Raw genomic sequence first — 117,491 nt, 5'->3', positions numbered from 1 at the left:
AGAGAAGAACTGATTTACAGGCTGGTATTTTCCAGAAATATGTGTGTGCCCAAAGCAGAGAGATACTTATGTGGAAGATGTTAGAATAGGGGCTGACACTTGGCACTGCTGCAAAGCATTGCCGGAGGAGCTGGTTTGCATGCAGGAGGATTTGACCTTGAACTTTCTTCTGCAGTTCAAGCCAACATCCTCTACCCCCTAGGCCTGAAAAATATTCCTCCCCCTTGTTTTAAAAATACATTTGTTATGTCTAATGTTTCTGGCCAGGGCAATGCTACAGACTTTTGCCTGCAGAGCTATGCGGGTCAGGGGTGGGAGGTGCTTTGTGAGTGGCTATAGCTGGGCTCACTGAAGTACCCAGTGTAGTTACACCACAGAGCTGTTCCTTTCTAAGGACAGAGGACAGTGGCTTTATTGCCCCACTGTGAAGAGTTTGAAAGCAGATACTTAGAGCTCTGACCCACCCATGTTCAAAGGACCTGCCAAAGGGCTCAGGCTATGAGTGTCTGTCCAGGACCAGAACAGTGTCTCTGATCATTCAGAGCACGTGAACCAAGTTTTGGATCTTGGCTACAGGGTTTCAAGCCTCACATGGGGCATATGTTCATGTGTGAGTATGTGGCTAGCAGATGAGTCCCATTCTGGGTCCAAGCTCAAGTAGAGTAGTCATGTTCCCTATCATCTCACAAATTAGATACAGAGCAGGACATTGACAGAAGCAGTGATGGTGTGGGTTGTCTGCCTGAACTCTCAAAGCTGGGTGTAGAGGTTGCAGCCAGTCTACCTGTTCCTCAGCTGCAGCATCTTAGCACCCTGGCTTAGCTGCAGACTGGACTGGTTCTCCTCAGAATAATGGACACAACCCTCTTCCACCCCAGCTGCTGGGTTTTGCAGGGGAGAGCAAAGGCCACTGCCATACTACCAGGTGCCTAGAGTGAGTCATGGACTGCAACAACCTTCCCTCCCCAAGTCAGTCTAGACACAGGGGAAGTCCAGCTGCCTGCAGATGCCCCATCCCATTAGCTTCCTGGCCAAGCTGTGCTGTCCAGGCTGTCTTGGGTAATCTGGAAGGACTCCAGTGGAGGATTTGGCAGGCTGACCTCTCACAGCTCTTCCCAGTTCAGACCAATGTGGTGAAATGGTTTACCAAGTACCTCATACTGTTCACTATGCTTTTGCTCTTTTTTGAGTAATGACTGTGTTCACTGGCAAAATGGCAATGTGCTTGCTGTGACACCTTTTGTCTTCATGTCAGAGGTTGCTGTTGTGCTGGAGTGGAAGCATCCACTTGCTTTTGTGGGAGCAAAGTGGGTGTAGAGGCCAACCATGGTGTTTTTTGCAAACAGCAGTGTTGGGTATAGGAAGTCACATGGTTGGATCCCATCTCTGCCATACTAGGGTAGGTTTTCCAGTGAATTTCCAGCAGTGGGGGATCTGAAAATTGTCTTAAAAAAGACTCTACCTATCTGGAAGGATGCAGGTGAAGGAATGGATATCATAGTGCCATGTGGATCATGCTGAGCTTGCTATCAAAACTCTCCAGATGCTTATCACTACTGTGGTTGTTGGAATTTTTTTGTTTGGTTGGGTTTTTTGTTTGGTTGGTTGTTTTAGTCTTTGTTTGCTGTTTTGTTTTGTTTTGTTTTAATGTGAAGAGTTTGTCTAGGGAAGCTGACTTTTTCCCATGATTGTGATTTAAACCTTGTGGGAGCTCATGAGCAGGTGGAGCACACACACAGGAGCCCTGCCTGAGTCCCATGCTTCTCCCTGTCCTGACCTGTCCCATGAAATTAAGAGATGCAGAAGATGTTTCCTAGGAGATCTTTGGTATTTGTGCTTTGCTGGGTTGGGCTGGCCCACAAAATTTTCTGGGATGGGGGTTGTTTCTGCAGTGGCTAAGTGGCTGGAGGCATTTGAAAGCTGGATGTCTTTTCACAGTGCCAGCCACGCACCTAGCTCCTCTCCGTGGGGCAGGGCAGTTCTGTTTGGACAGAAGGATGGCAATACCCTCCTGACATCCACCTCTTGCTTTCATAGGCACATTAATGCAGCACTAGAAAGCAATGTGAATCTCTTTCAGGCAGACAGACACCCAAATCTTGAGAACCTGAAGTAGAAAAAGCTTGATTCATTGAGATGTTGGGCAATTCAGAGAGGTACAAGTGGCACAAGGAATATGTTTGATCCTTTCTGTATCCATTGCAGTTTCTAGCTCTGCCATACTTTGTGTTCATCTTTTTTCCCTAACCCCTCCCCTTGCAGTTCCCAGAGGATGCAGCCCTGCAGAAATGCAGCACTGGACTGTAAAAGAGCCAGCTTTAACTTCTGGGGATGAATCTGGGCTCACCAAACTCCTGCATCTGGCAGAGGACAAGTGAGCTGAGAGCCATCCTGTCCTAGCACGTATCAGGCCTGTGCTGCTCATATCAGGCCCAGAGCAGCAGCCCCAGCAATTGCTGAGGACAGACCTTTGGGATTCTTTTGTGCTCTCAGCAAACAAGATCACATTATCCAGCCCCTTTCCCCCCTCTATACCTGGCTACATCTTGCCATAATCTTTTGGCCAGCAACATGTTTTGTTCTTTGTTATGATGTACCTGATTGGTACTGGGATGATCTTGTGTTAAAAATGTTTAGCTACCAGCCTTAGTAATGTGGCTAGATACAAGAATTATTTTTTTGTGTGGGTTTTATTTCTTGTGTCTCTTGCCTGCTGCTTTTGGAAGACATCTTGCTCTTTGTTTTTTAGTTCTCTTTGGAGCACAAGTCCTGGGGTCTCAAAAGCTGATTCCTTGGAAGAGCTGCTGTTACCTCAGTCTGCCTGCTATAGGCAAGGAGCAGTTCTGCCCCAGGTGTGCACGAGCATTGCTCAGATTATGGATGCTGCTCCTTTACAACTATCATGCATCCATGTATTCATGCTGTTCCAGCTGGCATGTTCCAGATAGAACAGTCCCACATGCTGCAGGACAGAATTTTCGTAATCATATCCCCATTTTTTTTCTGGAGATGTGCACTGATTACCCTTAGACCTGGCTGAGATTTAAGATTTAACCAGCAAATTATTGTTTCTTGGGCTTTTTTTGTGATTTTGTTTGTTTGTTTGTGGTTTTTTGTTTGTTTAAGTTTGAAGTGAAGCAGATGGGGTTTTTTTCTTTCTTTTTCTTTCTTTCTTTCTTTCTTTCTTTCTTTCTTTCTTTCTTTCTTTCTTTCTTTCTTTCTTTCTTTCTTTCTTTCTTTCTTTCTCTCTTTCTCTCTCTCTTTCTCTCTCTCTTTCTCTCTTTCTTTCTCTCTTTCTTTCTCTCTTTCTTTCTCTCTCTCTTTCTCTCTCTCTTTCTTTCTCTCTTTCTTTCTTTCTCTCTTTCTCTCTTTCTCTCTCTCTTTCTCTCTCTCTTTCTCTCTTTCTCTCTTTCTTTCTTTCTTTCTTTCTTTCTCTTCTTTCTTTCTTTCTTTCTTTCTTTCTTTCTTTCTTTCTTTCTTTCTTTCTTTCTTTCTTTCTTTCTTTCTTTCTTTCTTTCTTTCTTTCTTTCTTTCTTTCTTTCTTTCTTCTCTTTCTTTCTCTCTTTCTTTCTCTCTTTCTTTCTTTCGTGGAGGTGGGAGGATGATGCTCCCTCTGTGTTCTCAGGACAAACCAGTGTGTGTTCATCATTAAAGTGATTTAAAGGATAGTTCAGCTCTCAAAAGACACCGTGGAAAACCAGCACCAGTTGTGCATTTGCTTCCTTCAGAGGGTCAGAACTGGGTTGTGCTTGCTGCTCTAAGAAATAATGTATTCATCTGCTTTTGAATGCCTGTAGTGCACAGGCTCCTGATTCTCTTAGGCTCTTCTGAAAATCCCTAGCAATGAATGTAAGTAGGCTTTACTCCAGCTGTTCTGGTAGGTAAAAAAAAGTGAGTAACTGCTTTATTGCCTAAGAACTGTGCTTGCTCTTGACTGCTTCCCACACCCCTTTGCAGCCACACCAGCAGTGCCCACTGGGACAGAGTGGATGCTGGAAGAGAAGGATCCAGCACAGAGCACGAAAGCAAATTAGCAGGTTCTGGCTGTTGTGGCTATCCCAAAAGCCAGACTGTTGCATGATTTGGGGAGCTAGATTTGGACCCTTTGTTTTAGAGCTGATGGGTGAGGGAGGAGAACCTGAGTTTGCAGAAGGCACATTAGAAAACAGCTCCCTTTGTTTGGTGGGATGGGTTTCATCTGGAGTCTGTGAAAGACAATAAACAGGAAGTCTCACGATGACATTTTTATAGAGCTGCTTTGCAGAGTGGGGCTGCACTTACAATCCAAATTTAGTTTATTTGAGTGGGAGTGTCCTCAGACTTAATGTCCACTTGCTTTCAAAACAACATGATGGAGTTTGGCTCCTGCAGCTCTGATACCCTGGCAATCCCGTGATCTGAATTCCTCCTGTTATCTTCCTAAAAGCCCTCTGCCCTGTCTTTGGGCTACACTGGTGCTCCTGCTTTGAGATCTTAGCTGCAGGGCTTTTGTGAAGGGTTAATCAGCAAGCTGTATTCTGCAGCAGAGATGGCTTCATTTTAAGGTTTTAGCAACTTTGTACATCAGGCCAGTAAAATATTCTTGGAAATAGACACAGGGCTATAAACTGAAAATCATGCTCTACTGCTGAGTGAGACACCAGAATCTCTGAGAGGTCTGATTAATAACTAGCATGTGATAGCAAGCAATGAGGAGAGGCTGTGTGCTGGGTTTGTTCAACCTGGAGAAGAGAGGAAAAGAGTTAATTGCTGTATTTGGCTATCCAAAGGGAGACTTCAGAAAGGATGGGGCAGATCTCTTCTCAGCGGGGCACCACAAAAGAGACAAGAAGGAACAGGAACCAGTTGCTGTGAGGGAAGATCTGACTCATTAAAAAGAATAAGCTCACGGAGAGAATGGTTTCTCCTAGAGAAGCTATGAGATCTCCATCCTTGGAGATATTTAAAACTGGACTGGAACAGACCCTGAGTAACCTTTTCCAGCTCTGAAGAAAACCTCTGGAGGTCTCCAGTCAAACCATCTGCTTTGCACAGCATGTTTGCAGAGGTTGGGGGATGACTCCAGGAGTTACTGGTTTATGGAGTCACGTGGGGACCTTTTCTTGGCATGGAAGGAATATACAGCCCTGGGCAGTTGTGGACCATCCCTGTTACTTTTGTCATGCAGTTTCAGTAGCAGTGTGTCCCAGGGAGCAAGGAAGGGGAGAGCTTGTTAGTCCTGCTCCAGCTCCTTTTGTATAACAGGAATCAGTGAGGATCCAGAGGGGGAAGCCAGAAACAAGCAGTGACGTTTGGGCAGAAGGTCAGGGAAGAGGTCTTGCTTGTGGGCTGTATGTCAGTGTTTATGTTCAGAGGCTGGTACATGCAAACATACTGAAGAAATGAAAAAACTTGTTGCCATGGATGTGTTCTGCAAGGGGAAACTCACCTGCCAGGCTGCCTGGCTGTCTCTGTGGGACTGCCCCTGTGCAGGAGGGCTCATTGTGTTATCACGGAGTGGGATCACCCAGACGACCCCATTCCACACCTGCCTTGGCAGGTAGTGTGCTTTAAAGCACATGCTAAATATTCTGAGTTGAGGCCCTGTGTTTTTCTGATGGCTTCTTGGTTAAGTACTGATAATGGTCAAGCAGATGTGATGCTCACAAGAGCTGCTCATCTGTTGCTGCTGGCAGAAAAAAATACACATTTATACATGGTCTTCTCATGTGCTGAGGAGGGCAAGAGGGTTTGTCTGAAGGCAGAAAAGCAGAGTTAGTGTTGCTCCAAGATGCTCTATGAGTGGTTTCTGCCTTTACCAATAGGCTGGGACAGTGTTTGTCTGAGGCCAGGAAAGCTGTGGGATAAGGATCTGTTTCTGCAAGATGCTCTGTCCTCTCACCTCTTGGCTCTGTCTCCCCATCTCAGCCACGTGCAGAAATGAGGCAGACTCAAGAGAGGCATAGACACAGAACCAGGGACTGGGGAAATTCTTGGTTTAGGAGTTGGTAGGGGGTCAAAGGCCTCACAGTCTTGCATGCTCCCTATTCCTGAAGTAGCTTCTGTTCCTCAACAGCCAGAAGATTGCAAGGGCCTGGGGTTTCCTTTGTATTAGAGGTAAGTATCAGTGTATCTTCAAATACTTACCTTACTGCAGGAGAGCTCTGTGCTCTGGGTTAAGATCTGAATGGTCTGTCTTGTCCCCAGCCAACACAAGACTGTTCCTTTTTTTTCCCAGTATTTAATTATCCCAGGAGATGAATTAAGTTTCTTCCCCAAGGAAGCTTTGACATAGGCAGCTAGAGACCAGCAGTTGGAGTCTTTTCTTGATATGTAGTTGCACCAAACTTTCCTTTTCTTCATCCTGTTCCATCCAAGCATTTCCCATGGGCTCATGTAAGCAATCTCTGCTCCTCCTGGGGCTGCAGCCCCCTTACACTCTGTTCCTGCAAGCAATGTTGTTACTCAAAGCAGCATCCCAGCGTGATGCCTAGAAAAGTGCTATTTTTCTCCTGAGTAGGTTCTCCAAAGCTGTTATTACTTTTCCAACAGCAAATACAAAGCAAATGGAAATGTTGGCTGGTGCTGCTAATAAAATTCTTAAGCATCTATGTGTGCTTTGAAATGCTTTCATCCTGCTGCCCTCCTCAAGGGGTACCAGACACCAAGGGGAAGTCTGTCAATGTAAATGTCAAAAGGATCTTTGGATTCTCATATTTGTCAGGGGTCCTATTCCCACTATGTCACAGGGCTGGGAGGCTGTTCCAGCCCTCTCCAAGTATCTGAACTTACTGAAGCAAAGGGATTTTGAATCTGATTTTTATCTGGAGATCTAAATCCCCATGGAAACCAAGGCACACATTGGAATACTCAGTAGGTATAAGCAATGTGGTGGTCCAGGATTGTGAGTTTGCAGGATCACTCCTACCACTGAAGGGAAATCAGGGTTGAGTGACCAGAAGGCCAATTGTATCCTGGGCTGCATCAAGAGAAGTGTGGCCAGCAGGTCAAGGGAGGTGATTCTCCCTCTCTACTCCACTCTGGTAAGACCCCACCTGGAGTACTGCATCCATTTCTGGAGCCCCTATTACAAGAAGGATATGGATGTACTGGAGTGTGTCCAGAGAAGGGCCACTAGGATGATCAGAGGGCTGGAGCACCTCTCCTATGGAGACAGACTGAGAGAGTTGGGGCTGTTCAGTCTGGAGAGGAGAAGGCTCTGAGGAGACCTTATTGTGGTCTTCCAGTATCTGAAGGGGGCCTACAAGAAAGCTGGGGAGGGACTTTTAGGATGTCAGGTAGTGACAGGACCAGGGGGAATGGAACAAAACCAGAAATCAGTAGATTCATACTGGATGTTAGGAAGAAGTTCTTCCCCATGAGTGTGGTGAGACACTGGAACAGCTTGTCCAGGGAGGTGATAGAAGCCCCATCCCTGGAGGTTTTTAAGGTCGGGCTGGATGTGGCTGTGAGCAACCTGATCTAGTGTGAGGTGTCCCTGCTCATGGCAGGGATGTTGGAACTAGATGATCCTTGAGGTCCCTTCCAACCCTGACAATTCTATGATTCTATGACCTGGAGAGGGAAGGTCTCTGAGGCCAAAGGAGCAGGTCCTCAGGTAAGAAACTAGGGTTGTTGGCCTCTAAACACAGAGAATATTAATCCCTATTCCCTATAGGGATTTTTGTAGCATCTCAAAAGGTGATGAAGTTTTAGAGTCTTTGCAGAGGTCACCTTCAGCTGATACCCTCAGGACTATAACTGGGAAATTGTAATAAAGAAGCCATGGGTAGCACCAGTCCTTTAGCCACTCTGCAAAGATGTGTTTCTAGCTTGGACTGAGATATAGGCTCTTCCTTCCCCTCCCTCAGCTACATCTTCTTCATCCTCAATAGGTCATCTTCCAACAGCAATTAATCCTGGTACCAGATGAAGTCGAGGACCACCTCCACACAAATTCTCTGTGCTTTTGTTTTATCATCCCTCTAAGCAGAATCACCGTGTCTGACCAACCTATGTCAATATTTAACTCTTTTTACATCTCCTCCTCCTGGTCAGCTACTTGGTTTGAAATTGCTTTGTACACCTGAGACTAATGTAGGCATCTTTGAGGGATACTTAAGGATGAGTTTGGCTACCTGGGTATGCAAAACCACAAGTCTCTGCTGTGCATGTCAGCTGCAGACCAGGTAAACTTGCAGCATCTTGCCTCCCTCCCCTGCATCTTTGCTGCATTGCTGCAGTTCCTGGCAGATGGGCAGGTATGAAGCACCTGGCCCCTGAGCCTGAAAACCACCACTGCTTTATGCCTTCCTGCTAATGTGTGGTTTTAGAGATTAGCAGAGCTCTTCTAATCTCTAATCAGTCCTGGAGAAACCTAAACAAACTAGGCTGGACCACTCCAAAAGCATTTGTAATTACTGGATCAGGCTCACAGATAATGCATTTAGAGCCTTTCTAAAAACATCTCAGATTCAGTCAATGTAAAGAAAATAGTCTATAATTAACCCTTCTGCTGAATCTGAACTCCGGCTAGCCTGATGCACCTGGGGAAAACAATCTGAGAATGGAGGGGGGGGGTCTAGGGCATTGAGTAAGTTCAGACCTACCTCTGAGTGTGACTTGTGGAGCAGCAGAGCTAATGGCATGGACTGCAGCTGCAGGAGCTCACATTGGAGCCGACCAAGCTCCAAAGAGCAAGTGCTGAGGGAAGGATAAAACGTGCTGGATGAGTTTTGGTGGGGAAGGACAAGAGGCTGAGTTGTAACTGCAGGGCAAACAAAAGTGAGTCACCACCAGGAGTGAAGGCTGGAGGGCAAGGACAGGCAGAGGATGTGCTGGGAAGACATGCAACAACCCAGGTGGTGCTGCTCTGACCCTGCCTTGTGCAGGGGAAGCGCTTGGAGTGTGCTCATTCCTCCAAGTGAGAAATCATGAGCTTCATTTCAGGTAAGAGCCCTTCCTGCTTCCACGTTCAACTGCTTCTGCTAACCAAGCCTAGCAGGAGAGCAAAATCTGGTTTTGCACTACCTAAAACTTCGCTCCCTTCTGCATGCTCTGGCAACACAGGTAAGGTTTGCAGCAAACCTCTAGGCACCTAACCCAGAGGAGGAAGAAGAGGTGACACTGGCAACTTATTCTGGGGCCATTCTTCTATTACCTTGAAAATCTGCGATTTTCAGCATGATTGTCTTGGGGAGCAGCTAGTGCTATGGGCAGGCTGGATCGAATGGGCCTTACAGTGCCTCACACCTTCTGCAGTGCCCTGCTAAAGTCACTCTCCCACCCCAGTTCAGTGGGTGAACTGGGGTGATTTGAAGTAGGTTAAATTTTACCCTACATGCTCCTGTGGTGGGGGAGCAAGGCAGCATAGGGCTGGAGCATCAGGAATCTATGGTCTGAGGGAGCATGTATTGTGGGGCAGGGAGCCATTTATCAACTGGCAGCATGAGGAAGGGGAGCTGAGCTTCTAGGTGAAGTGGGATTTCCCTCCAAGAGTGGGGATCTGGCCCCCAAAGCTTCAGCAACATGCTTGACCTACTGCTGAAGGGACAAATGTGCTGGCGAGCAAAGCAGGGCATCACCTGAGACTATGAACAGACACACACCTCGTGAAATAACTTGGCATCTCTGTAATTGGATTTTAAGGGTATTTTGTTCCTTTTGATGGAAAGGTGGGTTCCTCCTTGCAGAGGACAGAGATAAGAGCACAGCTCCTTCTGTTCCCACTATTGACTCACTCTAACCTCCCTGACACCCCTGGGAGGGACCAGGGCAAGGGAGGGCAGACTCTTCGCTGTCCTGTCCTGATGCATTTTGCTGTGAGGCAATTTCTAGGTGCCAGTCCCTCAGCAAACCTTTATTCGTGGCTGAAGTTTGCCATATCTCCAGGAAGAAAGCAAGATCCTGGCCCAGCTTGAACCCTCACAGCCTTCCTCCTCGAAGCCTTCTCTTCCTCACCACCTGCCCCTCACTGTGCCAGCTCTGGGACATGGGAGGCTTTCTCTAGCATTCACCATAAAGCACTTTGTGTCAGTCTGTTGAAAAGGAGGCCTTTAAAAGTAGTAAGCCTGGTTTATTCTTTTTTTTTCTTCTTTTTTTCCCCCCCCCATTACCCATCAAGCTAAAAATGAGGGAAACAAAAACACAGGAGGACACATTGTTTTCCACCCCCCACAACCAGAGCTGTAAAATACTTCTTAATCATTGGAAGCAAGAAGATTTCTGTGCTGGGCCTCCACTTTTTGTTTGTGAGTTTATTTTTCCTAATTCATCCTTGACAAAGGACAGAGCCATAAAAGAATCGACCAGCACGTCTGTGGGAAAAAACTGCCCTGAAAAGGGTCGGAGGAATACTGTAGCATTTCCAAACAATTCCAAGGGCTAAAGCCTCTGTGAGATGCAGCTTCAGCTATAACTTGCCTTTCTAGGAACAAGCCTACATCTGTTTGGCCATGCCATATTTTGTAGGGTAAAATAAACCCTTGAGAACAAACAGGCCAGCTTATCCAGAGGGGTAAATGCCTGGGAACAGAGCTCACTTGTTAATCCTAAAACTGTCAGCAAAGACCCACTGGAAAAATTATAGCTGGCCACGGGCACTCAAGCTGTTTTCCCTCTGCCTCCCCACCTCCCCCCATCCCCACAACAGCTGTAAAATCTTCTTTATTGTTCTGCTGGAGTTGGAGAGCAGCACAGAGAGGTCTCCCGGCTGAGAGCTGCAGCAGCAGGGGCAGGGAGAACATCTGATCCATTGTATCTGCACCAGCGTTATTGCTTTGGTGGCAGACAAAGAAAATGACGGCGATAAAAGAAGGAGAACAGCTCGAGCACCTACTAAAGAGGCATATGAACAGGAAATCCTGGCTCGTTCCCACATCTGAACTGCGTACGGTCCCTTTCCCTCCAGGATCATTATGTTTTATGTCCTCCTGCAATTCAGGCAGCTGAGCTGAAGGAGCCCCCTTCCTCCCCCTCCTCTCTCCCTTCCCTTCTCTCATCAGATTTTGAGCCCTCCCTGTGGAAAAATGATTTGTGCACAAGCAGCCTACATGATGGTGCTCATACAGAATTTGCCCTGCCAGGAGTTATTAATAGCACCCCAATAAATGCCCCCAGCAAAACAGGCCACTGCAAGCATCAAGTGCGTGCTGAAAAATTGGGTTTAAACTGTCCTTTGGGGAATGACCTATTGGCCACCTAAAAAAATGCAGGATTGGTTAGTTGTATAATTAAGTTCAGGCCATCTCTTGTGCTTACACATGCAGAAACCCAGATGTCAGCTTGGTACGAGTCAAAGCATTGGGCTGCTTTTAAAGCACTAAGAGAAGACAGACCGTAGGGGCATAACATTTGCCACAGGAAGAAAACCTGCTTTAAAAATTTGGACTATTTAACTAAACGCAACAGATAATTAGCCAGACCCTCTTATGCCTCCAAATATAGATTCATTAGTCATATGAAAATATCTCATTGGAACCAAATGTGAGTCATTAGTGAAGTCAACGTCAGATCATAAAAAAGGTACCGAGAGCCTCCTTTCCCCCATCCCCAAGAAGTTGTGAGTGTGTGGTGAAACTAACGTGCTCCATTTTCTATTGAACATCTGCTGGCAAGTCTGTTTTAACAGGAGGCTTTCGAGGGGCTGCTTGTGTGCAGGGCTGTGCATCCCATTTTCACACTTTGCAATTTGTGGGAATAACGAATGCAGAGTCTGTGCTGGGCTTTTTTCTTTATAGGTTGGTTTTCTTTTTTTGTCTTCCTTGAGTCAGTCAGGCTAAAATTTGGGTTCTGTAATGCAAAAAGGGATTTTGTAATGTGAAGCGGAATAAAAAGATCTTTGTTACTTGATTCTAATTTCAGGGGAACATTTTGTTTGGCTTGGAGTTTTGGAGTCCCCTACACTCAGAGCAATGAGTGCTGCAACCAGCAATGAATGCTGCTGCCACAGGGACCCCAAAAGGAACTGTATTAGCTCAGAAGTGAAACAGGGATGGTGAAATCACCACCCAGCTTAAGCAAGAAGCAAAGTTACTCCTCAAAAAAACCAAAAACACCCCAAACCCAACCACCAAACCAAGCAGGCAGCTCTTACATGAAGTATCATCTGGATAGCTGTTGAAAGGGACCCCAACTGATGAAACTTTTGTAAACCCCTAGTTATTGCTTGGGAAAATCCAGGGACCAGGACAAGATTGTGCTTGGTCCCAAGATGTGTCACAGGGATTTCATGGAGTGTGTTGAATGTTGCATCCCCTTGTCCTACCCTGCATTTGTTGATCCCACAAACAAAGATGTTGTATAACTCCAGGGTCATGAGTAATCCTATGCCGAAAATTGTGCCACATGAGTCCAGCAGCATTTTGCCTCTTTTTTTCTTTTTAATATGAAAAAACCCAGCCCAATCCAACAAAAAACTACAGCACCAAACGTTAACTTCAAGTGCCCCAAAGCCCACATTCCCACAACTGTGGGAACTCAGTCTGCCTCAGTACCTAATTTTAAGCATATAACCCCACAATGATATTAACCAAGTTTCCCAGCTTCATTAGTTTGTTTACATCCCCTTGGCTTTGTTGTTAATATTTTTTACTGGTAAAAAAAGGTAACTCCTATGTAATATCCTTTGTACTTAAAATCCTCTGTGTAGTCTGTGACACTTGGGCAGCCAGAGTGGGACAGGGTTTGAAATGAGTGTTTCACACCAAAACCCCTAAGCCTGAAGAGCTTTACCTCTGCACCCCTGGTTGTACTGTCCTCACAGGGCAGTGCCACAGGGATGGCATTGAGCCTGCTGCAGATGGCTTCAGTCTGGGAGTGTAAATGTTGTATGAGTAGCCAGGCTGGAGACGTGGGCAGCCCTATGGGCATGGAGCCTTGAGTGTTCAAGTGGTCTCACCTGAGAGTAGAGGTGAGGACTCACACTTCAGAGTCCTGCTCTTATGGAGGTATGGTGGCTCCCAGGCCCAGCATTTGGTGGGGGGGCTGGATAGTGAGACTGTCCCTGAGCCCAGGTTTTGCCCCTCCATCCCCATGATGGGACCTGATTTGAAACATAGATGCTTGTGCCTGGCCTTGCCCTTCTGGGGCAGTGTGGGGAGAGTAGGCTCAGCCCCTCTGTTGGCTCTCTCTGGGGATACGGGGATCACGAAGTCCCCTTTCCCAGCACAGTGTCCCTGCGGGACAGGACCCCAACCCTCTGGTGGGGTTGGATCTCCATCCCTTTCTGTACTATGGGAAGGGCAGGCTCCAATTCCCTACTTCCCCTGGGGGGCAGGCCTCTATCCCCTGTGGGTATGGCCCTGCTCTATGCCTTGGGGCAGGCCTCAGCCTCCTTTGGAGGCAGATCACTATCCCCTGTGGGACAAACCCTGACTTTCTGCTGCAGGAGGCCCTTGCCCCATGTTGGCCAGACCACCATTTTTGTCTTTGAGTCAATCCCATACCTCAGATGTGGCAGACCCAGACTCCCTCTGGGTCCGATCCCCTCTCTCCTTTGGGGTATGCCCCTCTCTCCTCCGAGGCAGCCCCCGAACTCCTTTGGATCTGATCCCCTTTCCCCTTTGGGATACACCTCTCTCCCTTCTGGGGCAGCCTCCGACCCCCTCTGAATCTGATACACTCTCCCCTCCGGTGCAGCCCCGACCCCCTCTGGGTGGGGCGGGCGCGGGGGCGGCTCTAGGACCCGGCGGCGCCGCGGCGCGCCCGGCCCCGCTCTGCTCCGCGCTGCGCCGCGCCGTGCCGTGCCGCTCGGCTCCGCTCCTCTCCGCGCCGCGCCGCCGGGGGGCCGAGCGGCGTGTCCACCTGCCGACCTCGCCGCCCGTCAGTCCCGCCATGGCGCTCGGCGGGGTCGGTCGCGGCGGCGCGGCGCGAGCCGCCTGGCCGCGGCTGCTGGTGGTGGCGGCGGCGGCGGCGCTGGCGCTGGCGGGGCCGGCGCTGCCCGAGGTGCTGTTCCGTTGCCCGCCTTGCACGGCGGAGCGCCTGGCCGCCTGCCCCCCGGCCGCCCGCCCGCCCTGCCCCGAGCTGGTCCGGGAGCCGGGCTGCGGCTGCTGCCCGGTGTGCGCCCGCCTGGAGGCCGAGGCGTGCGGCGTCTACACGCCGCGCTGCGCCGCCGGCTTGCGCTGCTACCCGGACCCCGGCGCCGAGCTGCCCCTTCAAGCCCTGGTGCAGGGGCAGGGCACCTGCGCCCGCCGCCGCGACACGGCCGAGTACGGCGCCAGCGCCGAGCGCCCCGCAGGTGAGCAGCGCCCGGCACCGCGCAGCCGACACCGGGGACCGCGGGTCGGGCAGGGAGCACCGAGAGCCGCGCACCGATGACGGGGCACCGGCGCCGGCGACCTGATGCTTTGCACCGGGCATTGGCGTTGTGCACCAGGCACCGGCCAACGCAAACCGGGCGCCGGTAACTTGGTGCTGAGCACTGGGCGCTGGCGTTATGCACTGCGCACCGGGCACCACACACCGGGAACCGGCGACCTGGTTCTGGGCACCAGGCAGTGTGCAGCGGCCGCTGACGCTGTGCACCGCGCACCAGGCATGGAGCACTGGGCACCACGCACCCCAGACAGAGCGCCAGGGGTAGCAGAGGGGCAGCGGGGCACTGGCGCGTCCAGGAGACAAAGGGATCCTAAAGAGTGGCCTAAAGGGGCTCCTCCTGGGACAGAGGGACCCCTTGGGGGAGGGCAGGGAAGGAGGATCCTTGCGAGATAGTCCAAGAAGCGACAAAGAACAGGAATAAGAGGAGTGATGGAGGGGGAGAAGGAGCGTGAATGCACCCCTTGGGGAATGAGGAAATGGGTATTCGTGGGGTGCAGGTATTCCAGGGGTGAGAGAGGCTTCCATGGCACGGGGCAGGAACAGTAGGGGTGAGGTGTAACGGGGAAGGGGCGTGCAGGGTCTGGCCTCAGGGGCAAGGTGGAGATTAAGATCTTCTACGGAAGAAAACTCATGGGGGCAGATAAAGGTGAAGTTTGGGGGAATGCAGCTGTGGGAGGCGGAGTTCTTTGGGGAGCGAAGGGAGGTGGAGGTTCAGATTTGGGTTTGGTAGGGGAGTAAAGTAACTCTGGAGTGTGATGGATGCCCCAAAGGTACGGGGAGAGGCAGTGTGGGAGGATCATGGGGCTGATGGGCTGCGGGGTCTCTGTTATGTAGGGACCCTGTTCCCTATGGCCTCCTTCCCAGCAGGGCTCGCTGCTGCCGTCTCCCGTGGGTGCCCCGGCTTCGGTGTGTATCCCTGATCCAGGAACTGGGTGCCGGGGAAACAGGAGTGTCCCTCGAGGGCACAGCCCCAAGGACGGCGACATCAACAGACTGCTGACCTGTTGCTGCAATTGCCGTGGGAGGCAGCATTTCTGGGCATGCCGATACAGCAGAGCTTGGTTTTATTAATGCCTCCTCTCCTTTGCTATCGGCAGCAAGCTTTTTCTCTTGGCGTGGGATGTTGAAAATTGCCGAATCAGGTCTGGGAGTAGAAACCAGCACTTTCTCCTTTGAAATCACCCATTCCTGACTTCTCTTTCCTTGCTGTTTTTTTGTTTCTCTGGCTACGACTGGGGGCTCTGACCCTGTTTGCATAACTAGTTCAGCAGCACGACTTCAGATTCCCTCTCTTCTCTCTTGTTGAGGCTTTATTTAAAAGCTCTCTGAAGCGGGCTGGACCTCTCGGCTTTGTTCGCCGAGAGGATGGGAGCACAGCTGAGTACCCACGAACGCTGCTCTGCTTGACGGAGAGAGATGGAAAGAGAGGAGGGAAGGAAAATCAGCAGCAGGGAAAACTGCACATTGCAAACTGCTGTTTCCAAGCATCTAGGCTACGACTGCTGTGGTCCCACTCCTTGGCCCCACTCCTGTTCTCCCTCCTTTGGCCAGCTGTGACAGACTGGGGAGAGCTAGGAGTCTGGAGAACATGTTGATGTGAAATCTTGCATGACTATAGAATGAGTGTCAAGGGACGAATTTTACACCCTCCAGAAGAAGCAGGAGCATTTAGATTGAAGGAACCTGGTGCTGACATCCAGGGTCATGCTTTTACAAGAAGTTAGAGGGATGGCAGAGAGCATTGCAGTGATGGGTTGAGTGGTGATTTTCTGAGTTAATGCTGCTCTTTTTGCTTTTATGGGTTTTATTTCAGAATTGTGTTGCTTCATTGGGTATTTTGCTTGATTTTTTTATCTTTACTGCAGTACAATTGATACGATATATCTAACTATATCTTTGTGTGTAGTGCACACAAACAGCACAGTTTAAGAACACTTTAATATGTGCTCTGTAGTGTCCATAGGTGGTGAATAATAAAAATACTGGTGCATCCTTAACCAGCATGACATGAAACGTGCAGCTGGAATATTCAAAGTCTAGCATGTCTTGGCAGAGGAGCTTGGACATGCAGAAAAGGGTTTGCTCTCTTCAGATTACTAAACTTTTAACAGGTTGTTGTAATGATTAGAAAAAAACACAGCAACTTACAAACTCACAACAGAACCAAACCCCAGATCTGCCAGCTTCACATGATACTCTTCTGTTCAGACTCATGTCCTCTCTTCCATCTGCAGTGTGCCTGCAAAATATATATGAGGTTTTGCTTTTGGTTTAAAGTGGTGACAAGGAGGGCAGTCTGGCATCCACCAAGAGCAGGGACTGGAATTCCCTTTCAAATCCTGATGTCAAGCGAGTTTCAAGAGTGCCCCAAGAGCAAGTTTTTGCCTGCAAAAGGCAGGTGTTGAAGCTTTTTTTTTTTTTTCTTTCCTTTTTACGGTGCTTAAAGGTATTTGCCCTTTTCCCCCTTTCCAGCTTGAAAAGACTCCTTTGGCTGATTCAGGACTGGAATGCAGAGCTCGTGCTATTCCTAAATTAAGAGGTTGGCAAGTTGTTTTTTTTTGTCCCTGATGAGAGGCAGGATTGCCCAAATGAAACATGGAATAAAAGTGCAGATTCTCTTGCTGTGGCTCCAGCATTGTTTAGTCTTCCACTTAGGTCTGTAAAGCCAACCCTGAAATTGTTGTAGGCGGAAAGTAACACAAACTGCCATGTAGCTAGGAAGCAGAGGATGTTGCTTGTTGCACAAGAGGCTTTGGGTATTTTGAAGATGTTGGGAATGTTGGAACAAAATATCAGCAGTCTGTGGAAATCAGGCTGAGAACTTCAACCCACCCTGGGGAGGCAAGTGCATGAACTCCCACCAGTGGTGGGAGTGATATGGAGGCTCAGCACCTCCAGGGATCAGGGCCTCTGAAATAGTTTAGATGCCAGTGTACCACACTCTTTTACAGTTTATTTCAGGTCATCGTCTAACAAACCTTACGTGCTGCTGACTGGAACTGCCTGAACTGGGGACAGAGGGTTGTTACTGTGTGTGTGTAGCTGGCAGAGGTCATGCCAGTCTCAAGTGTGTTTATTCTTTCAGCACCTCAGTGAGATTGGCATGCTGTTTTGCACATGAACTAAATGATGTGCCTGAGGACACAGAGAGCAGAATGAGTGCTGTCTGTACTTTATGTTAACAGTCTGTGTGCTGGCACATAATGTCCCAGTCCTTGATAGCCATCTTCTCTCCAAGCAGTTCTAGGGTGGTCCAGGATCAAATGTGTCTTGGAAACACAATGTGCTTTGAGAGGGGTTTTAGGAACCATTGGCATGTCTCAAGCTCTCCAGTCTCAGCTGGAGGGTGGGGATGCTGCTTTGTGCTTTGGCCATCATGAACAAGTCAGGCTTGTGTAGTCTTGTCCAGCTCTCAGCTGCAGTGTTCTCCCTTCCTTCTGCTGCATTTAGTTCTCACCTTGTGTCAGAGTGGGGTGGTTTACTGGAATTAATTCTGCAGAAAAGCAGCTCCAGGAAACAAACCAATGTTTTTTATTTTGTCAGATCAATGACCTGAACTGGCTCAAGAGGCATCAGGGGGCCAGTGCTGCTCTGCAGGGTGGGAACTTGTGCTAGAAGTGGAGCAGGGCTGATCTTAGCCATGTCAGCGAATATCCTAAATTGTCTTGCCCAGGTTATGAGAATAGCTGAAGAACATCTGTTTTCTCCTAATGGAGACAAGATCCTAGGAATAAAACTTGTTCCCCTTTGAAAAAAAGGTGCCTGAACCGCTGTTCAAAGCTGACTAGTTAAGGGTGTTTTTATGTCCCTTTGCCAGTGAGGATCAATTTGGTTTGTAGAATTGTTTTATTTTGTTGTTGGGATGTGTGTACTAATTCAGTGGGATCTGCCTCAGAATCTGCTGCTGGCTATTGAGTTCTGCTTTGGAATCTGACTTCTTTATTAAAACAAATGTGTTTTTTTCCCCAGTCCATGCCAGTGCAGAGTGTCCTTTCCAAGTGGGAAGAGGGCTGTGCAAAGAATGCAGCCCCAGGCAGACTTGAACTTGCACGGGTGAGGTTGCCTCGTTCACCTGGTCAAGGATTGCACTTTGAACTCCCATGATGCAAAACCAGTGCCAAAATAGTTAACTGTTAAAAATGCAGCTTGTTTTAGCATCCAGCTAAAATCCTTATTTGGGTAGCCCCAAATGCCACACATCCTTCCTTACAGGTCAAATGTCAAAACCTCCCATTTCCCCTTGGCAGTCAGCTGCTAATAGACAGCTTCATGTATTGCTCCAAAACACAGAAGACTCTGAGGTTGGAGATAGCATAATATAAGTGGAATTTTAACAGCAACTTGAAAACCATGCCAGTAATGCTATGAGTGCATTTTTCATGTCCACTGAATTGCCAAGGAAGACTTCTGCTTTTCTTCTGCTTTTATAAGGAAATGAAGCATCTGTCATGGTTTGCATGTGCATGTGTGTAATCAGTCCTTCTGTCAGTCCAGTTGGCTAGATTTAACACAGCAGTGGACACTGGAAGGCACTGTGTTGCTAAAAAGTGAGGGGTAGAGGAGAGCCAGGCTATGAGTATCCTCCTTGTGCTGTGTAAGTGCCTTTTGAGCACCAGAATAAGAGGGAGGGTAGTAACAAATTCAGGGCCAGGTTGGATGGGGCCTTGAATAAGCTGGTCTAGTTGAGAGGCATCCCTGCCCATGGCAGGGCGGTTGGATTAAGTGATCTCTAAGGTTTCTTCCAGCCTAAGCTGTTCTATTGATGATTCTATGAAGTGCTGCAACCAGGAGGTCAGCTTGGCTTGTGCAAGCTTGGACATTACTAGACACCAGGGAAGTCAACTGCAAGAATTAAATCCACAAAGTCTGTTAATATATCCACTGCCATGGCTCTGCCCAGGATAACCCAAACGTCTATAGAGCTCCTTGCCTTGGAAGTAAAATGCAGTTAATAGCTCCAAACATGATATGTGGTTGAAAAAGCACACAGATGCCTCTGGGGCTTTGCCAGTAGGTGAACTGGGTCTCTAAGTGCCTTTGTGGCACCTATGTCTTGTCAAGAGCTAACCTGGTGTGCCCCTGAGCTAGATGTCATCTTACCTATTAAGACCATAAGTAACAAATTGTGGAGCAGCTTCTTGAAAATAATGCTATTCCCTGCCCCAGTCCCACTAGAATTTACTATGTTTGTAGTGATGGCGGTATGAAAATGGTGGCTTAGAGGGAGGGGGAAGCCTGGGAAGATTTTAAGGCTCAGGCCCAAAGGAGAAGTGTTTTCATGCTGTCCCTTGGCAAACGATCTGTTTCCTTCTTGCCCTTTGCAGTTGTTTCCTTTCCTCTGGGTTTGAGGCTCACGCTTGCTGAGCATGGTATTTGTCAAGAGAACAGCAAGAAGCCCTGTCTGTGAGAAAGTCCATGTCGTTTGTTTTATCCACATCCAGGAATTGAGCCGAGATAAACAAATTGGGAGGCAAAACAGTGAAAACTGGAATGTGAGAGGTGTGTTTGTGTATGGCTCTGTGCTAGACCTGGCTGCAGTGATATCTGGAGCTAATTTATCTGCCCGATGGGCAGCTGTTGCTGTAACCCACAAACACAACCAGGCTTGTGAAGACAGGGTTTCATCCTGGTGCCCAGCAGCATTCCTATACCTGCTTTTTCTGGTCCTGCATTCAGCACTAAGGAGCTAGGAGGAACAGATGTTTCCCTGGTGGATTCTTTGTGTTTGTGCTTGGACTGGGCAATTCTAGCTTTCTGAGCATGGTCACGTCTGCCTTCTTTGTTGAGGCTGTGATTCCTTCAGGGAAGATCTTTTGTTCTAGGCAGTCAGAGTAAGAAGAAGGTCAAGGTAAAACTTAGATATGCTTGTAAAGCATTTCTGTTAGAGGAGGAGGGCTGAGCTTGGAGGTGTACAGAGTTTCCAGATGTAAGAAATCCTGGTTTCTTTCCTTGAAGCAGGGTGAAATACATAACTTTGATCCAGTGGCTGCTTAGCAGACCCCTTACATATCAGAGGGATGCAAAGCCGTTGTCTTTGCCTCTGCTTCCACCCATCTTCGCCCTTGTCCTTTCCTTGGGGAGGTGCTTCCTGAATCAGTGTGTGTGACTGCTTTCAAAGGTGTCCTTAGCAACACATACTGAACACATTGGGCTTGGCTTTGCTGACTGTTTGCATCTGCCAGAAGAAGCAGGTTTGTCCTCAGTGGAAGAGAAAGGCCTCACCTGATGGCATTACCCTTGTAGGGAAAGCTGTGTTAGTGCCTTGTGTCTGCTTCCAGGAGGGAGGAATGTTACTTGCCCCTTTGCTGTGTGCCATGCAACAACATGCTGCCTCATGGGAGCTTAGTGCTAGTATTTGAAGGCTAATGGTTTTGATACAGACTAGGGAAAGAAGAAAAAAACCTTATGTGGGGCCCAAACACACCATGCAGGTTATTCTGCACTGCTTTTCATCCCTGCTGAGCTGATCTCATGGTAGTTGTGGCCCACTCCCTCACTGTCCTGTTGCACATCCTTGTGTTCTGTAATATAGGTCTTGCTCTTAGGGCTATGGATGAGCCATGATAGGGAGTTAACCCAACCAAATCTTTTCTTTTCTGTAAGGATGAATTTTCTGCCAGTTTAGCAGATTGAAAATCTAGTCTTATTATTATTTCTGTGAAGATAAACTACCTTTATCAGACTCAGTGTGGCTGAAACATCTTTGCCTGCTTTCGGCAGTTGCTGCCAGCAAGCTGAGAGATGTTTCTCACTCATGAACTGGCCAAGCATGACCTCATTAAACGTGTGAGCTGCCATCTAATTACAAGTGGACGTGATGTGGTGGCTATCCTAAGAACAGGCTTAGCAGAAAGGGGTTAGTGCCAAGTTATCAGAGCTCTGCTGCAGCCCAGCATTTGACAGCTTGTTGTAACTGCATTATTGTCTTCTGTTCAGTGTTTTGCCTCACACATAATTTAGTTAGATACCAGTATGAAGATAAAATCTCTTGCTGCGTCAGTTTATGGTGGAAATAGGTTGCTCTAGAAAGGAAAGTGTCAGTTATCATGTGCCTTTCTTATGGACTGGAATACTGGGAAACATCAGGTCACTTTTATAAGCTTTAAACTATCCTTTGACATTGCAGCTTTTATTTTGAAGAAAGCTGCACTGTGCCTCTTGGCTGGTAAGGGAACAAGTTCGCTGCTTGGTGCTCTCTGTAGTCAAAGATCCCATTAATTCTGCCGGCTGTGAGGAACGATTTCTTGGTATTTCATTCTGGGCTGTAATTGAGAATGACACAAAGGACTGGTGGGAATTGGACAGTGTTGAAATTCCTGCTTTTCCTTAAAATTTTCTGCAGATAAACTAGCTCAGGTGGGATAAGGGGATTTCTAATGCTTTGCCTTTGAAATTAAGGATGTTTCCAATACCTTATTGGCTGGAGGCAATTTTAGAGATCAGGTTTTGTGCCTCCTTGCAGCTTGTCTGTGTAGCCAGGTGAGGCAGGATGCCTACAGTAAGTGATGTGCTGTTGCAGTCACTTGTGTGGTGTTGTCTGTGGGAGAGTCCTATAATGTCAGGAAAATTCATGAAGCTTTGCTCAGTGTTTTTGCTCAAGATTACAGCAAAAGATTTTGCTTTTCAGCCAGGGCAGTCTGTTTGCAGCTCTCTGGCTGGTTGTGGAAGACCTGGTTCATGCTAATGAGCTTCTCTTGGCTTGGTGAGGAAGTTGCCTGATAACCTTCCCATGTCTTTCTCTTGCTGTTTTAAAACTAGAAAAGGGTGTGCATCTGTTGTCCACTTCTCAGGACTGCTTGCTGTTCAGTCTGGAGATACTGCAGCCAGTTGTTGAAGGTATTTGTGTGGGTTTCAGTGTCCTCCAAGACCTTTTTCATGCTTCCAAAGATCAGGTATGTGTCCTCCAGTGTGACCTGGCTCCTTCCTGTAGGGTACGGAATGCCAAAATTTTTCTTTTGAGGGGAGCAGGACAAATTCTGAGTGGCCCCAGTGAAGGCAGAAAAACAAAAGCAGTAAAACTGGCCAGAATCTGACTGTTTTTTACATCTGGAAAGTTGCTTGGGGGTCATTTTATGTTTTGAATCCAGGGGGTTTCGTCCATGGTGCTCGACGCGCCATTCGGCTGTGCTGTGAGCTGGAGGGGCAGGTGCAAGACTGGCGCCCGGCGCAGTGGCCGCCGTCCCACACAGCCCATGTGGAAGTGCTCCTGCTGCTTGCAGCGGGCGACTCGCTCGCCTCCATCTGCTGCTCTTTCATCTGGCACTTCAAACGCAAGCAGAAATAGGGAGAGGAATTCAGGTTTAGTGAAGAGGAGTGGCATGAGGAGGAGGAACAGGAGGTATGGCTGGCATGGGGCTCCATCTTCCCATGCCATTGGAACCCAGAGCAGGTGCTGGGGTGCCGCTGTACAGGGATGTGTAGCTACTGAGGCTGTGGATAATCCAAGGTGGCTGGCTGGTTTGTGTCCTTTATGTCCTAGCTGCTGAGACAGTTTGGCATTGAGATTGTAGGTTCAGAGTGGTTTGCCAACATGGTGTTTCTGTTCTCAGTGAGGCTAACACAAGAGTCCTGGGGCTCTCTATGGCTATTTTTTGTTCCTCCTGGTCCTCCTTGTCTACGCTGCAGTGCCTGTGCTAAAACCAAATGCCAGTTATGTCGATGAATTGTGTTTTGCTTCTTGGGAACACTTGTCAGGAGTGCTGCAATCCATCCTGCACATGGTAGCTGTTTCACTCTTCTAGGTTTGCAGCTAAACCAGTATGAGGAAAATGCTGAGTAATAACAATATTACAAGTCTTAACCACTGCCTTCTGAAGGTTGGAAGAACTGCTCCGGGCTCCATCCCAGGTTCTTGACCCAGCTGGTCAAGGACAATGATCCAGCAGTCATTCTTTTTTCTGGCTTAGTACCCACCACCAACCAAGTCCAATGTGATCCCTGATATGCAGAGCACTTTCTTCTCAGCATCATATTAAATGCCTTGATATGATGGCAGCAAAATAACTGCTATGCTGTCTTGATCTGACTTTGGTGTGAACGGACAGGTTAGTCATCTGCCATGATGGAAACTGAGATGAAGAGGCCTAAAGCAATGGCTGGCCATGGTAGAGGACCTCTTCCTTTGGCCATGGTGAACAGTGCTGCCTCCATGGCTTCTGCAGAAGTGGTTTTGGGAGGATTTTGTTTAGATTGTTAGAAGTCTGCATTGTTACAGGTGGTCCATTACAGGACATTTTTGGGCGGAAGATCTAGTGTTAGGGGAATATTGCCATTTCTGGGACTGGATGGTGGGACAGCACAAGAGGTACCATTTAGAGGCTAACTTTCTATTCCATTGCTGAATTTAAGGAGCAGTCCAAAACTGGGAGAGAAAAACAAGACTATGGCACAAATGGTAGCATCTTGCACAACAGGTCAGCTCCCTGTCAGTATTCTGAGTCATTTCTTGTTGTTGCTTTTAGTGACTAAAATAAGTTTATTCCGTGCTTTTTTCTTCCTGCTAGGCCCCACAGACCCTGTCACCCTCAGTTTGCTGGGAGTGAGACAGATTCCATTAATTCTTCTGCATTGTTGAGGGATTTCAGTTGATGAGATCCTTGCCTGGAATTTCTCTGTGGGGGAGCCCAGTTTCCCACTGCTTGCGTCCCAAAAATCTCAGCCTGCTTGCATGCCCAGCCTGGTGGTGGGAATATGACTGCCGACATCTCCAGGATGATTTTGGTACCCTGGTCCCTTCAGGGCACCTGTCAACTGAAAGCATGGCCAAGCCTGGGAAGGTGGAAGTGGTTGGTCTGCAGAGTTTGAATAATGCCAAAATACCTGACTCAGGCTAATTTTGGAGGGTTAGGAAGGTCTGGATCCCTGTGCACATGACTAGGGCATGCTTGGTCTGGGGGCACTAGGAAGAATTTGCCATCGAGCCTTCTGAGGCAGCTCTTTTATTTAGTAAAACTTGGGCTCTGGGAGTTGGTGTGAGGAAACAACATCCACTTTGGTTTCTGCAGTCTCTGCCCCAGGGGCTGGTTGGGTGTTGCAGGAGGCCACAGGAATCCTGCTCGTGACCACAGCCAGATTAACGGCCATTTTGGCAGCTTTTCAGGGCTGAAGAATTTGGCCACTTTCACAATAATGGCTAGATATTCCACTTGAATTAATTAGTTTTATTACAGGACATGTCCTTCTTGCTCCTCCAGGGCTGCCTGAAACACTGAACTCATTACACGAAGAAATGAAAATAATACTAAAAATAAGAGCTGGTATCCCAAGCCTTTGTATGGAAACACACACAGTGTACTGACATCCCCCACTAGACATACTTCCCGAGCTGTGGCTTTTGGCCAGATGAGATCTAAACCCAAGTTTTAGGTCAATTGCAGCTGCTAAAATGCACCAGCCTGTGCCACAAGGGTGTCTTCTCCCAGCCTCTTGTCCTCTGCTTGGCCTAAGTAATTCCAGGCTTCTTAATGAGTCCCACAGTTTATTTTGTTGCAGTGTTCAGATCTGACCCTTGGATGTTGCACCATGGAAGCCACACACCTTCAGCCTTCTCTCCCCATTGGATAGATTTCCATCTTGCTATTCCTGCTTTGCAAGGACAGTATTTGCTTCTGTGGCAGTAAAGTGGGGAAAGGGTGTTCTGCATTTGAGCTTTGATCAAGCTTTGATCAGTCTGGAGAAGAGAAGGCTCCGAGGTAACCTTATTGTGGCCTTCCAGTATCTGAAGGGGGCCTACAAGAAAGCTGGTGAGGGACTTTTTAGGGTGTCAGGTAGTGATAGGACTAGGGGGAATGGAATAAAGCTGGAAGTGGGAAGATTCAGGCTGGACATGAGGAAGAAGTTCTTCACCATAAGGGTGGTGAGAGCCTGGAATGGGTTGTCCAGGGAGGTGGTTGAGGCCCCATCCCTGGAGGTGTTTAAGGCCAGGCTGGATGAGGCTCTGGCCAGCCTGATCTAGTGTGAGGTGTCCCTCCTTGTGGTCCCTTCCAACCCTGACTGATTCTATGGTTCTATGATTCTATGATTCTATATGCCATAAAAATGACAGCATGGGTCTTTGGAAAGGTCTGTCCCAGAGTAGTCAGAATAATGTGAGATTGAGTAAATATTTTGGGAGGCCAGAGCTGATAACTTTCCCTTGCTTATGTTTGTGGAGAGTCAGCCTGTAGAAACTTACCACCCCTGGTGTAGATTTTAAACAAAGGTTGTCCATGGACTCAGTGTGTTTTTATTTTAATCCCTTTTTAGAAGCACTGAAGCACTGATGTTGTCTTGAGATTTGCCAGCTGGTGAGGGGCAAAATGCATACTGATTGCTGGTTCCAGCATTTGCTTTATGAATATTGCTTCAGGTGCCTGGATTTAGGCAGAGAGTTCTCTTTTTGAGTCTAACTCCTCCTTTCTGCTCAACCCTACCTTTGTGAACCAGGGCTTGATTTGTTTGCTTTTTATTCCTTTTTTTTTTTTTTTGGCTGAAGTCCGTTAAACATAGTAAAGGGCTGATACAGAGTTTTTGATATTAGCAAAATGCACCTAGTAAAATAAGAGGGGAAAAATGAAAAGACATAGATTCTTCTAATATCAGACAGGTGAAAAGCTTCTGTCTTTCTAGTAATGTTTGTTTTGATGTCAGTCGTTGCTTTCCTCATTTTTTCTGTTTATTCTTTTTATCAGCCTGGAGTCAAGGATTTGTTACCTTAACCCCTGATGTTGACACTGACCTTTCCAAATTCAGACCATGCTGAAAATGCTTGGATAGTGCAGGTGTGTCCAGGCAGCAGACCAACATGACCAAAGGTCCATCAAGCCCATAATCCTGCCTTTATGAAAAGAGTATGGAGTCAGCCTTGTGAGGTGGGTACAGTGCTACGGAAACCCATCACACTGCCAACACCACTCAGCCTGTGGTTTTGGGGATTTCCAAAGCACGTCCTGGCTTGCTGGCTGCTCACAGAGGTACCTTCTTGGTTGGGTGAGCTGCCCTCTTGACTTCTAGGAGTGGAGCTTTCTGGGGGAGGAAAGCAAAACTTCAGCTCTGTAGAACCAAGAAGGTTGGAAGAGACCTCAAGGATCATCCAGTCCAACCTGTCACCCTACACCTCATGACTATCTAAACCATGGCACCAAGTGCCACGTCCAATCCCCCCTTGAACACCTCCAGGGATGGTGACTCCACCACCTCCCTGGGCAGCCCATTCCAATGGCCAACCACTCTCTCTGTGAAGAACTTTCTCCTCACCTCCAGCCTATACCTCCCCTGGCACAGCTTGAGACTGTGTCCTCTTGTTCTGCTGCTGGTTACCTGGGAGAAGAGACCAAACCCCTCCTGGCTACAACCTCCCTTCAGGTAGTTGTAGACAGCAATGAGGTCTCCCCTGAGCCTCCTCTTCTCCAGGCTAAACAGTCCCAGCTCCCTCAGCCTCTCCTCATAGGGCTTGTGCTCAAGGCCTCTCACCAGCCTTGTTGCCCTTCTCTGGACATGCTCCAGCAATTCAACATCTTTCCTAAACTGAGGGGCCCAGAACTGGACACAGTACTCAAGGTGTGGCCTAACCAGTGCTGTGTACAGGGGTACAATGACCTCCCTGCTCCTGCTGGCCACACTATGCCTGATGCAGGCCAGGATGCCATTGGCTCTCTTGGCCACCTGGGCACACTGCTGGCTCATGTTCAGGCGCCTGTCAACCAGTACCCCCAGGTCCCTTTCTGTCTGGCTGCTCTCCAGCCACTCTGACCCCAGCCTGTAGCTCTGCATGGGGTTGTTGTGGCCAAAGTGCAGCACCCGGCACTTGGACTTGTTGAATGCCATCCTGTTGGACTCTGCCCATCTGTCCAGCCTGTCAAGGTCCCTCTGCAGAGCCCTTCTACCTTCTAACAGATCAACACCTGCTCCCAGCTTGGTGTCATCTGCAAATTTACTGATGATGGACTCAATCCCCTCATCCAGATCATCAATAAAGATATTGAACAGGATGGGGCCCAGCACTGATCCCTGGGGGACACCACTAGTGACAGGCTGCCAGCTGGATGTGGCACCATTCACCACCACTCTCTGGGCTCTGCCCTCCAGCCAGTTCCTAACCCAACACAGAGTGCTGCTGTCCAAGCCACAGGCTGCCAGCTTGGCCAAGAGTTTGCTGTGGGGGACGGTGTCAAAGTCCAGGTAGACTACATCCACAGCCTTTCCCACGTCCACCAGGCTGGTCACCTGATCATAGAAGGAGATCAGGTTGGTGAGGCAGGACCTGCCCTTCCTAAATCCATGTTGGCTGGGCCTGATTCCTTGGCCATCCTTCAGGTGTGCAGTGATTGCCCCCAAGACAATCTGCTCCATGATTTTCCCTGGCACTGAGGTCAGGCTGACAGGCCTGTAGTTCCCAGGTTCTTCTGTGCCGTCCCTTCTTGTGGATGGGCGTCACATTGGCCAGTTTCCAGTCTTCTGGGACCTCTCCAGTGAGCCAGGACTGGTGGAAAATGATGGAGAGAGGCTTGGCCAGCTCATCTGCCAGCTCTTTCAGCACCCTAGGATGGATCCCACCAGGTCCCAAGTGAATATCCCAAGTGACTATGCATCACTGCATTGTCTTGAGGCTTTGGGATAGGAAGATTTCCATGTACAGACCACTTTGGGATTTCTCTTACAAACCACTTTGCTACCTGTTCCCTTCTCCTGATGCCTTGTGTCCAGGAGCAATGGCCATGGCAAAAAGAGAGGTCCCATCACTTGGGCTGTGCCCAGCAGAAGCACAGCCTTGCCCAGGTCTGTTTTTCTCTTGAGATATGTGCTAGGAGAGTTCAGCTTCTGGGTTGTCGTTCTCAGCAGAGTCCTGTTGCTTGACAAAAAACATGCTTGTAATTGAAATGCCCCCCTATAAATATTTAACTGAGCCTATGTTTGTTATAGTTTTTTTCCCCCAGTTCTTCTATTTTTCCTCCCTGTGCAGGGATATTCAACTGAAAGTGTATCTTCTCTATGGCATCCTGTAATGAAGCTGATCTTTAGCAGTTAAATTATGCATTTGTCTCCTGTCATCATTACGCATGGTCCAGACTGACATTGAACTCAGTGTCAAGTGTGTGAGCATTCTTCTGGGAGTGTTTACAACCTACTGGGGGCTGCCCACAGTCATATAAACTGCATCCTGAGAAACTCTGCAGAATCTGCCGTAAGCTTTTGTAGGTCTTCTCTTGAAGCAGTGAACTCACATGAGATTTGCAGAAATTTGTAATGGGGGAAGTTCCCAAAATGTTGTCCAAGAAGGAGCTGTGAATGGGTGGGACTTTGGGCTGTGTGTCAGAAAGTGTCTGCAATTCAAGGCTCCAATTACTGTGGTAACACAGTAAAAAGATACCTCCATGAGCAGCCAGCAGACCAGGCCGAGCTTTGGAAATCCCTGAAATCGCAGACTGAGTGGTGTGAGCAGCATGACCTGGTTTGGGCTGACTACCTGAGGCTGCTACCTGGGGCTTGCTGTGCAAGGTGTGCAGTCTGCACTGTACTGTGGTAACCCTGAACTGAATTGCTGTCATCTCTCTCCCACCGTGGAAGTGTGCACCGTGCCTGGAGGGCATGTAGCCACAGCTTGGCAGGGACTTGAGGTGTTGTGGTTCAGGTCCCATCACTGTGATGGAGCTAGGGAGTTCAGCTGGGGGTGCTGGCTTTGTTGTAGGAGCAATGCCATGATGTAGGGTCGCTCACTGTCACAGCTCAACGTGGAGCAGATGGCAGTCTCCCCGTTGTGACAGTGTGAGTGGCTGTTTTCAGAGCCAGAGACACTCTGAACCTGACCTTGCACAGGGCAGGGGCTGGTGCAGTGCAGTGCTGCTGTCGTGTCCTGGCTTGCATACCATTGGGAGATTGGGGATTTGCTGTTTTCAGCTGGTGAGTCAGACCCTGAGCCAAGGCTTGCAGGTTTGCTCTTTTTCCAGCTAGACACATGCATCTGTTTTAAGGCTGCCAAGGCACAGAGCAAGTGAGAGTGAACCTCCCAGAAAAACTCACAGCTCCCTGAGGAGCTAGCACTGGGACCTTGGAACAGGTTTAGACATCAAAGTTTGGGCAAACACATGTTGCAGTGCTGCTTGAAGAGACTTCTATCCAGGGGCTTTCCTGTGGAGACATAAACCCAGGAAGCAGAAATTGCAAGTGACTAAACATTCCTGCCATCTGAAAAGAACTCCCTATTTTCTTTTGGCTGTGAAAATTAACTTCCCTTTTCTCCTCCCTGAGCAAGTGAGCTGGCTCCCGGCAGCCGTGCCCTTGTGGCGGATGCACAGGACAGCCCAGGTCAGGCTGAAAGAAAACTCTCCTACTGGAGGCTTTCCACTGTTGTGCTCCTTTCTAAAGAAAATGTGCAGGGCTTTTCCTGGCCCCTGTGGAGGCCAAGATGCAGATCCATGGCTGGAATAGCCTCATTTGGGAGCTCATCTGGGTTTTGAGCTGCTCGCTTCCCTCCCACATCTCCTGTGCTGTGTGTGGGGGTGGTGGTTAGCATCCGGCTGTTTGTTATTCATGTAATTCATCTCATCCTTCCCAACTATGGTTCTAGGCCCCCAGGCACAGACTGGCTGTGAGCACCTCTGTTTGGCCTCTGCTACATTGTGAAAGCTCCACCTGGAACTTTAGGAAGTTTATGCAGGTACTGCTGTGTGTGTTCTTAGGAATACTTATTCTTTGGTCCTGGAAGACTCAGTGATGGCATTGTGCCTCCTGAGAGCAACTTTCTTAGACTAAACAGCTTGCTAGTTCCTCCAATGATCAACATTGCAGAAACCATGATGGTGCCATGTGTCACCTAGATGAAGATGCCAGGGTAACACTGAAGGGCTTGAATGCAAAATCCCCTGGGATTTGAGTTTATTTTGATACTCTTTCCAAAAGCAGAAGACTGGACTTTTGTGGGATGAGAGTCTGATGGGTAAGGAATGATCCAGCAGCTAGTGCACTGAGGATAAGTGAGAAACTTGGTCCTGAATTGCAAAAGGCTTTTGGGGGTCCTCTAGGATCAACTTGGTGCTGAGAAGAAAATATTCATCATTATACCCATGCTGACCATGTGCATTCAGATCAGCATGTTCATCCCAGCACCCTCTTGCCTTCTTCCTTTGCTGATGTTTTTTTTTCCCTAGAGCCCTGTACATTTTTCCCATTGTGGTTTTTTGGTCAGCAGGTTAATTTTTCCCCCTGTTATAAAGTGCTGTGCTCTCCTTCTTTTGCTGCATTTCTAACAGCCTCACCTTCTGTCCTCATGGCTGCTCTCAGATTTACTTGGCACATTTTCAGGAGGATGCAAGCAGGCTCATTTTAACCTGCCTGGCTCATTGAAGACCTGCAGAGACTTGCTATTGCTCCAGAGAAAGATGTCAGGAGCTATCCTGCCAGGGTGGGACAGTCAGGTGCAGAGCTCTGAGTGAACATGGCTGGGAGCTGTGGAGATGACATGCTCTGGGTTTGGTGTATAATGGAGTCTACATATTGGTTCTTGCCTGGGGCTGATAACTTAATGCCAAACCATTACAAAACCAAACAGATAAACCCCAACAAAATCTAAGGTTTTATTCAGGTAATATTGAAATACAGTGTTTTTCCTCGGGAGCACAAAGAAACTTCAAAACGAGCTTACAAAGATGTTGAGGGAGACCAGCAAGAAAAAAAAGTTTACCATTTAAGCAAATGTACATTCATTTTAAGAGAATGAGCAGCTAGACTCTCAGGAGTTACCCCAAAGAGCATGCCACCAGTTTAGCTGGTGGCCCAGGATGAACAAAAAGTGGTCCTAAACTCTTCTTTGCCTGAGACATCAACACAGGCTGGCTGGGCTCTTGCACTGTAACACTAGGGTCTTGCAAAAGGGTAGCATTTCAGTTGGTGTAATGGACTCACAGAATCATAGAATGGTTTGGGTTGGAAAGGAACTTAAAGATCATCTAGTTCCAACCCTGCTTGCCATGACTGGGGACATCTTCCATTAGACCAGGTTGCTCAAGGTCCCATCTGACCTGGCCTTGAACACTTCCAGGGAGGGGACATCCACAACTTCTCTGGGCAACCTATTCCAGTGTCTCACCACTCTCACTGTAAAATATTTCTTCCTAATATCCAGTCTAAATAAGCATGTGCTGTTTGGGCGAGAGCCTGGATGAGTGCATTGATCCTGCTTGACTTGTTGATCCTCCTAAGCAGTGGCAGTAGGAGTCCCAGGATCTCCAGCTTAGTGGATATGGAAGAGTTTAGTCCCAAATGGCCAGGCTCATGGTGGCTTGTGTTTCTTGCTGAAATCGTGCCATAAATGTACCTCCTCAGCAGAGCTGCTGGCATGCAGGCTCCCCTCCACCCAGCCAGCCACAGTAATGACCACAGTCCTCAATTTCTTTTCCTTCTAAAGTGACCAAAACAAAGCCTTGGGTTTGACCATGGGCAGACCTTTTTGACTTGGTTGCTGTTATTGCTCTGCTTAAATACAAACCAACCCAAAACATGGAACATTTTCTAAATGTCCAGTTTTATATCCCCCCCCTTTTTTTTTCCCCCCAGGTCACCATCCAGACAGACTCCAAGTGTTTGCATTGTCCTGTTTTTCACAGTTGCTTTATAAAGATGCGTGCAAGAATTTGAACTGCTTTGGGGTTTTGATACTTGCTCTCTTTCTCATGGGCACTTGAAGAAAGCTTCTCTTTTCTGTTGCAGCTCTACTAAGATGTTTTAGTCGTGTTCTCCCTCTAAGATGGGGTAAAGGAGAGGCTATCAAGAAGCTATGGGGAAAGCAGTGTGATTGGGAACCCAAACGAACTTTGGAGCAAAGCTCTACAATGATATTTTCCTGCAGATGTCATTGATATCCAGATGAGTTAAATGTCTGCCTCCATAGCCACCACTTTTCCCTTCTCCTGCAAACTGAACAGAGCTTTCCTGGAAGCCCATTACAAAGGTGGGGATGATTTCTTGCTGTCACATAGAGCACTACAAATCCAGCACCTGGACTGCACTTGGATCAGTGCCTGTTCAGTTTCTAGAGAGGGAGGGGGGTAACTCTGCAAAGAAAGTTTTCCCAGGTTTCAGTGACTCAAGTGGCCATCAGGGCACATGGGCTGAGACATTTGCAGACCTTCATCTCTTAGCTGTTTTTTTTTCTGGTTACCTGAGGCGCTGTCTTTGCAGCATGCAAATTCCTCTCTGCTTTGCCTCTTGTAATTTAAAACGGTGCAAATTGCTTTCCTCCACCGCTGATATCCGTTTTCTGACTTAGCATTTCTGCTGTCATTGAGTTTTGGCCTTCACCCTTTGGGGGCTGGCACCCACTGAACCCATCTGAGAATGTGGCCCTTTGTGCTGGAGCTGGGGAGCTTTGCCTTCCCCGCTGCGAGCCTTTTTTTGGCCGGCGGACGCATGCCCTTTTCTGGTGGGGAGGGATTTAGGGGTGAGGGGGAGGTGAGAGTGCTCCTTGTGCTGGAAGAAAAATGATGAATGACTCTCTTGTGCTTCTGAACAAAACCAGGAAATCAGGGGGGGGGAAAAAAAAGCAAAAAAGGAGGAAATGAGAAACAGTAAAGAGGCCTCCTCCGCCTTCATATAAGCAATCACTCCACAGCATCTGGAGCCCAGTAAAAGAGCTGTTCCCAGTAGACCTCACACTTGCCAGACGCACAGATCTCCTTTATTGCAACTCCTGGGGCTTGCACCCCCACCTCCTCTACGCTGGCTCTGAGAGCAGGCTTGCACCCAAAACTGGCTTAATGAGGGCAACCCAAAACTTGGTTTCTGTGGCTGTCGGAGCTGGAGATATGCATGTCCAGCTCAACTGGCAGGCTGTGGTCTAGATCCAGCCTGAAGATAGGGTTGTGTTGGTGTTAAACCATCTGGAGCACCTGGCACAATGCTTGTGCTGGCACGCTCCCTTGCAGTGGCAGGGTGGGCAGTAGCTTGTTGGCACCACGTTACAGCAGCACGGGCTATGCCATCCTCTATCTGCTGTGAAATCTGCTAGAACAAAGTTGCCTCTCCAGTCCTCTCCCCCAGAATATTTTGGATGTAGTGGAGTCTGATTTTAAGCACCCTCAGGATGGAGTCAGCATCTCAAGAAACCCTGACAAGCTATTTAGGTAAAATGATGTGGGAATACATTGCTCTCGTGGGGCTGGAGGTGATGGCTCTTGAGCACAAGCAGCGGCTGATGAGATAGCCATGCAGAAAGTGGCTCAGCAAAGCTCTGCTGTGGCTTGTTCTGCTGTAGCCATATCCACTGCCACCCCTGTAAGGTGTTTAAAACACACTGCGTTTTGGTGGCTCAGTGTGAAGAGGCTCCTTCACTGTGTGTTAAAAACCTGTATCTAGTATCGACCTTTACAGGCCAAACTCTTCCTTGGTGTAACCTTAGTGGTTACTGGTTTACTCAGTGTGGGCTTGTCAGCCTTGGGGAAACTGTTCCTGAGCTCAGCTTTAAAATCACAACACAGGTTTTAGAAAGAGAGACCCTGCAAGGGGAGTGTCTTTCACTTATTTCCGTCTGGAGATAAACTCAGTTGAAGCAGCTGAACATCTTCATCATCCTAGATAAAACACCAGCTACTAATTTGTGTGTAGCTCTTTATGATTATGTTGTCTCCATCAAGTCCCACATGAATATAAATGTAAGACAGGAGTTTCTCCTGTTCCGGCTGTTTCTCTTTCCCAGACTGAGAGGAGCTCTTCTTCCCTTGGATGTAAATCTGTTAGTGTGGTTTATCCAACTGTTGTCCTCCAGTCTGAGGATGGTGACTGTTTCTGACATGGGCTTTGGGTCTTGTTTGGGAATTTTCATTGTTCATGGCTCTGTAGGAGAATTATGAGTAAGAATAGCAATGCAGATACAGTGGACCTTCTGTACAGATGTGTGATTTTATTTCTTATGTCAAGAGATAGTATTTTCAGCCAGGCTTTAGCCCAGTGCTCTTTCTGTTTGTGTGACCCAATTTTCATTCTTACGTAGAATCAAGTGCTCTTCTGAAAAATGCATTTGCTCTCCTGTGTGGACATGGGAAGAGAAAGTTTTCTGTTGTGAAAAGATCAGTCTAATCACCATCTTGGATATTTGAAGCTGCTTTTGAAGTCCTCTCCTAACACCTTGTGAGTGATTGCACAAATACAGTGTTCTCAATGTCTGTCTCTCCTTGGCATGTTCTGAAAGGAGCTTGCTCTTGCAGTGCTGCAGGTAGGGATGGCTGGACTTGTGGAAGGGGTTGTCAGTGCTCACAGAGAAAAATCAAAACCACCCTAATCGTAGAGGAGTCATAGATACATGTGTGGAGGGATGGTGAATGAAATTAGGCTACATCCATGGCAAAGTGGTATCTTCATGTTTTCCCTACCTAGTTAATGGTGGGATTGGCTGTGATGCTGAGGATTTGGCCTGTTCAGCTAGGGCAGTCTCCACTTAAGTCAGCTGGGCTCAAGAGGAAAAGCAACACTGCTCTTGAGTTTAGAGTAGCTTCCAGGGTTGCTTAGTTGCCAGAGGGGTTTGTTAAGACAGTATTATAAAACCACCTTAATTGCACAAGTTTGGGGGCAGTGATCAGAAGAGGCTCTCTTAAGTCCTGCCTGCAAGGTCTGAGCTGTAATGCTGTGGGCTCTATAGCTGGAGAATAATGGTGTGCATGGCAGGTGGCAGGGCTGAGTTTTATGTTTTGTTTGGTCAGAGACTGGGCTGGGAGCTGGGCTGGTTTTTTAGAGATGTTATGCTAAAATATGTGGGGAAAATGTAGGTCTTTCTCCTTGTGCAGGCAGTGCCCACGTGAGTCTGATGAGGAGTGTCCCTGAAGGAAGGCAGTTTGTGATTCATTCCATGCCTCCTTTTGGTTTTAGACCAGTGCCACTTTAAGACAGGGTTGGTGGGGGATGAGGGGGTCCTGAGTCAGCACCTGTTGCTCCTGTTGGTGCTGTATCAGACCCTGGGCAGGAGTGTGAAGTTTTGGGGAAACCCCAGAGCATCACAGGCTCCTCTGCTGCCTGCCCCTGTGTGAGGCTTTTGTGCTCTCATTACCACGTGGCATTTGAGCCTGGTGAGTTTACTTTCTCTGGAAGTTGCTTTATTGGAAACCCTGTGCTGGTTGGCTGGATGACTCTTGTATTTAGGTCCTGAGACCTTCCAATTAGCTGGGTCCACTTGAAGGGAGAGAAATCTTTGGGCTTGTCTTCACTGGGAAGAGGTCTTGAGTGGAGCCTGACTCCTCTGTGGTTTCCATAACATCACACTGAGGTGTCTGCACATCCTGATTTGCCAGTGATGATTTTTTGGAGTTATTTTTAACAGGTGCATTGTGCAACTAATGGGCTTTTTATTGGTGGTAAACAAGCCCAGCTAGGCAGGACTGCTGCTGAGGCTGGACTGGCAGGCTTACCTCTCAGTGCTGTAGAAATAAGTTGTTCAATTAAGAAAAAAAAAAAAAGAAGAGAGAGAAAACCTGTGGTTCTCCTGCAGCCTAGTGTTACTGTTTGCACCGGCCTCCCTCATGAAGTGCATTCCTTGCTGTTTCATGGCCTCATTTCTGGGTCTAAAACTGCTCTCTGCTTTGGTTTAAGGGGTTGTAACCTCTGATGGGGAGGTAATGGCTTTGTCCATCTTAGGTGGATTGTGCAGGGCCCAATCCTGCCCTGGCACAAAGAGCTGATCTCTGCTAGACTGTTGCTGCAATGCTTGGCTCTGAATGCATTGAGCTCCTGGGTGTTGGTCAGGGCTGTAGGAACTTCCCTCTCTATCTTGCACTTCTTGCTTGATAAGCAGGCTGTGGACATCTTGCTTTCCAGAACCCTCCTGGAGTGGGAGTGAGTTTGTATTGGAAACCCATACAGTCGGGGGAAATGCAGGTACCATTGTGAAGTTCATAGCCATTGCCTTGAGTGTGTCTGGTGGTGCTTGGTGTGTGAGCCCCAACCCATCACCACAGGGCCATGCTTGGGCCATGGGACTTGCACCAAGCTGGGAGTTGCCCATGGACTCAGCCTCCATCCCTGTAGCATGTGCCACTACTGTCCAAGCTAACCTCAATTGAGAAGTATCAAACTTCAGTGGCCAAGAAAAGAGAGCTGACCTATTTTGGACACTTATTTATATTCAAGCTGCTTCTCTCTGTCTCTGTTGAAAAAACTGTTGTGACTCCAATACTTTCAAGAAGTTTTTTCCCTCCCATGGCTTTTGTTTTTAACAGGATATAATCTAGGACTAACATCTGTATTTTTCAGTAGTTAGAATAAAAGTCTTATTTTCTTTCCTTTCCTTTCAGTTTTCTTGCTGAAACAACACTTCTGCACAGCAAAGCCAGCTCTATAATACAGCTAAGCCTTTGGTTGTGTTGTCTCAATTTTTACAGGTTCTCTTTTTATTTAAAGTCTTTGCTACAAAATTCGGTGATTTCAGACCAAAATGGAGAAAAAAACATTGAGAATATGTCACTTCTGTCTCTGATCATCAGCCACAATGAAAAGTTTAATGTACTGTCACAAAAATGATGGAAAGTTGGATTTAGTTTCTGGTTTGTTGTTTTGTGATAGTATGTTGGGTTTTTTTCAGTACAGTTTCCTTCTATCACTAATGGCTGTATCACTTTGCTGTAGTCTTGATCTTCTGGAAGGTCTTATTGGTGAAAATGTGTTGTTTGTTTTTTTTTTTTCCTCCTTGTTTTTACAGCTATCTAGTCTCTAGCTTTATATGCTGCAGTTCACAGTTTATTTCAGATGTCTTTTAAATTAAAACCATAGTGTCAATTACAAAACTCTCTCATTGGAATAATCATAAAACTTGAGCAGCTCAGTCTGTGCAGCCATGTGCACCAAACCAAGGCAGATATGTGTCACCCTGTGTATTTTAGGTCTTGCATTTCTTACTGTCAACAGTAGAAATGTAAGTTAGGTACTTAACTACCAAGAAAAAAATAAGTAATGAGTAATGGTTGTTTTAGGCCATTGGAATCCATGATTTTTTCCTATTTTAATGAAGGAGATATTTGTGTTTATCTGTTTTCTTTTTTGTCCTGTCCATCTGTTTTGTCCTTTTGTCGTTTTGAAAGAGCAAGGATGAAAAAAACTGGGAGCAGCTTGATAAATGGAAATTGTAACCCCTTTGTATTCACTGTTGAAGCTTGGTGATTCACTGGACATAGCAGCCTTACACTTAACTATAGCTGTGCCCTATGCAAGTGCATCTGCATTAAGATGATATCCAACTCCTGGAAGGTCAGTGGGAGCCTTTCCATTATCCTTGTCTGCAGCTGGATTTGACCAAAAGCGTATCTGAGAAGGATTAGGGAAATTTTTGTTACACAGATCTGGGACTTTTTCCATGTCATATCTCTGTTCCTGTTCTCAAAGCATCTGACATGAAATTACCAGTGTCACATGTCCAGACAGCCACCTACACCCCCCTGTGCACTGAGATGTCTCTCTGCAGCGACGTGACTGGGTTTGGGACAGTCCCATTGCACTAGGCAGAAGGGCTGTGCTGGGCCTGAGTGCTCCCAAAGCTGATGACTTTGTGGTTGCCATCAAACACAGCTGCAAATTTAGTGTGGCCAGGATGGGTTTGTCCCTGGCTTGTGATGCTGGTCTTGCTGTGCAAGATTCTGGAGAGGAGGATCGGAGTGTATCTTGGCCCTACATGTCTATCATAAGAGGTTTTTCCCCAGTATTCCTCACTGGACAGCCACATGCTGTGATGCAGTCTGGGGATGCTGAGACTGTGGATAGTTTTCATCCAGAGTCACCGAGGAGTGGAGAGCTGGAGGCAGAGCACTCACGATACATCAAGGAAGAGGTTTCAACCTCTTTCAAAGAGGAATGGTGGTTGAGATCTGTAGCCTCTGATTCAGGCCTGTGAACTCATGCAAAACTGTCCTGAGAATCTGAGCATCACCCTTAGTGGGAGTGGAACATGGCATGGCCAAATGAAGGCCTCCAGGCTTGGATTTGAAATGCCAAATGCTCTTTGAACTATCAGGGATTCATCCTGTTTAAAATTGTGATCCCTGCATTGAAAGCAGATGTGAAGCTGATCTGAAAGGAGGTAGTTCTGAAGGTGGAATAAGTTCTATTGCTCCTGGGATAAGAGATATGTAACATCTCTTTCTTGAGTGGTGTGTTGCATTGTGGGGATTGGAGATTACATGGGTTTGGTTGGTGGGGCTTGGCCATGGAGAGACCATATTATGACCCCTGCAATGCAAAAGAAATAATCTAAAAATATTTTATGTGTGTATAAATGATTTCAATGGACATCACTCTTTGCTTTCAGTAGAGCAATTTTTTTTAGGTGACTAATCACCCTAAAAGAAGAACATATCTTAAGGAAATGATGGGCTCCAGAACAGATGCTTATTTTGTGTCCTGAGTACCCTCCCTAAACTGCTTCAGAAGAACAATGGTGGTGTTACTTCCTAGTCAAACCTTTGGGGGGTGTTTTCACATCATCAAGGAAATCCATCTGGGATCTACTGGATTAGGCATGATGGGAGGCTGCTGAGTCTGGATACCCAGGGACTCTCAGAAATTAATGATGTGCGTATAGTCTGGATTAGTTTTTATCTGGAGAAGGTTTAATGTGATAATGCTTACTGAGAGTTGAAGTGCTCCTTATTCAAAGGAGGTAGAACTCTCAAGAGGAAGGATTCAGAATTCAAAGGAAGCAAATAAGAAGGTAAACACAAAGGTGGGATGCTCCATATTGAACTGGCATGTTTAACACAGTTTATCTGCTCTAATGTGAAAGTGAATTCAGATTAAGCTTGCTCTGTGTAAACAAACCAGTTGAGGGATTTTGTGTGATGAACTGATGTGGTGAAGTGGAAGCTATAAAGGACATCTGTCCTGAGCACAGGGAACGTCCCTGGAGCTTGCATCAGTTGCTGCTGACTGGCAACATTGGCACAGCTGGGGATGGAGAATACTTTGGGAATGTGTTACACCCTACACTTGAGTGCTTAGCCCTATCCTTCCTATACATGATCTATCAGGTCTGAAGCCACAATTTTCCTATACTGGAGGCTCATGGATAGGTTTTTTTCATCTGCCTTATGTTCCTCAAAATTCAATCCCTTGTGCTTTGGCTTAGTTGTCTTCACACTGCTGGTGGTCTTGTACAGGCATGTGTTGGCTGCATACCTTACCCACCAGAATGTCAACAGGGTAAATTTCTCATAAAGTTATGGGTGAAAATTTCTGGTATTCTGTATTGTCAGTTTCTTGGAGAGATTTGGATCCACATCTGAGGCTTGGGTGGTGTTTTTTCCCTGTCTTGCTGCCACTGTATTTGTCTCTTAAGCAGAAAGACTGGTTGAATTACAGTGCACCTCTGTTAATGTGCAATGTGACAGTTCCCTTAAGTTTCATACTAGCTTTTATTTTTCATGTGGTGTGGTGAGTAATTGTGCTCACATATCCAAAGGTTTGAGGAAAGAGCAGTGCACAGCAGTTGTTGCATATGTATTTCAAAATTCCCCATGGAAGACTGTCTAATTAGATTTAATGAGTTGGCCGATGAGCATGCACGTGTGTGTGTGCTTTCATCACCTCTCTCCAGCTAACAGGATCAGAAGTGCTCGTGTGTGTCTAAGGTAAAGTGGATGAGTGTGTGGGAGAGATGTTTTTGCACTTGCAGAGTGGAGGTTTGAAGCAGACTTTTACCTTTGTTTCTCATGTCTGTGTTGTAATGAGAGACTTCCATTGTGCATTTAATAATGCAGGTGGTAAATTGAAAATGAGGTTTGCTGTGGTTTGAGCTGCTTATGTGAGGAGGGGTGGGAGGAGAGCATCTTTGATAGTTGATATCTTATCCTCTATAATATACTCCCAGGAGTCATTTGGTGCAGGGGCATCATAGAGCTACAGTAGATCATGGGCTGTGTGCCACCAAGCTGCCAGGGGAAAGTTTTAATTTAAGTGGAGTCAAATGGTCAGTGAGGCTGGGATTTCAGTGGGTGAAGTGGACAACAACCATCAAGTCTGCACCTTTTTGTGTCTTGGGTCCGCTCCACTGGCTGGTTTCCCACCCCTGCATCACTGGAGATGGCCCTGAGTTGGCTGTGTGTAATTTGGCTTTTTTGCAGGGGTCATGGCCATGGGTCAGTGCTCTGTTTCCAGGAAAGACCAGTCTGAGTAGAGAGCTGTGCTGAGAGGGTGGCCATTTTAATGAGGAGTCTCTCTGTGTTTTTTCTTTTTCTTTTATTAATTAACCTTTGTTTTCTGTCAAGAAAGCTGTCCCGAGGCACGACTTAGCAAGGCAAACATGCCTGGACAAAGGGAGCATTAAGCCTGCACAGAGGGAGGGGAGAGGGTTACACCTCTAATTACTTTGTGTGCATGTAATTTATTTTTTTCCCCTCTGGTGACTGATGGGTCTTGAAAGGACTTGCCGGGGTTGTTGTGTGATTCACTGGGGCAGAGCATGTTCTGGGCTGAAGCTGCAGGCTGTCTGGGACCTGGATGCTGAGGGCAGGCAATGCCCTCACACTGGTGTTGCTCACGCCTGAGTTGGTGCTTGTGCAGCACAGCTGCTGCTGAGCTGTGGGTGCAGCTGTGGGGCTTGCTGCTCACGCTCTAGCTGAGCTGGACAAGAGGATGGAGAGGCTTGGCTGTGCTACTTAAGCACTGTCTTGAGTGTGTTGAGGTGGGAGCACATAGAGCGGCATCTCCTGATAGCAATGTGGGTGCTCAGAGCATTCCTGAGTAGAAGTGAAGCACTGAGCTGCAAAACTGCTTCTGCCAACCAAAGAGCTAGAGAAGGAGGCAGCCCTGAACCCCTTTCATGCTTCTCTTCACCCTAATATGGACACAAGCAGGGAAACAGGGATTTCCCAACCTTCTAATGAACAGCAGCCTCCAAATCAACCAACCTGCTATCCTGTTCCTTTCTCTAGGCTTCATGCATAGTCCTGGAGCTGGTGATAAACACACAGTCTTTCCTGAACAAAATGGGAATTGAATTTGGCTGGGAGGAGACTTATGGCTCATTATGTTCATGTGGAAAGCAAGAATAGGAAGTAAGGGGACCTGGGGTGGATGTGGAAAATGGTGAATAAGCAGTTGTGGGGCTGGTATTCAGGGAAGAGGAGGAAAAGCTGAGTCTGCCCAGGAGAGAGGAGGAGGAACTCATGGAGTGAGCTGCGGTCCTGGCCTCAAAGCCAATGGATTAGGAGGTCTTGGCAGGGAATTGGAGATCTGGTTTTAGGCAAACACTGTAAAATATGATGTGGAATTCATATTGGGGTCAGCTCCAAAAGCAGTGGGCTTGGCTCCTGAAGATCCTACTGGAGGGAGTGCTTTTTATCCTGATTCCTATGTTTTTCCCTTTCCCACGAGTGTTTGGATCTATTGACCAAACCCCTGCATGTGGGGTTGTGCAGAAGTCTGACCAAGGATTTCCTTCCTGAAACTTCGGTGAAAGTCACTGGCCAGGTAGAGAAGGAAAGGCCCTGGAAGTGTCTGCTTGGAGAGGAAGGCTGCAGTGTGGGTTCAACTACCATACAGACATCTACATGGATGGTAGTGCCCAAGATGCATTCATGGGTACCACTGCTTCTAAGATGGCTTGTTCTCCCTTTGGGGAACAATGCACTTTCTATGTCAAAATAATGAAAGCATTTGGGTTGGAAAAGACCCTTGAGATCATTGAGTTCACTGTAAACCTAACCCTGCCAAGTCCACCAGTAAATCATGTCCTTAAGTGCCACATGTAGATGTCTTTTAAATACCTCCAGGGATGGTGACTCAGCCACTTCCCTGGACAGCCTGTTCCAATGCTTGACAACCCTTTGGTGAAGAAAAATGAAAACATTTTCTTTAACCAATCTAAACCACCCCTGGCACAACTTGAGGCTGTTTCCTCTCATCCTATCACTTCTTACTCAGGAGAAAAGACCAACGCCAACCCTGCAACAACTTCTCATCTCAGTTTCCTATTCTAACCAGCTGCAATGCTTTGAATGCCCCTCCTCCCTTCTTGGGGACTGCTGCCTTTGAGAAAAGGCCATTATGGCTGTTTCTGAGAGGATACTATCAGCTGAAGGGATTTGGTATCACTGTTTGTCCTGCAGGGTATGGACACCCTCCCATGCATTTCAGCTGGACCTAGTAGGAGACAGGGTGCAGGGCAAAAATGAGCCCTTGATCTGGGTCAGTTTGGCTGCTTGTAGGGCTGTGTGGGAATACAGTGAGAGCAGTATTTCTGGGGGGTGATATGGCCAGAAGCAATTCTTGCAGGATTAGATTTTGCCTCTGGAAAAAGCCTAACTCTGCTGTGGCACCCAGGAAATGTGGGGAGAGGGCCTGTCCTCGTGCTGGATGGTTCTAGGTTTGCATCCTAGAGTTTAAGAGATGGAGTTTCTTTGCTTCTGAGCATGCCACTCAGTAACTTGAGTAGATGTTACAGTTAGGACTTTTCCCCCACACTGCCTCTCTAGCCTTCCCTTCCTCATTTCATCAATTCCTCTTTCCTCCTGGGAGGTGATCCTATGCTTTAATAAATCTCAGTGTTTTAGAGGAAATATTTGTCACCAGATCTCTCCCTCTCCCCATCTCTTATATTGTTTACATTAACGAAAAACTGTCTTTTGCAAGAGGGAACAATTGTCTTTATCATTTTGAGCAAATTTCTCATTCAGCTGGGGTGAGGAAATCTGTCTCTGGTGTGAACCTGTTTGACTGGTTCCCCAGTTCTTCTCTGCTGATGGTAGATCAATTGTATCTTACAGCTTTCAACAGTGTTATATACACTTTTTTTTTTTTTAAATAACCAAAAAAACCCCAAACCAACCCAACCAGCAAAAAACCCCCAACTGAACCACAAAACCACCTGTCTAGGGGTTCTTTCATTAAGTGGAGCTGAGGGACTGAAGCAAACTCACTCTTTTGCAGGAATCCCTTTTGGCTTGAATGGAATTATTCATGCAGTTACACAATCCATGCTGAATTTTCAATTTGTCACAGTTTTCCCCTGCCCCCTCCTTTTGTCCACCAGCCTAACTAGGCTCCTGCTGAGTCTCTTCATTGACTGAGATATTTTATAAAAAGTCCTAATGTGTAGGTACAGTCCTGATCCCATAACCCTCCATGCTCTGAGAGCTCTATTTGGAGCAAGTGGCTACAGTGCACAGCGTGGGTCTAGAGACTCTCCCAGTTTAAGGTTACCCCTGCCAGGATGGAGAGCCATCATTTTTCATCACAAATTCTTCTCTGAGAGGCTGTGGTTGCCTGGTGTCTCAGCTTCCCTCCCTGCATCTGTGTGGGAAAGCCGTCAGCATTTCCAAGCAGTTCACATTCCTTGCAGGAAGAAATCTCAGAAGCAGAGGACTTCATGATCCTTAGCAGCTGTAGCTTGAATACGGTCCCAGTGCAAAGGTATTGGGAAAGGCTTCAGTAGCCTGGGTGCAGATGGGTGGTGGCTGATCTCAATGTTTATTTTTGATCAAACAGTTACACATGAAGAACAGAGGTGTTCACTGACTATTCTGATGTAGGAGAGCTCTGCCTTTTGCATTAGGAACCTGAGCTCCTGCTCACACCTGTTAAGTGTCAAAGAGGAGCCTACCTGTGTTACATATCAGTTTAAAAACATGGTTGGGCATAGATGATGGCTTCATTGGCTCTATGTCAAAATAATCCTCCACCTCTAGAGGACCTGCATGGGGGTTGAACATGTGTAGGCATGAGTATCCGCATCTTTCAGGGCAGAGGTTTCTCCTGTTGGCAGAAACAGAGCCATTGAGCACAAGCCTGCTCTTCCTCCTCTCCAGCTGTGAAACAAAATAGCTTAGCCTAAATCACCCCAGATGCTTGATTTTTTTTTGTGAACCAACTGAAGTGGAAATGAGTGGCTGGATATATTGAGACTCCTGGGAACAGTGCATGCAGGTGGCTGCCATGGCTCAGCTGGTGGCCTAGAAGGATATTCTGAGCAGGGTGCAAGTGTCCTGTGCTACCCCAAGTGTACCCAAAGTGTTGTTCTTGGCATGTGCACCCTGATGGGATTGTGGGGCAGCCTCCTCCTGCACCCTTGCTTCTGCTGTAGGGCCCAGTGGTTGCAGAGGATTGACAAAAGGGCTATGGGGATGATGAGGTTGTTCTGAGAAAAGGGTGAGTGTGACTCCTGATCACCTTCATGCTCAAGTCTGAGCTGTGGGGTAGCCTTGTGGTGAAAGACCCATGAGGGGGGGTGATGCCTGGACACACGTTGGCTCTGATTCACAGCAGCAGTGCAGGTGTTGTTTGGATGTAGGCTGGAGCTGAACTGCTGCAAGGCAGGGTAATGTGGATTTTAAATTTTTTTTCTGTTCCCATTCAATACTTAACAAGGATCAGTGGAAAGGACTACAGATAGCACAGCTTTTGCTGTTCACAGAAATGTTTGGTGTAGGCTCCCTAAAAGCTCCAGCAGAGAAAATAATAAAAAATTCACTTGCTGTTCTTGTTTCCAGGGTGTTCATGCCTTGAAGATGCGCTGAGGTGGTGGAATAAGAAAATCACAGAGGGGAGGGTGTACATCTCCTGGAGTTGTGGTCAGGAGTCTGAAGAACTGTTTGAAAACAGAGAAACTGAAACAACAAAGCCAATCAAACCTTCCCTAAAGACCACTTTCATTGCTCTCATTTAGTGCATCACAGGCCTTGAACCTGACACCCTCATCTTTCCCTGTGCTGATTTCTGTCACTAATTTCTGTTGTTGCAATGAGTGTTAAAATCTCAGCTGCTAAGCAGCAGGCCTGGGCTGTGTTTCAATGCCCTCCCTTCTCACCTTCCCTTTCCTAGGAGCACCTCTGCTTGCACCTTTTGTGCTGCGTCCTCTGTCCTGACAGAGCCTTTTCCTTTCTCTCCTCTTCCTCTGCCTTTCTCATTGTGGAAGGGTTCAGCCTAGGGATGTGTTGTGTGGTGGGATTTTTCAAGGGAATATCAGCCTTGACAGTGTTCTTGAAACCTCTTCCAAGTTGGGGAGAGCAGAAAACTTGAGAATATTTGATTGCTGACCAGTTTTATAGCCTCTTGGGTGATGTGGCGCAGGGACAAACACTGCTCCTTCCAGATGCAGAAGCTGTGAGGTCTTTCACTTGTAGAAGGTGCCCCTGATTTCCTCAGTTGCAGTGTGGCCAGCCCAGACAGCCAGGCATTTTGTTTGAGCCCTAAAGTTGCTTTCAGTGAATTAAAACTTAATTCCTACTGCTTGATTCAGCTTTCTGTTGATTCTGATCTGCTGGAATCATGGGCACATGGAAACACCTCCAGGGCTGGATGGTGTTGGCAGTAAAATATCCCATTCCTCTGCATGGGGCTGCCTGTGTCTGCCCCTTCCCTGGGGTGCTGCCCTGCTAGTATTGTGCATGCAGAAACGACATCTCCTTGCAGCAGCTGCTGGGGGCAGGTGCTGAGCAAGCCTCACCTGCAGGCTTTCTGAGGTGAGCGACTGGCTTTCTGCTTCCCTGTGCTGCTCCTCAACATGTCTGTCCCTGCTTCTTCATGCTGCTGTCTGAGCCCCAGGCATGAGGAGGGCAGGCAGGATCCCCTGTGTTTCTCCTGGACCTGACGCCAAAGCTCTCTACATCTTTGCTTAGTGCAGACAAGTGCATGCATGTGTTTTACGAGGTTGGATTCACTGTGCCCATTCTTTGTCTATTCTCCACCCATAAAAATGCCCAAATCTTAACACTTCTTATCCATGTCACATGCATGCAAGCATCATGCATCCAGAGCATCCAGTTAAAGTGCAGATCTTTCCCCCTTAACATCTCTGTTGTGTACCATGCAATATTAACTCTGTTGTGATAAAATGCAGTCATGGTCCTTGTTTAGTCCATGCACTCAGTAGGCTTCTCTTTCTTGTTTTAAAGCAATGCATTGGCTGTCCCATTTTGGACCTGGCTTTCTTCCAGATGAGCCTTGTGTGTGGGCACGTGTGGATTATCTTTGTCTCTATGGCTACCCGGAAAACTTTTGAAGTGGAAAATTCACTGGAGGGATTGTGCTCTGAGATACTATTTCCCTACAGCTTTTATGAAAGTAGTTGGTGGGTGGTGGGACTGTACCTTGTTCATGTCTTCTGTAGCAGAAACTTGGTATTGAACATCAGAAGACCAACAACCAATGCTCAAATAGACTCTCAGGAAAGAGCTACCTTTGAGAAAAACCCCAAACTTAAAAATCAAGCTTTGTTTTATCACTCCAGTGTATTAATATTAATTAGGTCATTTTTCTAATTACCTGTTTGGCTGTATGTAAAGGGCAATTGGTAGCTTGCTGATGGGTCCCAGCTGGAAGCTGTAGAGCATGATAAAACAGACCTTGAGAGTCAAGCGGGCAAGAGGGAGTTGATTATCACCTCCAAGAGCTCTTATTTGTTATGGTTTTAAATCATTTTGGCAATCACTAAGGTTGCATGCAAGATGGAGAAGTGCGCTCTCTGATGAGGGTTAAATATGTGCTTTAAGAGAGAATTAGTGCATGTGAGCTATTCACTGGTGTATGCTTGCTAAGAGCTGCTGTCAACATTTTCAGAAGATAACAAGTAACAGCAGTTACAAATATCATCATCGTTATTGTGTTTTGGCTTTTTTAGACACCTCCTCAGTTGGGGATTTAAAGATGTTTTTAATTAGTCACTGTTTCTGGTTCCGAGAGATGACTTGCTGAGACTCCTGTTGCAGGAATATGTCTCCTGAGTCTCTCTGGAGCTTGTCCCTGACATTCCCTGTGTTTCAGTTGTTCCATTGCATGCCCAGGGTAAGTCTTTGAATTTAAACTTATTAATTTTGTTATTAATTTTGTCAAAACTGGCAGAGACAAGACCCTTCTAATCCTCTGAATTTGATGTCAGAGAACTGCATGAAAAACACTGATCTGTGCCAGTCCCCTGGACAGTTCACTGTAATTTTGGGCAGAAAAGATACCAAAACTGGCCTCATCTCCCTTACTCCCGAGAGTACTCTGATGGAAATCTGGCTCTTTAAAGGCAATTATTCTTTTCTGGCTTGTCAACCCTTTTCTTTCCTATTCTCTACATTCTCCTGAGAGCTGCTGCTGCTGCTTGTTCCACCCCTGCTGATGGCAGGTTGGTGTCTCTCAGACATTCCTCAGCTCCGTTTCCCTAAGTGTTTCTTGATCGCCAGCATAGCACAACCCTCGAGATCAGGGTACACTGCTACAGAATCTGCTGTAGTTCCGAGAGGTTCATCCAGGTGGGAATGCTCATTATGGAATGGGTTTCAACTAGTGCTTATTTGGCATCAGAACAGAAGGTCACAAGCCAATGTTGCTCTCAGAAGAGATACAGTGAAGGCTTTGTCCAAGATGTGGAAACGTGGAAGGAAAACAAAAGAGGGAAGAGTGTCCTTCCCTGAAACAAGCTGTTGCTGCTTATAGCAGGAAGTAAAATAACGTTAGATATAACTGATGTTGTGGCATAAGTGGTGGAGACAGGACAACAGAAACACAGAGGTAGCTGCCTCTGGACACGGTAGTGAATTCATGTCAGGAAGAAATGATTTGCCCTGCGAAGAAATTACTTTGGATGAGAACTGGTTAGGGCAGGTTTACTTCAGCACAAGGTTGCATCATGCAGCCTTTTTACCCTCCCCTTAGGCCATCTGGGGATTTCTCAGCTGATCCTGTTGGTGCTGCTTTCTCTGGGTGCCTCAGATGCCTCCAATATGTGCTTGTGAACAGCTGTGGTGGAAGAAAGTATAGCTGGCCTAGCTCATTAAGGGAGAATGGCTTCAGAGCAACTAAGATTTGACAGATATTGATCACTGGAATGTAAAGGTTGGGTGTTTTCTTTTTGTTGCAGCAGCTTACTTGAAGGCATGATGGGATCTGCTGAGAACAGTTAAATGGCTACTGTATCCATGGAAGCAATGAAAAAAGATTCTGCACTGCCCTTGGCAAGGGTCCTTTACCCTTCTGTGTTGCTTCGGCAAAGCACTCTTGTGTTCAAATCATTACCCATCTTGTTTTTTCATTTTGTGGAAGAGATTATAAACAGCTGAAGAGATAGGGCAACATGAGAAACAGGCTGTCATCTTATACCACTGTATTGTTCCTTTGTCTTTGCTTTGTCCTCCTTCCAAACCCGTGGCCATCCAGACCATAGAATGGAGAGCAGGCAAGAGCATTCTTAATGGTGGGAGGAGCAAACAGTCCAGACTTGTAGAAGTCAAGTTGCCTAACCCTGGAGTTATGCTATCCACTGTTTCAAAAACAAGGGCTGGAGTCTAGAGATTTGCTCAGATCCAGCTCTGCCACTGATGATTTTGAGCATATGACCCTCAGTTTCTCCAGCTTGCCTGTTTGCTATATGTAAGCATTTTGATTAGTGTGGTATTGATTTCAGAGAACGTATAAACCTTGAATTCAGGGAGAGTGAAGGCTCTGGTCTAGAGGGCTTCTTCATAATGCGGCTGCTTATTGCAGCATTTGAATCAGCCAGGCCCTAGAAAGTTCAGCAGGAGCAGGTGGATTTGAGGGAGCTCAGCTTCAGGACCAGAACTTGAGATCCATAATTAGCTAATCCAATAATGAAGCAAAGAGAGCCCTTCCCTTAAAGCCTGACTGTTTTCCTTTGATGAAGAAGACTTTAGGAGACAAGATTATCTGTAAATGAGTTTGTTCAGCAAATTGTATGCTGGGACTTTGTTGTCCTGAAGGGACCTCAGGTCAACACATTAATCTTAAGTAGTAACAATAGCATTTGATGAAGTGGCTCAGGTGTAGAATTAGATTTATTTCTTCTAGGAGGCAGAGTCTAGCTTTTGCTCCTGGGGTCTTATGGTTCTTTCAGGACCAAATCTTGCTACCTCTGAAGCTGTTTGTTGTCTGGAAGCAACTTTCTCCCTGTGAATAAATAGCTCATTACAGCCTGACTTTTCTCAAGGGCAAGCTGGAGACTACTGTTACCTCTTACGTGCCTAGGCTCATGTGTGTTTTGGCACGTACACCTTTTTGATATGAAAAAAGACTGGGTTGAGAAAATGCAAATTACTTCTATAAAACTGCTGATTCTTGTTGTATGGGCAGGGGGAAGACACACCCAAATCTTTCCTGAAAGTCTTGAGTTTGAGGAGTGTCCCACCTCTGAAACACTTGCTAATTAACAATACCTGATGCCGAACAAGAGTGAGTTTTTCATCAGGTAACAAGGTGTTATGGTTTGGCGCTGCGGGGAAACAGCTGCAGCTCTCCTACCCTGCCAGGTGGTTTGGGGTGGGAGCTGTATCAGGGTAAGCATCTAGGAACAGCTGTCTCTTCTGGGTTTCTGCGTGGGGTCAGCTTTGCCTGATCTGCATAGTCTGAGATAAAAAGCAAGTCACATGTACAGCTCAGGGTTAATGTCTGGGGTTGTCTCAGTTTGAGCAGCTACAGTGTGTGAGTTTTGGTTGGCCTGGGTTGGTCTTTGTTGGGGTTTTTTTTTGTTTGTTTTTTTGTTGTGAATAGGTTATCTTTGGAGTGAGGCAGATGAGGTTATTGCCACAACCCTTTTCCTTCCAGATTTCACTGAACAGCCCTGGCCTTTGCAGGGCTGCAGAAAGAAACCTGACTCTTCTGCCCCTGTGTTTCACTTTAACCTGTATATGCAGAGATAATAGTATGCCAAAACAAAGTGCAATTATTTATGTGGCACTAGAAGCATAGCCACTGTCAGAGCAAGGGACTTGTACCTAAATAGCTATTCAGTGTGGCTGTATGGCTGTCCTTGCCGTAGTTACAAGGACTTCCTTCTATCTGCTGGCTTGATGCTCACAGTCATTCTGTCAAGGATGAGATTTTTATGATCCCCTTTTATAGATGCACACGGCTGGGCAAAGTGATAAAATTACTTCTTCAAGGTCTCTTGAGGAGAGGGAAGCGGGGCAGGAGGGCTTGAATCCAACTCTTCTGAATCCTAGTTCATGAACTTGGCCCTGAGACTGTTTGTGGGACCTTCTTGGTGTCAGGATTGACTTCCCTGAAGTCAGCTATATTACACCAGCATAAACTGCCTTAAGCAGATTATGGCCAGGGCCACATTAGCTGCTTTCAAGGACTTTACTGTAAAACACAGCACACAAAAACTGGAATGGGAGCAGGAACAAAGCACATCTACCAGAATCCATTTTTATCTTAGTCCAATTCATCCTCTTTCATTTGTATTTCCCCTTTTTTTTGGATGACATTGGTTTTGATGAAGAAGCGTGCCAGAGCCTGGGAACTCCACCAGCAAGTCCACTCATGGTCCTTCACATTCAGACAGCACTTCTGACTTCATCTCAGGCAGACCAAAGATAAGGACACCAGTAGGACTTAAATGATCTTCAGTGAAGGGTTTTTATGTAATGTTTTCTTTTCTTTAATAATATCCTCAGAAAGAAGGAGGGTCTGGGTCGCTGTCATCAGAAGCCAAAGGCCCCAGAGTTATCATAATACAAGCACTAGCATGTATACTGTGTGGACTGGTAGTGCTGTTGTCCCAGTCTAAAGACACAGGCAAGGCAAACTTTGTGGGGAAGGATAATTTTTATTATTAGGCTAGTGATCAAGCTTTCAGGTACACAAATCGAAGTCTGGAACAGAGACAACAATCTTCAAAGGTACATATAGTCTGAGAGGAGATACTCGAAGCTTAATGAGGTAGGTTGATCAGGTAAGTTGTTGGAGAAAAAAAGTAGTTCATATCTTCATATGAAATGGGTGCTAACAAAACCCCCACAAAGTAAGGAAATTTCCTTCTGTGGGGCAGAAAGAGAGAATTTACCATCTGTTGAGCCTGCAGTTAGCTGAGAGGGGGCAGAACTGCAACTGATAATACAGCCAATCTGCCTGTTGAAACCAGGATTTCTAGTATCTAGCAGAGCTATAAATGTTTGATTCCAGGCTTGCCTTTTGAAGGTGTTTCATGGGTCTCTTCTCAGGACCACAGCTGAGAGGTCAGAGGCTACCCAAATGAAAGGATGTATACTTTCACAACATTGGTAGTGGAGTTGTGAAGCTCCTTTCTAGAGGATGATGAACACTCAGGAGAAGACTGGGGAAATTAAAATCCTTACAAATAATCTTCTATCTTGACCCACTTTCATCTACTGTAGGAGGTGAGGCCATGGACACTGTGGTCTGAGCTGGTACAGTTGTTTCTTTGATGAGCTAGTTGTTGTTTTGGGAGGCAACCTGGTGACAGGACTACTTGAAGGTATTCAGAAAACACCTTAGAAGAATGCAGTTCATCTTAGTACCCTAGGAAAGAGCCATGGGAGGATAGATAGAGCTGCAGATTGTGGAATAAGGGGTGGCAGGGGTTGTGTGGATAGATCTCTCTGTAATGTTATTCGAAAGATAAGTGGTACCAAAATAACATTGCTGTGGGAATTTAAGAAGGTATCTTAGTATCTAGGAGTACACATTGGAAACACATTGTATTATTAAGGTAAAACAGATATTCCTAGATATGATAGCCCAGATTTTTAAAATTTTTTTTCATTAAATAGTAACAGCACAAGCAAATGGAGGTGCTATTTTAGGTTTTGTTTTGGTAACTAGTGTTGATGTTACAGGAGGGCCTGTTTGTACAGAGGAATCTTGGACTTGGAGCTCATAAAATGGATTCCTTTTAAATTAAATGGAAGCCTAAACAAAAGTAGGTCTGGAACTAGGATACTTGTCTTTGAAAGGGCAGACTCTGAAAAATGAAAAAACCTAGTGGGTGAAGTCATCTGGGCAGAGAAGCATGAAAACTTGAATGCAGAAAATGTAGAGCCTCTTTCTAATCCAGAGGTGCAGCAACTATCTGGGCCAGGGATCACAAGCAAAGGAGGAAAGCAGGACAGGAAAGGGCTGTGTGCTGAAGCTGGTGAATAGCCACCTTAAAAAGGATAGTTGTCCTGTAGTTAATTCTTAAAAAAGGATAGTTGTCTGTGAGGAATGGAAAAAAAAAAGACTAATTGACAAAAAAGCAGTGTCTTAGAGGTCAGGAGGGGTAGGGATAAAATGAGAATTGCCAAAAGTCAAGCTGTGTTAGGCCTGGCAAAGGAAATTAAAACAAATAGCAACAGGTTTCTCAGCTATATAAATAAAGAGACTTGAAGCCGCTGTGCAGTGAGGACCAACTGGAGATTAAAGATGATGTGGGTATGGCTCTAGTATTAACTGAACTTTTTTCTTCAGTGGTTGATACAGTTGGAGGGGATGAGGACATGGAAACCTTGAAAACTGGAGGGAAAACCCCAAAGTCACAGAACTAAACTGATTGAAAACTGTTGGAGAGCAGAGGCCAGGAACAGCATCCCCAGTTTCTGAAGGGATGAGGACAAAAGAAATAAATCACTGAGTCGTGTATAAAGACTTTTCTGTCATAGTGGTGAATAGGAGACGAATCCAGTATTTCAGATCATCAAAGGTTGGGGAGTGATTCAGACCCTGTAATCCAATCTCAGCTGTGGATGACACTTGAGGACAGAGTAATAAATGACTTGAAGGTAAATACCAATCAGATGAAGCAAAGGTGGGTCATGCCAGGCTGAGCCGATACTTTTGTCTGATATGCTGCCCTTGTCTGAAAAATCAGTTATTTGGTTTGTGTGATCTCCCATGGAGCAGTGGACAAATGCATACAAGGAAACTATTCCTTAAAACAGGGGCGAGGGAGGTCAGGGAAGTCAGTTTGAGAAGTTGTGAAGGGATGACAGAGGCTTGTGTGAGGATGGTGGGATTTGGCTGCAGAGGTCTCCAGGGAAAAGAAGTGAGATGTATCTGTCTGACAGTGGGTTTGCAATGAGGGCTGTGGCAGAAACCGTAGATATGAAGGTGTGGAATACTTGTGATTGTGCTGGGTTGGGTTCAGTGTTCTGGAGAGAGGAAGCTCAGGAAAACTCTTACAGGTATATGATGTGGAGGGGTGACAGGGTCAGGACTGGGATAAAACTAAATAGCATGGACTGTTGGGATGGGCAGTGAAAGACCAGGCTGGAGATTTTGAGGAATAGGACTTGTGCTAGCAAAATCTGCCAGTGGACAACTAAGACCTGTATATTTTAATTGATTCCAGGGTAAAGGTGGACTATCGCTCAGGTCCTGATTTGCAAAATCCACCCAGGCTTAGCCTGTATCTAGAGAGAATCATCCCAAGGGTGAGGGAAGTGTTAACCCCTCTGAAAGCAACTGGCAAGCCCTTGGCTGCAGTCATGAGCTTGAAAAAATGGATGTGGGCAGGTGCAAGGGATGAGCTCCAGGGGAGCAGGAACATGTGTCACAAGGAGGGCTTGGCAGGGGAAAACTTGGCTGCTCCCTCGAGATACAGGAAAGAAACAAAGATGGGGAGGGGGAAGAGCACCATGAGCTAGAGAAGAGTGCTGGCAGGAAGACAACATACCATAACTATTGTATCCTGTCTAGAAAACACAGCATCTTCTGCTGGCTGGAGTACTGTCCTTCTAGGACATCTTCTCCAGGTGAAACCTCAGGGACAGGGCAGATGATTTTCTGCTCCCAAGGAAAGATGTGGCAAGTCTCATGTCCAGGGAAGACTTAATTTTATCCTTAAACAAGAATGTTTAGATTTTTTTTTCCTGTTCATGGGCCAAGCAGAATTTGTCAGTGCACAGGGAAATGTTGTGCTGACCTTGCCATGTTAATGTTCTTTCAGCTTGGCAGAAAAGAAGTTTGGTCATGGGAGAGTGGTAAATATCAATATTTACCCACCAAATTAAAAAATAAAATTCAAAATAGAATTTGGGGTCTGGTTCAAAGTGCAATTGGATCTACACTAAAGCAGTGTTCCTGTTTCACGGTAAGTTACTGTACTGAATTTTCAAAGGGAATGAAGATAGATATATTTTTTCTGTTTCTGTTAATACTGTTTTCTAGGTGCAGGACTCCAGTCTGACTATCTGATTCTTTTTTTAATAGATTTTATTTTTAATTGTAGCAAACCAAGCAGCATGACATATTCTGACCTAAAGTGAGTTTCCATGTGTTTATTTACTGAGATTAAATTGCTCAGCATTTTAGGGTAACAGAAGTGTCCTATGTGTTTGTTTTCTTTAGGCTCTAGAGTTTGCCCTGCAGCCAAGCCAAAGCACTCCAGCTTTGAGGGGAGCTGAAATGAGGAAATCTGTACTTTGTGACCTTCAACTTTCATTGAAAGGGGCTTTGGGAATGGAGGAATGGCAAGTGCTCATAAAATGAGTATTTGCAATGAGGAAACATGGGAAGGCTTTAAAACAAAGCCCTTGTACAATGCCACTACCTAGATATGTAGCAAAATTGGGAAGCTCTTGATAGATAATGTCTTGCTCAAGGGGAGGGATCAGATCTGAGGCCAATAGAGTCAACAAAACCAGAAAAGGATAGCTGGTATCTCTGATACTTTAATTGCAGATGAAACAAAAGCTGTAAGGAGAGAAACTGAGAAGCCTCACTTGCCTTTAAGGTCTCCAAAAGGCTCTTCCCCAGCTTACAGTGGTCCTGTGTAGATTGCTGTACAGCGATTTATTCCTGTGACTCTCTGAAGGCTGGATTTTAGGCAGGTTTTTCTCTCTACCTCCAAGCTCCCTCGAAAGGCTGTGCTGCCTTTGGGGCAAAGAAGCAAGATACACTTCAGATTATTTATAGCTCATTCTACAGTTTCATTCTGGGAACATCCCAGGGAGGCCGATGGTTGTTTCAATGCCAAATATTCATCAGCATTCTGCCATTTCCCAGTTAATTTGTCTGGATGACTTCTCTGACTTCTCACATTTTCCACCACCTGATGCTCTATTAAGAGTTTGTTCCTTTGTCTGGCTCTCAGGCTGTTTCGTATCAACACTGCCTGGTTTTGTGTCTGATTTATGGATTTGTGTTAACCTCATCAGTCATGGCAGTTGATCAGGGCTGTTTTGTTAAGGGATCATCACCTGGAGGCCTCTGTCCAGTGCTCACCAATTCCATAGTGGTAGGTCAGATCTAAATACTGCCCTTGGGTGGAGGGTACTCAGTTTAGTGGTCAGCCCATGCAATGTCATTTTTTTCCCCTAGGAGCATCCATCTTTGGTGCTCCCAGGTTTGTTTTTCACAGCTTTAAGGCCAGAAGGATGGTGTTCCTTCCTGAAGCCTGACACCTAGTCTATCTAGTTCAGACAACAGATTTTTGCTGTGTGAACTGCTGTTTTGACTAGAGTGCTACAAAACAATGTTGTTTTGTATTTGAAATCACTCACAACAGGAGATGCTATAACAATGCTTTTGTAAACTCTGCCAGTGGCCAATGATTTGGATTGTCCATTTTTGTCTCATCCAGCAAATAGTCACTTCAGTAACAGCTCAGTATTTGCAAGTGTCAATAATTCCTTTTTGGTCTTCATATACTTAACTATAGGTGACATATAATTTTCTCTGATGATGCTTTTTCCCTTCTGGTATTTTATCTGCCTAATTTATCTTGCTTTCTTCTGTATCACTCCACTACAGTTGTATTTTTAGGAATGAGTAAGAAGCTTGTGGGCAATTTTCTTTACAGGTTTTCTTCACTTTTGCTTTTCATTATTGATTAACAGTTTCCAGTCTCCTCTTCTCTTACACTTCCCTCATAATAAATATTTATGCTGACCCATCAATTTACATAGTATTCCACAGACCTCAAAACAGGTGCAGTCCTGCCCCCCTGATCTCTAGTCTTTCCATGCATCTCCCATGCTGCCATGGGGGCATTTGAAGCAGGGAGGATACAACTTTGCTGGAGAGATCTGGATGTGCTGGGTGCATTTGGCTCCTTTGGAACAGTTGGAGAATGGAAGAGCCTCCTACTTCTTCAAGGAAAGGGGAGGGCATACCCTCTGGTGATATTTCATGCAGAGACAGTGGAAGTGCTTTGATAATTCTCTTGGCACGTCTAGAAGAAATGGCCCATGCAGTGCATTATGCAATCTGGTCTGTGTATGGAAACAGCAATTACAGTTAAAAACTCACCAATCTTTTGTTCTCTGCATATTGGGCTGTTGCATGACAAGACCCACTGTTAAACTTCACAGGGCTCACTCAGCCGACTGCATGGGGTCCTCCTCTGCTGGGATAAGGACCCCAGCCTGCTTCCACTGAAAGCCTGCTGATTTTGCCATCTGGGCTGCTGTAACAAATACTGTCTTTGAATGCTCACTCCCTGCAGAATTTGCATTACTGCTCCTGTGAGGTGTTAAATGTCACCAGTAACTCCTCACTGCTTTCTACAAACCCTTTCTTCCAGGGCTACCCATTTGCTGCTCTTCCAGACACTCTTTCTAAGGGATGTAGGAGGGAGTTGTAGTGAAAAGAGTTTGTAACTCATCTGTTGCAGCTTTAGGGATGTCTCTGGTGTGGGAGAACTTGATGATGAACAGATCTGTGGCTGTGTAGGGACCAGCACACTGAAGCCAATAGAAGTGAGTGCAGGCCAAGTATTTTCTTACCCTGGTATTCAACAGAAAGAGTCAAATGCAAGCATGATGATTGCAAGTGCATGTGGCTGTCCGTTCTGAGGCCTGTTCAGCAAAAATTTGGTTTATCTGTTTGCCAAGAGCAACACACTTTTAACCCTCAGCAAGCTTTCCAGCTTTAGCCTGACCGACACCATCATGGTTTATTTAGCAAGGCAAAGCATGGTGAGGCTGAGGGAGCGGTGTGAGAGAGGCCGCAGCTGGGCTTCGTGAGAAGCAGGGATGGGGTGAGGGAGAAAACAATTACAAAAAAGCAAGTGTTTCACTGCAGAGTTTTAGAGTGGGACTTGTAATGTTCGGAGGTAAATAGCCAGTTAATCAATGCCAGATTGTATGTTGGATGTCTTTCTAATTACATCAGCCTGTGCTAGACACTGATATCCTTGAAACCTGAAAAATCCCATTAGAAGGTGCTTTCATTGGTGTTCAGCCAACATGCTTCACAGGCTTTTGAGGAAGAGCAGCATGTGGCAACAGTGAGTGCCCGTGGGCTGGGGCTGTTGAGGCAGCAACAGGGGTGGCACTTGGTGGGGTCTCTCCCTGTGCTGGGGCACCTTGTGCAGCTTGTCAGGAGCCTGCAGCGAATCCCTTGCTCTGGGGTGGCATCCTAGCTCTCCAATTAGGCAGCAGTTAAGAAGTGCTGCTGCTGTTTTCCGCGTGCTTTGGCTTTGTTCCTGTGCCCTCAGCTTGTGCCAAGACCTTCTGTATTTGTGAAAAGGCCGGACGTTTTTCTTTCTCTTTAAAGAAGAGGTGTCCTGGCTTCCAGCCTGTCATCAGGGCTGCAGTTGATTTCGGAAGTGTGATAGAGGCGTGCATGGCACACAGCAGGTGCAGGTTGCTTTCTGAAAGTCACCCCTTGATTAAGGGGTCTTCAGAATCCATTTCAACATAGTATGGAGACCTGCACTTTGGTATTTAGGTCTTCTTCGGACCTCTCCCTGTGGGCTGGGATGGAGAGGTGTAAAGTAGTGAATAGGGGGAGGAATGGGAGAATCACTATTTTTCAGTTTTGTTTGGCATCTTAGGAAAAGATCAAGCAGCACATCTGGTGGAGTAGGGCAGAGAATTAAACCATGAAAGTAATTGGTGTAGGAAGTTGGAAATTTCCTCAATATAAATGTCTTCGAAATGTATAGAAACTCCTAGAGGGGGATGGCTAGCTATGAAGTGTAGAGATCTATTTGCTGCTCCTGGCTTTGGAAGTTCCTACACCACTGGCTTCCAGAAGCAGAGGAAAAGATCAGTCTTTATTGACCTCCTAGCATCTGGTGCTGACCACAGCTGTAGCTGCTGGTTGATTGTGGAGATTGCACCCGATGCTGCAAGAGCACACTGGTGCTTTGGCAGGGAGACATGAAGAAAAGTTACGTGGTGGGACCTCAAACAAGCCTCTGCATGGATGAACCTCTGCATCATGGTCAGCCTATGTTTTGGACTTGTGACTGATTTTGTTCCTGCACAAGGAACTGCTACATCCTGTTCTTTTTTTCACTGGCAAACATTACTGCAGATTCCCTCCACTGCCCCCTCTCCATGGCTCTCAGTTGAAGGGGGTTTAATCTGGGTTGTATGCAAGCTGTACTGAGTTCCTGAGGTGCACAGACCCTGAGCAGAGGACACACAGTCAGAGGCTCCATTTACAAGTTTTGCTTTTATGTACTACGGTGTCTAAATTCTCTGCCTTCCCCAATGATGGAAGATGGGTTGTCCTTGTGAGGATGACTTGGGTTGGTCTTTCTTGGGTAGAGCCCATGTGTGTTCAGTTGAACACAGCTGAAGGCTGAAAGAGGGACTTTTTAATAGGGAAGGTGTCTCTGCTTTGTGTGTCTGTAAGCCTTGCTGGAGGAAGGAAAGGGGACAGGGAGAGATTTAGAAATTGTGCTTTGCTTACTGCCTTCCTCTTGAGGAATCCAGAAGAGCTTATCTTACTAAAAGCAGGACCATTTCCCTCTCTTGTGAAAGAGTGCCTGAGTAACTCTCAAACCCCCAGCAACACCCACTAACAGTTTGGGATAGGAAGTGCAGAGCTTAATTACATTTTGACCCTCTTTCACTTCACTATTGAGATGTTTTTTCTCCTGGGCTTGAAGTCTTGTTGGACTGTGGCAGAAAGGACCAGGGTAGCTCATTCAGCTGCTGCTAGTACGCCTTGCTTTTTGCTCGCTTCAAGGGTGGCTTTCGTGTTTGGACATCTAAGAAAAGATACCAGGCAGCAGGGATAAAAGATGGTTGGACTCAGCACTGCAGCATGAAATCAAACTGGAACACAGTATTGGGAAAGCTGACAGTGCTTTGAATATCTTACTCTCGTAGGAAGAGGAACAGGCAGGACATCGACGCCTGCTTCCATCGGAAGAGTTGGAAGCCGGAGCTTACAAGATGCTGGCTGAATAGAACTCCCTTGTGGGTGGGGGCAGGAGAAGAAGTAGCTGGTGGTCAGGGCAGCACATTTGAGGAGAAGACCAGTGGGGGTGGTCATCTAGCCGCCCTGAAGCTGCAGTAGTCATGGTTTCAACAGGTTGTCCTGCTTTTAGCAGGTATAAAGCATGAATGGGTTGCATCCTGTGTCAGCGTCAGTTATTATAATGCATCTTCTGTGCATTTGCTACTTGGTGAAAGCCAGGTTGCCTGCTGAGTGGTACCAGCTTTAGTCTGCACTGAGAGAAATACTATTTGGAGCTGTATATTAAAGATAGGCTTCAGAGATACTGCTGGTACCTGCCCATGCCAGATCATGGCCTGAAAGCTGTGAAAAGATGCTGGGCACCGGTCCCTGGGAGGATGCTGCAGCCTAGCAATGGTTTCTCAACTCCTTCCTGCAAGAGGGACCAATTCTGTTGTTCTCCCAGGGGCTACAAAGCACTTGGGATGGCTTAGTGGGAAAACTGCCAGCTTTGCAGCCAGTACTTCTCTCTGTTCCCAGCTACTGTGTGCCTGGCTTCTTTCACAGGGAAACACAAGCATCTTCCAATATAGGAGCTGGCAAACTGACTTGCAGGTAACCTTTCCTCTGTGTGGGAGTGTGAAGGACCTTTGCACTTCCTGAAAGGGATTTCAACCACCCCATGCATCTGATGCAGGCTTCCTGATGAGCTGAGCTTTTCTGTTGTTCAGGCCACCTGGAAGGATGTGCCAGAGGAGGCTAGCAGCATAATTGTTTGTGAGCAGTAGCTGGCACTAGTGCAGCCTTTGCTGGGTGGATGGAGGGGGACGTGGGGACTGTGTTTTGAGTCTACTTTTCCTGTTTGTTGTAACTTGGCAAAGGCAATTTCAGAGACTGCAGGGGCAGCAAGATCCTTTTTCTTTTCTTTCTTTTCTTCCTGGCATGTACTGCAACACCTTCCGCCAGTAACTGATTTTTTCTCCAAGAGGACAGAGGGAGAGTGGGAGGGAAGGATTGGTATGTTGAAGCGCTTCAGCTTTGGAGCACATAAACCAGAATATTTAGGATGAGGTTCATTGTCTAGAGGGGAGCCTTTACTAAAACCAGCCCCCAGACACGTGAACAACTGTCACAGGGGCTAGTATTCCTGCATCAGGTGAGGTTTAGGTGGGAAAGTTCGAAAAGGAAGAAGGAAAAAAACAAGCCCAAAAATGCACAAAACTCTCTCCCTGAGGCGTGTTCAGAAAATGGAGATAAAGCAGCAATAAAGTGCTCAATTAAGCCAGATCTACTTGCTTTAAAACACAAACAGGTGTGGCAGCATCTAATGAAACAGGGTTTTATGGACCAAGTATGATGGAGATGAGTGCATGTGCCTGTTGCTTCCCAAGAGAGAATGATGCAGCAGCATTTTTGTTCCAAGGGCTGATAAAAGCCCTCAGACGGTATGTGGGTGTTTGGGGATGATGTTTCCCCGCTGTCTCCTCCACGCTTTCCCCCTTGCCCTTAGGATGATTGCAGTTACAGTGTTTTTCAGCTGTGGTGATTAGTCTGTGACGACTAAGAGTGGGTTAACTATCGCACGCCAGGACAGTTCTTCTAATGACAGCCTCCCATCTTAGTGCTCCTGGGAGATTTCAGTGGCCCCCTTGATGAGCTTCTTCCCTAGACTATATGCCTGGGGAATTACATGCCCTTAAACGACTGCCACATTTTGTTCTGTAATGTTGTGGAGATTCAAAAACGCAGCAGAAAGCAGTGAGATGTTTTTTGCTGTAACAAGATGCATAAAGGCCAGATAAAAGCTGTCATTTGCATACTGTACAATACCTGCAGCATACAGCACAATACCTGCAGCATACAGCATGAGTGATAACTTGCTGCAGAGCAGCCAGCTGGTTTTGGCTGGGGAGACTCACCAGGGCAGTATGCTACAAGCCAGCTAAAGCTGTCCAGTGTTTTGGGGTGAACTCATGTGAACACCAGTCCTTGAAGCCAGAGGATTCCCTGGCGTTCTCTTGCAGAAGCTTTTTTTAGTTGCTTGGCTTGTTAAAGGCATGGATGGTTTGCTCTAACCTGAGGACCATCCCACTATCACATACCAGCAGCTACCTCCTTTAAAGAACTCTGCCACAAGGCTGGGTGTCTTCAAGCCTTTAGGTGGTAGCCAGATCCTCCCACCAGAGTGCTGTGTAGATCAGGTGCGCAGCAAACACGTCAGGGAACTTGGTGCTGAGCGTGTTGGCTGGATGCACGTTTAGTGCTTTCTGGAGCTGTTTAAGCAGAAAGCTGACTGCTGCACATATCAGCTTTGCTTGCAGCAGTTCAGCTGGCTTATCACGTCTGTCTCCAACTCTCTTGTGTTTTGCAGTGGTCTGTTTTTTAAGCTTTGCAGTGCCTCCTTGGGAACGCAGCAGACTGATGTTCCCCTTTCTTCTCTCCCTTCCTCTACCACAGTTTTATGACTCTCTTCCTGCCTTTTGCTCAGCGGGAGTCTGCATACTTCTGAGGTGGGAGCTTGGGCAACATCATGGGTGGCCCAAAATACAGAGTGGTTTGCAAACAAAGTGAGATCCAGCCCCTTTTTTCTATAAAGGCAAGAGACCAAAGCAGTGACAGCAGAGTGAAGCAGCAGGCTGCCTTGCAGTGCTTCCCTCCCACCTGTGTGGGAGGAAACCTCCGCTTCTGAAGGCCAAGTGGCATTGATCTGGCTCTGCTGTAGGCTATGGAGCTTGAAGGCCACTGAAAGATCATAAAAGTAACTTGCATTACTTGCATGTTGCATGGCAGTTGTTAGAGATCAGCTAGTCTGCAGTAAATTGCTGCCTTCTGGTAGCCTGTCTGTGAGTCTGAACCCTTCATGGCATTACTGCATGTTACATGCATGTCATCCAGCAGTGGGAAAAATCTGCAGGTATTACTGTTGGTAAAACTCCTGTTTATTTCAGTAGCAGTCTTGTATCTTTAAAAGCATCACGTCTAGAGAGTGAATGTACACAGTAAGATAAATGGTAAATATGCATAATAAATACACATACAAGACCAGGTTCAGCCCCATCTCATGGTGGTTCAAATTGAGTTCTGCCCTTACCTGGGAGAAGGATAAAACATGGGTTAAAGAAATCTGCAAAACTAAGCAAAACTAAGTGAAACATTGCCCCAAGAACAGATGAACAAAGTATTTTGATGTAGTCTGAAACAATTACGATGTTGTTTAGCTTGAACACCAAATGAGGAAAATCACAATCTATGAACAGCTGGAGCTTTGAACGTAGGCAATTGGTACTCCCATGAGGAGAGAGCAGTAATGTCTGTGAGTGCTGAAGGCATCTGGGAGATGCTGGAGGCCAGAAGAGACTCACAACTAAACTGCAGCAGATACTGCTTCTTTCCAACTACACTTCAATGCTCTGGTTTTATTTGGATGCACTTGTGCTTTGTCTCTGAAGACTGCAAATTGCTGGGGGAAAAGCAGATGTGAGGTTGGCTTTGAGGACTTGAGCTTGGCTAAGGGGCTGCATGGGGACAGTAGGTCCAGCAGACCTGGAGGTGGCACTGGTAGTAACTGCTGTTGGTCTCTGGTAGGGTCTTTGAGGAGAGCATAGGAAGGAGTTACTGTAATAATAGTGCATTTTGAAAAAGGCAGACTTTGAGGAAACGTGCAATGAAATTTGGGTGAGTGGTGAGGAGAGCCCTGGACTGAACTGCTGTCTGGAAAATTGACTCTGGAAAAGGGAGATGTTATTTAAAAACTCATGATACAAATGGCTGAAGTTCATTCCATTTGCATGCAATAGCAATAACCAGAGAAGCCAATGTGGCTGAGAAGGGAGTGGAGCAATACTGGTGATAGGCAAGAGTCGGCTCTTGCAAACAGGGTGGGGCACTGCTCTGACCTTTTGTGGTTTTTAAGTCTTTTTAGCTTTACTTGTATTTTTTTTTATTCTTCCTGATTTTGAAGCTTTCCCACCTTTTTGCAGGGTAGAAGGTTATACTTTTGGCCACTCTGCTTCAGCTTTCTCAGAAGTCATGCTGAAATACTCTGTTATAGGTTTCTTTGGTCATGCCCTGTCCAGATCTTCTTCTTCACCAACTCTGATCTCGATGGGGATTCTGAACAGGTACCAAAGGGCACAGCTGGGCTTCCTGAGCCAGAGGACATCTTTCTGGTGAGCTAAGCTGTCCTTGAGGAGCAAAACCAGGCAGAGAACATTGCTAGAAATAACCCCTCGAATATCTACTCTAGCTTCTCGGATGATAGAGCACAAAATTTCCCTCAGCAACCTCTCCTTGGAGCAAAATCCAAGGGACACATTGCATGAATTTGGAGATCTTGATGGACAGATGTGAGCACTTCCTCCAGCAGCATGTCTTTCCTTGGTGCACGTTCAAATTGAGTTTTGACAGTTCATCTCCAGCTAACTTGGTGTTTACTTGTCACTGCCTGCACCTAGAATAGCAATCATCTTAAAATAGGAGAAAAGTTTGAACAGGTCCTGTATGTTACACTTCTCCCAAAAATGTGTGAGGGAGGTAGAAAAGTTTAATGTGAACTTGGAGAAGAGTTTCTTGTTTGTGATGGTGTCCATCAGATCATCAATCCTTCAGCAGCCCTTTCTGGCAGGCTGCAAAGTATCATACCTGGGAATCAGCCTCGGTAAGATTCACTGCTCCTGTAACTCTGCTAGCCCCTGCAGCCCTCCTGCAGGAATTGGAGGTGCAGCATCTCAGTGCCAAACAGAGCTTGTCATAATGATTAACATGAAGGTACCCTCATAGAGGCTGTGGTAAGGAAAGCTCTTCTGTGCTTGTATAGTTTGGACTATGGGATGCGGAAGCCACAATAGGCTTAGACTTGAAGTCAGAGATGAGCCTGTGTTTCCTGAAACAAACTGGGCAAATAAAGGTAATTCAAACACTGCAGTAAAACCTGCAGGAAATGAAGGAGGTGGGTTTGTGGAGTCATTTCATGCTGGAAATTCACAGGAACTGAAAATTTAGGAGCTGAGTTTATACTGGAAGTCTGGTGCATGGGTGTGTGCAGTGACCAGGGAAGGAGAGCAGAGATTTAGTCGTAGTAAGGTTATCAGCTCATTTCATTCAAGCAGAAGGCTCTAATGACTAAGTAGCAGCTACTCTGGGGATTTTACAGATGGGGTCAAGGTCAAATCAGGAAGCTGCAGTGCAATTAATTTAAGCTTGGAAGTTAATTCGTTTGGTTCTGCTGGGAAGGTTGCAGCTTTGCAGAGCTCTAATCAGAGAAGTGTGTTGAAAGGGCTGAGCTACGCTTCGCTAACAAGGGGGAATGCTTTTATGGCAGCAGTGAGCTTGGAGAGCTTCACTCAGCAAAACCTTCCTAACATGTTAAGGTCTTTCTCCTGAGCAAACTGCCTTCACACGTGTTGAAGTCAAGCACGTGTGCAAAAGCACTGTCATCAGCCATGAGATGAGACCCCCTGGCTCCTCAGCCTCAGCTTTTAGGTGAGTCTGGAGAGTTGCTGCTGTAACTGCATGCTGCAGAGGAAGAAGTAGCTGAAAGTAAAGCAGGACTGGAAGTGGAAGTTGCATAAATGAAGGGACTTGAAGTGTACCCCTGCGTTTTTGAGGGACCCGAACAGTGTTTTCCCTTATCGTTCTTGGCATGCAGAGAACGGCTGGTGCAGGAGGGAACAGGAGGCTGCAAGCATCATTTGCAGGCTTGCTGTTGGCAGGAGGAGGGCTGGAGAGGGCCTTCCACAGGGTGGGGTTTGTGCTCTGCAGGGCCCATACAGAGCGGACTGGTGATGTGCTACACAGCCCATCAGTTGAAAAGTCTGAAACGCTGAAAAAACAAATGCTGCTATTTTATCTCTTCAGCCTGGCCACACATTTCCATGGAACGTTGGAAACTTACTATTTTTGAGAATTGTGTTCGTGTTTGAGATGTAGTTGGCATTTGCTGACGTGTTTGTAGATATATTGGGAGGTGAAGGGGGAGGAGGGCTAATAGGGAGACAGGCAGTCATGCAAACACATACACATGCAGAAACACATAGAGGCAGGCTGTCTTATTGCACAAGTCCTGTGTTCTTGGGAAACCAGTCTACAAACATGTTTTTTGTAGTGTTTTGGTGGTGGGTTTGGTTTTTAATTTTTTTTTTTTCCCCTGGCTTTGGGCATATGTGTTTGGCAGAGGGAAAGTTGCTCTTGCCAGCCACCAGAGAATGGGCAGAGAAAAGAGAGCAAAGCAGGCTGCTGAAAGCCACACTGCTCAGAGTCAATGTCCCCAGCACTTTGGAGGAGCATAAAGCATTTCCTGCAGGATGCCTGAGCCAAAGGAAGGCACTGGGTGCCCCTTGGATCACCCCTTGGTGCCAGCTGCTCAGGGCAGGGAGAGGGCCTTGCTAAGCAACCAGTAGCCAGAACATGCTGTTCCCTCACCAGTCCTCCTCTCCCTGTTAGTAGATGTGGGCTGAAAAGATCTCAATAAAGGGTGTTTGCAGAGCTCTAGGGCTGTCAGACCCTGGGGATCTCAGAGTGCTTTGTGAACAGTTTATCACAGAGGTAAAACAAGCTCATGGAGACTGATGCAGGAATTTTTTGGCTGTGGAGTGCAGTTGCCTCACTGTTACTGAGCAAGCTGACATGACCCTGGGGAGGGCAGGCAGGCAGAGAGTCCTGGAAACTCACCCTGAGAAGCTATTTGGCAGATGAATAGATGCTCCAAGCTGATCTCCATCTGTGTCTCATAAGACCACATGGATCTGAGAGATTTGAGAGACCAACCTTCCTGCCAGCCTTCTCAAAGGCTGGGTAGCATAGGCAACCCTGGGCTGTCCTCTGCAATCAAATTAAGAGCTTAAACATCCACATGCCACCTGTGCAGAACCAGATGAGGCTAAGCAGATCATGCTGCTGGCTGGAGAGGGGACCAGGAGGAGGTGTCCAGTCATAATTAAGAGTTGAATCCAGAAAGGAATCTCTTAGGCCTGTCAGTGGCTATTAAACCCAGTCTAGATGTACCCTTTGGCTCCTGAACTGCTGATTGCCAGCAAGGAGAGCTAGGGAGGAACTGTTCTTTAGCTGTGTCCTTTCTTTTGCTCCTCCCATATCATCTGCAATTGGCCACTGTGAGAGATGTGCTGGGACAGGGGCTTCTCTACTCTAGATGCCTTCTGCATCCCTCGTCCTCCCATTGTCCCCTTTCCTACATCAGCCCATTGCTCATGTTCTCTCTGTGGCATTTCCCAGACACACCTTTTTTGATTTTTGTGTAAAGTCGGGTGAGACTTGAGTGGCTGCTTTGGAGAGCTGCATCCAGCCTGGGGCCAGGCCAGGTACTGGTGCCCCTGCATTTCCCCTCTGCCACCAGCTGAGCACTGATGGCTGCTGTGCCGTGGCTCAGTGCTTTGCAGTTCATCAGCGATAATCAGCAAACCTTGTGTTCTTTTTGGTATAGGATGGGTCAGAGGGGTGGGGTGGGGGTGGGTGCTCTGTTCTTGGCAGTTTCTGCAGCGAGGAGATTGCTATGCTGGTATAATCCCTGCTGGCAAACGTTGTCTGAGGTATCTGAGCTCCAGGTCAACAGCACTCACACTAGAGCTATTGCCCAGGAACCTTTGCCCACGACTTCCCTAGAAATGCTTTGCAGGTTCATGAGGCACAGGTCACCAGGGCTTCAGTTGGGGTTTGTTTGCTCCTTCCCCACCTTTCTGCAAGTAATTCTCTGGCTGTGGCTGTTGTCTGTGTTAAAGGTCAAGTTTAAAGGCTCTGTCTGCTCTCAGGCTGCAAAGGACAAGTGCTGGGTTTCTGGCAGCCCAGGACAGGCAGTTCTGCTTCTTAAGATAAAAAGTGGCAAGCAGAACCTGGAACAGGCACTTAAATTATCCTGAAATAGTAGAATTTAGAGCCACAGCAGGCTAAAAGCGTTGGAGGGAACAAAAAAAAGAAGCTACATGAGACAGGCAGCACTGCTTAGGGTGAAAAGTCTGTCTGGATACTGCATTCCTGCAGCTCTGAGTGCATTTGCTGCTGTGCAGTGTGGTGCCAGGGCAGGAGTGCAGGCTCCTGGGTTTGCTCATTGATTGCCTGAATGGCTTTGGGCAACGCTCTCAAATTTTTTCATGCCTTTGTTTTTTACCATATGCAGCTCAGGATGAATAATTCTCTCTCCAGGGTAATTAATGAACTGCAAAGTGCCTTGATGACGTCAGCGAGAAAGTGCTGGCCATTGGAGACTGCAGTTGCTGTGAGAGGGACACAGCCAGGACATAAGGCTAGCAGGGCTCTAGGCAGGGTGTTGAAGGCCACTTGGGTGAAACTTTCTGTGGGTCTGAGACTTTAATCAGTACGTAAATGCTATGCAAACACCCCAGACAGATAAGCAAATGCTTGTGAAACCCTCTGGGAAAGCTGTCGTCAAAGGAAAGCTAATGCAGAGAGAGCGCAGCACTGGAGAGGGTGGTTACGGTCCTTGGCATGGTGCATGCTCCCTGTGATACAGGCTGGCTCTCTCTCACAAAGTGAGTGCCACTGGCTTGATCCTGTCCCTCAGCCCATATATGCTTCAGGGCTCTTCAAAGGGATAAAGATGTATTTTTAACTTCAGGCAACTGCCTTTTCGTGTGTGTCGCCTTTTATTTCTTGCGACTCTGGAAGCAGCAGGTTGTTTTTAAGCCCTGTGTTTCTCAGCTGTCTCAGTGGAGGTGCCTAGACATCTCAAATCAGATTCCCGAAAATTCCAGCACTGGAAATTGGTAGCTGCTTTTCAAAATGTTGGCGAGACTGTGCAGTTCCCTACAGACTTTAGCTGATGGCCATTTGAATGCGCTTTCACCTCAGCCAAGTCCTCGCCCCATTGAAGCCAGTGAGAATTTTCCTTGAAAAGGGCCATAAAGAAATCATTTTCTTGGCATGGAGAGAGGTGTTTCATGGACTCCACAATAGTGTTCAGGAGAACTTCAGCTATCTGCTTTGATTCCTGCCACGCTTGTCCCACCCTACACAAAGCTCTCTACCTTTTGATCCAAAATAGCACAGGAGATGTTTTCCACATGCCATAAGAAAATGGAAGAACTATAAAACATAATTGTTTTGGAGTTTGGCACCATGCTGTTCACCGAGGTATGTAGTATGAATTGAAACTGGTCAGTGAAAAGGGCGTTTTCCAGGATGACAAAGAGGATTAGGGTTGTATATCTGAGGCAATTGCATACCTGTCCATCCCATGCCAGCAGGCTTGGTGGGTAACTTAACTGATTCATGGGTAGTCATGAGCAAGCATGCACAACTCACTACTTCTGAACAGCGTTAAAAAGCAGCATCTGGCTGTAAGAGGCATTGTTTGGTTTGTGGCCTGCTCTTTATTCTCCTGACCTTGAGTCTTGATGTCTCTGCTCTTATCTTTGGTACCTGGCCCATTTTCTCTTTGAAAAGTCCATCACACCTGATCCTCAGCTTTTTCCTGGGCCTGAAGGTTGTCCATGAAGGAAGTGCCGATGCTCTGCACAAGGGGCCAACCTCTTCTGTCCTAGCTCCCTTCCCCAGTGACTGAGCCATACCTGCAAGCCCTAGGTCAGCAGAGCTTCTCCTAAGAGCAGCACTAGATTTGGGAGAGAGAAAAACTGTGAAGGGGTGCTAAGGTGGATCAGTCTAGCTTAGCAGCAGGCTGAAGGTATGGCTCACTGTGGCTGGGTTGACCTTGGACAGGAGAACTTTCAGTTAATAGCAGCTAGACCTTCCTGTGCTCCAGCGTTGCTCCTGTGATGGTGCCTGGTGAGCCAAGACCAATCTCTTCTGTCACTGGGTGTGTTCAGGGACATGGGCTTGCACACTCTGCTCCCATCAGTGGTTTTCTTTGGGCTGGTACTTGTTGGTGTTGGAAAGTGAGAAAAATGAGCAAAAATATTATCAGAAGCAGGTTTTGTGAATGAATCAGCCGACAAGAGGCTTACCAGCTTGCCTTCATTTACTTGTGCAGTGCTTATTTGGGCAGATGTCTATATATTTTAGTTGGAGGCAGGAGGGAGCAAGAATTGATGGGGGAAGGCTCTGCTTCCAGTTTACTGCTTTTCTGTCAGTTTGTACCATCAGTTTTCTCAATGAAGCAGAGGACTGCAAGCTGAGAAGCTGCCCTGCTGCTGCCCTCGTTCTTCTGCTCTTGTTGATGGCTTAGTTGGACACCAAGGAGAAGAGCACGAAAGGTGTCAGAAGGCTAAAGCCTCCTAAGCAGCTCGTTGAAGACCAGAGCTTGGCCAGCCTTGCCCGTCTCTTGCACGGTGCTTTTCTGTTTGATCCTGTCTGAAGGACGGCCTCATGGCCTTCTCTCTTCTCGCTATGTGTTTCTAATTAACGGGGAGACTGGTGTAAAAACAGAAGATTCCTGCTCAAAATACTCCTTGTCCGGCTCCTAGGATGATGGCCAGATGACAATTACCAGGCAGCAGCCCAGACTTTGAGCTCGCCCATCTGGTATCAAACCTGGTCCCATTTCTCATCTGGAACCAGTATTGAGGAAAGTATTGAGGACTTTGCCAGATTGGTTTTGCCCTGTATTTGCTTTTCAGTAGCTACCTAAGCAGCTAAAAACCTGCAGACCAAATGCATTTAGTGTTTCTGGGAAATTGGGAGATATGAGCCAAAATGGTGAGGAAGTTCAAAAAGGTCTAAACAAATCCATTGAGGGATGGGCCTGATGGTGGCTTTTAAATCCTGTCGGTCAGATGCAGTCTCCAGCCATCAAAGTGCTTCTACTGCTGGTCTGCAGTCCAGATTGGGAGTGAGCCTTCTGACATGTCCCCAAGCAGCTACTGATAGTCTTTTGTGGATGGCTGAGCTGGAGTAGCTCTTTGATCCAGTCCACTTGGGTTGTTCTCTTGCCACCAGTCTACAGGCAGCTGTGTGTCTGCTGAGTAAGTTCAGGCAAAACTCTTCTTGTAGTTTCTCCTGTGTGAATCTGGGGTTGTAGCACCTAAAAGAGCTTGGAAAGCTGTGGCAGAAATAAAGCACTTGCTATTACCATTTTTCACTCTCTGTCATGGCAGTAGAGCTATGCCCTGACAAAACATCATGATGCAGCTTCTGAAAAATAGAAAATGTTAAAATGTTTAAATGCTCTCCGTGTTTGGTTTTCTAAGAAGCAGGAAAGATCCATGAATTAAATGCTGTTAAATGAGCTTAAGCATTGCTTGCCCTCTTGTCATGCACAGTTTGATATGTTTTCTTTACTTCTGTATAAAGGCCTGTGTTCCAAAGTGCTCACAAGATGAAATCAGAGGTGCTGGAGAGAATGTTGATGTTGGCATATGCTAGAAAACACTTCATGTTTGTCACCACTGTTGGGCCAGAATGACCTAGTCTGTCACTGGTGTGGAACTGAGAAGAACTCCTATATAAGAAATGTACTTAACCTGGGTTATTGCAGTGAGAGGGGATTTGTACCCATGGGTTGAACCTTAGTTTGGGCTGGGAAAGACCTCTGAAAGTCTTGGTCCAGGCCCCTGTTTAAAGCAGGTTCAGCTTCAATGTTAGATTCAGCCACAGAGTTAGAGTTTGGTGCTCAGCCAAATCAGACTAGGCACCAAGGAGGGGTCAGCTGTTACCTTCTGGACTTCTGGGGCAAGCAGAAAGAATTGAGATCTGCTCTTACTGCTAGTGCAAAGTCCAAGGGACTGATGCCTGCAGCATCGTGACTGTCATCATGCCCTACTTTGGCAAGGACTGCTCTCAGAAACGGCACCTGGTGAACTGGGAAAATGCACAAAGCAGAGAGCAGAGGAGGTGGAAAAAGTCCAGTGTTTTTCATAGATTTCTGCTAACTGATCCTGAAATGACTGAATTAGCTGTGGCAGAGTTGGGCCCAGGACTCGGGGGGCTGTTCCACAGTGAGCAGAAGTGACCCAGTGAAGAAGCAGGCATAAGCTAAATGAGTAATGCACTGTGTGACAAATGCTGCAAAAGACAATATGGGAAGGGCAGTCAGTGAAGTGGCAGGATCTCTGAGGGAAATTAGGGTGGCCAGAAAGCAGAGGCTAGGTATTTTTGAAAGCAGGCCTGAGAATTTATTTTAGCACATTAGTATTGTGTAAGTTTTCCTGGAGATACTCTGGGGGATGATAGATGGACTCAAGGTATTGTTACTAATCACTGTGGTTTTAAGTTTTGGAATCAAAGTGCTTCTGGCATCCCTAACCCAACTGGACTTCTGATGGGAAAATTACATTCTTCGGGAAGTAATTTAGAAGGTCAAAGAAAAACCAGAAGGAACTTCTCCAGCAGCGGCTTCTCCTGTTCTCTAAACTGTCTTTTAGTGTGGTAATAACTCCAGGATGAAAGGTTCTATTCTCACCTTTCAGATGAAAAGGCTAATGCAATTTAAAATTTTTGCATGCAAAGATTTTATGGCTTGGCGACCAGCCACCCTTGAAGGCGATAGAGGATGGGGTGAATATGTGAGAGAGCATCTGGCTGAGCCTGACCCTTTCCTTCTCTTCTCTGTCTCCTGCAGACAACGGCGACGACCGGTCCGAGAGTATCCTTGCTGAGAACCACGTGGATGGCACCCCAGGGATCCTGAGTGGAGCGAGTGGGAGGAAGCCCATGAAGACAGGCATGAAGGAACTGGCAGTTATGAGGGAGAAGGTGAACGAGCAGCAGCGGCAGATGGGCAAAGTCGGCAAGTCCCATCACAACCATGAAGACTCCAAGAAGTCTCGGCTGTCTACAGGCAGGGTGAGAGGGCAGGGGGCACGGGGAGCTAATGGAGGCAGCTGTGGGCTCGCCGAGAAGATGCTGAGTGCAAAAGCCTTGGTGACATCTGCAGCAAACTGTCTTAGGAAAAGAAAGAAAAAAAAGAAAAGACAGGGAGAGGGGGAGAGAAAAAGGAAAAACAAACGTTTGTTTTGGCCTAAGCTAGGGCTGAACAGACCATCTGATGAACTTCGATGTGCTGGAGAAGAGGTGTTATTTTCATTGCAGCTTCACTCCCTGACAGCAGAGCTGAAGAAGAGGGGTCCTGCTGGCTCCACACCTGCCTCCACAGGGATGCAAGCGTGCCCTTTGCCCAGCTTTCTCAAACCCTGTGCTCCTAAACAGGGATGTCCCAGGGGGATTTGTGAGACAGGAGGGGTTAGGGATGTCTGCATGCTTGCATGCTGCAGGGCAGCCCCACTCCAGGTCCAGGGGAGGGGTGGGGTGTGAATTCAGAACATCCGAGGATGGGTGGCGGGACTGTCACTTAGCAGGGAGAGTACACGGAGTCCTCCCTGTCCTCCTTCCCGTCCCTGCATCTTTCCTTTGCAGTCCTTGGTTGTGGTTTCCCTCTAGTGGGCAGCTTGGACAAGGCAACAAAACACGACAGGAATGGAGTCATTCCCAAAGGGTCATAATAGTCTATAAACATATAGTATATTTATATCTGAGGAGTGCAGGTACGGAAAAGGGCTTCAAAAGAGAGCCTTCATCCCCTCCAAGGCAAAGGTAAAGCAGAGGTTCAAAGTAAGATGCAGGTGGTGTCAACCAGAGAACTCCCATGCTCCTGCTACTCCTTTGGAATAAAACCCAGCACCCGCGAAAGCAGAGAGGTGTGGACTCACTGGCCACATGAGATGTAATTCAGCCGGACTGCCTTAGCTGAGCTGGGAGCCTTGGCTTGGGGCTGTTACGGTGCAAGAGGGATTCCTCCAGAGGCTGACTTTGCTGAGTGCTGTCATTCCCAGGGCTTCCTCTCCTCTTCTTTGGGGTCTCACATGCTTTGAGTTTCATTTGAGGGCTGAAAGTGCATCACAGGTGCGGGGTTTGGTCTATGCTCACAAAAGGCTACCTGATCTGTCTGGATTAGTTCTGCTTCACATCACTTATCACCACCAATGGCACCCGTGGAAGCATCTCTGAGGCTCTTCCTCCTATGTGTCTCTCCTGGGCCCATGATCTAGTGTCATGTTGGCTTTTGACCACGGGAGACATATGTGCATGTCTCCCTGTGTGAATCTCCACACATTGGCATGTGCAAAGCTACGATTTTAGTTGCCTGCAGGGGGATCCAGTGGCAAACCTGTGTCATGAGGAGGTGCACAGAGGTGTTCATCACTACTGGTGTTTCCATTGTCCAGACATTGGATGGTTGTCTTGTCCCGACTTTATTATTTATTTTGTTTTCTGCTTTCTGGTTTGTTTTCAGACTCCTTGTCAGCAGGAGCTGGATCAGGTCCTGGAACGCATCTCCACTATGCGGCTGCCAGATGAGCGAGGTCCCCTGGAGCACCTCTACTCCCTCCACATCCCCAACTGTGACAAGCATGGCTTGTACAATCTCAAACAGGTGAGTGGGGCGAGCCGGAGCCCCCAGCAGCCCTCAGCTCCACATGCATCCCCACCATGCACAGCCATGGAGGATGTGCAGAGCTCAAGGCTGGCCTGATGTCACACACACGCGGTGTGAGCTGTAGGGTGAGCAGCAAATACCTCACATGACAGGTTTGGTAACACCCAGATGAATCTGGAGTGTGGAAATGTGAGACCCACATCTACTCATGTCTGCAGGCAGCCCAAAGATGGAGAAACTGTTTAGCTGAGAGCCTCATCTTCCCCACAAGAGGTGCTGCTTCTTATCTGTCCAGGTCTCTTTTCATGGGTCCTGCTACAGGGGAACATCAGAGAGGGTCTGAGTACTGTCCAATGTTGCAAAAAAAGCAGAAAGCACTTCTCCTGGGGTCAGGATGGTTTACCTGAAATCCATGTTACTGGTTTTCATCCGTAAATTGAGACTGGTCCCACAGTTCCAGGAGGGAACCCAAAAGAACTCAAACAATTTAATGTATGTCTGAATTCTAACTTCTTGGCCTCATTCATGCAAAATCAGCAGGTGTCACTGGCTGACGTGTGGGGGAAAAATGCCAGGAAAAATTTCTTGGGCAGCAAGCATCAATGTGTCCAGGGCTGAATGGGCAGCTGTGTGTGAATTAGTACCTGAATATGAGCACCCTTGTAGCTATGTGCAACTTAACCTTTGGAGGGGACCCCAGAAAACCTACGGTTTTCATGGGTAAGCCTTTTTGTCAGGGCTACTTCTACCCCTTGATCAGGAGCATTAAGAAAAGTGGGATGCTCTGATATAATCTCCTTCTGTCCCTTCTTTTTAATCTTTCCCACTTGGACCCTCACTCTCTTCCTTCCCTGAAGAGCCCCATGGGCTAGCTGGGTCCCCCAGCGTGAGCACACATGGAAAGAATGGACTGAGCAGAGTGGGCAGATTCCTGTATGGAGATGAGGCTTGTCTGGGGAGTGAGCCTGGGCAGTGCAGCAATGCATCGGGTACCACGAAAGAAAATACAGTTTCTGCTGCTCCTTGTGCCTGGGAAACAAGGCAGCCTATGCTGAAGGCTGCAGATGGGTTACACACTGGTCACTGCTGTACAAAAAGAGGGGGGACAAAATTACTTTCTCTTCTCTCTGCTACCCTGCCCTGGTTAAGGGCAAACAAATACGAAGCAACACCCATTTTCCTCCATCAGGGTTTCCAGAGCTGAGCATCAGCTCATCTTCATTTGCTGGCAAGTGGATGCCAACAAAAGCATTCCCCAGTGTTCCCCGCCTCCTGTGGGCCAGTGCTTGGGTGGAGGGTGCCAGGATGCACTCTTCTGCTGGGGAGGCTTTTTCTTCCTCTTTTTTTGTGCTGCTTCTTGCATGAACAAATCCACATTTTGACCTTAGTCCAGCTGTGGAAAACTACTTGGATTCAGCTTTACAGACTGCACACAGAGCCTGGCCTGCTGGAGTAACCTCTTTGTCTCACATTACACCCATTCCAGAGATGTATCTGCTGGGGATGGAGGAACAAGCATCAGGTTCAATGTGCCCATGTCAAACCAGGGCACCCAGGCAAGAAGTGGATGATAACCATTAGGGCAAGAAACTTCTGCCTAACCAGACCAGGCACAGTGCAAGTCCAGATGCACCACAGTCCCTCCCTCTGTTCTGAGACAGAGTGAAGCCCTGTTTGGAATCATGCTTACCTCTGGCTGTGGGGGTCCTGCTCTCATTTCTGTTTGTTTAGCCTGGTTTGTAGATGAGAAACTTACACAACTCCTCTGTCAGTCTGTCTTACTCCTCTTCCCTCAGGGATGCTTTCATCCACAGTTGACAGAGAGCTATGCATCTCAGGGATGCTTGTCCTTGTGGTTCATTAAAATTCACTTCTTTGTCCCTCGCGCAGTCCCTGGAGGAAGAGGTCTGTTCCTCAGTGTGGACTGCTTGAGCCGTGATGGTGGTGCAGCACAGATCCTGGGTAGCCTGAGTAGCATCCCTGAATCTTGCCTAACTTCAAAGTAGTGCCAAACTGCTGGAGAAGTTCCTGTCTTTAGACTTCAGACTGGTGGGGTTTTGTCCTCGTATTTCCTCAGCTCACGCCTCCCCTGTCCCTCTCTGTGCAGTGCAAGATGTCGGTGAACGGGCAGCGTGGCGAGTGCTGGTGTGTGGACCCCATCCACGGGAAGGTGATCCAGGGCGCACCCACCATCCGCGGGGACCCCGAGTGCCACCTCTTCTACACAGCCCACGAGCAGGAGGACCGGGGAGCACATGCCCTGCGGAGCCAGTAGACAGACGTGACCCTGCTTGCTGGAGGCGGCTAACCGTGGCCCCAGTGCTGGATTTTACATGGGTTTCAGCATATCTTTTTAGGCTCTGGAAGAGACTGGGGTTGGGTCCTGCGTGCTGCCCTCCTTCCCCTGCTGCCCAGTCCTGGGGAGGGGAAGGGTGGTGGACTTCTGCAAGGAGAAGGGACTGCTTTCCTATAGTCTTTCACCCAACCTAAGTCAGAGAACCAGTCTTTTTTTGCTCCTCACCCTGTGGCCCTGCCTTCCCTGCTGCTTTGCGGCATCTTCCTGCACCCTCCAGCACAAAGTGCCATGTGCTCCCCAACACCTCCCAGGGGACAAAAAAAAACCCTTGCCATGGGCAGGAGTGGGACAAAAAGCAAAGGAAAAACCTCACCCTTTCTCCCTTTTTCTCCCCCTTCCCCAAGACCAAAGACTGTAAATACTGTGTCGCCTGCCTCTTGCATCCCGACAGTCCCCTGTGCCCCAGCCTAGCTATCAAGTCTTGGCATGGGATGCAGTATGGGAGGAAGGGAAGGAGGAAAGCCCCAGCTTCCCAGCTAGAATGTGCTGATGCAGTTGGGATGCATCCTCCAAGGAGGCATTAGTGAGGGAAAAGGCTAAGGATGAGAGAGCCCCCACCAAACACTCCTGGGTGCTTTCCTTCCTGGCGTTGGGGCACAGCCAGCCCCACAGGGACCTGGCTTCAGCCCCTTGTCTGGGGGGGATGTGGCCTGTGGGTGACAGTGAAGCTAAATGTTTGGTTTTCCAGGGAGTCTGAAGGGCTATTGCCCAGTATTTCTTAGGATCAGCTTATGCTGAGGGAGCTAAAGTGAACTTGCTGGGGCTGGGTGGAAGGATGCCTGTGTAGATTTAGAATAACAAGCCAGGGAGCGTCTCTCCCTTTCTATCTCTTTCTCTCATTTCTAGATAGGAAAAACCCATCTAAAACCTGCACTCCCAAGCAGCTGCCCTTGTCCCTCCATTTTTGCTGGGGACTGGAGTGAGCATCTGCTATTCTGCACATACTTTTTTGTAAGTAAATTACAGTATATATCTTGCTTTGGAAAGGCCCTCACACACATGCACCCCTCTGCTGCACACACATTTGTATAGATTAAATCCAAGTGATTCCAGGTGCTCTGACAGGTTTTGTGCTGGACATGCTGCTCCAAGGAGAGATGTCTCTGCTGTTATTTCACCTGTTGATTTCTTTCTGTACAGAACACATTGATGCTGAGAATAAATAACTTCCCCATCACCTAAGCAAGAAGATTTTATTATTTTCTTTCTTTGTTTTTTTTTCCTTCTCCTTTTTAATATAGATACCATTTGCAAAGCAATTGCAAAACATCCTATCCTTACAGTAGAAGTCTGAATCTTTCCTTAAATGAAATCAAGGGAATAAATGATCTCAGTTTCTGGCAAATGCTTCTGAGCCTTGAGATCCCAGGTCCTCCACAGGGTTAGGTTGAATAGGGTGGTGGAGGGAGGTTCCTTGCTGAGTGTGAGTGCTGGCAGGGAGTACTCTGTGTCTGCATGATGTGGGCCAGGCAGCAAAGCTACCTGACTCTGATAGCAACCTGCAGGGATGGGACCAGGCCCTAGCATGCTCCAGAAGCACCAGACAGTGCTGGAGAAATACCCCATTGGGATCCCCACTACTGATACCTCTTTCTTGGCCACACATTTCAGATCCCCAGTGCAAACGGCATAAGCAGTCTCAGCAAATTAAGCCTCTCATAACTTTGGATGTGGCAGTGGAGGAGACAGGGAAAGGACCCCTCTGGAAAGTTAGGAGTGGGGGTATGTGCATGGGGGCTGTGTATGAGAGGGAGTTGAGAGCACATGAGAGAGAAAGAAAACACACCTGCATGCGAAGCCATGCTACCTGTTCCTGTTAACCTCGGAGGGCGTTCTGCTTTTTCGTGTAAGCCTTGCACACAGTGGCTCTCAGCTGCAGTTTGTACTTTTTGTTTTGTTTAGCAATAAGGAACTTTGTGTTTTTCTCTTTTGGAAAAGCTGAGCTGCATAAAGTTGGAATAAATTAAATGGGATGCCAGAAAACTGTCATCTTCTCCCCTCCCCACTCCCTCTCTTTTCATAGGACATGTTTCCTTGTCTGCTGCATCACACCCAAATTTGGGCCTCTTCAGCTTTTGTCCAGGGGGTGTTGTAAACACTGTGCCCAACAAGTGGCAACGGGAGTTGGGCCTTTCATTGTTACTGTCCCAGTTGTACAAGCAGGGTGGAACTGGTGTTGTTTATCTGCTGGTCCTATGTTCCTGCTCCACACATGGTACTTTATGAGCCTGTAAAATGCAGGCGTGCCCTCAAGTCCTCTTGAGTCACCATCTGGCCAGCGTGTGTGTGGAGACCACCTCCCTGCCTGACAGGAGCAGGGAAAGGGTGGTTGTGTCCCACTTCCCTGGGCAGAGGATGGCAGTGTGAATGCTCTGCCCAGGGTGGTGCTCATGAAGCTCCCTGAGCTGCTGAGAGGCTGTATGAGAGCGATGGTTTTTCCTCCTCCTTGAGCAGGGAAGCAGCTTGGCAAGGGAAGGTCTCTCTTACCCAGCACAGGGACCTCAGAGACTTTGGCAGATGCTTGGGCAAAGGCTCTTTCCAGCTTCCCAACCTTGCTATTTCAGGGGCACCTTGAGTTGGCAGTTGCATCCAAGTGTGCTGTTTATTAGCCAGCAGATGGACCTGTTCTCCATGAACCATCCAGGCTCCTTTAAGCATCTTCCTGTGATTTTCATCTCCTCTGCACACCATGTAAAGGCTTCCTTGGCTGAGCGAGACACCGCAGGGAGAAACTCTCCATGGGGGGACCCTCCAAGGACTCTCTCCTTTGCTTGCTCAAGGAGAGCAAAATTTGAGCCAGATTAAAAAAATCCAGCCTTGAGTGTTTCCGTATAAATTCTTTGCCTAGAACAAGCTGCTAGAAAGGTGCAGAGAGGCACGGGCTGCGTGTGACATTGTGCCTTGGCTGAGCTGCTCATGGGGCTGTGGACACAGGTAGGTCCCTTGAAGGTCCTGCACATTCTTCCAGGGTGAGAAGTGCTGCATAAAGGGGCATGATGGCACAATATGTGTTTGGGGCCCCACAGGCAGGCAAAGCATAATAAAAGAACCACCCCATGCTGCGTTCAATTAAAATTGCAGTACTGAAGGACAGGTCCTGCATGGCCCTGACAACCAGCATCCAGGTGGCTGTGGTTTCCCCTTGGCCTCTCAAAAGGAAGGCAAAACCACTGGGCTGCTTCCCCATCTGTTTTATTCTGCCCCGTGTCAGTATGCTGCGTGGGACCGACACATGCTGAGGGGCTGTGCAGTGACAAGGAGCACCAGGAAAATATATGGGGACAAGAGGCAGCAAGAACATGGGGCTGGGGAGGACAGGTAGGATGTGAGCTGAAGAACATGGGAAAAGGAGCAAATTCAAGATCTATTGCCATCCTGGTTTATGTCCTTTGATGGAGCTGAATGTGGCTCAGGAGATGCTGGGGGGAGGGCAGGGAATGTCAAGTAGTACCATGGGGCATGAGGGTGCTCCAAGCAAGGTGCTGCCCAGGGAAGGCTGGAGGGACAAAGGTATCCAAGCCCAGCACTCAGCTGTTCCTGGGGTCATCGTCTGGTTCAGGACTGAGGGGGAACAGGAGACCTCAGCCCAGCAAAGAGAACTTGCAGCTAGCAAGGGAGCTTGCAGAGGGGCTGATGGACAGCAGCAAGGCAAAGGAAGCAAAAAGCTTCTAGAAGGGTTTCCCCAGCCGTTACAACATGTGTATGTACATGGGTTTGATGGGTGTCACTGCTTGGATTTTGGCTATTAGGTTTTGTCTGGGCTGGCTTTGTGCCTCCTGGCCTCTGGGTAATTGGGTGTGTGGTTGGGCACTGAGACCTGGCCAGCAGCACATAGGGTACTAGCTGAAACTCCAGCAGCCCTGGTGTATGCACGTGAAACTATCTGCACTGGCAAACTGCAATGTTAGTATAGCACAAAAACTATGCAGTAGTATAATACAAGCAATAATATTTAATATAAAAAATATAATTAGTGTAACTATAACTGTATCTATGTACAGCTACCCATATATATGCACACAGTTACAGCCTGCGGGGAGGAGTATGATTTACCAACTCACTACTTGAGAGGGAAGGGGAGGAAAAAAAGAGCCCTATTTTTTTGGATGTAAAGATCATTTTTAGTGCCTTTGTGGCTGAAAGCAGCAGTAATGCCTCCCTGCCATCCCCCACTGTGCAGGCAGCACAGGCAGGGCAGGTAGCATGCAATGCCAGCAGCACATGATGCTGGTTGTGGCTCCTGCACCGTGGGGTGTCTGGGAGGAGGATGCCCAATTTGTGAGGTGGCATGGGAGACAGCGGGGAACAGACCTCCACCTTGCTCTTTCAAGGTGGCAGATTTGGCACCATCTATGCTATGGGGTGAAAAAGTCATCAGGGAAGAGCAGGTGGTCAGTCCTGGGTGGTGCAAAGAGGATGGGACAGAAGTTTTAGGACACCCCTGGCAATCTGTGGTTCCCAGTGGGGGCCAAAGTGGATGTCTTTTCATCCCACCCTGCTCTGGACACATGGGTGATGGTGGCAACCTGGGTGGATGGAAGGGAGGGGGACCACAGGGGGCAGGAGATGAGGGTATGTGCAGGAGGATAAAAGTGATGGTGCTGTGGGTGGAGGGGAAGGCTGGATCTGACACCAGAGAGGAGATGTGGCAGTGGGAAGGGCCACCAAGGGCTACTACCATGAGGTATCTGAGGACCAGAGTCTGGCTGGGCTGCCCAGGAATGGCTCAAGGATGCTCCTGAACACTGGGAAATCTCCCTGCTGCCCAGAAAGGTCCAAGGCTCAAACATCACATCTGGTCCCAAACTGTTTGGGTGCAGTTTGGGCCAGCAGCTGGAGCCTCAGCATCATCAGCAGCCAGACCCTCTCCTCCCATAACCTGACTGGGTGTGACTGCCGTGCCTTACTGCCACACTCGTGCAAAGAAATTGCCAAAGCCCCCAGGGCATCTCTGCTTTAAAGATGATCTAAACTCCAGCTTGCAATTTTACTGCTGCCTTACCATATTGCTCTGGCATCAAAAGCTTTCCTAAACCATTACCACCACCATTACCCCACGCCCTGTACCTTCCCCAGCACTCCTATGGATCTGGCTGAGCTTCCCAGGGCACAGTGTGGCCAGCCAGCGGATCCCTGAGGCAGGAGCAGTTTGCTGGCAGGCCCCAGCATGCAGACGCTCCATGAGGGTCAGGCACAAGCTAACTGAATGCATAACTTTATTAAATAAATGCTTTGTCATGAGAAAAGACAAAGATCAAAGAGTAACATAAATTATAAGTTGAATAAATAGTATACAGCAATCTTCACTTTTTAATAAAATGTGAGATTTTTTTTCTTAAGTACAAAATGCTAAACAGAGCATTAAGCTCTTCTTCCATTGTCAGTTTTTCACAAACTGCTTTTTTTTTTTTCTTTTTTTTCTTTTTTTTCCTCGCAGTAAGAGTCTGAGTATTTCTTGTTTACTGGGAAAAAAAAAAAAAAAAAAGAACAACCAACAAAACACAACAACAAAAATAAACCAACCAAAAAAAAAAAAAAAAAAACCAAAACAAAAACGAAACGACAGAGCTACCGTATGTATGTAAAGCTATAAAAAGCTACCGTAAAATGTGTAGTGAGTATTGCTTAAAGATAAAAACCAGGCAGGAAACTCGGAATCTGGTGTGTTTTAACAACTGTGTTACAACGGTGGGTAACGTGCATGGTGACGTCTGTCCCGGTGGCAGCGGCAGGGGGCTGGCAGAGGGCTGGGGGAGGGGCATAGTAGGCAGGGCTCCTAGCCAGTGCCAGGACAGCGGTCTGGAAGCAAGGTGAACTGTCCGTCGTTAAATATACAATGCTCCGTTTGGGAAAAATAAAATAAAATAAAATAATCAACAACAACAACGACAAAAATATCCCAACCCAACAACATAAAAATTTTCACGGGAAAGGGGAAGCAAAAAGAGAGAGCAGAGAAATAGTGCAAAATGCTCTTGTACTAGTTAGTGGTTTTCAAAGTCCACTGCAGTACACACAGGGGGTAGCCCAGCCACCGAGCGCCATTCCCAGGGGAGATGTGGTGGAAGGGCTGTCCTGACCCCTGCGTCATCCTTCTCCTCTCTTTCCCAGCCAGCATCCTGGGTACCAGTGCAGGCTCGGTGCAAACACCATGGCTGGTGACCCCCCAAGCCTTATGCCTTCTCTTGATGCACAAATTGCCAGCATTTCCCCATATGACTCAACCCCTGCCCCCACTGCCTCCTCAGCTACCAAATCTACTCTTTTGGTTTTCACACTCCAAACTTAAAAGGGATGCTGCTGGGTGCTGAGCATGGGAACACCTCATCACTGCTGCCCCTAGGAGGGCCAACCTCTTTTGAATCTTCTCTCACCCCCAGCCTGGCCCAGCCTCCAACCCCTGTCCTAATTACTAGTGCAGCCTGCAAAACAGCTTCATTCTGCCAGGAATGCTCAAGGGAGCAAGTGCTCTGTCCTGGGAGCAGAGGTGGCTTAGTGGGGGTCAAGGGTGGTGCAGCCCCCTCCTTGCATCCTCCTCCCCCCGGGGTGGTGGAGACAGGACAGGCAGTGCCATCTCAGCACTGGACGTGCAGCAGCAAGGAGGGAGGCTGTGCAGGATGGATTTTTGGTGCTCTGGGCTCGCGGGGCCATGGCTAAGAGTCAATTTTTAGGGAGAAGTTGGGGAGGCACCTTATGTTCCCCCTCCCAGTGTCACTGTGGTGGTCATGTCAGGAGATCACCAGTGGGCCCTGTGAGCTGACCCTCACACTGCAAAAGCATCAGCCCCAAAAGACAAGGTCCGTAAGGAGCTGTTGTCTCTCTGCCTGTGCCCATCCTGCCCCAACAGCACGTCTCCTTTCTCTGCAGCCAAAGGCTTTCAAGTTTTGGGAAATCAAACAACAAAACAAACAAACAAACAAAAAAGCAAGAAAGAAGGAGAGAGAAGGAGGGAAGGATCCTGGGAAAGGTGGTACTGGCCTATAACAGTCAGGAGGTTTTGCACAGGGATCAGTGAGTGGAAGAGATGGGAGACAGTGGTGACAGTGGTGATCTGTAGCCCTTGGGGTTTGGCACAGCCCCCTCTTCCTCCACCTGCCTTCTTTACCCCTTCTTCATCCCACCTTCACCACACCATTAACCCACCACCCTGGTCAAAGGGACCCTGCTCCTGCAAAGCCTGGAAGGGTCTCTTGCCTAGCCCCAGCACCCACCTAGGGTCACACTGCTCCAGAAGGGTTTTTTTGTTTTGTTTTGTTTTGTTTTTGTTTTTGTTTTCTGGCAAATCTGCATTTGCTGGCACTCTCCCTTCTTTTCAGCAAGGGAAGATGCCTCAGATCCAAGCATGCCCCACCGAGTCTCCATGGAAGTCCACTGACAAAACTCACTCCTGATGTAACTCCAAGGGAAATAACCAATGTCCAGGGCCAAGCACCCTGGTGGGGGGACTGCAGGGTGCTCAAGGGAGTTGTGCCACACCGTGCAAAGCTATTAGGGTGCCCAACTGGTGATGGAGCCTCCAGCAGACCATCTTGGCATGGAATCCTCTTTGTTCTGTCCCTGCTGGTGGGGACCTGGTGGCAGTACAAATGCCCTTTCCTTACTGTGCAGCTCCAGAATGCTCGAAGGGGCTTCAGCGGTGCAGAAACCTTCCCTCTGAGATTGGTCATGTCCTTTGACCAAAACCAGTTGCTGTCTCCAACTGTGGCAGTTGGATGTTGTCCCCAGTGGGTGAATGTTTCACCTAGACCCTACGGCTCACGTTCCTTTCCTTCCTTTCCTTCACTGCAGGATCTCCTCCCAGCACCAACGTCCTGGAGACCCTTGTCATGACAAAACAAGAGGTGTCAGTCTCAAAATTAAATGTAAAAATTAAGAACAACAAAACAGTCAGGAAGACAGCAGAGGATTGTCCCAGCAATTGTGGTGGCTCTCCATGGTGTGGTGGCTGCTGTCACTCGACAAGGAGCTGTGTCCCAGGTTAAAGGCAGGGACCTGTTGCAGGATCTTACTGTAGGGTGGCAGGAATCAGTCATGGCAAATGAGCAGTATCCTCAGTGTGAAAGGATGGAGACCAGCACTTTCCCACCCATGGAAAAGGCTATAAACCAGCCTTAACAAAAATCCAAGACAAAACAAGATGTAGGTTTGTTGTATTTTTTCCCTTGGAGCAAACCACTTTTTTGGCTGTGAAAAAAACAAACAAACAAACAAACAAACAAAAAAACCCAAACAAAAAAACCTCCATAGTTGGTCTTTCTCCTGGTGGCAAAAGGGTGATGAAGAGTTTTGGCCCTGATCCCCCTGTCCTCACATAGGGATGCTTCAATCTGGACAGCAGTGGAGTATTTGTGGGTTTGGGTTGGATGCAGCCCTTAGTCTGGCAGGTAACTATGGTTGTTTTGTGGGGGGCAGCATTTCTCCCCTTAATTACAGTTAAACCCTCCAGATTGCAGGTTTCAAGGCAAAGTTTTGCAAGGAGGAAAAGTCACATCCGTGCACACATACGCTTGCACACATACAGGTGAGAAACACTTCCACACCTGGATGGACAACAATCAGAGTCCCATGTGTCCAAACCGATTTCTGACCTCCTGGTCAAGAGGAACAGGATGGAGAAGGCTATCTTTATTTTTAGATGGTTTCTTTTTGAAGTCCACAAATACTTTTTTTGGGGGGTATTCACGCTGTTGCAGTAGCTCTGTTTTCCTCCCTGGGTCATCTCCAGACACAAAGTAAGCAGTCCCACTCATCCTCCCAACATGTCAAAATCTGCCTGGATCTGGGAAGGTCATTTGAGACTGAAGTCAAATCAAACCAAGTCAAGTAAGAGAGGGGAGGAGACACTGGAGGACCACAGCGAGGAGGGGCAATACTGAAGGCTACAAAATTTTCTTTTGAGATATTTTCTTAGAAATCAACTACCTAACCTGGAAAAAAAAATAACCTGCCTGAAGCCCGTGCTGGATAATCACCAACTTGGAAAGCTTCCTACATCAGGGTGGCCTCTGTTCATGGCAAGGGGGCATGGGCATGGAGAGGTGCGAGGAGGCATGGGATGGCGGAGCGGCCGTGGCTGATTTGTATCTGGCTCTGTCCTTTCCTTGCTAAGTCCTTGTTGTCAACAGGCTGCTGTAGATTCCGAGTCCTCAGTTTCTTCAGGGTTTGTTTTTCTCTTTTTTTTTCTCCTCTCTTTTCTCTTTCCTTTTCTTTTCTTTTTTCTTTTCTTTTCTTTTCTTTTCTTTTCTTTTCTTTTCTTTTCTTTTCTTTTCTTTTCTTTTCTTTTCTTTTCTTTTCTTTTCTTTTCTTTTCTTTTCTTTTCTTTTCTTTTCTTTTCTTTCTCTTTTCTTTTCTTTTCTTTTCCTTTTTTCTTTTATTTTTTCTTTTTTCTTTTCTTTTTTCTTTTATTTTCTTTTTTCTTTTCTTTTCTTTTCCTTTCCTTTTCTTTTCTCTTTTCCTTTCTTTCTTTTCTTTTTCTTTTCTTTCCTTTTCCTTTTTCTTTTCTTTCCTTTTCTTTTTTTCTCCTCTTTCCTCTTTTTTATTTTCCTTTTTCTTTTCTCTTCTCTTCTTTTCCTTTATTTTCCTTTTTTCTTTTCCTTGTCTTTTTTTTCTTCTTTCTTTTCCCTTTTAATTTTTTTTCTTTTTTCTTTCATTACTTTTTGCTTTTCCTTTCTTTCTCCTCTTTCTTTTCCATTTCTCTTTTTTTCTTTTTTCCTTTCTTTCTCTTTTTTCTTTTCCTTTCTTTTTTTCTTCTTACATGAGATGAAAGGAATCGGAGTCCCGGGGCACAGGGAGGTGCGGAAGGGAGGGTGGAAGGGAGCCTGGGTAGGTAGTGATGGGGCAGAGGGAGGGGATGCAACTTCACTCCACATTGCTGCTGTCAAATGCGTGGCACTGCAGGTCTCCACTCAGGTAGTCAGTCCCTGGCAGCTTCATGCCGTATTTGTCCACACACCAACATAACCCACGCTTCCGGCCTCGGGAGGGCTTGCACTGGGGAGACACCCAAGGGCAGAGATCAGGGGATGGCCACCAGCTGCCACATGACTGCCTTGAGCTGGCAATCAGGATCAGCCCTGTGCTTTACCCCTTTCACCCCAGCAATGCAATCCTTTAAGTAGGACCTAGCTCCTGCTCTTTGCTTTCAGCACATCTCCATCCCTCTGCTACCCCAGCTCAAGTTCTCTGAGCGTTCTTCTTCCCACAGGAGCTTGTTGAGGATGCTCACCTCAAGCCAGATGGCACTCAGAGCCATCAGCAAGGCCACCCACCACCAACTCTGCCCAGAAATGCTCAGAGCAACCTCCCCACCAGCCCAGCAGAGGAAAAACCTCCATTACTTCCATCCAGGGCAGTGGACCTCCCCTGGCTTGGAAAGCATCTTTCTTACCTGCTTCCTCTTGTAGAAGCCCTTTCGGTCGCAGTTGGGGAGGTGGACGGCACGGGGGACCATCCGCTGGCTGCTCTTGAGCTCCTGCAGGGATGCCTCCATGTGCCTGCGGCAGGGGCCCTGCAAGCAGAGAGAAGATGGAGCATGAGAATGGGAGCACGCTGCAGCAAGCCTCCAGCCACAAACACCCCCAGGTGCCCCTGCTCTCCCCTCACTAGCACACACTCCTCAGGGGAGCCAGGCCCTCATGCAGCCCCCTGCCCGTGGGAGCCCCACAGAGGGAAGACGAAGGCACCCACCAGCTCAAACTCTTGCCGGAGCTCGGGGATGACGACGCGGGGGTGCGCCGTGTTCTCCGCTATGCCCACAAATTTGGCCAGGGTCAGCTTCTTCCGGCGGTCCTTCTTCAGGGCCTCCGCCTTCAGCTCGGAGAGGCGCCCGTGCTTGGGTCGGTAAGCCTTAGGTGGGTAGGTCTCCTCTGTCATCTCCGACGTGGTTGGCTCTTCATGCTCTCGGGACTCCCGTTCTGGAAAGGAAGAGACACCAAACCGTCAGGTCTTTGTGATCTGACTGGGGTTGCTTTTGCATGGAGAACCTCCTGCCCAGCCCCAGAGAACACTTTTGCACCAGGCACGATGGAAACAAATAATCAAATAAAACCCATTCCCAACTGCTGCCTACAGTCCTGACTTTATTCCCACTGTGTGGGACTTGACTTGGCTTTCATGTGACCCCTAAGCTCAGGACAGGAAAAGTGTCTGAGGGCATGGAGGGCTTTTGGGGTCAGGATGGGCTCCTCTATACAAGGCCACAATTGCTTGCAGTGTGTCAGTGGAGAAGGACTGGCTGGAGGGTTATCACAAGCCCAGAAAGGACCACACACAAAATGTGAGAGAAGCCCCTCATTAGCAATGGTGAAAGTATTAAGTGACAAATTCATACCCCACTCCACCTTGCAGAAGAAGGAGCAAAATCCAGGGATGCTCAAAGATGAGATAATTCCGAAGTCAGGGTCAATCACACAGCCAAGCCACCACGTGGCTGAGCAGACACTTTGGCAGTGATACTGGAGATGTGGCTGACAAGTGCCAGGATGTCCAGGGTCCTCGCCCCACAGCTCCATATGCATGAGACCAAACCAGCCTCTGCCAACTGGCACTTACCAAGCAGCCAGCAAAGCCTGCAGTCATGCTGCCAGGTGGTGCTGCCTGACTGTAGTCACTGACGGTACCAATGGCAAGGGAGGAGTGGATTTAGGCTCTCCCCATGGCAAGCCACCTTCCTATACACCCCCCAGATTGCCCCAGTGTGACCTGTGCCAGCAGGATGCAGTCAGGAGCCCTGCACAGTTATATATAGGAGAGCTGGTGACAGTCTAAACTTAGATGACTTGTGACATTTAGTACAGCCACCACAGTGAAAAAGGGTTATTTCTGGACCAAATTTGAACAGAGTTTAAGGTTCCCGAGGCTCCTGGTCTCCCAGTTCCTGGTTCCCAGCAGCACTTTGCTGATACAAGGTTTGTTCTGGGGCCAACAGGCAGTCATGGGGAAACCCACACAGTGGAAGAAAAAGCATCAAAGTGGCTGAAATCCCTCAGTGCACAGTGTCTCCAGCAACTGCAATGCCACTGAATCTGGCTCATCCCCACCTGTAACCCTGCGGTGAAGATAGTAGGGCACTCATTTTTCCCCTCCTCACAACATTACTGTTGGGACAAAAGAAAAAGGCTCAGGATGAAAATAAAAGTGTAAGACACCCCCTTAACAAGGCACACAGGAGTCTCCCTGCAGACTGGCTGCAGACTGCCCCTGGAACCCAGATGCACCTCAGGGGGAAGGAGGATGGCTCTGCCCCACCACTCTGCCTAGGGGTGCCTTGGGCACACCCGTCGAGGAGGGACAGATGAATGTGCTGCTCAGCAGCAGATGGCAGCACCAGCCTGTCACACACTCCCCCAGCTGGGTGGCCTTGAAGGTGGTTGAGGGGACAGGGTGGTTGCTGGGCTCCCAAGCCTGCCATGGCTACCAGCCTCCTCTTTCTCCTTGCCAAGATGGACCTGTTCTCTCCCAGTGAAACTGAAAAGTTTTCCACAACCACTCATTTATTAAAGCAACCCTTCCCCTGCCTCTTTCCACAAGAACAGAGCTGGGTCAGCACCCTGCTAACTGCCCACAGAAACGTACATAACCCAATGCACCATCCCTGAGACTTGCATGTATCCTGAGGATGGGATTCTCTTGTCGTTTTGCTCCATGACACTCCTACTCCCACTCCTTTGGCATTTTTTTCCTTGCTGCAGATCTCAAAGGCCCCTGCAGGCCAGGGCTCCTCTTTTATAAGTGGATGACAGGCAAGACACAGAAAAGAAATTGATTAAATTGGCAATGATCTTGTCACCAGGGAAATGACACTGTACAAGTTGCAACAGAAGAGCATCTTTTGCCACAAAGACATTGTGGCAGTTTGAGGTCTGAAAGGAGACCACAGACATCCATGGTGACTAAACTCCTCCATGGCAATGAAGCGCACTGTGATCTGTCCCAGGAATTCCCTCTAGCACTGACTGCCAGGGCCAGACAAGGGAGAGACAGGGCATCTCCCTGGGCTGCCCTGCAGTAATTAAGGGGAGAGGAAGAATCACACCAGCACAGGCAACCCTACAATAACATGAGAGGCACAGCTCATTACCTCTGCAATAACAAATATGAGTGGCACAGCCACATGGGCAAACCTAAAATAACAAACAAATGGGATAAGGCAGCAAGGATTAAGTCAGAAAAACAGCACAAGGTGTCCAGATCCCAGGACTCACAGTGCAATGGATGTTTGCAGCGGCTCAGCCTGCTCATACAGTCTGCAGCTTCAGCCTCTGCAAACACATTGCTCCTCTGCTTCCTGCAAGCTGCCAGGCATCCAGAGCAGGCTAGGAGCTGGGACTAACACAGAACCCTTTCAGCAAGGGAAGATGGGAGCCACAGGAGCCCAGTACTCTCTAGAGGGACTCAAGGGCATCCACTGAAAGCTGCCCAGCTTACAGGCTAAGCCCAGTGTTTCCTACAGGGATGAAAAAACACCTGGAACTTAACTCCATTCATCATCTTGGCACATGCAGGTCTCTGCTCAAGTAGCTATACAACAAGGGATGGCTGTAGTGAGACTTCTCCATCTGCTGCTCAGCAGTGGTGTCTACTTGGGGTCTTTATTTCCCAGTGAGAACCCATGGATGGACTTTGGAGGGACCCCTTTCCTCTACTCTCTGATGTTTTTTATAGCCTAATTTCCTTCAGCAAGCAAGGCTGGAGAAGTCCCTGTTCATGCACTCAACTGTTTCCTAGTTTGATACTAATAAGCCAATTTTGACAAACTGAAGGGCAGAGGTCTCTGACACACGAACTCTTGACAAGCTCTGGGCAAATAGCGAGGTACCTTCCTGGTGCCAATGGGAGAGAGAAAGGCAGAGTCAGCACACACATCACCTACAGTCCCCAACTTCACCTCCTGGCTGCAGCCACCCACTCATTGCATCCAGAACCAGACACCCATGGCAGTATCTCCAGAGCCTCTGCCCCTGCATTCACCAGCCCATCTTCACCCACCAGCTCATTTGTTAACCTCCATTTGCCACTCCAGATTGGTTCATGGCAGACAGTACTGGCACTAGTGCACCTGAGGAGACATAGCAGGACCAATACCTTATTTTCCCAATGAGTCCCAGTGTTGCCTGTCTGGAACTCAGGAAGGGGACTGGAATTCCTCCTCCCTTGCTCTTAGGATCTGGCCCGCTGCACAACCCCTTCCTGCCTAATCCCATCTGCCTTGCCAACCTAGTGATTCGGTTTCAGGCAGGTGGCTCTTTGCAGAGGCAGAGCATGCTTCACCTCTGTATTTCAGCTATGGGCACAAGGCATAGGCAGGAAGGCCCTACTCACTGTCTACCCAGCCAAGGCACAGTGGGAAGCAGGAGGTGGGTGGCTTTCAGATCTCCATCCCTTCTCCTCCCTCCTCAGGCAGTGGTGACCTCTCAGCAAAGGTCCCAGGCTCAGAGGCACACAGAATGACTTTGCAGGTCAAGCCAAAGTTGTCTGATTAGCCTGGAGGTGAGATCTGGGCAGTATACAAGGGCATGTTGAGCCTCTGGCCAAGGCAGCAGACTGAACTCAACTCAAAACTAATCCATAGCTTCAAGTCTGGTGCGATGTTGTGGTGCCCATGGAAAATCCAGGGAGAGAGGCCATCTGGAGATGCTCCTCTCACAAGTCAGCCAGGATTTCATTGTTGATGTCCTAATTCTTGGAGGCTCCTATGAGCCCTGAGATACCCACAGCAGAGTGTGCACTCTCCTCTGCCCTGGGACTAAGGGCTTAGTGCTCTTACCTTGCTCCCTAGCAGGAGCCTTTTCCAACCCTTTCACCCTGCCCCTCCGGAAGAGACACAGTAGCAAAATACCAGGCACCCTTTCCACGAAGCTGCAAATTGCTCCTGTCCGGCTGCCTGATGACCTGGACAGATGTCACCTAGAGCAGCCTGTGCACCTTCCTGCACCTGGCCCAGAATCCAGTCTGGGTGCTTCTGTGCTCCAGATGTTTTGGACACGTGTGAGGTCCCCACAGGGTGTGTGTGTGTACATACGTGGGCGCAGGGCGTGTGGGAACACCACCTCCCTGCTCGATGATGTTACAGAGAGGAGCAGGAAGCTTGTTCCAAATGGCTAGGAGGCTTGAATTTTCAGAACACATTTTCAATGGTTTCTGGCAGGAAGGTAGGAAAAGTATCTACTGACCGCTGCTGCTAATGACCTGTGTGCCTTACATCCACAGCCCACTACTAAGGGACTTGCTGTCCTGTGCAAACACCCCAAAATTAGCCACATGCACCTAAGAAGGACAAGCACAACCATAGCACAACCTTGCTAAACAGCCCTTTTGATTATTATCATTACCATTATTATTTACAGCATGAGCACTAGCATAATATACCACCAATGCAGCAAGGTGCTGGAGAAAGGCTTAATGAGGATCTCAGTTAAACGTCTAGCATTGGGATGATCACAGCTGTCACTGAGACCTTGAGAAGTTGCCAGTCCTTTCTTTGCCTCCAAACTCAGCTACCTCTGTTCAGAGGTGTGAGATGTTGTAAGATGCAAATTAAGGCTTACATTGCCCGGGGTTGAAACATTGCTGCTTACAGGACAGTGCGGTGCAACACTGTGCAATGCCTCTGCTCTCCACTGGAGGAGGATTTAGCCCCAGGATCAACGGCCACCTCCCAGTATTCCCGTGAAGGGAATATCCTCAGCTGCAGGACTTCAATGAGTGACAACCCGCCCCCTCCCCCTGCCCCGGTCCAGCTTTTCCAAAATGCTCCTTGTGATTTTGGGCCCCGGTGGCAGCAGTTTTTGGAGAACTCCAGCTGCTATCTCACGGCCGCTTGCCACAACGTGGCATTTTCCAAACCTAGCTGGGTGATTTCTGACACCCTGGCTTTCTTTTTGGAGGAACAACACTGTGGGATCTGACACCTAGGCAGCCAATGCTGGCCATGCAGAGGGAAAAAAATTAAGGGAGAGGCTGGAAGAGAGAGCAACGCATTTTTCTGCACTTCCCATCGACTGGGACCCTGAAGCTCTGATCAGAGCCAGAGCCATGCACTCCCTCTGAGCTTCACCCATAACAACAGCTCCCCAGCACAAACAGCTGCAGACTCCTATCTATGGCAGCTCCATTATCTGTCCAGCCCCAAGCTGGCTTCTCAGGACTTCCTGCTGGACTTCACACACAGACACAGGCAGAGGCAATGACTGTTGAAATAATTCTTTGTCATCTTCCCTGTACCTGCTGAAGGGACAAGATCCTCCCACCATTTGTCCTTTTTTCCCCATCCTTTATGGTACAAGTTCTTGCTGGATAACCCAAAGCAGCTTCCCTAGGCTCCCTGTGGCTAGGAGAGGCGGAATGTTGGTGGTGTTCCTGAAAACAGTTTTTGCACTTGCAAATCATGTTAGAAATATATTTATTTTTCTTCAGATTGGGTCTTATACAGGAATTCTGTGCTCAGGTCCCTAGCTGGTTAAAAAAACCCACTGCTCATTTTCCCAATTTGCCCTCCTCACTTGTCCCCACACTCCAGATGAGAGAGATGTGCCTGACCTATGCTCCCGGGATATGCAGTTCCTCCTCAGCCTGGACTTGCACCTGTGACCATGATGGGAAAATAAAAATCCCTCCCACTTTTTCAGCAGACAGGGACAGCCACGGTGCTTGCATGCCCAAAATGCAGGCAGGGAAGGGATGCAGAGCAAGGAGGGTCATCTCATCTCTTGCCCTTTGAGAGATGGATAGCACAACTGAGGAAAAAAGCATTCCTGAGCTCCCTGGAGGCCACTGGGATCAGCCCAGACAGAAGGGAGCTTTCACTGCCCTAATGAAGAACAGCTCATTTATGTTCCCGTTGCAGGCACAGCCCCCAGTGTGGTGCTAAGTGACCCTCAGCCCCTCATCACAGACCCACGGGGTTGGGCAGTGGAGCCGGCTCCGGCGCAGTGCCCAGGGCTGGGGTCACTGCTCTGGACCACCGCCCCGGTGAAGTCAGGCAGTGATCTCAGGCGGCCGCCCAGCCCAAGGCTGTCTGGCACCCACCAGTGGAGAAGCAGCCAGGGCCAGGGATGGAGGTTCTGGCCAGTCCCCCTGCTAGCCCAGGGCGTTGGCTGCTGGAGAGGCAGCTGCAATGTGCCTTGGACTTTCGACGAACTTTTGTGCTTTTGTGGGGACTCGATGGCAGGCCAGCGTGGCCAGTCTGACAGGGCCTGGAAAGAGAGAGCGCCTGTGATGCCTGCACTGAAAGGAGACACCACACACTGAGAAAGACAGAAAAACAGCAACCCTGCTTGGACTGCCACCCCACCTACCCTGCGTCCCAGCAATGCACAACAGGCATTTACAACAGAGCCGTGTCAAATAACACTCATCTGCTAACACAGAGGTGTTGAGGCTTCGTTGAATGGCTCAACTCTGTGTCTAAGTCATTGCAGAGATACTGCACCCTCCAAATTGTGACCAGCCCCATCATTTGGCTTGGGTGCTGGTTTTAGGGTGGAACAGCATATCTCTGGAGGCTCCAGTTTCTCCTCCCCTGACTCCAGTGGTCTCACTTAGTCTGAAATTAAGAAAGACAAATCCCATCACCTCTTCAGTATTGTCCCCTTGCAGTTTGTGACACAGCTCTCATGGGTGGCAGTGCCAAACTGTTTTACAGGCACAGGAGCAATGGTAAGAAAAACCAGACCCTCTTTCCTTCACTGGGAAATAGGTACCTCAACAGCTGCTGAAGGCAGCAAATCACTTTTGTGATTTGCAGAGTGTGGACGGAAGTCTTTAGCAGTCAAAGCATTGTGGAGCACCCACAAAAGCACCCACTGTGCCACATCGTGCCCAATCCCCTATCAAAGAAAGACACATGATCAGAGTCCATGGCCCAAAAGCCACACAAGCTTTAGGAAGAGAGCTCTGAGCTATCCCAGCACCTCAAATCCCTGTAACAGCATGGCAAAATTGCTGGGACCTCATTCTCTTGTTCCAAAGAGGCATCTTTGAAGAGAAGGGTATGGACCAGTGAGACCAATCTCAAAGAGATGGAAAAGCAGCCAGAGGACTGGAAGTCCTCAACCCTAGTTTAAGACTTTATCTCCATTTTATTAAGCCAAGACCCAGTAGGGATGCTCGAGAATAGCTCAGGAATACCTGAAAACCCTTGGAAAGCAGGGATGGATGGCAGAGAGATGTGCTATATTGTGGCCTTTTATTTTTAGTTATTGTTTGGGCTTTGCTGAACTAGCCTGGAAGACCTGCTCTTTCTCAGGAGATTTTTGTCTCCTCAGCAGAAACCTGCAGATGCAGATTCTGCTGCATCAGCCTGGGCTCACCGGCAGAGCGTGAATATCAGGTGCTTGGGGGGCCCCCAGGTTCACATAGGATTCATGGGAAAGGGAGATCATTGTCCTGATGACCTCAGTGTCCTCATAAAGAGCTGGATAGGGGAGAAATGCAGCTCAGCATGTGGGAAAGGAGCTCTCAAGGGAACCAGCTCATGTTTTGGTCTGCTCTGGAAGCACAAAGCCTATCTGTAGGAACTGATCTCTGGGTCAACACCGCTTCTCCACAGTGCCAGCAAGTGCTGCGGAGGTGGGAGAGGTACAGCTGTGGGAACTTGAACTGCATGGAAGGATCTGTGTTGCTGCGTGCCAAATGATACTTTCCTGAGCTGCCCTTCTTTGCTGCAGCCACAAAGTAAAACTCCCTGGAAGCCACTCTCTAGAGCAGTGTTTAGAGAGGAAAGCAGGTTTAGAGATGGGAAGCTCCATAATGTAAGCTCCCTCCTGACATACTGCTAGCTGTTAGTTCAGCAGGCTCCAAGCATCTATGCTATGCTGGAAGAGACAAACTCGGTGTCAGATGGAGGACTGGGCTTGTTCTGACCTGGTATGTACAAGCAAGGAACTGCACCTCACTGTTGTCTCTGATCTGTTTCCTTCCAGAGAGCTCCTAAATCTGGCTTGGAGGCTTGGAAGCTAGGAACGCATATACAGGCAAAGGTCTGAGCCTGTGGTGGACAGGCAGTGTGGACAGAGACTTGGGGTGTCTAGCAACAACCATTTTGGTGCAAGAAGGAACCCAGTATGTCTATCCAGTAAAAGAATTGGGAAACTTTCCAGAGTTTCTCCCTCTGGTAAGATGATGAGCAAACATCCACCCAAATACAATTACATGACACTGACATGAGCCATCTTGAAAAATTGCAGGCACTCTGTTTCTAGATATTTGCTTGTATCAGCCTGACATTTCCTGAACAAGGTTATCTTCCAGGGAACTGAACAGGCAAGTGGAGAAGAAAGAAGTATTTCAGGATTAGATTTACATCAAGAAGTTCCTGTTGCATCCAGATGCACTGATGATAGAAAGATAAACCATATTTCCTTCATATTATGTGAAGACTACACATATTCCCCATTCCATATGCTGCAACTGAAGAAGAAGCTGAGAGCTGAATTGAAGAATGACCCAGAAACATCTAAATGAATCATCTTTCAATACTACAGTGACAAAACCATATTTTTCTTTCCTGTAAAGTATTCGGTCTTTCTTGCATCTTTTCCATCAAAGCTGCCCTAGTGGCAGATTCTATCAGTTGTAATAAAGACAGCAAAAACCCACTGGGATGTCAAAGAACTGAGAGCAGAGAAGAGCACAGGAGAACTCAAGGAAGAAGGCTGCATGACAGTCTCTGTCTAACTGACAATCAAAGGGAAGAAAATCTAAAGCAGCTCCCCAAAAGCATAATTTAAATTTTGTCAGAATTTCTCCCTGGGGTTTTTCTGTGACAAAATGAGAAGAAAACCCTTCCTAGAAAACAAACATACTTTCAGGTCTTCTGAATGAAAATAAAGGGGTGTGATGGGTTGGAAGAGAAGCCTAACAGAATCCATCAACTCTCATTATTGTGTGAGAAATAAGGGTGACAAGGAGGACTTTTTCAGATGGAGGTGGCTCAATAGCAGTGGTGGAGGAGAGGAAACATCTCTGTGAGGAAGAGTAGGCAATTTTGCTCCCTTGGACTATGTGGGGTGGGTTTCCAAAACTCAGTTGAATGTAGGTGTCAATATACATGAGATGTCAAGAAACCTGGACTTGAAAGCAAGACGTTGCCAGGATGCCAATACTGTTTTGGTCACTGAAATCCGTATGTGATGAATCACAGTAGAGCCAGATGCTAAGAAGGCCTTAGAAAGAGAGCCATAAGAAGGAAAGGTGTTGCTGGCAGCCATCAGAAACTGAGAGGTCACTGTGGATATTGCAGCATTTTACCCTGAGAATAACGTGCAATTAAGAGGAAACATCTGATCAAAGGAGATGATCTGGAGAAGAGGATGTTCTACCAGAGATGTAGGCACTACAATTTGCACTAAACTCCTTGGCCTGCTTATGGATCGAAGTGGCTTTTAACTTTTTGGTCAGAATTTTAAATCTGATGTAGTTTTATACTGAGCAGAAGCTTTTATAACTGGCCTACTAGAACTGAATCTGGAAGAGGTTGCCCTCACTGGAGGCTGTTGGTCTCCATCACAAGATCTATCCTGACTTAAGCTATTGAGAGTCTCTGTCAGCCAGTAACTGGAGGAGCCAAGAAAGCCAAATGGTTTGGCAGCCCACAGAGAGGTGAAGGCACATCAGGTGGAGTCTGGAGATGCACCTGTGTCAGGTGCTGGATGAGGACTAGTTCAACACCACAAGTCTTTCAGGCATGCAGCTGTGATTGCCACCTCCAGCCTAGCCTGGATTAATTTCCAGCCTGACTTCCACAGTTCTGTTTTAAAGCAGATAAAAAAGACCTGTGAGATCATCTACTGTTCATGTCTGTGTCAGCACCTGATGACACACTGCCACATGTACTGTCAGACTTGACTTTTATGAGCTCTCAGTGATGAGATTCCCACCTCTGCCCTCAGGACTCTCTTCTAATTTCTTAATGGTTCCTTCTCTCAGGAAGCCTTCATATGGCCTAGTCATTATTTAATCTCAGTCTACCCAAGCAGTACCACAAAAAAGTATCAAAATTTTCGTGTTCACACTGACAATACTGCAAGCAGAAACTTGTCCAAGCTCGATCCTAACGGAAGACTCTTGCCTTTCCTAGCTATTTCCCTCCCTGCACTGTACCACTGACAAATTCCTTTTCACCCAACATGAAGCAAAGATGTTTTCCAATGTTAAAAATTTATCATGAGTCCCTTGATGGAGCAGAGGGTACAGACCCCCATTCTGGGGTATGAAATTCCAAGAAAGCCAACTGATGATCCTTTGCCATAGGTCTAGAGTCTTTCTGGTCCTGGTTGCACTTTGTTGCTTTCCTGTAGCCTCCAGCTGCTTTTACTATTACAAAACTGAATAACTAAACACTGACATGATTATGAAATTATGTGGCTAAATCTCATTTCTGCTATTTCTTCAGGAAAGCACTTTCTTCACAAGTGAAAGCAAAGTGACTGTTATGTCATTTTGTGTTTAGATGTTATTAAGATGTATTAAGACACACATGTGGCTGCGGCAGCATTATAATTGACTGCTGAACATGCAGTCCCTCCCTAATAAAACTTTTTTCTTTTCCAGTACCTCCTTTAAATTTAAATTAAAAAGTAAAAGCCAGGTTCCACAGTTGTTCACTGGCTTATTTAATTACTAGATGTTCATTAATAGCCCAAAGCATAACATCTGATTTCTTAAGCATGAATAATAGATGGATCTGTTGATTAAATTGTCTTCCAAGGGTGAACCCTATCTGAATTTGGAAAAATAAAATATTTCTTCCATTTTTCTAAAAACAGTATTATGACTATTGGGCAACTTTGCCCCCAAAGTTACCTTTAAGATACATTCCCTCTCTGTTGAGCTAGGGAATCATTTCCTTAGGTATCTGCCAAGATTACCTTCTTGCCCTTAAACAGCAACCAGATCGGTTATCTCCATCAACATACCTCCATCGGTGAGCCAGCTGTGTCCAACCAACAAGCAAACAAACCAAACTGCAATAACAGCCCTCAAGGCAGGCAGCTGCTAAGAGTTTCCCAATCCTGCCGAAGCCAACCGCGTCTTCAGCTTTGGCCTCAGTCCTTTGAGGACTCAGGTAGCTGGCTCCCATGAAGGGGATTAGGTGCCTGAAAGCCTATGATGCTCTGGGCCTAGAGAAAAGGTGCTCAGAATCTTGCAGGATCAGGTCCTGCCACACTAATAGGGAATGATGTGCCAATTTGCTCAGAGGGTGGTACTGACACTCCATTTCTACATTTTGTGTGAAAGAGGCAATACCAAGAAGGTGGAGGCACAGGGAAAATTTATGGGAACCAAAGGAGTCTGGAGAATGAGGGCAATAGCGAGAGCAAGGGTTCATGCAAACACAGTCAAGAAATGCCCACTGACTCCACAGGCATAAATTAAGAATGCCTCCTCAAGGTTCAGCCTGTTGTCCACAGTGTCTCTGCAGCCAGGGAAGCTTGGACCTTCCTGCAAGCACAGCTGATGGTTAAAAGACATGCACTGAAGACCCCGCACGCTGCCCCGGGAAGATGCAGTGTGGAAGATTTCTCTCAATGGTCTTGTGGGGTCCAGGTCTTAGAGGATGATAGCACATGGGGCAGGGTTCTCTCTCCTCCCCATGCTTTTGGCTACACCTGTCCTGAGGATAGACAGATATCATCTATCTTTTCACCTGTAAAAAAATCTCCTTACAAATGACTAGGTGGTTATGCTGGCTGCCAGTGAGTTCATCCACACCAAACTCTTTGGATCATCTTTGACCTCTGCACGCACCATTTCTTCAAGTCTTGCTGCTTCTTTCTCATCCTCAGTTCTGGAAGTTGTTTCTTCATCCCTCAGCCTACCACTTTTCAGCAAATTTGCCCCCCCCACCATGCATGTGGCAGAAGGATCAGCCACCCTCTGCAAGCTATAACCTCTTCACACTTTCACTGGGCTATTTCTTGGAGTATTTAACTAATTCAGACTTAGTCCATCCAGAAAATACAACCCACCTCCAAACTTGGATCCACACAGCTGGCTGGAAGGAGTAACTTCTGCCTTTCTCCTTCCTTGCCTCCCCCTGTTCAGTACGCTCACCTGCTGTGCCCCATTTCTCAGCCCCCCGTGGGAGGATAGGGTAGGCTGGTCTGTATGCCAATATCTGATCTTGGCAGCAAAATATTGATGTGCCAGTTATAAGCACCACTGCACCTAAGCAAGGTTTGTGTGTGCTGCCTGGAAACCATTCTTCCCCCAGAGACAAAAATGCTCCACGTGTGTGTTTGCACACATGAAATCTTTGTGCCGGCGTGCGTGGGCATGTGAACATGGGTACCTGTGTACGCATGCTCACATGCATTATCTTCCTTGTGCATGTTAATCCTGCTGCACTGCAGCCCACATCGAGGGACAGGTGTGTTCCAGCCAAATTCTGCTTTTATTTATGTCCGATCTTGAATTTGCATTACTAAGTGCTTGGTAAAAACATAGGCAGGACTTGCTGCACCGTGGGCCCTTTTATCTCCTGTGTGACTTAGCACAGGTGAAACGAGCTGCAACTCTTCTTAATGACTTGCCCCACTGAGCAGAGGAGGATGAGCCCTGGAGGGGCTGAGGTTCCCATCCCCCTTCTCAGACTGCTCCCAGGCTTTTCCAGTTTGAGTGAAGAGAGATGGGGACCGCCACTGCTGTAACAGCTCCCACAGCTGCTCCTACATCTGTGATGCTTTTTGATCAGCATGGGTAAAACTTCCAGCAGACGTTAGGAGGAAGCAGAGCACCATGCTCCTTGTGAGGCAGCGCCTGCTCGCTGCATCTCCTCTTCTCCTTCCTCCACAGATGCCCTGAGACATGAGTGCCAAACTACACTGCCAAAGGAAACCAGGGGCTATCCCAAAACTGGCACAACAACAAACTTCTACCCTTCTGTTCCCAGCCTGATGGGACACTTCATCTAGCAGTCATGCCAACACTTCCAGCCACACACAACCATGCCCATGTCACCAACATGCCAAAGCCATGACAGTCATCTGTGCACAGGATGCTGGTGCTTAAATATTGACGTGAGGAGGCACACAGCATCTCTCTGGCTTGTAGAGGCTCCCATTTAAGGCCAGACCCTGTTCTCTGCTGTAGTGCTGCAGGCTCTGGAGGGGCTCCCTTTGTTCACCTGGAGTGGGTCCAGGGCTGACAGCGTGGCATGGCAGCTCGGGACTAGTTCTATCGCTCATGCATGCACGCACGTATGCATGCACAGAGCCACGTCTTTTCTCCGGTGAACTCTGCTGGCACCCGGCAGGAATTTCATTTGTATCAACTACTTAATATTCTTGCTCCTTCCTTTAGAAACCAGGCTGCTGAAAAATATTTCCAGCCAAGGCCCCTCCTTTCCTGTTTGAACTACCCCATCCCTCCCTCCCCCATATGCACACACCGCAGAAACCCGGCTCTTACTGGCACCTGATGGATTTCATTTTTCTTTTTTTTTTTTTTTTTTAATATATTATTAGTGTTGTTAAAACTTCAGATCAAAAGAAAAATTGAGATTTTTCCCAGTTTGGATCTGAAGCTTTGCAGGCCTGTTGCTACTAGCTCACACCTTGACAGCTGAGAAGCTGCTTCACACAAAGGACCTGCTGCTCAGCACCAGCCAGATCCCTCCCAGAGCAACACACGTTTGCACGCTGGCATGTCCTAAGCGTGCTGCTCCCATGACCCCTGCCCTAACCCTCACCCTTGCCCCGGACCTTGGCATGGGGCTGCCCACTTGCCCCACCACATCCCCATCACTTATCCTTGAAGCCCCACAGCCCTGAACAGGGATCAGAAGAGACAGGAAAGAGAAACAGGGTGGGGAGGAATGTCGGGGAAGGATAAAGGACTGCACCAAACATGAGCTGCAGGAAACTTGGGTTCGGCAGCGCTCCTCCTCCGCCCACTTCCAGCTGACGCAGCAAAGACGATTTTCTTAGGGCTAATTCTGCATACCCCTGCCCTCCCCCCTTTCCCCTCCTGGTTATCGTTGGCTCAAGGTTTCATAAGGAAACTTGCCAAGTCTTGCTCGCTTTCTAGAAAGAGAGCAGGAATGCAAGAGGAGAAGAAAATATTTGACAACCTTTGTTTTTCCATGAGCCTTTTTAGGGCAGCAGTCTCCAATCTGTGCCCTCCGATCCCCAGAGCTCAGCCTGACCTTGCTGTCTCAGCAGGAGGAAGTCTGGCAGGAGCATGGGGGTGAAAAATGGAAAGACATGGTGTATTTCAAAGGAAACCTAAACAAAACAGAAAACCCAGAATCCTGCAGCCTGTGCCATAAATGAAGTTCATTCATATTTTTTTACCAGGAACAGTCAATTACAGCTGTAATGCTTGGCCTTTGGTAAAAGACGATGTCTGACTGTTGTGCCAGGAAGGACTACAGGGACCATCCTGTCAGTACCTGCACATCCGTCTACTTAAAATGAGTCTCACCAAAGCCCTATAATCCCACACTTGCTTTTATTTCTGATCTCTCAGCAGATCAGGAGGACATTCTGCCCAGCAGCTCCAGCATTTTTCAGTACTGCTGTGCTCAGCCTACAGATGAGGAAACTGAGGCATGGTACCTGGGAGCACCTTGTCCCTAAGCAAGACATCTGGTCTACAGGAGAGCCAAGACCAGCCTCCCAGCCTCGGGGTCTTGCGGTACTGCTTGTTGCATCACCACCTCAACTATAAGGAGGAAAGCATCTGTGATTTTACACTTGGCCAGCAGATGAGCAGAAGAGAGAGAAATGCAGTTTGATCTAGTCCCCAACACTGTCACATAGTTTATTTTGCAGACTGCTGATCCTTTCTCAGCTCAGGGCCAATTTTGGTCATTGATAGATGGAAGGGCCAGGCCAGCTTCCCCAGCACACGGTACTTGCACTGCCATCCAAACTGGCAGAGGCCAGAAAGTTCAAGTCAAACTTTATTTCTTTCCTTGCCCCGTTGCTTAGAAACACGCCTATGAAAATATACTTTGTTCTCACATGCTACCAGTCAAATGCCAAGAGACTTTTTTTCCTTTCCCATCCTCAGGAATTTCTGATTTATTTTTTATTTCTTTTTTTGCAGTCATGCAAATCTCAAGAGGAGCCCACCAGTCTCCTGCAGCTTTTTGAAGCAGCCTACAGATCTGACCCAGGCTTGTCTCCTGCCTGTGAAGAAATCCAACAAAAAGAGCCCCCTGCGGCACTCAGGGAGTCCAAACTGGAACTGCAGGTAGTGCCAGGGGGGTGGTTTTGCAACAAACCTGTAACCTCTTTCCTATCTCTCTCCTTCATTCATTGGGTACTGTCCATCTGAAGAAAACCAAAAGCAGGAAGACTGGCAAGTTTTAATATAAAGCACCTGCTAAAGGACCAGTTTCATTGGAAAGAGGGAGGCAGGTGGAACAAAATGAGATTCATGCTAAGAGCCAACCACCAAAGCTTTTTTGGTCTTCACAGGGCACACTCACCATGGGTGTGAGGATTGGTTCTGCTCTCCCAGCTGCTGCTGGGTTTCAGCTGCAAGGCTTTGCCTTTCTGACCACACCGCCTGCCCCTGGCCATGCACACACACTCAGAGTAAATAAACACCAGGGGTGACAGTCTCTGGGATATTCTCAAAGCTCTACACCAGTGGGTTACTGCCTGGCTTCCAAGACTCCACGGCAGGAAGGCTGGCTCCTGGATCCACCTTCTGCTCCTTGCGCAGGTAGCCTCACAACCCTCGCTGCTTTCAGCTCCCCTTCAGAAATTCAAGCTCAGTTTTGTTGCTCCTGGATGATTTTAAGGGAGTTTGGCCATTTGTTTTCACTTGAGGGAGAGGGGAATTTATACATACAGAATTTGGTTTTGATCTGAAGGATGGAGTATAGCAACACAACCACTGTCTGCACACAGAAAGAAGGAAAATAATAAAAGATCTATTAGGTGATAGATAGGAGAAATGGATTCCCCTTGTGCAGAAGCCTGCCAACAAGTGAAAATTACTTTTTCAAGGACCAGAACAAAGTTGGGGTCTTGTTTTGGGCTCGTTTTTTGCCAAGTGGTTCCCCAGTCCCTTGACATGCAGACACCCTCCTTGTCTCCCCTCCATGCCATGGCAGAAATACAGATGTATTTGGAGGAATATATGGAAAGTGTCTGTGCATAAGCACAGGACTGAGAAATGAGTGTTAAACAAGTGCCAAACTGAAGGAGTGCTTTCTTGCATGCTTCTGTCATGTGCAAGGTGCAAACATTTCAGAAGCTTGGCTTTGCACTAGTGCTACCATGCCAGCCTTCATGCTTGCTTTTAATTTCATTCTGATTATTAGCAACACCATCATTTTTTTCCAACTACAGATTCCCCATCCCTAATGCACCTGTTCTCTTCACCTTCCTGCACTAAAACCCAACAAAGATGTCTAGCAGCAGGCAGCCAGAAGGAAAAGGCTGCAATGACTGCAAGGAGAAAGCAGAAGGCTGAGAAACAAACCTGAGGGTGGCTGAGGACTTTGGGGATGGGGCAGATAGATGCAAGACAGTATCCTGCCCTGCCCTCTAACTCAAGCTTCAGGAACCAGCTCAGAACCTAAAGCAAGGTAGAGGATGTGGTGAGAGAAAGGAGTCAAGGAGAGGTGAAGACAGGGATGTGGAAAAGATGTAAAGGATTCAACTGGGGAAGGACTGGGATGCAGCTGTGACTAAAAGGGTGCATCTGTGAAATGAAAAGCTTTCCTTTGGGGATGAGACAACCCAGAGGTGATGATGGAGGATAAGGGAGGCTGTGAGATGACGCAACACGAAGTTCAACCAGGGCACGGATTGAAAGAAGGTTGGGAAAAGCAGTGGGGGGCATGGAAGAACAAATAGGAGAATGGTAGAGAGTACCTGCAAAGATGGAAAAGCAGTTGGGGGTGTGTGTGTGGAAGAGCAGCTGAAAAGATAAAAAAGCAGCTGGGAGGTGGAAGAGCTGCTGGAATGATGGAAAAGTATCTGGGAGGGTGGAAAAGCAATAACGGGAAGTGGTGGTCGTGGAGAGGCAGCCGGAAAAGATGGAAAAGCAACGGAGAGCTTGGAAAAGCTGCTGGGGGGAGGGGAGGGATGGGGAAATAGCTGGAAAAACGGAAAAGCAGCTGGGGTGTGTTCACGTGTGAGAAAAATCAGGCAGAAAGATGTAGAATTAGCCATAAAGACAGAAAAGCAGCTGCTGGTGGTGGAGGGGAACAGAAGAATGGAAGCGCAGACGGGAAGGCAGAAAAGCACACGACGGGGGAGGGGGCGATGTAAGAGCAGCTGGGGAGGGTGGGGATGGAAAAGCGGCCGGAAAGATGGAAAAGTAGCCGTGAAGGCAGAAAAGCAAAAGCGGGGGCATGGAAGAGCACCTGGGAAAAGCCGCCGGAAGGATGGGTGAGCAGCCGGAGGTGGGGGGAGGCAGGGAAGAGCAGCCAGCGGGAGGGAGAAGAAAAGCGAGCGGAAAGATGGAAAGGGAGCGGGAGAGGCGGAAGAACAAGCGGAGGGGCATGAAAGAGCACCCGGAAAGAGGGAAAGTGCAGGCGGGAGATGGTGGTGGGGTGGGAAAAGCAGGCGGAAAGATGGAAAAAGAGCCGGCAAGGCGGAAAAGCATCTGTAAATATGAGGCTGGAAGCAGCGGGGGTTCACTCACCGGCCTTGGCTTGCTCGCGGTAGCTCTTCTCGCTGAGGCAGACGGCGGTGCCGTGGAGCAGGGCGTGCAGCGGCTTTTCCTCGCCCTGGCGCGGGAGGCAGCGCAGCCCGCGGGCGCAGCGCTCGGTATAGACGCCGCAGGGCTGCCCGGCGGGCAGGGCGCAGGTCAGGCAGCAGCCACAGCCCGGCTCCTTCACCAGCTCGCAGCCCAGCGGCGGCGGCGGGCAGAGCGACAGCGCTTTGCCGTCGCAGGGCTCGCACTGCACGAAGGAGCCCAGGCACCGCGACAGCCCCGGGCAGGCGCCCAGCAGCACCAGTAGCCGCAGCAGCATCGCAGCGGGGATGCTGCGGGACGGGGCGCGGGGGCCTGCCGGGAGCGGGGGGCGCTTGCTTCCCGCTTGCCCCTTCGGGGGCGGAAAAAGAATTAAAACAAAATTTGAAAAATCAAAAAGGAAAAGAGGCGGAAAACGCAGCCCCAACTTGCAGGCGCCCCGCTCTGGGGTTTATTCTTGGGGTGCGAGACCCTCCTGCTTTGCTTTTGACCTTAGGAGAGGGGGACGCGTCTAGGTTTGCTTTTTGTCTTTCGGGTTGGTTTAGGTTTTTCCCTTTTCTCCTTCTTTCAGCTGTTTTTCTCCTCGAAACAGGGAATCCGCACCGCGATCAGCAGGAGAAAAAAAAAAAAAAAAAAAAAAGGGGGGGGGGGGGGGGGGGGAAGAAGGGGGGAAAGGGAGAAAAGCCTGCAGGGACTGCACAGCCTACAGGTTGCAAGGGGAGGGTGGAGGAGCAGGGGGGGTTCGGGGAGGTGGGACGGCGATTTCACACTCACGCACACACACGCTCTTCCCAAAGGACTAGAAAGCAGGTTAGGAAGGGAGCAAAGTTCCTTGGAAACCAGTGTCCTGCTATTAATGCATCAAAGCAGTCAAAGAGGGGGTAAATAAAAAACAACAACAAAAAACCCCACAGGAGAAGGAAGAGGGGATGCAAAGCTCCTCTTCCCTTTTTCTTCTGCAGGAGAAGAGAAAAGTCTCTCCCGACGCAGCGAGCTGCTGGGAAGCTTGGTATGAAGCACAGTTGTGTTTCGATCGGCTCTGCTCAACCCTCCCGCTTTCCTCTTCCAAGATTTGCAAAGGAAAAAAAAAAGGCAAAAAAAAAAAAAAAAAAGCTTTCTGCAAAGTTTGAGTGTTTTGTTGCAAAGTCTGTAGAGGAGCGGTAAAAACGGGGAAAGGGGTAAAAAAAAAATAAAGAAAAGAGAGGGAAAAAAAATCCACTTTGTAGATCTCCCAACACTTTTCCCCTGGAGAAGTTTCTAAAGAGACTGAATACTGCAGAACAGGCTGTCTTTTAAATAGACTGCCTCTGGCTGCCTGCCAGCCCCTAGCTGCAATTTGAGATCCCAATGACACCTCAGCTTGACTAGGTGCCAGCAACGAGGGCCCTATCAGTGCACACTCGAGCTGGTGGGGGTGGGGTGCACAGCTTCTGACTTCTGGGCTTCAAACCCCGGGCAGTGATCAAGGATAATATTATGAGGAGAGACAAGGGGAGGAGGAGGGAGGAGGGGAAGTCGAGGATGGGGGGAAGGGGGACAGTTCACATCTTTATGGTTTAAGGAGGAAAGAAAAAAAAAAAAGAGAGAGAGAGAAAAGTGGTTGCAGTGGGGTTGCACGTCAGCCTGGGCTGCAGGGAGTCTGGAAAGGAGAGGTCAGAGCTGGGGAGGAAAGGGGAGGGGGATTGAATTAGTGGGGCCTGATCCTGCACGCTGTACCCTGTGCTGGGGGGGCAAGGACCCCCCATCCGCCGCCTGGGTAGCTGGTGAACTGGGGACCCTCGGAAGGGGGAGCCGGTGCACACCTACCCATCAGCTCCAAAGGTGAGCGCAGGAGAGAGATGGCTGGATGGGATCCAGGGAGCTACTCAGCCGCCCCGGTCCGGGAAGGAGCCTTTGTGTGTGCAGAGTGCTCAGCCCTCCCCTCCTGCCACTCTGCCCCTGGGCCAGGTGTAAAAACGTAGGGAGGCTTTGCCCAGTCGCAGGGTGTACCCCGACACCCCCAAACTGCAAGGGTTAACGCAGCCGGACAGGGAGCAGGAGGGAGGGCTGGGCTGCTTGTAAGAACTGTGTTAGATTCCTCTTTGGAAAAGTTCGCTGTTGCTTAGGGCATGCCAGAAAGCAAGGGGAATTTTGCCATGTGAAGTCCACTTTGCACGTTTTAGTGCATTCTTCTTCTGCCTCTTGCCCTGCACAGAGTGGGGAGGGAGAAATAAAAAAAATCCAAAAATCTGAAAACCAAAAGTACTTTGCAGTGCTCATCCTCTGCCCTTTACAGCTTGGGCTTCGTTGTCTTTTGTTCCACCGCTGCATTCCTAAGGGTTACAGCTCTCTGGGCCGCGGTCCTTTGCACTTGCCTCCCTTAGTGCTCATTCATTGCTAGGAGAGGGGAAGCTGGAAGCGTGGGGAAGGGAATCTCCCAAAATTGCAGCGTGCAGCCCCATGGCCCGCCCAGGCAGCTGTGCCCCGGGATGTTACACCTGGAGCAGCAGGATGAGCTGAAACCGGCCGAGAGGAATGGCTGCGCGAAGGGGTGGGAGTTCTTTCAGAGACTCAAGCACAGGGTTACCTACCAGAGCAGCGGGAAATTAAAAGGGATCAGCCAGTTCAGGGCAAGGTTTATGTGTGATTCAAGTCAACCCCCCTTCCACATATGTGCATACTCCTCCAAAGCCTCATATTCTCCAGTTTTCTTTTTAGATCAGTCATCTGTGCAGCTGCATTGCATGGATTTTGCCACTAGAATGCACTCTTATCTATGGTAAGAGGAGGGATGATTGCTTAAAAGCATTAACTCCTTCTTCTCCAGAATTTCCACTCATAAGGGCTTTTTTGCACATCTGAGGTGTTCCTTGTTTTCATGCCTTCCTACCCCATGTAGACTCTAGTAAAGACCAACTCCCTCCGGTTCTTCCTCCTTGCCCTTCAAAAAAGAAAGACACATTTCTAAGCTTTTTCTTTTTTTTTCTTTTTCTTTCCTTTTTCCTTTTTTTTTTTTTAATTTTCCCTTTTTCTTTTTCTTTTTCTATTTTAATTTCATTTTTTTCTTTTTCCTTTATTTTCTTTCTACTAAGAGATTTTCCAGAGGCTTTATTTAATACTACCTGAATTTTTGCTTAGCTCACAGTTAACTACCAAAAAAAGGTACCCTCAAGGTAAGAAAAGCGACCTGCTAGGATTTTATCTAGAAGTGTTCTAAAATGGCTTCTCCAGTTGACACTAAGGACTTTTACAGTATATCAGTTGATTCCACTGCTGGTTTTTATGAGAAGCTGAATGGGTGCTTTGCAGAAAATAAAAGCAGGCAGTGAATGAGCACTGTTCACCTGGAGATCTGGAAGCACTTTGTGAGAGGGCTTAGGGCAGGAGAGAATTTGCCTTCTTCATTCTCTCCACCTCTTAAAAAGCTGTATGTTCGTGCCTGGTACAGAGACAGAGTATCTGGAGGGGTGGAGGAGAGGTTTCACTCCCACTCCAACTTGTGAGAAACAAAATGGTGAGGCGTGTAGAGAGCTGCCTCCATCAAGCCCAGCTGCAAGCCCTGGCATAGGCTTGGGCACGGCTGGATTGCTGGAGGGCAGAGATCCTGCAAGGGATCCCTGGGGAAGCTGCTCTAATTTGGGGCTATCCAGGAAATTTCTCCTGGACTTTCAGAGCAGGCCAAAATCCAGGTGGTGTGAAGTTGTCCTGCAGCTACCCTCATTTCACTCCTGTGCTGTGCTGTGAGGACATTCATCCATGAAAGCATGCCTGAAAATTCAGTCATATCCTCTACCAGAAGATAACAAGATTTTAGCTATAAGATTTGTCCTGATGACAGGTTTTCCTCTACATTGTGAAAGTGGTCTCAGCCATGATGATCTTGGGACTACCACCTGAACCACTGAGCCTAGAAACTGGCATGGATTTGCAGGTGACCGCCTGCTGTGTGCTGTCCATGTTCCTCACAAGCGCTGTCTTTTTGGCATCTTTTGCTGACACCAAAAAACCCTCCACTACTCTGAGAAAGTACGACTGCAGAAGGGCAGTTTGCAGCATACAACTGTAGGAGAAACTTCAACTAACAAAGACGACATTTCTCTTGGTTTGTGCTTTTCCAATGGAGATGACAGTCATGCTTTATGTTTTCTTATTTTGGGTGAGTGAACACTGAGCACTTGGGGGAAACCAAGGTTTTCTAATATACTTCATTGCTATAGGCTCCATGTACTACATATGGCTCTGCTGCAAATAGGGAAATAATTATTTGGACAGCAGTTACTGTTCTTTGCATCTCAGATACGTCACACTTCGTTTGATACTCTGTAGTGTGCAAAAGCACCAACTTTCCTGGGTATGATAATGAGGATGGGACATATGCTTTAATCAGTTTGAGCTGATCTGTGTGTCTTACCACTTAGAACATCAAACAAGTTCAGGCAATCTAGAAATATTAAGAGCTGAATCACAAGTACAGGAGTGACATTTTCTTCTCCTTCCAATACTACTGTCCAGTTTGTGTAGATATGTACCTCATTAGCAAAATAATGCTTATACAGGAGAATGTGTACTTTTAATTCTTTTTTTTCCACATGCAAGTGTTAAAAATACCAACAGGCTGCAAATTCAGGTGCCTGAAGCATTGTTATGAAAAAGTGCCAGTATTTCATCCTTGGAGGCAAAAATGTCAAGTGACAAAAGTGGATGATGGGACAAGTCTGATACAGAAGGAAAGACGAACAACAGCAGATGCAGATATCAGGACAATATTTCACTTTGCATGGAGACTGGGTTGAATGTCAGAAGTAAACCAAAATGCACTTTCTCCCCCAGATATTTGTCCTCTCCTTGGACAATGCCTTCTTCCTTGTGGTAATAACCCCAACAAGTGTTCACAGCTTCATGCTGGTGGCCCCTTTCCAATAGGTGTGAGAAGCTTGTGGGTGTAGTAGAGCTAGTGAGGGCTAGGTGGCATACTGGATACATTGGAGAGTCACCTCCAAGGGCTTCCTTCCACATCCAGCAAGGGCTAGCCTGAATGAAATTATCTCTTTGCAAGCAGATTTGTGTGTCATTAAAAAACCCAAGCAACCAATGCTTCCAGTGAAGACAGCATCAATATTTTGTTTTCTAACATGCCTCATGGGGGTATCAATTTTAAACCGCATGCAGAAATGGAGTCTCCCCTCACCAGATCAGTGCCTGGGTGTTCTGCAGTCCTGTGTTGGCTCTGTTTCATATTATCAAGGCTTGGCTGCCAAGATTTGCAGTGGTCAGTGGTGACTAGGGTGCTTTCATCTCCCTGTGGCCCACCCAAATCAGCTTGCAAGGTGGGGGAATTCAATAAGTGAAGGACACCAAATCCTGAGCATTAGGAGGTCCTTGGAGTCTTTCACAAGGATTGAAGCATAAAGGCTGTACTGGGTGTTTAAATGATAAGAGGCAGAAATAGCCCAGGGGACAAATTCCTCTTGCCTGAGCACAGAAAAAAAATAGTTTCTTCTGCTAATGGGGAAAAGACAAATACTTCATCATGAGTAGGCAACAGAGGTTCTTCTTTGCACCTTCCTGGACGAAGTGGAGAGCAAAGGTCATTGAATTGCTCGTGGCTCTCAAAGGACCTGAGACTGGTCCTCAAGTGCAGGACAAGCAACTCAGTGTGTCTCCCAGATCATATGTGTGTGGTGGTTGAGCAATAAGTGGGTAATGTAATGCTTCTGCTCCCCTGACCACGTGTGTCATGGGCCTGTGTGTGGGGACATGCTTTCCCAGGGTACCAGGAAAATGCAGTCTGGCTCTGTGGAGGAGGCTGGCCCTCTTCCAGAGATGCTGGATGACTGGGGATCACAGCATCACAGTATATCAGAGGTTGGAAGGGACCTCAAGAGATCATCAGGTCCAACCCCCCTACCAGAGCAGGATCACTTAGGGTAGTCTGCACAGGAACACATCCAGGTGGGTTTTGAAAGTCTCCAAAGAAGGAGACCTCACAACCCCCTGGGGAAGGGAGGGTTTCAAAAGCAGCTTCAGTTTCCGCTATCTGCACATCAGGGCTGATGAGTCTTCTATATCTTGGAGGGGACTGTGTGAGTTTAAGGGACTGTCTTTGAAAGCAGTTGGAGATCTTGTTGGAGTGCTCTGCAAGCTGGAAATATCCCTGTGATTCACTTGCTTTCCACCTCCACCTTCTTCTGCTTTGTGCTGCCCACATTCTTTTTTTGTTATTAATTGTTTTAGATTCAGACAATGCCTCTCCTCTGGCCTCAGGCAGACTCACTGGCTAAATCACTAGAACACTTTAACACACATCTGCTGAGGCAGCAAAACCCAGTGTCATTGTCTTTTTCACTCTTTCTTTCTCTGCCTCTCCAGTATTGCAGTCAAAAGGTGGCCAAGACACAAAGTAGATCTAGAATTGGCTGAAAAGGGAAAACGCTCCCAGCTGAAGTGCAGAGGACACCTGCATCTACTAAAAACACATGAGAAACATCATCAATAACCAGAGGAAAAAATGGTGTAAATAAAAGGAAGAGTATAAATTTAGATGGTCTCTGGGAAACCTGAACAGATAGCCCAGCCCTCTGTCTTCTGGAGGTATTGTCTGTTTACCTTGTACTGCAGTCAAATAGAGGGGGTTGCTGTGTATCTCTGGCATAGACTAAGGAGCTTTAGAAACCTTGTGGCGTGGATGGGTGCCATGGTGATGGGTGACCCAGAAATACAGCAGCAGATTATTGCTGTGGTGAGAAAGATGCATCTCCTGGAAGAAGCAATCACCCTCAGAAGGATGCTTCTTTCTGCCCTTATGAGGTTTTATAGGTTCTGCTGGGAGTACTAGAATAAGGATTTAATGTAGAAAATACGCTCAAAGTTGACCAAAAATCTAGAGGTCCCTTACATGGTGTGCTAAGTGTGACATGAGATGCCCTTTGCCTCTGTGATCATGTACATGCTGCCTGGCCCCATGAGCTGGCAGCTAGCAGTGCTTTACCTGGAGGACATGACTCCTAACTATGACTTTCACCTCCCTCCAAGCCTGCTGTGCACGTTCATTCCTGAACCTTTGCATAGCGCCCAAGGAGTTGGCATGAAAATAATCTCTTGGGCCCTGCTGATTTTATTTTTTTCTTTTTTCTCATCTTTCAACCACTCTGGATTCTGTCCTGCTCTGTGCACGAGCCAAAATGGATTTGGGCTTTTCATTTCCTTTTGCATTGCCACGTGTCTGGAAATGTTCTTATCTGAATTGCTATTACCACCAGGAACACAGCAAATCCAAAAGGCAGGGAGATGTAATCTTCATGGAGAGCCCCATAGGTGGGTGTCTGGCTGCACCATTGACAGAAGTGGGTATGGATGGCTTGGAGGCTTTCTGGAAATGACATAATGTCTTGCAGCCTGACTCAGAATAGTACTCAGAAACCAGGCTTTCTCTTCTGCTGAAGTGTCACAGAAGTTCCTAGGGCTATCCAAACTACTCTGGAAGTTTGGGATGGGAAGAACTGGCTGTTCCCATTTATAGCCTTTTTGACTATGGAAAACTGTCCATTCTCCTCTGACTATCACAGCTTGACTTCTTGCTGAGCTTTCTTCTGGTGGGATGCCTGTGTACAGTCTCCTTCATTGCATACTCACAATGAGTAGTGCAGTCATACCATTCAAAAGACAATTAAGGTCCTCACTAGCCTGATTCAAGCTGCAGCTTAGACCTTCAGTTTCCTTGTTGTGAGAGGAAAATATCCTGTTTCCATCCCATCCCAGACACACACATGGAGCCTCATTCCTGAAGGTCTGCAGAGCACCCTAAGGTCAGGAATGTGTCTATTATTTCAGGGTCCTGCTGAGACACCAGGGACAGGAGTTTCTGTGATGGGGACAGAGGCTCATGCAAGACTGAATGGAGATGGACCCAAACCAGAGGGGCCCTCAAATACTGTTTGAACACATCCTCTTCTCAGCCGCCAGTAACTGGCCTGGATGTGGGCTCATGATTATATCCCTCAAAGAATTCCCTGGACTTCCCCTCACCCCTACTCTATAATTATTCATAGTTATTTTCTAATGGCTGCCCTGCCACTTGTTTTCTTTCTGGCTTTCTTCTTCTTCCACATAATGAAAACACATCAATGGCCTTTCTCCAAGAACCATTATTAAACCAATCACCTCTGCCTATTCCCCCTCCCCTTGTTTAAAGCCTATCAAGCTCCATTGGATTTGTGGCCAGCGTTTGCATCAAATTACTATTTTTGGGTTGCCAAAAAAAGCACGATTAGAAAGCTTGGAAAGGAGGGGAGAAAAAGAAGAGAGAGAGAGAGAGAGAGAAAGTTATAATCTTCACAGATCACTATTTAATTACATTTATGATAATTACACTTTTCCGGGCGGTTACCCTGCTGACAAGCAGGAGGATCAGCTCTTGCAGGAGAACCTGTGTGCACATTTCAGACTTTTCTTTTCCTTTAGAACAAGTCCTCTGTGACTCACAGCTTCTGCTGGGACAGCCCTTTCCCCAGCAGGACGGAGAGGACAAAGTGCATGTGCAGAGAGGACGGCTGGCAGCGCTCCCTTGACTGCAGAGCTAACCGCTGTGGAAGGGTCCTAGCTTGGCTTGCCAGTTCACCTTCTCCTGGGAGGCTGAATTTCAGTGCCATGTTTCCTGAACCCAATCCCCTGACAATCTGGAGCGTGGCAGAGGCAGGGTGCAGGATGCAGGACAGGGCATGGCTGTCTAAATCTGTTACTCAACGTTATAAATACGCTAACCAAAAAAATGAACTTTTACTCCTAACTCACCTTTTGACATAAATCACATATTCATAACACTCAAGGTGAAGAATAATTATGGGGTGTTATCTTCTGGCTATGGGCTGAGGTATGCCTCATTTAGATCTCTAGGGAACATGCCCTCCTGTAGATGGGTCTAATGGATGAACATAGTTATTTGAAGCAGCCCCTGAAAGACTATTCCTGATTTACCCAGAGGGGTGTAGCAGTTAGGGAAGAGACCAGAGATGTCAAAAGCACTCAGCTTTTCTCCAACCAGCCCCTTCTTCTCGTGCCTTTGAGGCCACCATCTCACCAGTCTCCTGCAGTGCTGAGATCCCTGACAAGCCCTTGTGCCATGACCCAAGTTATCTTCTCTCATAGTCTGTGCATGCCATTTCCTGCTTGAAACCTCCTCTCCTATCCTAAGCCAGAGGTGTGGGGACTCAAATACTTGTCATAAGCCAAACTTCAAAGCCATTAGAATTTTGTCATTTTGTCACTGATCCAGTTATTTGTGTTTCCAGAGCTATCTCACTTAAACCATCAAAAGCTTTGCATCCCACATATTCTCACCTGTAATGTGATATGTTTTATGCTTTATACCAAATGTCCTCCCTAAAACTGCATATCATGCAGACCACTTGGCGAAGAGCAGAAACACCCACCTACCAGTGGGAAAACATTTTTATACAACATCCACTTCATCTCCAGCATGTGAATCCTGATCCTCAAGGGTAAGGTAAAATAATACTGCCTTTTGAACTAAAATTCATAACTCTCCTGGCTGTGACAAATCATAGGCTTAACAAGAGATACTCATTTTATAGCATGTTACAGCTTCCCTTACAATTTACCTGTCCCCCATGATCCTAAAGGCAATAATTATCTGTCTCTCCATCCAGGACCAGCAGTCTTCCTGCTTCTGCTTTTCCATCATCCTCCTGCTGCTCTCCAGTTGCTGGCTCCCTTAAGATAGACAGGCATAGTCACCACAGCAGAGAGCCACAGGTGGTATTTCTAAAGGATCTCCCTGGTCCTGCTGACAAAGGGCTTGCTGCAGTGGTACGCTTTGTTGTCCTGCTTGTGCAACAGTAGCAAAACTGCAGAGTGAGAGCTGTAGGGCCCCGTGGCCAGTCTGCTGTCCTAACTCCCTTATGTTGTTTCTGAGGGGAGGCATTTTCACCCTGTGAACAAGAAATCCTTTCATTTTCACTTTATGTTCCCATGGAAGTACCTTGACTCCTGTTTCTGCCCTTCTTGCCACCCTGCAGAGCAGAACGTCGCTCACGGATGACCCAGCAAGTCCTTGACACCCTCCAATGAGCAGACCTGAAGAACACTAGTCACAGTGTCACAGTATCGCAGCATATTAGAGGTTGGAAGGGACCTCAGTTGGGCTGAGACTGGCACACCTATCATTGTTTCACTCAATATTAAAAGAAATAATAATAAAAAGTGATATTAAAGCAGATGCATAAGAAAGGTGGTTGAACTAAGATCAGATGCAATCCCGGAGTTGGTGATGGAAAATGAAGTCTGTGCCCAGTACAGAAATAGTGGGGCATTAAGCATACAACTGTCTCTTGGGCTTCCAGACATCAAAGGTCTGAATTTGGTCCAAACCATAATTTCTCTTTTTTCTTCCTTTCTTCCTTCCTCCTCCCACATCCTTTTTTTTTTTTTTCTTTTTTTTTTTTCTTTTTTTGAGGGGGGACTCTTCACAGCCTCATATGAACCAAGTTTCACAACCTGCAACAGGCATGCAGCTTTCTCTGGACTCTTCCTATTTCCCTTTCACAGTCATACCACAGCAGTGTGACAAGAGATGGACAGGGAAAGGCAGATCTACTCGTGCCTTGTGTTGGTACTAACTGCACAGAAAATTAATTGCGAGGTCAAGTGGAGCACAGGGGTCTTCTGGCATGAGCCAGCACCCTCATGGGTTTGTGCTGGGAAACAGTTATGATTCTTGTGCTTTTGCAGCCTGGGGAAGTGGAGTGACTCAACATACTCATGCCAGTGGGTGATATCTTCGTGTTGTGATGCATGTCACAGCATCAGGAATTAATTCAGCGCTCTCCTTCCACATCAGGCTGGCAGGAACTTGCTCAGACTGCAGGCATGATCTGGCCACACGTGATGTCGCCGCTTTGAAGGCGCTTCTCGCAACGGTCACAGGAAAATGCCAGCCAGCTATGTGCTGCTTGGCAAGAGCAGGGTAGCAGGAACAGAGCAAGGAAGCTGCACCCTCCTATGAAAGGAAATTCCAGAAAAGCTTCTCTGTGGCTGTGGGTCTCACATTCCATTGGGATCCATAGACTTTTGGTCACCATCCCTCTGTCTGGAGCAAGTCTGTTGTAAATGATGCCTTCAGGTGTTAGGCTTCCTGTAGGACAGTGAATTTTTTACATTTCAGGTAGGAGCCTGGGATTGAACCAGTGTGTACAAAACGGGCAACAGAAGGTTACAGGCTCAAGAGAAATGTGGATCAGCTTGACAGGCTAGACTGAGAGGACAGTGCTGTGAAGAGCAGGCAATTTACAGTGGAGTTAGGAAGAAAAGCAGGGATCTCCCTCTTCTGCAGTAGGAGAAAGATGGAGACATTTCTTGGTGTTGAAATGTCATGTTAGGAAGTAGCACAGTAAACAAGTATCCCAGCAATGGTGCCAACTCTACCAACATTCATATACCAGAATATGACAGGTTCTTCCTTAAGACGAGAACTTCATCTATGAGCAAAAGCCTCAGCATACATTTAGGCCAAAGGAAAAAAAACCCACATGCCTCCCACTTGCCTTCATTTTTATGGCCCATTTGCACTCTTTTTCTGGAGTTTTCAGGAGCCTCTTCAATCTTCCTGCAGGAATCTCTGAGGACAGCCTGATCCAATATAAACTTAACTGTAAAAGCTTTCCCAGGTGACTGGCTCCTGTAGCTATTCTCTCCACTCAAGCTCTATCTGAAGCCCTTACTTGTTGCCAGATCCTTGATGCTTTTCTGAGGTCTCCAAATCTATGAATAGCATGTTGCCTGATCTCCCATCACTTCCTCAAGGACCTTCATGACTGCCTCTTAAAATCTTATCTTTTCAAAGAGCAGGCAAAGTTTTCAGACTTTGTACTGTACATCTCACTGTCCATTGAAACCTTCCTAAGTGTGAGCATATTTCAAGTGCAGGGGTGCAAGATGTTGGGGGACCACAGTTAGAGTCCTGTAAGACCTTCATCTCCATCCTTCCACCATCTCATGATCATCTTTACTTAACACTCTTCCACATCAGGGTAGTAACCTGTACACCCTAACTAGCTATGCTTGCAGACTCTATCCTACCTTTTTTTACACATTCAAAAGTTTGTTGGTTGAAGGTAGCTGTTGAGCTCTTCTGTGGTTAAAGGTAGGTGCAGATCTGAGATGTCCCCACACCTTAGAGTTTTAATGGATGTTGAGAAAATCCTGTCTTTTCCAGGACCATTTGAATGACTGGTGATACCTCCAGTGCTTGCAGATGCCTTCAGTCCTTCCTCCAAAAGAGCTTAGCTTTTGTGCCTTGGGCTCTGCTGCTTTTCCAGAAGGCTTGGGAGCCCTTTGGCTGATGGCTGCTCAGATTCCAGGACCAGGCAGGGATGGATGACTGCAGTAACCCTGGTACAGCCTCAGCCTGCACTTGATGTCTCTGGCTCAGTCATGCTGCATCCCTTCCAGCAGGTGGATGAGCCAGACAATCCTTTTAGCTGAAAGGATAGCTGGATATTGGCTTCAGACAAAGTTCGGACTTTGGACTTCTGTTCCTGGAGTGGCCAGGATACATGCATGATGTATGTAGCTACTGAATTACCATCCCTAATATTTTTCTCCTCAATCGCAACCAGTTTCCATCAGCATTGTGAGGCCAGCTCTGAAAAAAACAACCAAACAAAAACCCCCAGCCTATGTAGAGGGAAAAGTGTAGCTGAGTGACTAAACTTCCTGTACAACAAACAGCTGAAGACATACAGGTTTCTGATTTTTCCAGGGCACTGTATAATGAAACACAATAGGAAGAGGGAATAAGATTAATGGGAAAAATGTCACAGTCTGTTCTCAGCCAGAGCAGACGCACCAGAAGTGATGGGACCATGCCAGTGGAGGTATGAGCAGGGTTTGGCCTTGAATCTATTAAATGAGGACATTACCAGAGTACCAGATTACACAGCCTGGTTCTCTGAAACAAATCCTGCTAAAGTAGAAAGGATTTGCTGGGAGGCTGCAAGGTCAGGAAAGCAAGATTATTGGTTTAGCAGCCTTCTGCTGTGACGGAGACCTCAGGCGATGGCAGACACAGCTCTGCCCAGTGTTTCACATCTTTTG

At 47.6% G+C, this 117,491-nt stretch overlaps 2 protein-coding genes across 2 annotated transcripts; one reads left to right on the top strand and one right to left on the bottom strand.

Moving 5' to 3' along the window:
• Positions 1-13,812: 13,812 nt before the first annotated feature.
• Positions 13,813-75,662, top strand: IGFBP2 (insulin like growth factor binding protein 2). Its single transcript, XM_054381307.1, has 4 exons — positions 13,813-14,215; positions 71,573-71,796; positions 73,244-73,384; positions 75,495-75,662. The coding sequence occupies exons 1-4, from the start codon at positions 13,813-13,815 to the stop codon at positions 75,660-75,662; spliced, it is 936 nt and encodes a 311-aa protein (XP_054237282.1).
• A 9,939-nt stretch (positions 75,663-85,601) lies between these two features.
• On the bottom strand, positions 85,602-104,682 carry IGFBP5 (insulin like growth factor binding protein 5). The gene is made up of 4 exons (XM_054381179.1): positions 104,352-104,682; positions 86,430-86,656; positions 86,131-86,250; positions 85,602-85,733 (listed from the first exon to the last, which is right to left on the bottom strand). Exons 1-4 carry the CDS (start codon positions 104,680-104,682, stop codon positions 85,602-85,604), a joined length of 810 nt encoding a protein of 269 aa, XP_054237154.1.
• Between the last annotated feature and the right edge of the window lie 12,809 nt (positions 104,683-117,491).

The sequence above is a fragment of the Indicator indicator genome, chromosome 5, assembly GCF_027791375.1.
Source record: "Indicator indicator isolate 239-I01 chromosome 5, UM_Iind_1.1, whole genome shotgun sequence".
NCBI lineage: Eukaryota > Metazoa > Chordata > Aves > Piciformes > Indicatoridae > Indicator > Indicator indicator.
This window is presented reverse-complemented; position numbering and strand designations above follow the sequence as displayed.

Coding starts and splice junctions, on each gene's coding strand:
- IGFBP2 (XM_054381307.1), top strand. CDS start 13,813: ATGGCGCTCGGCGGGGTCGGTCGCGGCGGCGCGGCGCGAGCCGCCTGG. Junction 71,797..73,243: donor CTCGGCTGTCTACAGGCAGG/GTGAGAGGGCAG, acceptor GTTTGTTTTCAG/ACTCCTTGTCAGCAGGAGCT. Junction 73,385..75,494: donor GCTTGTACAATCTCAAACAG/GTGAGTGGGGCG, acceptor CTCTCTGTGCAG/TGCAAGATGTCGGTGAACGG.
- IGFBP5 (XM_054381179.1), bottom strand. CDS start 104,682: ATGCTGCTGCGGCTACTGGTGCTGCTGGGCGCCTGCCCGGGGCTGTCG. Junction 86,657..104,351: donor CCGCGAGCAAGCCAAGGCCG/GTGAGTGAACCC, acceptor CTTCCTTTCCAG/AACGGGAGTCCCGAGAGCAT. Junction 86,251..86,429: donor TCCGGCAAGAGTTTGAGCTG/GTGGGTGCCTTC, acceptor CTCTGCTTGCAG/GGCCCCTGCCGCAGGCACAT.